Here is a 130,000-nt window from a genome sequence, read left to right as displayed (position 1 = left end):
GTAAGGAACATATGGAAAACGGTATATCCTCCGGGCTAAATCATGCAGGCATCACAAAGAATGGGACAGTGACTCACTCGGTCGTTCACTTTGTCACGTATTCCTGACGAGTTCACTGTCTCGGGTTGTTCATCCATCTGAACCTCCGTTGCGGTTTGTTAATTCATAATTTCCGATTAGTGGCATTCTGCTTGGGACTAAAGCAGCAAGCACCACGCCAAGCTACGACAGCAATGGTTCCTTTTCGGCCTCATTAGTGCAGTGTTACATTAACTCAGCATACGTCTTCTGCTCAGGTCTCACGTCACCTACATTTGGACGACTTCTTGCCAAATTACACCTTTTTATTATCCACAAGTATGGCCTTCTGAACAATCTTAAGATCTTTCACCCGCACCTAAAAATATTGAACATAGTACTTCTATGCTGGTTAACCTCAGCCTGAGAAGAGCGTTTTATCAGGGAAAGAAAGAAAACCCGCAACATAATATATGTATTGTTGCCTTGTTGCTTGAAACCCACAAGTTTAAGTCCCTTACATTGGAATGCGAGACAGTTATACATAATGAATAATTTTAAACCTATATGTGCATTATGAAGGTGTAGACTATTGCCACCCATTTAATTAGCGAATGAATAAATGAATGAATTATCGAATACAAAGCGCCGCAACATCAGTGTCACATTGCACTGCTTGGTTTGAGCGAGGTGTCAAAAATTAAGCCATAGTATTATGCATAAAAAAAAAAAAATCTGGCATCAGTGGTAGGGTGAGTGCGGGACACTTGCTCACTCATGGCTAACCTTCAAGGTACAGTAATTATAGAGTGACGTGGCATTTAGGATTGATTTTTACCTTTTTATTCCTTATTGATAGATAAAGGTTTAGTTAATTCATATAGTGACTTATTTGAGCTTCCTTGATCACGAGTAATACTTGTAGATATTATGACTTTAGATAAATAATTCTTTAAATGCTGCATTACGTAAATATTAGTTAAGTAATGCACCATCTACTCTACCTGCCTTAAACACACTTGGCATATGGCAACCTTAATACACTGGTAGGGTTTAGGTGTTAGAAGTGCAATGTAATACATCTATAGCTCGAATCAGTAGACATTTTCGTTTTTACGAAGAAAGAAAAAAAAGTGTTTTCCCATGAATCATGTTTTTCTGTCTTTCCTTTTTCCCATTATGTAGAGGGTTTTAATGTTACTGTATTTACTCTTAGAATGTAACATGTTACATAAGATATTCTGAGATATTATTTATATGCACTTTCTTTTTATCGTACGAAAGAAAAGTAGACAGTATGTTCGTATGAATCGATTTTGTTATATATAGGTAGAATAATTTTACTATACATCATGAATTTTGATACGTGAAATTACACACACACACACACACACATATATATATATATATATATATATATATATATATATATATATATATATATATATATATATATATATATATATATATATATATATATATATATATATATATATATATATATATATAAGTTAAATGGTAACCCCGACATACGAATCCTGTTTTGCTATATGAAGACAGATTCCACAACAGAACACCAATTTTAAACATGGAAAATTACAAATAGCAAAATTATCACACTTTTTCTTTACTTCTATAGGAGGTAAGATGTTTTAGCTTAATAATGTAGTAATGTACCAACAGTCCCAGGTCGTGACGTCACAAGACAACAAGTATGGCGGGGTGTCTCTGCCGCTACACTGTAAATATGTAGACGGCACCTGTGTTCCCTGCGTGCTAATACTTCCCTGGTGTCTCTGCTATGGTCAAGATGAAGAACAGAGTAGCGGGGACGATTATCAGGTCACGGCGCATCGTCAAAGAGGGCATGGTGGTGAGTAGAAAAGTGAGGCTCCCTTCGTGTGTCCGTCTGTCTGTGTGTTTGTCCCTCATCCATCCACCTCATCCTGTTACCTTATACTACCACCACCACCTTTTCCTGCCTCCCTCACACCGTGTTATTTACTTCCACCTCACTAGATAAATTGGCACATGTTATTTTCATGTTTTTTTATTGTATTATGTTCAAATTGCATTTTTTTGGGATGATTAAACGAGCTAATTAAATATTCACATCGCAGTTTTCCCAGTGTTAGTTATTTCCCATACACGTGCATTCATCCACATATGTACCCTGTCACCTTCCTTCCTGCACTTCTTATCCTCTATCACGCTTTACATTTCATCCTCGCATTTAACCTTGTCCCAGCAACGCCCAGCAGCTTGTTTGGGCTTTGTTGTTGGACCTGTCAAATCTTCCATCTGGTTTTGGTATGCATGCTGTCACGGTCGATGGGCGCGTGGTGGATTGGGAAACTGGTCTTAACTGGTTGTGTCATCAGGATTCCATGGAAACATTAGTCATACTCCAAAGTTTACTGACCAGGTGGGATTTTATTCTGGATTGTCAGGTTGTGGATTATCGAATAGGGAGGAATGGTACTGTGAATGTTTATTGAGCCTTGATGATTGGTATTTGATGCTCTAGTCATGGTCTTGAAATATATTTTTGTTCATTGCATTATTATTCCATACATTGTTCATATTTGTGTTTTCATAAGAGTTTTGTAAAGGTTTTTGTGGTCTGCCAGTCTGAAATATTTTGTATGGCTGAATTTCTTTTGCTGTGTAGAATTAATGCATCTAAGCTTCTTGGGAGGAATCTTAGTTTATACAGCTGATTCCTTCGTGCTGTCTGTAGAATTAATGTATCAAAGCCTCTCAGGAGGGATGTAAGCTTATTTTATGTTGATAAAATTTATAGAATTATGCTGCTTGAAAGAAATTACTTGTGAAGAACTTGTCAGGAATAGGGCGGCAAGAAAGAAGGAATGGAATTTGAAGGGTGGAACTATGAGGGGGTCATTTTGCAAGAAGTTTGTTTGACAGGTAGAGGAGCATCTAGCTGGAGATAGTGTGGAGGAACATTTCAAAGGCTTGAAATGAGATCCAAAGTCACAGATTCAGTATTTAGTTTGACAAGAGGGTTGGTGGTGGGATGAGATAGATGATGCTGCCATGGAAGAGAAAGTAAATGTCTTATGAATTGAAAAACAAAAGGGAGTGTTAGAAGTTAAACTTCAAGTAAAAGGTGAATCCATAAAGGTAAGACTGGGTCTCAGAAAAGCTTTGAGAGCAGATCATTTAATAGAGAAATTTGAACTGAGGTTTTCAGGATGACTAGACAGTTGAAAGGTGAACAGGAATGTTTGATGTGAGCTGTTTATGAAGAAAGGGCAGTGGTTGGCTTTGTACATAGTATAACAGCTTAGAAAGACCACTGCAAGAGGGTAATAGGTCCAGGTTGGAGAGGGAAGGTCTTAAGACAACAGAATTAGTTTCTAGACCTTGTTTTTACTAAGAAAGAGGTTCGGGAATGGTTCATATTGTGATTTCTTTGCAGACTAGCAGCACATTCAAGCATAATGAATGCAGTTAAGGAAACTTGAATTACATAGCATCTGTCATTTAATTTTGATTTATTATTCTGCACCTTTATCTGTTGTAGAGAACACTAGCTGTGGTTGCGTATGTGTGTGTGTCATTATTGTGATTGAGTGCAGGAATTGAGAAACTTCTGGTAATTGTTTGAGGAGATTAAACCAGATACTTCAACTTGCTAACTTGGGATATCTTGGTGTTTCAGATACATGAATACTTGCATACCTACAGTATATAGAAATATTTGTTCACTAATGTGTGCCATAAGACCAAAGACAAAGTCTTTTATGTAAATGCGGATGAATTATTATATAAAGAGTATTTTATTGTGTATAAGCCTTATCATTGTGTGAGGTAATGTTAATGGGAGGGTGGTGCTAGATAGAGCTGTGTTGATAGTAGATATTATTGTTTACTTATGGTACAGTGGTTACCATACACAAAGAGGTCATAATTTTCTCTTCAACTGTCTTGAAAGACAGTTGAAGAGGTTTGATGAAGTCAGTTTTGTAATTAATCATATGGAATATAAGCAACCTTGAGCCAGATGTGGCTTCTTAAAATTCTTTAGTGCACATCATCTATTTCTTAAAACTTGGTTGAATTTCATTTAAGAATATCTGTTTGAGAGGAAAAAAAAAAGAAAAAAATATGTGCCATGCTCTAAGTAATGGATTGATGAAATGTATTGTAGAGGCAGCTATACAATCATGGGGAGAGGGATGGATTAGTTAAGTGTGTGACTAGACACTTTTCCCTCCTCTTCTATCATCAATAATTGTTAATCTGCTGTTGCATTAGGATCATGCATCTAATGAATAATAGGAACCAGAAAAACTTACTAGATATGAATACATGAACATATGAGGAAAATAATGATAGTAATAGGTACATGACTGTTCACAGTATGGCACCTTGAACTTGAGGTCAAACAGAAAATTTCCATGTCTTGGTCTTTCTTTACTAGTAGGTACACTGGCTGAATGTAGGCTGGCTAGACCCAGTCATTTGAACTTGTTTGTGTTTGCTTGACTAAATGCAGCATTTGTTTATCTTTATCTGATTGTTATTGGGTACTGTGTACTCCATTTCATCATTACTTGACATGAAAAACTGCTCTAAAGTTTGTTGAGATGAAGGCTTAAGCTTAGATTCATGTTGTCACTGTTAGTGGCTATAGAAACCACTGAGCCTTAATAGAGATTGTTGATTGTTATGTGGGGAAAAATGTAGTATAGGAAGTGTAGATCAGAAAAAAAAATGTTAATTTACCTACATAGTAGCAAGTGTTAAAAACACAGGTTTGTTCTTCACTTTGTTCATAGACCATTGTGTGAAACAGACTGAACTGTTAACAAAACAGGACAGCCATAATTTAACAGTATGCCCACTGAGTGCATGCTGGCCACTTGTTTGTGCTAGTCTGACTACATGCTGTGTCAGGGTGTCTATGCACAGCTGTCACTCAGTCCTTGTTTCTATGGTGCTGTGCATGAGAAACTACTGCTAGGTGATGTGAGCAGAATCTATGTAATAATAAATACATATAAGAAAAATTAATAACAATGCCATATTTGTTATAAAAGGTTGATGTTGCTACCAGTGTCATCAAAACAATAGAGCCAGCCCAAGAAAAATCAATAACAATGCCATATTTGTTATAAAAGGTTGATGTTGCTACCAGTGTCATCAAAACAATAGAGCCAGCCCAAGAAAATATGCTCCGAGAAAGTCTGTCTGGATTAGTGATGGAACTATATTATAGATCACTGAATGGGTTGAGTTCTAACATTCCCAGCAAATGATGGAACCATTTTAGGTTAAGAAATTTCTGCAAGATGAAAAATAGAATAGTTAGCAAAGGAACTTCATATATCGACTAAGTATTAGTATTATTATGAATTAAGAATATCTGCATATATTTTTCACATAAGCTACCTTAATTTGAGGAAGACTCTACTCCTTGACTTCTGGATATTAAAGAACCTTCACCTATAACATATAGTTGACCCGAGGTACAAATTGAGCCAAGCTGTGTCATCTTTTGTGCCATTTAGAGCCTGGTTAAAGCTGAGCAGAGTGAGGAAGAGTGGATGAAATTGTCCACCTTACCACAAGCCACAAGTCTCCATACTGCTGCTGCTGGCAATAAATGTTTTTTGTGCATAAAGTTATTAGTATAATATGTAGCAAGAAAGAAATGTGTGATATTTTTAGATCAACATGATTATGTAATGATAACCTAAGTATGAGGTGGTAGAAGTGCCTCTCATGTCATGGAAAGATTTAAGGTAATACAAAGCCAATTTTTGTGATAGCATCTCCTTTAAATTATCATCTTTCATTATATTAAAAGCTCCTATAAGTATTTATAGTACTCACCATTGTTCATTGTGTGTTCAGGACGAGAACAGTGCTTGTCTTGATAGTGTGAGCAGGTTTTTTTGGCTTCATGTCATGCATGTATGTATGCTGAATCCCACAAGTGTTGACAAATTGTACATGGCATTTCTCCACAGTTTGTATGTATCTAGTTGTGATGACAGTGGCTTGCATGTGCTACTATTGAAAAAGAATCAGGTTGGAGGAGGATCGTCAGTAAACAAGTGATGGTCACAAAGCAAGAGCAATGACATTTTTGGTTTGCTTTATCTTATTTTGGTCTCAGTGCTTTACATAACAAGGCTAGTATGCTTCAAAGAGTTTACCTTATTTAATTGGTCATCTGTGGTTCATATAAAAATTTTCTCTCTCTCTCTCTCTCTCTCTCTCTCTCTCTCTCTCTCTCTCTCTCTCTCTCTCTCTCTCTCTCTCTCTCTCTCTCTCTCTCTCTCTCTCTCTCTCTCTCTCTCTCTCTCTCTCTCTCTCTCTCTCTCTCTCTCTCTCTCTCTCTTCCATATCCTAATTATCTGTGACTCATAAAAATAATGCCTGATGTCTGGTTACCTTGAGTTGCTGGATACATACACGTGCAGTGTGAGGAATCATGTATTTTGGCTTAATATGTGAATAAATATTGTATCTCAGCCTATGATAGGGTTCTGTAGGAGATCAACTATCTCAGAAGAATACATTTGAGGAACATCATAAAAATGGTCATCTCAGTAGTTCCATTGGCAGGGATCTATACTATGGTTATCTTAGGAACAATCAATGCTTACTGGCTGGTTGGCCTGAAACATTCCAGTCTCAGAGCCACATTTTCACACTAGAAACATTCCAGTCCCAGAGCCACATTTTCACACTAGCTGTCATGTCATACCACAACTACCCCACATCCAAACTTCCTGTGGGTAGGACACCAAGCGTTTCTCCATTGCCCACAGCAGGCCTTAATGCTGACCAAACAGCCCAAGGCTCTGGCAAGTTGGAACATTATGGTCACATGTCATTCCTAAAATCCCCAGACTGCACTCAGTGTTCTCTAAAACCAGACTATAGAATAAACCAGAATATAGAAGATAGAATAATAAAAAAATGGCTTATGGCAAGGAAATTATGGATGATGAAGTGTGTGTGTGTGTGTGTGTGTGTGTGTGTGATCTAAAATTCAATGTTGTTTGTGCCTTGCTGTTTCCTGTCTTCTTATTTTTGTGTGTGGACATAAGTAGAGTGAAAACAAAAAAAAGTGGGACAATAATAAAATGTCAAGATAAAATTCAGTGTGTGTGTGTGTGTGTGTGTGTGTGCACGCGTGCGCGCATGAAACATTGCCATTTCTTGTTTAGCTGAATGTTGCCACTTTAGATTTATAGGATGCAGCAGAATGTGTTTGTCATGATGAATGGTTGGTGGCAGATAACTCAGCCTTGTAAGCCTTGCACACTTTGACAGTTGAGTGTTGAGTGAATGTAGCTGGAACAAAATGGCTTTAAACATGGTATTTATACCATGTTTTGTCTTATAGCTCCTCAAGTGAGACAAGATTAAATGTCTTGTCTTGGCTACCCTCCCTGGTATATAGCTAGATACAAAATTATATTTTATTATAAGTTTATGGTAATGACATTTGATATTGAATTTCAAGTATTTTGCTCATTGTTAAAGTGCATGGAACAACTGTTCCATCAATACACACACACACACACACACACCTATATATATATATATATATATATATATATATATATATATATATATATATATATATATATATATATATATATATATATATATATATATATATATATATATATATATATATATATATATATATATTCTTGTGTACTAGGTATATGCAGATGTATCATATACAGTATGTATATGATTATTAACGTCATTTCCTGGCATATATCAGATATAACCATTTAGGTATTTCATGAGTGCTATCTATATATATATATATATATATATATATATATATATATATATATATATATATATATATATATATATATATATATATATATATATATATATATATATATATATATATATATATATATTGTCACGATCGCCTACTTACCTGCGATCGTACGATACCGGTTATCTCTCCAAGAAAGTGGACGTTACACTGATCCCGGAAAGTTTTAAAGGTCTGGATTTTTAAAGGCTTCGAGTGCCTACCCGACCTATCCGAAATCGTCAGAATTATCTCTTACTCCACCTTTACCTTGACCCAGCACACCTGGAATCACCTCTAATACCAGATTGTTGTTGGGGGGGGGTAGAAAACACGATTATTCCATGTTACAAGCACATATATTAACACTAATAATAATTCACAAACAACATGAGGTAGCACACGTTACTACATGACGTTCTCGTCACTTCCCACGTCACCAGAACCCGTTTACACCTCCACCAGTCACAGAAATGTTTCCCCTCAACCGCAGGAATTTACCCGGACGCCATTTCCGCGTCCCCAGACAATAATTCCCGAATTTCACCTCCTCAAACCTCACAAGAGATTTACCTCCTCAAACCTCACAAAATATTACCATTATCACCAAAGATTACCCATAATACCATAACATCGTCCCCAAAATCACCAGTACACCACAACACCAACTTCCAAGGTTAACACCACAACCTCCACTCACAAAATGGCTGCCAGTTTGACCTATGACCCCTCCCAACAGCGTCACTGGCACAACTCAACAACCGAATTTCAGCGGACAAGAGCTCTTGGTACCACAAAAGACTCACTAACCTGATCCTGGATATCAAGGTTATACCGCTACACCACCAATACCTCCACAAGCTCACTCCATCACCAATCCACACCAAAATCCTCCCCTGAGAGACGCCTTCCCTCCACCTTTCCTCACGACCTAAGGCGCTCTGATTCTTCCCCTCCTTGGAATGTGTTGTTGCCCACTCAAGCTCCCCTCGTTTTCAACATATTTCACCTCAATTATACTCCCTTCCTTATACATATAAAGATATAGAGAACTTAAATTATGAAGAGAGTAATACTACATGATATAAAATGGGTAAATAAGCCTTACACTACTTATAACAATAATAAGGATTAATGTCCGAATGGCAGGTAACCGGAACACGGGGACACTAAGAAAACGTGATCCCATTCAAGGTAAACTCGGCCAATAACATGACATCCCCTTCCCAAAAGAGGCGTGAGGCACCTGATTAGGATGCCTCACGACTAGGTGGTGCACGGGACAAGGCATCGGCAATAATATTCTCACTGCCTTTCACATGGTGAATCTCTAAGTTATAGTCCTGTAAGACCAGGCACCACCTCATCAGCCTCTGATTGGAGTTTTTCATTTTATGCAAGAAAATGAGCGGATTGTGGTCGGTGAAGACCTGCACAGGCTGTCCCGTCCCTCTGACGTACACTTCAAAATGACTCAAACTCAGCACTAGGCCCAAAGCCTCTTTCTCAATAGTGCTGTAAGCCCTTTGATATGGTAACAACTTCTTAGAATAATAGCCTATGGGGTGCTCCATTCCCTCATGTTCTTGCATTAACACACCACCCACACCATTCTGACTGGCATCCACGTACAATACAAATGGTTTTTCATAATCAGGCATGCGCAGCACCGGGGCACTGATTAACATTTTCTTAATCTCCACAAAAGCTTCCTCGCAAAGCTTATCCCAACAAAATTTTGACTTCTTATTCAGCAACTTGGTCAGGGGCATGGCAACTGCTCCCACTGGCTTCAGCCGTCCCTTCGGACACTGGAACTTCCTATGCCTGCTACTTCCACATCCAAGGCACTTAACTGCACCTTCATCCCCACTACCCTTCTGGTAATAGGTAATGCTCCTGGGCCTACTCCCATAGGGCGCAGACCTCATGTTGTGGTCGGCTGGCGGGGGCATGGTGTAAGTGTGGGGAAAACTATGGTTGTTAGGGCGGGGCTGGTTTGATCTGTGGACTGATGTCGAGCTCATCTGACTGTCATTCTTATATCTCTGATGACCATCATTTCTGCTGGAGAATGGCTTTCTCCCTTCATGGTGTTCATCTCCGTTCATCCCACGGACCGCACAGTACTTGTCAGCTCTGCGTCCGGCTTCCATCACGTCTTTCACGTCGTGTGATGCGAGCTCACATCTTACACTAAGGGGCATTTGGCTCATAAATTGTTCCATCTGTATAACTCCTTTTACCTCTTCAAGCGTAGTGGCTTCCTCGGCCTTCAGCCACCGGTCCAGTTTAAGGATAACCTCTCGAGCCATCCCGAGATAAGTATCACCTGGGCGTTTTGTCGTCCTGCGGAACCTTTCCCGGTACACATCCGGACATAGAAGGGTTGATCCCAACACCGCTTCCTTTACCACTTCATAATCACGCGCCTCTTGCTCACTCAAATTCACATATACCGCTCGGGCCCTTCCCTCAAATTTAGACTGGACTATTATTGCCCAATCATTTTCATCCCATCCCATCATCTTTGCAGCCTTTTCAAATTGAAAAAAGAAGTTTTCTTCCTCCCCTTCCACAAAGTTAGGCATACTGATGGCCCTTCTCTCTAAATCCCCGTTGCCTTGAGCACCATTTCCTGCCCTGGTCCCGTTCACTTTATTTTTACTTTCTGCTCTAATTTTTTCTATCTCAATCTCCTTTTGCATCTGTATTTGTTCCCTCTTTAACTCCATCTCTTGCTGTTTCTGTTCCTTCTGCATCTGTATTTGAAGTTTCATTAACTCAAATTTTTCACTACTAGAAAGGCCATCTGTTCCACCAAAAGCACCCAGGTTTATCTCACCGACCCCAGCACCTTCCCCTACACTCTCCTCATCATTATCCTCACTTTCACCACCATCATTTTCAAACCAGCTCCTCTCCACAAGAGCATTTTTTAACTCCGCCTGCATTTCCTCCTTTTTCTTGGATTTCAACTCCACTTGAAACCTCTCAGCCACTGAACACAATTCCTCCTTGGTTAGTGTGTACAGATCATGCACACTTCTCGACAGAAGGAACATCTCAACACGTCTAGCGGCCATGATTACAACCACAACACTCCACAAAATATTCACAAAATATTCCTCCAAATATTCACCACAATAAATGCACAGTTTTTAAGAAATATTTCACACAGGTAAATTCCTCCCAACAACAATCACCATGTAACACTCGTTACACCCCACAAATGTTCAAAGATCCCGGACGGGCCCCCATATTCTGTCACGATCGCCTACTTACCTGCGATCGTACGATACCGGTTATCTCTCCAAGAAAGTGGACGTTACACTGATCCCGGAAAGTTTTAAAGGTCTGGATTTTTAAAGGCTTCGAGTGCCTACCCGACCTATCCGAAATCGTCAGAATTATCTCTTACTCCACCTTTACCTTGACCCAGCACACCTGGAATCACCTCTAATACCAGATTGTTGTTGGGGGGGGGTAGAAAACACGATTATTCCATGTTACAAGCACATATATTAACACTAATAATAATTCACAAACAACATGAGGTAGCACACGTTACTACATGACGTTCTCGTCACTTCCCACGTCACCAGAACCCGTTTACACCTCCACCAGTCACAGAAATGTTTCCCCTCAACCGCAGGAATTTACCCGGACGCCATTTCCGCGTCCCCAGACAATAATTCCCGAATTTCACCTCCTCAAACCTCACAAGAGATTTACCTCCTCAAACCTCACAAAATATTACCATTATCACCAAAGATTACCCATAACACCATAACATCGTCCCCAAAATCACCAGTACACCACAACACCAACTTCCAAGGTTAACACCACAACCTCCACTCACAAAATGGCTGCCAGTTTGACCTATGACCCCTCCCAACAGCGTCACCGGCACAACTCAACAACCGAATTTCAGCGGACAAGAGCTCTTGGTACCACAAAAGACTCACTAACCTGATCCTGGATATCAAGGTTATACCGCTACACCACCAATACCTCCACAAGCTCACTCCATCACCAATCCACACCAAAATCCTCCCCTGAGAGACGCCTTCCCTCCACCTTTCCTCACGACCTAAGGCGCTCTGATTCTTCCCCTCCTTGGAATGTGTTGTTGCCCACTCAAGCTCCCCTCGTTTTCAACATATTTCACCTCAATTATACTCCCTTCCTTATACATATAAAGATATAGAGAACTTAAATTATGAAGAGAGTAATACTACATGATATAAAATGGGTAAATAAGCCTTACACTACTTATAACAATAATAAGGATAATGTCCGAATGGCAGGTAACCGGAACACGGGGACACTAAGAAAACGTGATCCCATTCAAGGTAAACTCGGCCAATAACATGACAATATATATATATATATATATATATATATATATATATATATATATATATATATTATATTATATTATATTATATTATATATATATATATATATATATATATATATATATATATATATATATATATATATATATATATATATATATATATATATATATATATATAATTTTTTTTTATTTTTTCTTTATTTTATTTTTTTTCTTTCTTTTTTTTATGTGGGAGGGACACTGACCAAGGACAACAAAAATCCAATAAAAAAAAAATGCCCACTGAAATGCCAGTCCCATAAAAAGGGTCCAAAGCAGTAGTCAAAAATTGAAGGATAGGTGTCTTGAAACCGGTGCCCGGACAACTGAACCAGTGACAACTGAACCAGTGACAATTGGACCAGTGACAATTGGACCAGTGGACAACTGAGCCAGTGGACAACTGAACCAGTGGACAACTGAACCAGTGGACAACTGAACCAGTGAACCACTGAACCAGTGACAACTGAACCAGTGGACAACTAAACCAGTGACAACTGAACCAGTGACAATTGAACCAGTGACAACTGAACCAGTGACAACTGAACCAGTGACAATTGAACCAGTGTCAAAAAATGTTATCTGTTTGCTACGGCATCATGGTCGTCAGTCTGTACCCAGCTTTCACAACATTCACTGTCACTATTCTACAACATGTCTCTTCAGTTTGGGAGCACAGAACGAGGAAAATCACTCCTTTTATATGGTGGACATGAATACGTTGAGAGGAGCAGAGAACCTAACCTAACCTAGGTTAGGTTAGGTTAGGTTAGGTTAGGTTAGGTTAGGTTAGGTTAGGTTAGGTTAGGTTAGGTTTCATTGTCACTTGTCGACTGGTGCAGTTTTTACTGGTTCAATTGCCCACTGGTTCAGTCGACCACAGGTTCAGTTGTCACTGGTTCAATTGCCCACTGGTTCAGTCGTCCACTGGTTCAGTCGTCCACAGGTTCAGTTGTCACTGGTTCAATTGTCCACTGGTTCAGTCGTCCACTTGTTCAGTTGTCACTGGTTCAGTTGTCACTGGTTCAGTTGTCACTGGTTCAGTTGTCCTAGAACCCTTGAAACCTCCCTCTTGAAGGAATTCAAGTCATAGGAAGGTGGAACTACAGAAGCAGGCAGGGAGTTCCAGAGTTTACCAGAGAAAGGGATGAATGATTGAGAATGCTGGTTAACTCTTGTGTTAGAGAGCTGGACAGAATAGTGATGAGAGAAAGAAGAAAGTCTTGTGCAGTGAGGCCGCAGGAGGAGGGGAGGCATGCATTTAGCAAGATCAGAAGAGCAGTTAGCATGAAAATAGTGGTCGAAGACAGCTAGAGATGCAACATTGCGGCGGTGAGAGAGAGGCTGAAGACAGTCAGTTAGAGGAGAGGAGTTGATGAGACAAAAAGCTTTTGATTCCACCCTGTCTAGAAGAGCAGTATGAGTGGAATCCCCCGAGACATGTGAAGCATACTCCATACATGGACGGATAAGGCCCTTGTACTGAGTTAGCAGCTGGGGGGGTGAGAAAAACTGGCGGAGACGTCTCAGAACGCCTAACTTCATAGAAGCTGTTTTAGCTAGAGATGAGATGTGAAGTTTCCAGTTCAGATTATAAGTAAAGGACAGACTGAGGATGTTCAGTGTAGAAGAGGGGGACAGTTGAGTGTCACTGAAGAAGAGGGGATAGTTGTCTGGAAGGTTGTGTTGAGTTGATAGATGGAGGAATTGAGTTTTTGAAGCATTGAACAATACCAAGTTTGCTCTGCCCCAATCAGAAATTTTAGAAAGATCAGAAGTCAAGAGTTCTGTGGCTTCCCTGCATGAAATGTTTACTTCCTGAAGGATTGGACGTCTATGAAAAGACGTGGGAAAGTGCAGGGTGGTATCATCAGCATAGGAGTGGATAGGACAAGAAGTTTGATTTAGAAGATCATTAATGAATAATAAGAAGAGAGTGGGTGACAGGACAGAACCCTGAGGAACACCACTGTTAATAGATTTAGGAGAAGAACAGTGACCGTCTACCACAGCAGCAATAGAACGGTCAGAAAGGAAACTTGAGATGAAGTTACAGAGAGAAGGATAGAAGCCATAGGAGGGTAGTTTGGAAATCAAAGCTTTGTGCCAGACTCTATCAAAAGCTTTTGATATGTCCAAGGCAACAGCAAAAGTTTCACCAAAATCTCTAAAAGAGGATGACCAAGACTCAGTAAGGAAAGCCAGAAGATCACCAGTAGAGCGGCCTTGACGGAACCCATACTGGCGACCAGATAGAAGGTTGTGAAGTGATAGATGTTTAAGAATCTTCCTGTTGAGGATAGATTCAGAAACTTTAGATAGGCAGGAAATTAAAGCAATAGGATGGTAGTTTGAGGGATTAGAATGGTCACCCTTTTTAGGAACAGGCTGAATGTAGGCATTTGCTTCTCGCCTTCTCTGGAATACTCCACCACCACCATTGCACCAGTTCTTATTTTTCTGTGAGGTTTAAATAATCCTGCACTTTTTGAGTCTGGTTTGTTTCATGGATCCAGTGAATTAAGGCAGTTTTTCATCAGGAGTCAAAATAATGTGTTAAGGATAAATAAATACTGCATATTGCATCCATTTTCCATAAGTACTGCACTATAATAATAATCAGTTGCTTTCCGTGCTCTAGAAACCTGCAGTATTCAGATATTTTATTGAGAATCCAAATTAAAGGCCTTATACTATTTATTTACATGATTTTGAAGTGTGAAGATTTTGTAGCAGGTTGTATATTGTATAGGCAGAAACTCAAATATGTACAGAATTTGCTTCCTTTGCTTAAGAAAAAAAAAAAAGATCCATCGTTTGCAAAAAAATCTGTCTTATTGGAGCACTGCACCAGTTCCCCTCTAAAAAGTGAATTGATAATGTGTGTGTATATGCCACTTGTATGGAGAAGGGAAATAATTATGTACTGTTAAATGTGTAGAAGATTATACATAGAGGAGAGAAAAGTATAGAAAGAAGCCAATACATTTTAATACCAGAAGAGAACTAGTAAAGAGAGTGAATTCAGTTTAACCAGTGTAAGATTCAAAAAGCAACACATGCATCATAACTTGGCTAGTATTATTTTTAATTGATCACTTGTCCATCCAATTGAAATGGAATGATCCTGAACTCATTCTTTGCATCCCGAATGCAGTTTAGATTTCCTGGAGGTGCTTGACTTGTGGTTCTTGAGTATGTGTAATCATCGTTGCTTCCTCTTGTAATGATGTAACTTTCTTTCTCTCCCTCTCTGGCATTCTCAAGATAACTGAAACCTTGAGTGGAGTGTGACAAGTCTGTGGTGGTGCAAAGTGGTCAGCCGTAGATAGCTTAACAAGACTTGGGATGATAAGATAAATTAGGTATTGCCATCATATCTCCAGGAGCCTTGTGTGCGTAGATAGTGTATGTATGTGTATGGTTATGAAACACTCCTAGACTGTGCATATATTTTGGTGTATTTAAAAGATATGCGTAAGTAAAATAATTTCTTCTTTCGCACGTTGAACAGTGAAGTGTACTGTGGTACATGTTTCTGTTTTAATTTAATAGCGGAGTACTTTTGGGGATAGGGCAGTGGGGGACTGTGACACACACACACACACACACACACACACACATATGAAAGAAATAATAATAGTTATAATAAAAAGTAATAATAGCAACAATAATGATAAAAAGTAATAATAGCAACAATAATGAATAAATAAAAGTACTATGGGAATGAATAGATAGATGAAGTAAAAATAAATAGAAAATATTAAATTGCTGCTTTAAGAATATCAAATTAATTTATTTAGCTTGTTTTTTATCTTTTATTTATTTATTTTTTTTGATAGTTTCATTCCATCATGTTTACATGTTTATGCAGTATACTTTCAAGATAGCATCAAAGAAAATAAAGAATATGGAAAAAAATTGCAAAATAAAACCAAATATTAAAACACTAGTGGTCTCATCTGATGCTTTCTTTGTGGTTGTGTGGAAAGTTAACTACCATTGCTATAGGAGTTCCCGTCCACCAACCTCCACTAAACTCATCCCTCATGATCTGGTGTTGTGATTGGAGCACTTCATGGGGAGATGAGATGAGGTGGTGAGTTTTACTAGAATGATCTGGAATTGAATGACAGCTGAAGGAGATGAATGGAGAAAACAGAGAGAGGCTTTTTAGCCCTGCAGTGCATTTAGGAATTGAACACTCTAATAATAATGGAGGTGATGATGATGAGCAGGTACAGCTATCGATGTAATATATCAGGTTTTTGAAGCTGTGTGAATGTAGCACGTTTTAAACAGCTGGTGTAGATGAAAGATAAGAGGAGGTTACCAGTGTGTGTTTGCCTAGTTGTATTTACCCAGTTGTAAAGTACAGGATGTGAGCTAAATTCTCGTGGTCCTTTACGCTATACCAATATTTATCCAGTTTTTCCTTCAGTCGGTGCTCACTTGTGGCCTACCCCATGTGTACCGGTGCTCATGGCTTTGTCACTTCAGGTCCCCGTGGTCAGGGAGGTATGGAGAGGTACTCGCCATATGTTGTGTGCTGATATTTGTGTTTGGTGGAGGAGGAGGTATTTCAGTAAGGAAAGTAGTAAAGTGATAGTAGTGGTGTAGTATGGCTAGATAATTAAGTTTTATTTTATTTACTTATTTTACTACTACTACTACTACTACTACTACTACTACTGCAATTATTATTCTGTTTGTGTGAGTTATGCATTATACAACACACACACACACACACACACACACACACACACACACACACACACACACACACACACACACACACACACACACACACACACACACACACACACACACACACACGTCACAGAGAGCGACCTGGTGGCAGTGGCGGGGAAGAGAGACAGGAGGATAGAGGAGGTGCCCATTTCTGTCTATTTGTCTCATCTATTTACATCCTTACTCTGACTTTTGTTGTCTTATTCAGCTCATTCTTTCTGACTTTCTTCCCTTCTTTCTTTGCCTCCTCTTTTTTTCCACATGCTTTAGTCTCTATATATAAACTGACAAGACGTATTTCTTTTATTTAGGAATCGGCATCAGTCTTGTGATATTTTATGCTGTCATGTTATAATTCACATGTTTAGTTCGTTATTTAGTTTCTTGCATTATTTAGCGTTACCGTCATGCACGCTTACGAAACTTTTCCTGCGCGTGTCACATATTACATGGTCGGGAAAGCGTGTGGGGTGTCACGGGGGTGTTGGGTGATCGCGACAGGCGGTGAGGGTAATTGATGCTAAGTGGGGTGGAGAGGGGTGTTGGGGGTGGGGGAGGGGCAGGGGGCGAGGCACGTGGAGCTGTAAACTGGTGTGTTTTGGGAAGGGTGTCTTGGGGTCGTGAGGGAGAGAGAGTGCTGCCGAGTGGGAGGTGGGAGGGGGCGTGGTTGCTGTAAGATTGACAGGGACTTGGGTAAAGATGAGAATAGGGAGCGGTTAGAACTAGTCCTGGATGGGGCTGGGATGTGTGTGTGTGTGTGTGTGTGTGTGTGTGTGTGTGTGTGTGTGCTGGGGGGTGTGAGGGGAGGGAAGGGTGCACACAAGTCAGCTGGTCAGGGCACTAATGCGGGGGTGGTGCGTGGGGGGATGAGGGAAAGGAGGCGGGCACGAGTCCGCTGCAGTGCGGTGGACGTAATATAACAACCCTAAATTACTGGAGTCTCAGCCAATGAAAGTGCAGCAGGGTGGTGGTAAGGATTAGGGAATTTAACGCTTATCTTCCTGCAGTGGCTATAGTATGCATAGACACCGTCACTGTCACTTCATAGGAGATGCGACCGTGCCCCTCAGGCAGGCAACAGGACGTGACAGGCTTCCTGCTTGCCCCAGTAGAAGGAAGAGTAGTGTTGTGGGATCCGCGCTGTTCAGTGCACAAAGTTAAGATTCCCAGAAGAAAATTAAATAAAAGAAAAAGATGTAAAAAACGATCACCAGCAACATAACAGCTGCAAATCCTTGGAGGAACCAGTTATTTGGTGCATAGAACACACCTGCACCCAGTCCTCGAGGACCACCACTCTGCAGCCTCTGATGGGCCTCAGCGGTAAAATTAATTTGGTTAGGTGTCACTCAACCCAGGTGCCTGGGCTGAGTGCCGGTCCGCCCATGATATGGAGTGAGGCTTGTCTTGCTGACCACTGCTGTGGTGGCAGATTTTGACCATGAAGTGCTGGTGACAGGAGATATCTGTGGCACCAGTGGTGGTGGTGATAACGGTAGCAGCAAGGGGTGGCCGTAGTGGTAGCAGGAGGCATGTGTAGCATCAGTTGTGGTGGTGGGGGCGGAGGCGGAGGGCAGCCGTAGCTGTAGCTGTGGGTCGGGGCCCGGAGGGAGCTTGCAGCCAGCCTGGCTCAGTAGGCGTTGGGAGAGGGGAGGGACGGGACGCGGCACTCGCTCGCCAACGCTCGCTGCGGCGCACCTCGGCAGTCACGGTGGCGGCGCCACTGGTGTCGGCCACCACTGAAGTAGCTCAGTGTTTTCAAGCTCCTGTGTTTTTCTCGCGGGCCTGAACCCCGCAGCTACCGTGGTGGTGGCGTGCGTGGACACAGGGCATGCAGCACTGCGCGTTCCTCGGGCATGCTGGGGGGTGATTGACCCCCGCCATGGTGGCAGAGCCCTCTCAAGATGAGGTGGAGCCTCACACCTCCAACGACGACCTACAGAACGACCAGCCACCCCTCGGGGCAGCTGGCGGCACGGACCTGGGCGTGGCCAGCAATGGTCGCCACGGCACATCGGCGTTATCGTCGTCCCCTGAGGCGACCGGCGGTCCAAGGTCCGAGAGTGGCGGTCATCTTGTCGCGCTCGTGGACAGTAGCGAGAAGGGACCCATGGGGATGGAGGAGGGCTGCCCTCCCGGCGGGGCTTCGCTGCCTCAGATGACGGGCGCCGCTTCGTCTCCCCCGCGGCACGTACGCCCGGCCCGCGTCACTCACCCTCACCGCCAAGAAATTTGCTCAACAGTCTGCAGCAGAAGCAGAAGCAGTAGCAGAAGCAGCGTTAGAAGCGACAGAAGCAGTAGCAGTCACATTGACAGCAGGCGGGATGAAAAAGATCAGGGCGAAGTGTCGGAGTATGCTAGTGATGGAGAGGAAGGCGAGGGAAAGGCCTGGGGTGTGGGTGTCCCTCTTCCTGACCTGAGTGAATACGAGCGAGTGTGGGAGGCGGCCCCGGAGGTGATAATAAGGCCGGCGAGCTTAGCCTCCTCTGAGACACTCACCCCAGACTCCCCTAGCCCCAGCCTCTCCTCGGCCCTCCGCCAACCAAGTGCCTTCTCGGAGACTCAGGAGAACCTCCGGCAGGGGGACGACCCGGGAGCGGCAGTGGGCGCGGTGGGAGGGGGTGGGCGGGCATGTGGGTGTGGGGTGCAGGTGGGCGGCTTGGAGGAGGCTAGTGCCCGGTGTCCGGCCTGTCCCCCGCCCGCCCCGGTGTACGTAAGTGAGCAGTTCCCCTCCACTGATCCACTGGAGGAGTGCGTGGACGGCTCCGGCCACACGCTTCATGTGGACTTGAGCACGGGCGCGGTGCAGCTCCACCTGCACCTGAGGGATGCCAATAAGTTGTCCCCCGTCGCCCCAGCTGACCCCGCCAAGTGCCTGGCTGACCCCCTGCTCCCGCCCGCGCCCGCGCCTGCTACTAGCTCCCAGCCGGATCCAGCTCCGCCTCCTGCATCAACCATATCCTTCGTGAGTATTCGTTGTCTTGAGTGTTATTGTTTTGCGCTGGCAGCGGGTGGAACAGCAACCCAGGCAGCTGGCTGGAGCAGTGGCGCCGCCCACTCGGGCTGAGGGTACTGCCGATCTCAGCCCGTTTAAAGCTGCTCTGCTCCTGCGTCTCCTCCTAGCTAAGGAATCGCTGACCCAAGAGGAAAGGATATTCCTTGTTTAAGGCACGCTGTTGGATGTTGCCGCCCAAGAGCAGTAAAAAGGGGAGAAATAAAGCTGGAAGGGTTATGGCCACTAGGTCTTTTTGGCGACTTGTCAAGACGGTGCCATGAAGGCTGGTAGTCTGTGTTGCTGTTATCAACAAAAAAACAATGACTTCTGTGCATGATAGGGGAAGGGGAAGGTGGTGGGGTGAGGGTATGATGAGGGACACAGCACACACCAGCACACCTGACGGGATTCAGGACTGGGCCGGTAAGGCACTCGCGGGAGAGGACTTGTGTTTACTTCGCCGCCAGTGACGTCAGCTGTTATTGAACCTGTGTTTAGTGGGGCGGCGAGGCTCGCCCGCACGCATTCTGCCCCCCTCTTGCTGCCTCCTCTCCTGACGACGATGGTGATGGTACTAACTGGAGTATGGTGTTACTGCTGCTGTTTTCTTCCCCCCTACACTACCCCAGCTCGCCCCCTGCAGGGACAGAAAGGAAGTAGTGGTGGTGTTTGAGGAAGCAGCGGCAAACCAGTGTTATCAGGCGGGGAAAGTCTGCACAGTTACAGTGTACATTATCGTTGCCCGTGCCTCTTTTCTTCCCCCCTCCCCATTCTCTCTCTCTCTCTCTCTCTCTCTCTCTCTCTCTCTCTCTCTCTCTCTCTCTCTCTCTCTCTCTCTCTCTCTCTCTCTCTCTCTCTCTTTCTTTCTTTCTTTCTTTCTTTCTCTCTCTCTCTCTCTCTCTCTCTCTCTCTCTCTCTCTCTCTCTCTCTCTCTCTCTCTCTCTCTCTCTCTCTCTCTCTCTCTCTCTCTCTCTCTCTCTCTCTCTCTCTCTCTCTCTCTCTCTCTCTCTCTCTCTCTCTCTCTCTCTCTCTCTCTCTCTCTCTCTCTCTCTCTCTCTCTCTCTCTTGCGTCACCAGCACCCACCTCTGCCGCCATCACCACCGCCACCCTCGCCGCCACAGCCGCCGCTGCCCCTTCAGGAGTGGTGTGCTGGAGTTTTTGGAGTGGGAGAAGAGGGAAGTAGTGGAGATGTGACCTAGTTTGAGCACAGAAGGGAGGAAGGCGGGAGGGAGGGAAGGCTCTGACAGTAGGCGTCGGGAGAGGAGGAGGAGGAGCAGCAGGAGGACAGTGGTAGGATATTGAGCTGCTCCCCGAAAAGCAACCTTCCCTTCCCTTTTCCAGGAGTCACTGCCGCCACCGCTGCCTCTATTATCCTCCCACGTAATGTGTACCTGCTCGTGTAAAGCTCACCTGTGCTCCTCGGGGACCTGGTGACGTGCTATCAGCGGCCGGGTGATTAAGTGGGTGGTGCCATGGTGATTGGAGTGCAGGCTTGACCTCGCCATTGCCCCCCACACTCCCAACCACGCCTGCTCCTTTTCCTTTTCTTTCCTTTTTTATGTCATCATCATCATCATCATTATCTTTCTTGTTCTTGTTCTTGTTCTTCTTGTTCTTGTTTTTGTCCTGCTATTGTTCTGCTTTTCTTCTTGTTCTTGTTCTCCTCCTCCTCCTCTTCCTCTTCCTCTTCCTCTTCCTCCTCCTCCTCCTCCATTTTCCGCCTTCACAATTGTCACAATCCGTTGATTGCGTTGAAGTTCATCTCATGAACGCATTATCTCTTGCTTCTCTTCTTTCCCCTCCCTTCATGATTGCCACCACTGTAAACGTCACCACCACCACCACCACCACCACTACCACTACCACTACTACCACTACCACCTCAAGCACCACCACCACCGCCGCCACCTCAAGCACCACCACCACCACCACCACCACTCTACCACAACCACCATTTCCACCGCCACCACCTCCTCCTCCTCCACCTTCACTGCCGCCATCTCTTCCACCACCACCACAACCACCATTACCTCCTTCTCCTCCTCCTCCTGCACTACCACCACCTCAGCCACCAGCACCACCATCTCCTCCTCCTCCTCCTCCTCCTCCTCCTTTGCTGTCCTCATAGTCATTCCAGAAATGTCATTAAAGTTCCCAGGACCAGTCCTTTCCGCCTCGCCTTCCTCTCTCGCGCGTTGCCGAAAAATGACGGCCCGAAACTTCACTAGCAGCGGCAGCATATTTTTAGTTAGTATTGTGGTGGTTGGCGGGGCGGGGCGGGCTGGGTGGTGTTGGGGTTGGGTAAGGAGGGGGAAGGGGGCCGGGTGCCGCAAGTTACCTCGCACCTAACACGAAGAGCCCGTGGGACCTGCGGCTTGCGTGAGTGTCATAGGTAAGCCCGGGTCGGGGACCTGAGTGATCGAGGGTTAAGGGAGACAGACAGAGCGACGCGTGTCTAGAACGGCATTGATTTGTACCCGCAATGCAGCCGCGGCGGCAACCGAGGAAAAGGTGCCGAACGTGCTGGTGCTGCCCTCGAAGTGGCTGGTGGTCACGTGGTGTTTCGTCAGGAGAGAGAGAGAGAGAGAGAGAGAGAGAGAGAGAGAGAGAGAGAGAGAGAGAGAGAGAGAGAGAGAGAGAGAGAGAGAGAGAGAGAGAGAGAGAGAGTGTGTGTGTGTGTGTGTGTGTGTGTGTGTGTGTGTGTGTGTGTGTGTGTGTGTGTGTGTGTGTGTGTGTGTGTGTGTGTGTGTGTGTGTGTGTGTGTGTGGAAATCAGTCCTCGCCGCCAGGAGGAACGAGTGTTCTGAGCTTGGGGTAAAAGTGCCGCCTCTGCAGCATCGGTTGAGGGTGACACATAGGGCACAGGTCATGGCCGAGGAGCGCCGCGCGGCACGCACACACACACACACACACACACACACACACACACACACACACACACACACACACACACACACACACACACACACACACACACACACACACACACACACACACACACACCCGACTCATGCTTGCTTATGTCACCCTTGTTGCTGCCCGGCCTAAACACTGGCACGCTTACATCCTGGCACTGGACACACACACACACACACACACACACACGTGCAAAGGTGTGAGGGAACCTTTAAACGACCTGTAAGCCTGTAAGAGTACGTTAGCTTGAAGACTGGTGGTGGTGGGAAAGAGCATTAGGGAGGGGAGGGAGATGGCGAATCCGAGGCTGCTGGTGCCAATCGTTCAATTATTTGCTTCTCCTCCGACCTTGGCATGTACTGGACTTGCCGTTTGGGTGGCCTGCTTCCTCCTCATAGCACCGGGAGCAAGAACAAGAGGAGAATGAGAGGAGGAGGAGGAGGAGGAAGAGGAAGAGGAAGAGGAAGAGGAAGCACACCTCCCCCTCCTCCCACCTTTCAGCCATGCACGCTCGCCTCTAGAGACCATCCAGAGTGCTGCGTCTAGCACGATATGGCTGAGTAACTAAATCTCATCCTTGCTAAGTCACGGCTCCCGATTTCCCTGGAGGGTTTGCACCAGCCTGGCCGTCACTTCCTCCACCTCCTCGGCGCCGCTCAGCAGGGAGGCAGGCGGCCCTACCCTCGTCCTGGTGCCCTTGATAGTCCGTCCTGGACCCAGATCGATATATGCGGAACGTTGCCTGGAAGGAGGGGGATGCCGGGAGGGAGGTGGTGGGAAGCGCGCCCCGGTCCGAGGGAGGTAGGGAGGGGGACGAGTGTAGGGAGGGTCGGGAAGGGACGAGTGGGGGATGGGGGTCAAGGACGAGGACTTCATTGCTAGCACGGAGACTCGTCTTGCGTGAGAGAGAGAGAGAGAGAGAGAGAGAGAGAGAGAGAGAGAGAGAGAGAGAGAGAGAGAGAGAGAGAGAGAGAGAGAGAGAGAGAGTGTTTGATGAGTGACATTGATTCAAGAGGCATACTCGTGACAACCGCAGCTATGCCATTGAGGAACACTAGACAGAGGCAGCCATCTAGCTCACTGTGGCCAAGTGTGTTCATTATTAGTACTCGGCATCACCAAAAGTAAGTGCAGGGTGGTACTGCTGATTCACTTGTGTGCTGACATTGGCATTGAATACTATCCTGTGTGTGTGTGTGTGTGTGTGTGTGTGTGTGTGTGTGTGTGTGTGTGTGTGTGTGTGTGTGTGTGTGTGTGTGTGTGTGTGTGTTTTGCCAGACTGCAGCACGAGGGAGGTGCTGAGGGTTGGGGTTGGGGGATTTGGGGTTTGGGGGGGTCAGGGAAGGTGACAGCAGCAGCAGCAGCAGTCTTTCCCTAAACTGGCTGATTGAGGGAGATTGTGGTGTGTGTGTGTGTGTGTGTGTGTGTGTGTGTGTGTGTGTGTGTGTGTGTGTGTGTGTGTGTGTGTTCATCCTCTCACATATCGACGTTTGTTTACTTATACTTATAAATGCATATTTGTCACTTCTATTTTGCTTATTCACTGTGTGTGTGTGTGTGTGTGTGTGTGTGTGTGTGTGTGTGTGTGTGTGTGTGTGTGTGTGTGTGTGTGTGTGTGTGTGTGTGTGTGTGTGAGTGAGTGAGAGATATCTAATTTATCAGTGTGTTTGTATAGATTTATAGGAGCAAATTTGTCGTCTGTTTGGCTTGCTTAGTGTGTGTGTGTGTGTGTGTGTGTGTGTGTGTGTGTGTGTGTGTGTGTGTGTGTGTGTGTGTGTGTGTGTGTGTGTGTGTGTGTGTGTGCGTGCGTGCGTGCGTGCACGTCTGCGTGGTGCAGGTGCACTAGGGAGAGCTGTTGAGTATTTACCTAAGATTCATGAATGTAAATAAACAACTTTTTATATATTTTCCTCGGGTGTGTGTGTGTGTGTGTGTGTGTGTGGGGGGGGGGGAGGGGGGAGGGTGTATAGCACTAGCAGTGAGTGCACGTGCAAGGAGGAAAGGGTGGAGATGTAAGGTATTTGGCTGAGGTTCACCTGTTGCTTGTGTCGTTCCCCAACACCTTGCCCCTCTTAGTCTCTTTGTAGTACACTTATCGCGAACCCCAAGACACATTCTAGCACACCTTGGAGGGCGAGGCTGGGGAGGAGCACGAGGAGCACACGGGAGAAGGAGTGGCGGAGGCTGAAAGACGTTTTGGTTGCCAGCTCACGTTAGCACAAGCATTAATTTATACAAACACACAAAGAAATATAATACTTTTACGTGTATTGAATGTCTACACGTGTAAGCAGTTAAGACTAGTATAGACAGCGTGAGACTGGGCATATCCAAGGACCTTCAGTGTGGAGGAAACGGAACCTGAGTGTTTTGAGAGAGGGCAAGTTTATCCTACAACACAAGTGCTCGTCTATATAAAGCTGGCGATACGTTGAGTTATTCCTTGATTCTTTACCTCTTAAGTGCTATCTGTGGTCGTTCTTAAAAAAAAAAAAAACTGTTAGCATGGATATTAGAAAAAAAATAGTAACTTTTCTCTCTTCTGGGCTGGAAAACTACTGAAAGAAACCTAAAAAAGTTGTAGGTGAATATGGGAAAAAAAAATCATGCAGCAGTGAAGGGTTACATGAAGCACACCCAACGAAATAATAATAATGAATAAATAAAGTGTCTAAAGAGTTGTTATTGAATACGGAGGAAAAAAAAGTTTTTTTCAGTGAAGGGGTTAAGTGCAAGTACATCCAATATGCTTGTTACTGGGCGTGCAGGGGAATCGAAACACAATCACATTTGCTTAGTAATGCACCTCAGTACACGACTAAAGGTTATTGTTGCCATCCATACATTGAAAGCAGTCACAGGGCACAGGTGATCATTCAGTCTCACCTCAGCTCAGGGACTTCAGTATTCCGTGTTGAAAGCAGCTGAAGGTTATTAATATACATTCAGTACTGGGTGAAGTGTCATCGCTGAGTCCTCTCCCTGCGATACAGAACAATTTACAGCACCAGAAGTAATGCATTAAATCTTTTAAAGTATCTACAAGAAGCTAAGGGATTAAAAAGAATAGTTTACAATTCCTACCCGGTTTGAAGGTTGGAGGTGTCTCAGAGTGGTCAGTAATTAAGGAGATGTACCAAACAGCAGCCAAAAGGGTTAAGACAGTGGAAGCACGTAGATACTGATTATGTCCAAGGTGAAATGAGTTCATGTAAAGATAGCCCAAGTCCTCGTCGCTATCTGTGTTGGAATCAGCCCAAGCACTTGTTTATTACTGAGTCTGATGTGAAGTAGCCACAGTAAGTTCATATAACGACAGCTCAAGTCCTCCCTGCCATCTTTGTTGAAATTAGTCCAAACACTTGAATACCATTGTGTCTGAGGTGAAGGAGCCACAACCAGGAGCCGTGTTGCTGTCTGTTTAGGGGCGGTTGAGGTATATAATATTGATTTAACCTTAGCTGCAGTACATCCAAACTTCTCGTTCCTGCGTGTTAAAGCCAATAAAAAAAAAAAAAACATGTATTTGTTCAGTATTAGATGAATTAATGCTACACAAACCTCTCTCTGTCCTGAAACTAAATTTGCAAGCCTTTCTGTAGTTATTTTTTTTTTTTTAGGAGCGGCATATTGGGCTCTCTCTCTCTCTCTCTCTCTCTCTCTCTCTCTCTCTCTCTCTCTCTCTCTCTCTCTCTCTCTCTCTCTCTCTCTCTCTCTCTCTCTCTCTCTCTCTCTCGTGCCCTTGGTCAGATCTGTTGGCATGTAAAAAATAAACTAAGAATCAAAATAGTGTAAGCATATATAGATATTCACAAGGTCACTGGGAAGAAAATAATGTGTAATGCTCTCGCTGGTGTACATTAAAAATCCCGCATAAGAATAAGCATCAACTCAATCCGAGGTGAAGGGAAGATATAAAAATAAAAAAAAATAAAAAAAAAAAAACAGCAGAGAATCAAAACAGTGTAAGTATACATAGATACTCACAAAGTTACGGGGAAAATCATGAAGTCCAATACCCTCGCTGATGTATATTTAAAACCGCGGAGATGAAGGAGAGATATCAAAGACCACAAGTATAGGACCAAAATCACCGAAGTGTACATAGATATTCACACACACACATACACACACACACACACACACGAGGAAAAAAATAATAATAATAATGTTTCATCTTTGCTGGTGTACATACTAAAAGAAGAAGAAAAGAAAACTGCAGAAGCCGAAGCATTAATTCATCCTGAGGTGGAGGGAAGATATCGACGACCCTCTCTGCTTCAGTGTGCAAAGGAGTGGAAGTGCCAGAGAGAGAGAGAGAAAGAGAGAGCGCTTTTCTTCCTTCCCGGGGTTAATATCCTGGTACCTTAACACTCCAGTCCACACGTGTATTATAAGGTACTTCTATTTCAGGCACGTATCACTCCATATAGGGGGAGAACCAGACCCAACCAGCACCTATTTACGTACTGGCGTCTCGTAATTCATTGACGGTCTCCTGTAGATGGGCACGTCAACTTCCCACGTCAGTCTCCTCGTTAGCTTCCTTCCTCATCCTTACTGGTTGCGGATCAAAGCGCCGTGTCTCCATTTTTCCTGAACCCCTTGGAAAATATTTGAGGAACTAAATTTACCCTCGTGATGAAAGCAGAAAATGTAAAGGCAGTCATAGTGGGAAGTAACACGCGAGAGAGAAAGAGAGAGAAAAAAGAAAAAAACTTGGGCTGTCATATTTCAGATTCTTTTCTTTTTTCTTTTTTCTATTTTTTTTTTTTTTCGGGAGAGACATGCGGTATTTTAATTTACCAGCGCTCGATTGCAGTCACGAAGATGTGTCAATATTCCGCGCGGCACTCAATAACACAAGGCATGGGGTGGGTGGGGAAGTGGAGGAAGAGAAGGAGAAGGAAGAGGAGGAGGAGCAGAAGGAGGAGGCATGACTTGAATTCGTACAGTCAGACCCTCCCACCCACTCGTGTGCTGGGAGTTCCGATGAAGGCAATGGTGAAGGTGACGATGGTGGTGGTGGTGATGGTGGTGGTGGTATCGCCCCCTCAGGGTTACCAGTGATTGTACAGCTGCGGGGAGAGCCAAGGGGAGTACGTGTTTAAAGCCTCTAGGCGGGGTTTTCAGGCTCCCTTACTTGCTCTTTTAGTTTGCAATAAGAGCAATAGGAGATTACGTGATCTTTCCCCCTGTGTGTGTGTGTGTGTGTGTGTGTGTGTGTGTGTGTGTGTGTGTGTGTGTGTGTGTGTGTGTGTGTGTGTGTGTCTTTGTGTTTGTGCGTGAGTGTGTAAGACAGGCGATGCTTGGCTGCAGGTGTATTGCATTCCTTACAGGTAAACACATGTATACCTCGTGAAATGTGCCATAATTGTTTCCACCCTCCCTCCTTTTCTTCCTCTCAGTTTCACCTCCCTTTACGAGTAAAACGCGCTACTTCCTTCCTCGCTCACCCGTCTCTCGGACATTCGGATTTACTCGTATTTTTTTCCTAGGCTGCAAAATTAGATTGTGTCGGTGGGAAGCGAGGCGGACCCGGATACTAGCTAGCTGTTGGTGGTGCTGCAGGTGGCGCTGTAGTAGGTGGATACACTTGGCAGGGTCTGGGTTGCTACGTGGCTCTGTGTGTGTGTGTGTGTGTGTGTGTGTGTGTGTGTGTGTGTGTGTGTGTGTGTGTGTGTGTGTGTGTGTGTGTGTGTAGCCTCCCACGCCTCCCACACCGGCACTTGAAAGATCCGCTGTGTTGTGGGTGACGGTGCCAACTCAGGGCATAGGGACAGAAGGGACTGAAAGTGGCACTCCCCTTCTGCTCTCTATCCATGGTGCCCGGTGCTTTCTACTCCCCTTACACACACACACACACACACACACACAAGGGTGCACACACACGCAAGGCTGGTATAAAGTTCAGTTGACGTTATCCAGGAGGGGATGAGTGGAACCGTGAGAAGGGAAACCCAGCTACTACACAAGCCTGGTTTCTGTCTGTTTTTAATCCTCCTCCTCCTCCTCCTCCTCCTCTAACCGTGACAATCCTCAGAAATCTGGTTCCTGTCGTACATTTTAGATTACACCTTCATGGCTAACTCCTCCTCCTCCTCCTCCTCCTCCTCCTCCTCCTCCTCCTCCTCCTCCTCCTCCTCCTCCTCCTCCTCCATCTCCACTTTCACCGCCACCTCTTCCTCCTCCTCCTCCTCCTCCTCAGCTGGCGCCATGAGAAGGAGGGCAAGAATCGAGGCTGAGTTTGGTGCATGACGTAACCGGTCCCGTCCAGTTACGGTCTCGTGATAGCAAGATGACGTCAGTTTTTAGAGAGGTGTTAATGAGCGGCGGCGGCGAGAGTGGTCATTGTCCTTCTTGCTATCACTGACCAGAGAGAGAGAGAGAGAGAGAGAGAGAGAGAGAGAGAGAGAGAGAGAGATTAGTAACACGAGACTTTCTTACTGTTCTTATCTTCTAAATCTTGGATCTTTGTTTTGAAAAGCGTTGTGGTTCTTACGGTTGCTTTTCTCCCAACATTAATGATACAGAATACTTATCAGACAACTGAAATCATGAAAACACTTTTAATAATCACTGCCACTAGAGTCTGTTCAGGGTATTCGAGATAAGACGCCAGTTTGTTCGAGATTGTGGAACTATTTTAAGGCGCAGGTCAAGGGAAATACATCTGCCATTGATTTGTTATGGTGGAGTTAAGTGTCTGCCACCACCACCACCACTTGTACCTGCAGTGTATTTCTAAGGTACAGTGCCGCGGTGGTGGTGGTGGTGGTGGAGAAGGTAAGAAGGAAGGAAGGAAGGAAGGACTGGAAGGAGTGAAGGTAATGGTAATAGCAACGGAATGGTATGGTATTGATGTGCCTTGTTCCCCCTCCTTTACCTCCCCCCACCCCTTTCCTTTCCCTCTAGCCTCCTGCTCCTGTTATTACTCCTAGTCCTGTCCACCGGCCCTCCCTTCCCCCCCCCCCCCTTGTAAGAAAATTCCGCGCCAAACCAGAATGCACAGAGGGACACGAAACATTCACCTGCAGTATGCCTTGGACGTTGTATGTTGTGCGGCATTTTTTTTTTTTTTTTTTTTTTTTTGTAAGAGGGGTGGGGAGGAGAGGGGAGGGGGAAGCGGATGACTAAGGATAACAACACGCCATGTCCTGACGGTCTTTCTCGCAACACACACACACACACACACACACACACACACACACACACACACACACACACACACACACACACACACACACACACACACACACACACACACACACACACACACACACGACCTTGTCCTTTTCTCCCACGCAACACAGCACGCAAGAGGACGAACGATTCTGTAGCTGATCGTTGAAGCTCCACAGCACACACACACACACACACACACACACACACACACACACACACACACACACACACACACACACACACACACACACACACACACACACACACACACACACACACTACTCATAGCTGTATTGGTCTTTAATTGTTGCTGTTAATGGCGGGGATTGTCTTGTTTTTTATCTTGTCCCTCGTATAGACATGGCTCCTCTTTGTGTTTCAGAGCTCCGGCATCGGGGAGGCGAGTGTGTATCATGCACTGGTGGTCATCTTCCTCGAGTTCTTCGCCTGGGGGCTCCTTACCTCCCCCATGATCACCGTGAGTATTGCAGCGTGTTCACCCATAGCGTACCGTGACACTTGCCTGTAACCCTTTCACTGCATTGGCATTTTTCATACAGGGACTGTCACGTGTAGGCCTGGTGTCTTCTTGCAGCTTCCCTTATTTTCTTGTATTTTTAATTCACAACACTATAAACATCCACACGAAGGAAAATTTATGATAAGAGTAGGTTTTCATTATGTAGCCTGTATAATGTTCAGAGGAAGGAGGCTGTTGAACAAAAGCTATTGTATCAGAGTAGTTTGGGAATAAAGATCCTTGAGTCATTAGCAGTGAATTGGTGCTAAACATGATTTTCTTTGGAACCATTTTCAAAGGCCACGGAGGTTAATCGGTTTCTCAAATTGATATTATCTCGCTGATGATGCAGTCTTTGTTGAACATGAAAAGTTCCTTGATGAATGTCACAATAACTGTCAAACTGTCACTAGAACCATAAAAATCACTTTGAATATCGCAGTGACGCCCGTATTCTTAAACTTTTGATTTATCTTATCTCGACTTCTTTCATCAGGCGCTTTCATGACTGTAGTGACATAATCTAACATGCATTCTGGACTATCAATACGAAAAAAAACATTAGAACCCAAGTACTCATTTCTGTGGTCTCTGAAAATAGTAGTGGCGAGAGAACAAAGCGTTTAAGAATACTGGCCTGACTTCCACACAAAAAGCTGAAGTATTTAAGAGTGAGGACCTGTGTGGCGCTGTGGTTTGTTCAGCATTAGTTAGTGACATAACCTTGCGGCTCCTCACCTCTGTGATCACATTAGGTATGATTTAGTTGGAGAATTGGATAGACGCTTAGGGGGAGATGAATAGATTGGTGTGCAGGTGACGAGCAAGGTGGATTGATCGATTATGATTGGCAAGATTGGAGGAATGAACTGACAAGACTAAGAAAATGGATGGATAAATAAAGGTATACGTTATGAGGATGACAGCTGTGTAGTAGAAGTAGATTAGGATGACAATAGATAAAGGAATAAGATGGGAGATGAATGGATGTAGATGACAACAAAGGAATAATAGTAAATAAACTGGGAAACAACAAAGAGAAGTAAGAGGAGAGGTGGGTACATGTAAATTGTTACCGATAAGAAAATTGTAGATTGAATGGGAAGAACATGGATGTGTAAGTAGGTAAGGAAATAGATCAATATATGCGAGTAAAGAGAGGATAAACGATAAAATTCAAAGGCAAATCGATCATATGGAGGAAAACAGCAATTCAGATTAGGAAGCACAGAATGAAAGACAAAAATATCACCATTGAGTTAAGGGACTGAAGAAGAAGGGGAGAGAGAGAGAGAGAGAGAGAGAGAGAGAGAGAGAGAGAGAGAGAGAGAGAGAGAGAGAGAGAGAGAGGAAAAGGATAGAGTTCGTAGACAGATCCAAACATCGACCCTGATATAACATGGAGGAAATAGCAACTCAAATTAAACACACAATGAAAGACTTGAATATCAACACTGAGTTACGAGACTAAACAGTTTACCTCATGGCTTTTTATTTGAACCTATTCCTGCATCACGGGATTGATTTCTGGATCGAGTGATGGATGAAACTCTCTCTCTCTCTCTCTCTCTCTCTCTCTCTCTCTCTCTCTCTCTCTCTCTCTCTCTCTCTCTCTCTCTCTCTCTCTCTCTCTCTCTCTCTCTCTCTCTCTCGTTATCAAGGGACTGTGAATCATGTAGCTACTCCTTCTGTAGAATCTTATTTACCGTTAAGATTAACTAATAGGTGATTGGGTGATGTCTGAATAGAAAAAAAATTAGGAAAGTTTGATCATAAGAATATAAAAAAATACGGGAAATTTTGAATATGAGAAAATAAGGCAAATTTGAATACAAAAATGTAAGGAAGTAAGGGAACTTCAAACTTGAGAAGGTAAGGGAAATTTGAACATGAAGTAAGGGAGTTTTGGATATTAAAACGTAAGAAAATAAATGGTTTGAATATGAGAAAATAAGGGAAGGTTGAACATAAGAACGAAAGAAAATAAGGAAGGTTGAACATTGTACATAAGAACATAAGGGAAGTTAGAACATTAAACATAAAAAAAAAAATCATAAAATAAGGGAAGCTAAAATAAATAAATAAATAAATAAAAAAAATTAGTCCCTTTTGTGTGTGTAGTGAGAGTACGTGAGGATCCGTGCAGCAGGACCGGATGAGGGTTATGTCGCGCCCCTCCATCAACCGTCACACCCTGATAAGATTGTTAGTGACTGCCTGGCTTAAGGCGAGCATTAACACTGTCTTGCTAATAGTACTAAGCAGCCTTGAGGGGAGGAGTTACCGTTGTTCTGGATGCACTTACCTGTGTGATTTGTTAATGATACAGGGTTACCCAAAATTCTGGACAAATCAGTAATATAACTTGTGTTTTTGTCTGCAGATTGAATATATGTTTGTCAAAAGAGGATCAGATTGACTCGGTATTATTCAGTGGTTGTGACGAATGAACATAAAAGCTGATATTAATAAAAAAAAATATTAATAACAAGACACGTACTACACTTTCCCTATGTACCCAGACTTTTGGGTCACCCTGTACTGTATGATGCTCCTGTGGTATGTAGTAGTCCACGCTTCTTCAGTAGACTTTAAAGGGCCTGAATAATTGCTGCAGTGAAATGTTTAACGTGACAATAGCGTCACGCTCTCAGTCAGTCAGTCATTACCCTAAAACGAAAAATAAATAAATGAAATAAGTAAATACTAAATAAGTAAAACAATAGTAAGTAAATAACTTTGAATCTGGTAGTATAAATAATGGAAGGAAATATGCTTTAAAATACTGCAGTTTTAAAGTCTAGCTGTGAAAAGATTAATTATATATATATATATATATATATATATATATATATATATATATATATATATATATATATATATATATATATATATATATATATATTTTTTTTTAAGTGTAAGTACGTATATGTAAATGAATTTCTCTCTCTCTCTCTCTCTCTCTCTCTCTCTCTCTCTCTCTCTCTCTCTCTCTCTCTCTCTCTCTCTCTCTCTCTCTCTCTCTCTCTCTCTCTCTCTCTCTCTCTCTCTCTCTCTCTCTCTCTCAGGTAATGAAATGCCGCAGCGTGTTGTGTTCCTGTATTGTATTGGTGTTTGTTGTGTTGCAGGTCCTGAACGATACTTTCCCGGACCACACCTTCCTCATGAATGGTCTCATCGTGGGGATCAAGGTGAGTTGCCGCGCCACGCCTCCTGCACCCTTCCTTCCTTCCTTCCTTCCTTTAACTTTCCTTTCGTTTCCTTTCCTTCCCTTCCCTTCCCTTCCCTTCCCTTCCCTTCCCTTCCCTCTCCTTCCCTTGTTTAATATCACCTTTATTTCGCACATTCCCTACCCATTTCTTCCTTTTTTTCCTTCCTGTCTTCCATATTACACTTCTTTCCTATTCTTTTCTATTCCTTTTTTCTCATTATTCCTTCCTCTATATCATCGCACTTCATATCTTCTTACATCCTTCCTCCCTTTTATAATATCAATTTTCTTCATCTTCTACATCCGTCTATCCTTCCTTCTTTCCTTCTCTCTCTGTTTTTTCCCTCGTCTTATCTATCTTTTTCATTCCTTCCATTTTTAACATTTTTTTCTTCTCATATTCTGTATCCTTCGTTTCTCTCCTGCTATGATTCTCTCTCTCTCTCTCTCTCTCTCTCTCTCTCTCTCTCTCTCTCTCTCTCTCTCTCTCTCTCTCTCTCTCTCTCTCTCTCTCTCTCTCTCTCTCTCTCTCTCTCTCTCTCTCTCTCTCTCTCTCTCTCTCTCTCTCTCTAATACCACATCTTTCCCGACAACCTTTACTTAAGTTTCTTTCCCTTCTTAAACATCACACAATTTTTTCCTGCATTCCTTACTTTTTCCTGTTTCCTCCCTTCATTTTTTTTCGTTCGCTTTTCTTTTTCTTTTCTTCCTTTTTTGGCATCTCGCGTTTCCTGATTGTAATTCTCTCTCTCTCTCTCTCTCTCTCTCTCTCTCTCTCTCTCTCTCTCTCTCTCTCTCTCTCTCTCTCTCTCTCTCTCTCTCTCTCTCTCTCTGTCACATCCTTTATCACCATTTCTAACTCGCTCCTTCCCCTTACTAAGTTTTCGACATAATAAATCCTTTATTCCCATTTTCCCCACAATTTTTCCCATTTTTCATCCTCCATGCCTTCGTGTCTACCCTTTTCAACTCTCCCCTTCATACGTCCCTCCTCTCCATTTCTTTCTCCCTACATTCCCTTCCTACCCTCACTTTTTTTTGTTTGTTTTGTTTGTCTTTGCACACTCGTCCTTTCCAACCAGCCATCCCCCTTATGGCACGGGCATTCCCTTCTCTATACCCGGAGGAAGTACGTATGCCTTGTGTATTTGTGTTTCGCCTGGTGTGTATGTGTGTTAGTGTGTGTTAGTGTGAGTTTCTGGCCTCGTGCGCTTAATAGTCTTACCCCCTTACCCTCTGTTCCCCCCTTTACCACCACTTTCCTCCCTCCCCTGCTCTCCCGCCACAGCCATCCCAGGGGAAGCCCAGCAGAAGGTAAAGGAATACAGCTTACACTGTGTTGCTGGCCCATTTTGATCGCTCGAGAATAGCAGCTTTAATGGGCAGAGGTGGTGGTGAAGGTGAGGGAAACGCTGCCCCGCCCCCTTCCTCTGTCCTCCCCAACTTCCCATCCCTCCCTCCCCGGCGGCGCAGTGTTGACGTAAGAGGGAGGGGAGAAAGAAAGGAAGGGAGGGGAAAGGGGAGTTGCTCGGGATGTGAAAATGGAGGAGAGAAGGAAAGGGGAGAGGAGGAATGTTTGGGGTGTAAAAAGGATGGAGATGAATGAAGGGAAAGATGAGTGGTCGTGACGCAATAAAGAGAAGGGAAGAGGAGGAAGGAAAAGGGGAGTGGTCGTGACGCAATAAAGAGGAGGGAAGGGAAGGAAAGGAAAAGTGAAGTGGTTAGGAGAAGAAGGGAGGTGCGAGGGAAGGACAAGGGGCTGTGGTTGAGACGTAAGAAAGAGGAGAGAAGGAAACTGGGAATGGGCGAGAACGTAGAAAGGGAGAGGAAAAAAGTGACAAAGATGTTATAAAGAAAGGGAAAAGAGAAGAATACGGGAGTGAGAGAGACATAAGAAAGAGGAGGAGAGTTAGGGAATTGAGAAGATGGTAAAGGAAAAGAAGGAAGGTAAGAACGAAATAAAGGAGGAGCCAAGTAAATTGAGGTAACGAGGAATGGAGTGGGCTGGGGTTATCAGGTCGCGGCGCTCGGGGATTACCACATCACTGTAGGAAAGCCATGATGGAGTGATGTGGGGGCGATGAGTTAGTCAGCAAGATGTTCGTCGTGGCCTCATCCATGTGCAGCGGATTGGTGAGTGAGCGATGGCGGTGATAAGGCGGGATTAGACTCCACTCGGCGGCAGGGGTTAGTGAAGGGAGGGATGAGCGCCAGGGAGAGGCAAAGCAAGGTGCACTGTATCCACGCTAGGTGTGTAGAACTAATGCGATACGTGATGGTGGTGGTAGTGGCGTGGCCATTACTATTAGTATTATTCGAGTTATTCAAGCAAGGTGCAACATAAGATGTGAATGTACATTATAATGATGATACCAATAGAAGCAGTTGTAGTTTTTGTTGTTTTTGTTGTTGTCGGAAATTATAATTTGTTTATATAATATATATATATATATATATATATATATATATATATATATATATATATATATATATATATATATATATATATATATATATATATATATAAAGAGAGAGAGAGAGAGAGAGAGAGAGAGAGAGAGAGAGAGAGAGAGAGAGAGAGAGAGAGAGAGAGAGAAATACGAAGATATCCTTAAAGGTAGGAACAAATAAAGTTAAAATATAGAATTCGTAGGTACCGTTCAAATGGCTGACGGCATGCAAGCGAACCTAAGTCGATCCAGGGTTCAGCTGGTTCACTCTTGCACGGCTACCCATCACCGCGACTCCTCCTCCTCCTGAAGTCTCTAGGTGTTCCTAGGGTCCGCTTCACAGATACCTAATTAATGTACGCATAATCTATACCGTACATAGTTTGCATTCAATACGAGTTGCCTAAAACCTCGTTCTTCTTTATAAAACAAGAGAACAAAAAGGATTTATTTTCTCCTTTCTGTAGTAATAAAAAAAGAAAAAAGAAAAACATTTCATTGCCTCAGTAGAAAAATTCGAAAATACCAAAGTAGCTCAGGCGGCCATCACAGGACTGAACATTAGTAGTATTTAGTACTTAAAGTTTCTCTAGTAGTCCACAAATTTTACTCCAAGTAGTAGTATTAAATCAAGATCCAGTATTCAGATTTAGATTTAGGAGTGTGATTAACATTTCATACATTCAAGATTTCCTGACAGTAGTAATAAGTGTAATGAATATAATAATGATAAAAAATAATAGTTGTATAATAGTAGTAGTAGGAGTAGTAGAGCTGTTGCCACCACCACCATTCCAGTGCCAGGCAACTCAAACAGTTGAACACTTAAAAAAAATCAGTGAACTTATGTTTAATAAGAGGAGAGAATTGTTGAAGGGATTGAAGTGTGTGTGGGCTGTGGGGTTAGGTGAGAGGGGTGTGGTAGCTTGCTGCATCTGTGCAAGCAACAGAACTCAGATAAAAAATATTCTTTTGTTGGAGGGAACAATGAATATTTGCAGTGGCAGATTGCTTATTGGTGATATCCTAATAATAGGCACCACTAGTGAACCCAAGGAAATCACTCCTTTTCTCTTTGTTTCTGAAGGGATGTTTTGCTTTCTCCTTAACTTGCTTTATGGGATTTTTTTATTAATCTGTGTGTTACCTTGAGTGAAGAAGAATACTCTGAATGGAGGTAATGTGATTTTTTAATATTACTTTTGTTCAATAAATAACTCTCTCTCTCTCTCTCTCTCTCTCTCTCTCTCTCTCTCTCTCTCTCTCTCTCTCTCTCTCTCTCTCTCTCTCTCTCTCTCTCTCTCTCTCTCTCTCTCTCTCTCTCTCTCTCTCTCTCTCTCTCTCTCTCTCTCTCTCTCTCTCTCTTTCTTTCCCCCCCCACATCCCCCCCTCACCACCTCATGTCTCCCCATCATTACTGTACATGTATATTGTTTTCCTTTGTCCATCTTCACCAATATGTGGCAGCATTATTGACTGGTATCCCTTGTCAGGGTCTGCTGTCGTTCCTGAGTGCTCCCCTCATTGGTGCACTCTCGGACCTGTGGGGTCGAAAGTTCTTCCTGTTTATCACCGTGTTCTTCACATGCCTTCCCATCCCCTTCATGAAGATCAACACCTGGTAAGTCACTCTGCTACAATCCACATGGAATGGAAAATTACTTGGCTATTCAATTTCGTATGATCTGTATTTAAAGGGGAAGGTATCAAGCTCTCCCTCAGCTGCTCTCGTCCTCTGCTTGCCTTCAGATATTCCTTCACTGGTTCTCTCTTTTTCTTTATGAAAATCAACATTTGGTAAGTCACTTGTCTTGAGAATCTCCACCTTGTATGTTCATTGTGGAGATGATAGTTCCTTCCTTCATTGCCAGTGATACTTCTTAGCATGTAAAGCCATCCATATTATTCATTGACTGCATTCAGTCTTGTGATCTTCAGTACATACATTTAATTTCTTATTCATTAGCTTAATGTTTCCACATATAGATTGTTAGTTTTATCTCCTTAAAGCATCACAACAAAGATGTTCTCATTGCATTTGCTCTTAATTACTTAGGAAACTAGAGATACTTATTACCTATATCATTATTGTGGTGAGTTACCAATTTCCTTCATAGATTTAGTTCCAGCCTTATGAAGTGTTAAATCATGCAGTTTTATAAGAAATCTTTGTTCCCCATACTCCTTGTTCTTCTGTATCACTCAGTTACTCATGTAGATAGTATTTTCATAGCTACATTATTAAGTAATATTTTCTTTTGTACAGATCATGGGAAAAATACAAAAAGGTTATATGTAAGTGTAGGATGTAAAGTCTTAAGACATGAAAGGCATAGATTGCAAGGATTAATGTAGCATACAAAATATTTATGGAAAAATAGATAAAGATAGGATTAAGAATGTGTTTTAAGTAGTAAGTTTTTGGTGAGGTGTGGACTGAAGATAAAGGAGAAAAACTGCAAAATCACTCTACATATTTACTTTTGTTTTGGAATGATGAATATATATATATATATATATATATATATATATATATATATATATATATATATATATATATATATATATATATATATATATATATATATATATATATATATATACTTCATTGTGTTTCTGATTTGCAGACCTAGATTGAAATTGTTTTTGCAATTGATCCACATTGACCTTTGCTTTGCTGATGTTTTCTGTTTTATTTTTCTCCATTTTAAGTACTTGGTATTATTATATCAGGGTACATAATTGTGTGAATTATGTTTATATAATCTTCCCATTACAGTTTTTTAGGTTTTCATGTTGTATAGAAGACTGAAACTTTATTTAATTTCAGGTGGTACTTTGCCCTGATCAGCATGTCCGGTGTGTTTGCCGTCACCTTCAGCATTGTGTTTGCATATGTCGCTGATGTCACAGATGAATCAGAGCGCAGCAGTGCCTATGGGCTGGTTTCTGCCACATTTGCTGCTAGCTTGGTCACTTCCCCTGCACTGGGAGCTTACTTGGGAAAAGTATGGAGCTGATTCCTTTCTGTTGCTTCAAGCCTATAATTATGATCTTCATTGTAACTCTCTCTCTCTCTCTCTCTCTCTCTCTCTCTCTCTCTCTCTCTCTCTCTCTCTCTCTCTCTCTCTCTCTCTCTCTCTCTCTCTCTCTCTCTCTCTCTCTCTCTCTCTCTCTCTCTCTCTCTCTCTCTCTCTCTCTCTCTCTCTCTCTCTCTCTCTCTCTCTCTCTCTCAATGGAGGGACAAAGAAAGAAGTGATGCATCAAGAACCACATGAATAGAATTTGATCTTTGTTGCATTCAGGTGTCCATATGCCATATTATAAATAAAATTTGTGTGGAAAAATTTGAAAATTTTACAAATAAGAATGATCTTTCAAGCATAAAATCATAAAAACTTCCACTGCATCCCAAAGTTCCTAATTTTAGTATAGTTTTGTTCACTTATAATATCTGAGCTCAGTTTATATACAAAATGTTTTAGCAATGCTACAATTTTTAGGTTATGTTGTATAGAAGACTGACAAGTTGCAGGAAACATGCATAGATTTTTGAAGTTATGAATAGCTGATATTATTGTAATTACAATGAGTGTGTATTACAGGTGCACAGTGATGACCTGGTGGTGGGCCTGGCCACAGCCATAGCAATACTGGATGTCTTCTTCATCCTGGTGGCAGTGCCAGAATCACTACCAGAAAAGCTGAGGCTCTCATCCTCCTGGAGTGCCCATATCTCATGGGAGCAGGCTGACCCCTTCTCTGTGAGTACATTGTTTTCTTATGTGAAATCACTAAATTGAATATTCCCTTGAGGAATAATGATATAATTCCACAAGTACATGAAAAGCATACAGTGGTTTTATAGTAGTTGATTCATAAGCCCAACCACAAATGTTACAAAGTCAGAACTAAGTTAACCAGTAACGGATGCTGATGGCTGGTGTAAGCTGTGCTGTCATGCACAGCAGTGTGGTGCTGAATTATTCTTGTAAATTGTTTACATTTATTTTCCATTAAAGGATGCCTGCATGGCTAACTGGCATAAAGGACCAGTGCCAGTTTATAAATATTTACCTTGGATTAGGCAGACACACGAATATAGCTAAGTACCTATCAGCACAGGCCTGCAACTAAATAGAATTCTTAGCTAGAAGTCTGGATGGAGTGTCTGCTGGGATGTTAAAGAGTTAAGAAGGAGCTTGAGTTGAATGCTGGCTGGAGTCTCACTTGAATGAAGAGCAGTTATGTGATCTGACTGCTCTTAGGAAGTTGACTGACTTCCTGTTCAGTAAGTGGATTGATATTAGTTTGTGCCGAGATGGTGAATCCGCTCAACCTGGATCCTCATTGTTTCATCCACTTGTCATGGTGGATTATTATATTTTAATTGAACCTTCAATTTCCCTGTTGGAATGATAGTTCTGACACCTGCATGGTGGAGCAGGGATGTCTAGTAAAAATTGATAGGCTGTTTTAAAAAAATCATCAAAAACAAGCCAATAGACCCAGACCGGAAAAAAGTTTATTCAACAGGAAACAAACATGGCTAGAGAGTTAAATAGTGATAATTATAAGTGAGTGGTGTGATGCTGCTCAATAAGCCATGTGTAAGTTAACTGGGGAGGAAAATTTTTGTGCTAAGGCATCACCACAATTATTTATATATTTATTCTTAAAAATTTTATGTATTTATTTATTTATTTATTTATTTATATTTTTTTCAGGCACTGTGGAAAGTGGGTAAGGACCGCAATGTACTGCTGATCAGTGTGTCAGTCTTCTTATCCTATCTACCGGAGGCTGGCCAGTATTCCTGCTTTTTTGTCTACCTCAGACTGGTAAGTCATCAAGCGTGTGTCCCAAAGTAGTCAAGTAGCCAGCTGGCCTCCCAGGCAAGTTGGGTGGCACATAATGTTGTGTCAAAACACGTCTGAAATCATTGTATATATATCCACGCGTCAGGCTGACATTTCCATTGAATAAGGATAGTGGTAAAAGGCAATTTGTGTATTGATATGACAGAAAACTAATGCAGCTTTCATACTCATTTTCTCTTGGCAGGTTATGGACTTCTCAGCAGAAATGGTGGCAACTTTCATAGCAGTTGTGGGGATTTTGTCTGTTGTGGCCCAGACTGCTCTTCTTAGTCTCCTTATGAAGAAACTGTCCAACAAACATGTTATTATGGTAAGAATTCATCCTTATTTTTAGCCACACAGCCTGTTTTCTCCCTGCATCTTGGGAAACTTTATTAGTGATTTTTTTTATTTTTTTATTTTTTTAATGCAGGACACTGGCCAAGGGCAACAAAAATCCATTAAAAAAAAGCCCACTGAGATGCCAGTCCCAGAAAAGGATCCAAGGTGGTAGTCAAAAATTGAAGATAAGTGTCTTGAAACCTCCCTCTTGAAGGAATTCAAGTCATAGAAAGGTGGAAATACAGAATCAGGCAGGGAGTTCCAGAGTTTACCAGAGAAAGGGATGAATGATTGAACAGACTGGTTAACTCTTGCATTAGAGAAGTGGACAGAATAGGGGTGAGAGAAAGAAGAAAGTCTTGTGCAGTGAGGCCGTGGGAGGAGGGGAGGCATGCAGTTAGCAAGATCAGAAGAGCAGTTAGCATGAAAATAGTGGTAGAAGACAGTTAGAGATGCAACATTGTGGCGATGAGAGGGAGGCTGAAGACACTCAGTTAAGAGGAGAAGAGTTGATGAGATGAAAAGCTTTTGATTCCACCCTGTCTAGAAGAGCAGTATGAGTGGAACTCCCATAGACATGTGAAGCTTACTCCATACATGGACAGGTAAAGTCCTTGTACAGAGTTAGCAGTTGGGGAGGTGAGAAAAACTGGTGGAGACGTCTCAGAACGTCTAACTTCATAGAAGCTGTTTTAGCTAGAGATGAGATGTAAAGAAGAATGAAAAAGAAAAATGTCAGTTTCATAGGGTTCTACAGCAATGCTATTTCTCTACTAATGTAGTTATTTTCTGATAGAGCATGTTATGTGCCCATACAACTTTAATAGTTTGCTGGGAAACACAGCTGCCAGATGTACAGTGTGTCTTTATCCTTAACAATATAGTGGGTTGTGGCTCTGTCCAACAAAGTCCAACATGTTGGCTCTTGGAGTATATGTTCATCTGTATTATTGTTAATTATTATTAATAATAAATAATAATAATAATAATATTACATTATTATTATTATTATTATTATTATTATTATTATTATTATTATTATTATTATTATTATTATTAATATTATTATTTTATTATTATTAATTAATTAATTAATTGTTTATTTATTTTTATCTTTGTATCCCTCTCTCCTAAACTTGGTTTTCCTCCTGCCTTAGTGTTTAAGTTCACAATTCATGAGGCACAAATTACAACAGTTGCCTGTTACTTTCATTCTAGATTGTCTAATATTGACATTGTCATTTTTGTTTATCCTGAAAATGTTTCACCCAGTTCCTCACAGATGACTTACTAGGATCCATTGCTCTAATCATTACTCTGACGAATTCCATGTTAGTTGTCCCAGCTTATGCAATTAAATAATCTGAAATAATGTTGGAAGACAATGTAAGCAAGTAGACATGCAGTTACTAAGGGGAAATGGGGATAAAAAATAAAGGCAGTCTTCCTTATCCTCATTAATGTTGGCACCTGATGTAGTTAAATTGTGCAGGCACACTAGTCTTTCATAGGAATGGAGAGTGAGAGGAAGTAAAAAAAAAAAAAAAGTTTATTATGGTGCATTATCTTCATGCCATTGCAAGCTTTTGTCCTGTGACCCCTTACATTTCCAAACACCTTGCAGTTTTAACAATCCGACATTTTCTTTGTTGCATTGAAAGTTCCGTAAGTCAGCATTCTATAAACTGAAATTCTACATTCAATAAGGGAAAAAATATTAAATAATAATAATAATAAAAAATTACTCTAAAAGGCAATTTTTATAATTTAAATTGCCACCATGTCAAATAAACCAGGCTAAGCCAGACCAAACTTGGCATAACCAACATGATAATAATTACTGCATATGTTATACTAATGCTAAGAAGGATTGCTGGTTCTGATTTAAGGTCAGGAGGTATTTTAGCCTTTACAGTGGCACCTCCCTGATGTGTTTTTTGTTTACAGCTTCTTGGTTGCAGTCTGATTTAATTTTCTCAAAAATCACTTGATTTTCCTTGTACTCTTCCTCTCCTCTTCCAAAAACAGTATAGCGTTTTTTTTATTGCTACTGTTGCCAAAAAGCGGTTCACCAATAATTTGATCTTCATTTTCTATGTATGGTCTGACATTTGTCTCCTCTGGTCTTCATCTTCCCTTATCTTTGTTATCAGTCCATTCTCTTTCTTTTGAGCCAAGCTGTTACAAATAAACAAAGCTTTTATGCTGGTGCTATGTGATGCACATGGGTACAGATACAAGAGTGAGGCTTCTTCACTCTTGGTCTCTCAACTCAGCAGCCATGCACATCATGTAGCACCCTCATAGAAGCATTGTTTATCTATAGCAGCTTAGCTCAAGAGAAAAAGGACTGAACTCATAACAAGAATAAGAGAACAGGTGAAGACCAGAGAAGAGAAGTGGATAAGTTACAACAACCATATATAGAAAATAAAGACTGGGTTATTGGTAAATTCCTATTTGACAACAGTAACATTGCAACAACAAAAGAACAGTTTTTGGAAGAAAAGAGAACATGTACAAGGAAGATTAAGTGATATTTAGGAGAAACAAGAGAGCAGAGCAGATAAGACTGCAAAAAAGAATCAGTAAACAAGATCGCATCAGAAAGGTGACATTACGAAGTCTAGACCTGGCTCTCAAACAAAACCAGAAACCAGCAGCCCTTATTAGTAGTCATGTCCTTTGAGAATTGTGCAAAGAAATGTTTCAGAAGGAGGAAGGGGGATGAAACTGTAGACCCTAAGCCTGCAGAATGGTTTACAAGTGTTTTTAATGATATTTTACGTAAATCATGATTTTGATGAGTCAGCAAAACCTAAGCCTCCCATTGCACCTTGCTCTGAGTACAGACTAAGAAGGACAGCTGGTACTGGTTAGGTTGGGAGTTCAACCTTTGCAACGGCACCTTCCTGATGTGGTCTTGTTTATGTCTTCTTGCTGTCTGTTCTGCTCTCTTGTTTCTCCTGAACATCACTACACTTTTCTTTAAAAAAAAAAGAACAAGTATGAGGAAAATTTAAAGTTTTTTTCTTTTGTTGTTGCAATGTTTTTATTCTTTTCTTCCAAGAACTGTCTAGATAAAGGACCAGAGGAGGCAATTGGATAGATTGCAAATACTGGTTGGATTATTGGTTAATGTCTTGATAACAGTAATATTGAAATGACAAATGAAATGCTATACAGTTTTTGAAAGAAAAGGAAGGAAGTGCAAAGAAAATTATGTGATATTTGGGAGAAATAAGAGAGAAACCTTAAACAATACCACATCAGGAAGGTGCTATTGGAAAGGCTAAACATCTCGATCTTTAACCAAGACCAACAACTTTTCTTAGTATTATGCCATAAGAGTAAGATATGATGTAATTATCACTATATAGGTTATGCTGAAACTAGTGTTGTGGTGCAGACAGTATTGAGAGTAAGATAGCTAGATTGACACATGAAATGTGCCAATCTCAGTTCTTGAACTTAATTTTTTCCTGAATGTTGTTTGAAATCTAAAATGTTCGGAAACCGAAATTATTTTCCCCATAGGAATCCATGTAATCCACCCTGTCCTAGCACCTTATGACAGACACTCCCACTCCCACTGTCAGGACTGTTGCTCCACATCTCCAGCTCAGGAATGATTTATCTAGATAGGACATAGGTATTGAATTAATTAAGTGACATGGAACTTGTCAGAAAGTACTGTTTAGACTGTGCACATATACTCTTTGTCAGTAAGTGGAGTAACACACTTGCCAAAGTGATGGTGATTATAACACTTAGACATCTTGCTGCTGGGAAAAGCTACTGGGATGTCTGTTAGTGATGGCATTGTGAGTCATTGAGAGAGTCACCAAAAACAGTTCATATACATTGAGGCTCCTTAACAGTATCATTTTATCTAATTTCAAAGATTGAATTATTGTCTTACCCACTCTCTCTCTTTTATACATAAAAATGAAAGATATAGAAAATATGAATTAGTAATAAATGACAGCTTTTGCTTTGTCTTTTAGTATTTGAAATCAAGAAACTTTGTTCAAGAACTGAATTATGGTATGGCAATCAAAGCAATTAGGAGTTCAAATTTTGTTCAAAAACCAATTTGTTTGAAAAGGCGTTCAATAACTGAGGCTCCACTGTATTGTGATGTATTTTTCCATTTTTTCCTGAACTATTTCTGGGAATGAAAAAGCTTATTGTCAGTGTCTGAAAAAGTACAGTAAAACTGAATTTTGGGAATTCAAGAGTTCTTTATCCAAGCAATTCCCAAAATATTAGGTGAATGGAAAACTTACCTCTAAGCAACATAATCTGACAATGATTGTAATCATACAGGTAATTGAGTTGCTGCCTGCAATAAGGGAACCAGCACCAATCATTCCTGTAATGAAATTTTCTTTTGTAGTCAATTCTATAATTTTTCCTGGTATTCTAGAAATGGGAATATGACTGTAGCTGGCTTGTGCATGGTGTTAACACTCATAGGTAATTGTAGTATATACCTTATCAGCTCACTCTTGTTTGTACCACACAATGCCAGTTTTTACACAAACAGTTATGGTAATTGCTTATGTGTACAATAAATCTCAGGATGATGTAAATATATACTGTTTTGTGTTTGAACTAAGTATCATTGGCTATCTATTCAAATACCTATTAAACTATATGCTGCTATGGTCTATAAATGTTAGCAAGACACACATTACGCCTATCTTTGCATTACTGTTGTTTTTATGAGAATGAGAAGATCATGGGATTTGTTACATAATCAACTATATTTTGGGATGATTAGTGCTAAGTCCTTTTTGCAGGTAGCCATTGAAATTAAGTTGCCCTGTTCTTAACCACTGATGAAGCATCAAATTGAATTAAATTATTTTCTTGCTGTATCTTTCTGAAATATTTTACATTGAAAGCTTATTGGAACTTTTCACCACAGGTCGGGCTGACTTTTGAGTTACTGCAACTTATGTGGTATGGGTTTGGCTCAAAGATTTGGATGATGTGGGCTGCAGGTCTGCTGGCTTCAGTATCTTCCATTACCTACCCTGCCATTAGTGCCTATGTCAGCACTCATACTGATGCTGACAAGCAGGGTATGTAGTTTTTAGTGGTATCTCTGTAATTGAAGATAAAAATGAACTTGTTGATTTGAATGCATTCTGATAATTTTATTACATTATGCTTTACTTGATTCATAATTTTGTATTAATCAAAATTGCTTACTGATCTTTATGCACAGGTGTGGTTCAGGGCATCATTACAGGCATGAGAGGATTATGCTCAGGCCTTGGTCCTGCGGTCTTTGGCTTCATCTTTTATCTTTTCCATGTGGACCTCAGCCAAGAGCAAGGGGATGATGGCTCTCACAGAGTAAGACATTGTTCTCAAAATTCTTTTACCATTAATCTCAGTCTCTCCTTTGAAGCAGCCACCAGTGCAGTATCTGAATACAGTGGCTGCTTGAGATCACACCTTTATCCTTAACATTCTCCTCCTTCTAACATTTCTTGCTTTCATGGTCCTCGCAACACCATTTGTATTAACATTGGTTATGTAGGATGTGTAGGCTTGTCAGTCTTTTTAAAAATGTAGCCATTTCTGTAATCTATTCCCTTGATTTTGAATCTTTACCTTCCATTATATTTATCACCATTCTAAAATTGTTTGTTTACATTGAGATGCCTAAATTGGATAATATTTAACTTATTTTAAGGAATGAATGACTATCTTATCTACTGTCTTATCTACTGTATCTCCACCAAACATATATATGTAAACACTGGAAATATAAAACCTTTCACTTTGTCTTTTAGTATTTGAAAGCAAGTAAGTGCTGCATGTAGCAAATGCCCATGATGGGATGATTTCACTTGATTCATGACTTATTGCATACAACTTGATGTACATTTTTTAAGATACAATGGTACCTTGTAGTATGAGTGGACCATTGTAAAAGTAATTCACTGTATGAGCAGAGGCTCATCCAAATTTTTGTCTTTAAGTACGAGTGGAAATCCACTGTATGAGCAAGTTTCCTACAAGCAACCACTACTGTTAGCACTGAGCTCTCTGTTCTCACAGTCTACCATCAAGTGCATCCTTCACTAGCTCAGTTCACATGTTTATCTTGTTGAGATAGCATTCCTATTGCTTTTTTGTGCTTTACCAGTATTTGTGTTAGTTTTGTGCATTTTTTGTTATTACTTTGTAATTATTAGTTGTGTTAGCCATAGGTCCTAAAAAGGTTAGTGCAAAGGATGGTACTGAGAAGAAAAACAGATTATGATAGAGTTGAAGAAGAAAATAATTTATAAACATTGGGACACTAATGAAAACAGAGGGATACTTCCTCAATCTGGCCAACATCTCACTTCAGGATCCTTGATCTAAGTGGTCCAACTTATCCTTAAGTAGCTGGATACTATTTTGTCTTTTCCATTCTTTCATTAGATTTTATAATTATTATTTTCTGTTTTAAAACCCATAAGAAAATTATTTTTGTGTTTTTGGGGGGCTGAAACAGACTAATTAAATTTCAATGGGGAAAATTGATTTGGAAGATGAGTAAATCACAAATGAGCTTGGTCATTGAATGAATTGTACTCATACTGTAAGGCATCACTATGTGCATTTCTTCTTTTTATAATTGGTACAAGGGTTGGTCCATATTCCTTTCCTCTTAAAACCACACTGCTCACAAGTTATTCTTGTAATCTCTAGATCTTTTGATCAGTACTTTCATACATCTTACAGCACTCAAAGGATGCAAGTCTGGTAACTCAAGCATTTGCTTCTGCAACTAAATTCACAGATTTCTTTTTCTGCAAATGTTAAATGCAAGTTATTTCAGTAGTACAGCATCAGTTAAATTATTTTCAGAATATCATTCAAAGATTCCTTTAATCTTCACAGCATCCCTTCACTATGAGGGTGGACTGTAGGATTAATTTTGTGTGAAAATATATGTACATATTTTACAAATTTTTTTTCTCTAATGTTAACAAAATACATTAAAAATGCAACAGTATTTTGTTATACTATTCATATATCTTCTTTTTTTCTCAGTTTGCTGGAAATTAACATTTACATTACTCATGTATTTCTGTATGTTCAGTACTTAATGCCTTGCCTTACCTCAGCCCAATGGTTCTGCTGTCGGCAATGGGTCAACATCACATGTTGTCAGCAGCCCAAACCTGGTGCCTGGACCTCCATTCGTGTTTGGGGCACTACTGGTGATCTGTGCCCTCATGGTTGCTGCCTTCATTCCTGAGGGCTCTATAAAATCCAGAAAACAATCAGGTATGCCTGAAAGGATGAGATGTATTTAGAAGAGTCATATGTGATTATTAATTAATATAATTTTTAACATTGCATAAATAGAGCATTTACTTTGTCACAATTAAAAGGTAAGTTTGGATTATTTCAGTAGATCCATGTAGATCATACACAATCAAGGAAAACCTAGGATTGGCTGCTCAGATGTGACATGAAAGAGGAGGGGAAGGTGCAGGGTGATGGTTTACACCGTCAATTCTGTTTCATAAGCACAATACAATAAGCACAATTTGTATATTTTTTTTATAAAATCACAGACTATATATGTTGAGGCTTATACTGTGTGATTTTGTAGTCACATTCAGAGGTACCATCATTCTTGCTTGATTGAGGATGAATTAATTATTTAGATTGAAGTGAGCAAACAAGCTCACTAGAACCACTTTCATGTTGAAAAAAGTGCAATACCCAGTAGAAATAGAGGCACTAGAGGCTAGAAATAGAAAGCTTATAATGATCATACTAGTACTCCAACAACTTTCTTTGTGGTTTATCATAAGGATATTGATTTAAATTTTTTTTCACCTGCACTTTATCATTAAGGTATAGAGGGTGTTGTGTTATAAGTGAATGAGTTACGAACGTTCAGAGATACGAGCAGGCTACTCACAAAATGAAATTGTGCTTTTGATATTGTTCCCTTTTGTTTAGCAAAGTTCAAATTTGGCGCTATGCACTGTATTTGCTGCTTTGTCAATACTCATGCTGTACAGCCCTTTGACATAGGCCCCATTCTATTGGTGGGCAGGAACCAATAATTTAAGTATTCAAGGAACCGGTTCCTTGGGCTGGCAGAACCATCTGAACCATTTCTGGAATTGGTTCCCCAGGGAATTGGTAGAACTCAGCTGGTGAATACCAGTGTCTCAGAACTGCCAGCATGCTGCTTGGTGGTTACCAGGGTGTAGCAGTTCTGGGATTCATCTAGAATACTGACAGGGATGATTACCAAGTACTGACTCCCAGTCCAGAGAGACTGAGATGGATAATGAATGGGTGCACCATTTAGTTGATGTTTACTCTTACCTCATACAGGATTTGTTCATTAATAAACATGCTTGGGTTTATATCTATTCGCATATTTTGTGGGATGTTTAGTGCGGAGTTGTTTTATGTTTGATGTAATTCCATTGCATTTCAGGATGTTTTTACAGACTTAAGCTTACAGTACAACAGCAGATAACATGTGCTCCATATAATTCCACACTGAAATTGCTCTATTTTGCTTGGATATCAGTTTTATGTTGAATTGACTAAGTTTAAATGTTATAAATACTTAATGAATTTAGATATAATCTCGTTATGTGCACCTTTAGTGCAGTGCCCTTAAAAAATCCTTGATGCCTGAAAAAATGTTACATTATATTTCAGGACAGGAAGGATTACAGTACAATCAGCAAATAAGATGTTTTATATATCTACGCTGATATGGTTTTTAGTTACTCATGAGGAGTAGGGTCACACCCTTCATTTGACAGTCTTAACTCGTATGACGCATCACTGGGAGTGCACCAATATATATATATATATATATATATATATATATATATATATATATATATATATATATATATATATATATATATATATATTATGACATCATAAGATATCGACCAATCAAAGTACAAAAAACGTGATTATGCTTATGGTAACACTAAATAGGTGCATACTGTTGGCTAGCATGAATGAAATATTTTCATATTATTCATACAATTCCTTTGTATACTGGATGCAAGGACACTTACTCATATTTGATTGTATTACACTTGGTAGATATCATTTGCAAAACTTCCTAAATAATGTTAATGATTACGCACATTTTAAACACTACATAAATGTTTGAGTGTCATAACTTGTGCATATCTGCCATCAGTACTTGTGTGGAACTCTTAAAGGTGGAACTGGCTCCAAGACTTGGAACTGGTTCCTAGCAGTTCCTGGCAGGACTGGTTCCAGAGTTGGATTTTGCCCAGCCTTACCCCATTCCCTTGTACATCTGCTAATGGATAGGACAAGCTCTGTTGTGCTCTTCTGATTTTATTGTGAAAAATCTAGCCTATCTTTATCCATCATGGTTAATAGCAAGCATAAGGCAAGCAGTGGTGGTGATGAAAGTGCAAAAATGCAGCAAGCTAGCTGAATGGAAATGAAGGTGGCTATTATAAAGAAAATAGTGGCAAAAAAAGTAATGAATGTAACACGCTTGTTTAACATGAGTAGTTCAACTATTTGCACAATCTAAAAGAACAAGGAACAAATTAAGTAACATGTTAAAAGTGCTGTGCTTATGCAGTCAACAACAATAATCAAGAGAAGGGGAAGTTGATTGAAGAAATGGAGAAACTTCTGGATATGTGGTATATGTATGTATTAAGTATCAAGTAAGCAAGCATTACATTATTTGTGAAACTTTTTTTTTTTTTTGTGTGTGTGTGTGTACCGAAAAATTACGATGATGAATTACGAGCAAAATTACTTAAAAGCAGCCTTCTGGAATGTATCTCGCTCATAACTCAAACACCCTCTGTATTTCTTAGAGAGTTCTTAGTAGTATTCATACTGCCAAACAGCTATTGACTAACTGTGATTTTATGGTTTCATGTCTGTGGACATGGTAGAAATTTTGTAGTAATGGAATTATGGTCAGTTTTTAGTTACAATTGAGTGGCAGTATACTCCTTTTGGAAACTTCATGAGCTGTAAGTAACAATTTTTATGGATCATGTCACACTGCATCTCAACATAACTATCATCATTATTGTCTATTGACATGAAGGCCATCCAGATATAGGATAGTGTTCAGTTAATATTTCATTCTATTTGAAATGCTGATACGACTCTTAGACATGATGTATAGCAAAGACAGTCTTGTTACAACATTTGAAGCTTCCTCCCAAAAATATTTTTCCAGAATTGAATTTCTAATGAGAGAATTGATAAACTATCAAGTAGGCAGTGAAATAGTGTAATCTGGTTTTACTATGAGATTATATATTATTCATTTTTTACAGGGAGCAGTTTAGAGCTGAACTTTGAAAGGGGCCACAAGAGAAAGGGGAGTATGGATGCAGCATCATTACCACTCATGGATGAAACTGGTGTTGTCTAGCACCAGTTTCTTCTTTAGTGGTTACAACTTGACTTCTGTTTTAGTGTAGTGTGATGTCTGAAGTGAGACTGCAGTGACAGTGCTCTGTAGATATGAAAATGAACTCAGTGTTTGTGACTCCAGTGTAGTTTTTGCCACAAAGATAAACATGAAAAGAGGCACATGCAAAGCTTGCCTTGTGGTGCTTTATCCTCTGTGAAGCGGAGGTGTTTGCAGGCAGGCAAGGCAGGCGGCAGGAAGTGCAGAGTGGTGGCAGACACTCTTGACTTGTGAATTCTTCTGATAAACAGGTTTGCATCTGGTGCTGGTGAAGATAGTTTGAATGTTGAATAATATTTTTTTTTATTGTGGATTTTTTCTTAAGGGGGGGAAGTTTTCATTGACAATACAGTATTAATATGTTATGGGAACATAAATTACTAGTATATCCTTTGAAACTTTTCTTTATATACTTTTTTTGTAGATGTTATGACTTATTTATTCTGGTTGTAACTGGTGCTCATTGTTATTGCTGCAAATCTCAGTTAATACCCCTCTTAACCTTGTGATATCTTAGGAATGCAAATGTAACTAAGGACACAAGCCCAAATGAAGAACAGAAGGACACCATTGACTGTTAATCAGCTTGAGTTGTGAGCAGTGGTAATGTGGTAATTTTCATAAATTTATTAAAATGCAAAGATACATACCTGTGTGTGTATATAATCTAATGTCCTCATTATTTCTGTATTATAATAACAAGATTTTAGATTTTATACATAGAACTAGTAGGAGTGCAACAGATGAATTTTTATTTTCTATTTTACACTTATAGTAAGAATGCGTATGTGAGCATGTTTGTGTGGTAGGCAGTGACACCTGGTCTGGCAACCCTCTCCCTCCCCCCGGCATCCTCATCCCATACAGCAAAGGTTCTCTCCACACTCCCACTTCTTCCTCACATTGTTGCTTACTGCAGTCTGGTGAAATAGTTACAGTGCTGCATCTCACTCAGGATGTGGCTAGCAAGGTCTGTCAGGGTTGGAGGTTATACTGTTTAATATTTATCATTCAGATTTTAATGCTTTAAGGTACAAGAAAATAGCAGTGATATAATATTTGCTGAAACCGTCCTATATATAAGCAGCACAAGTGCTGGACTGATTGTATGTACATACTATGTCACTTGTGGGACAGCTTCACTTAGAAACTGCCATATTATTTTACTCATCAGGTTTTGATATGCATATTAAAGTGTTTGCACCAAAATTTCAGAAAATTATTTAAGATTTCATGTAATCATATAATGTGATTTTTTTCAACAGAATTTATAGTAATATTATATAAGTTTACTGCGATTTTAATATATTTGTACAAGAACTATTTATCATTATTGGTTTAAGCATACAAAATCTGAATTGAGTGCTATCAGTGAAATTTTTTTATGAAGACTCCCATAATTATAATAGTGTCATAGATGCAATGCTGTGTTGCCACTGGTGTGAGGAAGAGAAACTGGCTGCCTTTAGGGTAACCATGGTGAAAATGACCTTAAGCAGTTTTGAAAATGAATCAGACAAATCCTCTTACCAGGATGGTCTGCCATGGTCTTGTACTGGGCAAGAGTGAAATGACTAGGGTGGGTGAATCAGTGCAGAAGGGAGAACAAAAAGACCAGTTACTAAAATAGGTGACTCATGCAGGTTATAGACAGATGAAATTGTAGCTAAAAATTAGAAAAATGGGACAAAGCATGTCTCATGTAGCTAGGTTAGGGTAACACTAACCAGTAGACCAATAGAGAGATATAGAAAACCAATTATCAAAACCTGTCACAGAACTTGCTCTATGACTGCTGTTTCTGGCAGTGGCTTTCAATTAATCACAAAGCATAAGCATAAGCAAATGCTTTGCTTGCCTCCGTGGGAGGACCTACATAAGCTGCCACAAGTTAAGCTGACTTTAGGTGAAGTTGTGTATTTGAATACTATTTAAGAGGGTGGTGCAAAGACAATAAGAATGTGAATTAATTTTTCCAAATAAACAATTAATTTTTGACCTCAAATTAATTTCATTTGTCTTACTGGATTGATATTAGCTTGCTGGTAAAAGCTGATGTGGCTGTCATGAAGGTGTCCATATGGACCTGGAAGGAGGATGCTTCTTTGTCACCAACTCCCAATGCCTTGATTTCTTTGTTCTCTTATATTCTGAAGATACTGACAACACTCCAGAGATTTTATTACTGTATATACTCGTGTATGAAATGGATACCCAACATTATTAAAATCTCTCGTACACCAAAATGTGTATATATACGTGTGTATGCAGTCTAAATTTTATATATATATATATATATATATATATATATATATATATATATATATATATATATATATATATATATATATATATATATATATATATTGGTGTGGCTTGGTAAGAGGTTTCCTATTAGATGTACCAAGGTTAAAAGCAACTACTTTCTCAGCATCATTCAGCTTTTCTTCTAAAGTATTTCACTGCGCCTGGATGATGTCTTTATTAACTGCTAGAGCACCATACGAATGTTTATGTCATGATGCCATTCAACAAAATGAGAACTTACCAAACAAAAAAAATACAGAGACAAGGCTGAATAATGGGGAGAATGCTGTTGCCTTGAGGCTTGCATGACATCATTTGAACCTCTGAAGTTTAAGCCTATATTTTGTTACAAGATGTGGTCTGTACTTGGTTTACTGCAGAATATTGGTATGACTGCTGTCAATTCATGCACACATTTTCATAAATACTACTATGAATGAATGATACTGCAACAAAAAAAAAGACAAAAAAATGGTGTTAATGGTAGCAAAGAGAATTGTGTCATCAAGGTTACCTGCAATTTCAATATGCGTGGATCTATTCTTTAATTCTATTATCATGTCAACTCCTAATCCTATCCTTTACTGCTGAACACAGTTGTACCTATACATGAATATATACAGTACTTTGAAAATGTTATCTTACTCTAATACTATGTATTCTCAATTGATAAAATATTTTTTTTATCTGTTTATTACTCACTTTCTTTTTCTTTGTGTGTGTGCTGGAGGTTAGAAAGACCCGCAAAGCAAATGATAGATTTAGAGTGAAATGGGCTCCACAGTACACTGCACCTTGCTATCCCTGTGATAACTCTTACCAAGACCATTTTCTTCTTGGTGTTCAGTAGTGAAGTAGCAAGTGTTACAGCCATAATCTCCTTGCCTGCAAGCCTGTGAAGGAGATAAAGTTTAAGCTGTGCTATAAGTAAAATGAAAATAATTCTTTACAAGTTGCTAACACACTAAAATGTAGATGACAAGATACAAATAAATGAAGAAATAAACTGGAAGCATGTGTAGCAACAATTGCTGAGCTTGCCTCTCTGAACCTACATTGTAATGCTGTATACTTTTTTTCTCCCTCATTCACATTATACACAAAGGAGAGCTGCCACAATCAGCTGGTTCAGTGTCACACCTAACACGTGGAGACTGAGGAGGGTGACCAGTGCCAGTCATAGGTCAACCAACATCCCTTTCCTCACATTTTATTCAATTCACCCATTCATTTCCATTTAGTCACCTGAACAGTGTAGATGAGAGACTGTACACATTGCATCACTTTCTGTTGTGCACCCTAGTCTCATCCAGGAAACAATTCACTCCAATTCATGAAAGTAACATGGCCAAGTACTAATGTTTGCAATGCATGTCTCATGTGTGTAGGGTAAAAAAATCAATTGGGAAAACATATATACATACATTGTGATTTTATAATTTCATGTGTTTAATAAGAATATTAAATATCACAAGAATTCTACTTGTAGTATGCTAATGATACATATATTTGTTGATTACCAAAAAGTGTTCTTTGAACTTCAACATATCAAAATATTTAGTTGAATCTATGGATTGTGTTGCTCGTAGACCAGGTACCTGAAAGTGATCTTACGGCCTCAAATAATTTCTGATTATTTATTGAGATTACAAATAAATTTTGTCTTAGTTGTGCACTTGGTTGCAATAAATTATACTGTGAAAACTGAATATATTTTTCATTGGTTTTAGTGTGATTACAGGGAAATAAAGACTATAGCAAGTGTTAGGCTGATCACTAAACCTTGCCATTATGTGGAAGTAGGTGTGTGTGTGTGTGTGTGTGTGTGTGTGTGTGTGTGTGTGTGTGTGTGTGCGCGCGTACGTGTGTGCATGCGTGCGTGCGAGCATGTGTGCGTGCGTGCGAGCATGTGTGCATGCACTTACACGAGTGTGTGTGTGTGTGTGTGTGTGTGTGTGTGTGTGTGTGTGGAGTGCATGCATGTTGATGTGTGAGAGCATGTGTGCGTGCTATTGTGTGCATGTATGTGTAGCTTTAATGCAGCAGTGTCAGGGTTGATAAACAATCTCCAAATGCTACAAATCCTACCATGATAGTCATGTCAATATAGTACATTCTTACTATTGGCTGTACTTCCTACCAAGAACTAAATGCTTAACGTGAAACTACAAACCTTTATAGCCTCTTACCAAAGTTGGATTAGCAAAAAATATTGATGTGGAAAAATAGGCATTCTGTTCCCCAACAAAGATGATGCTTATTTATGAATGTCATATCTACTCTTCCTACCAAACATGAAACAGTTCATTATGCAGCCGTCTGCTTACTAGAAGAGATCTCTACACCAGTTTTAAGTCTACATTAAAGTAAATGTTCCCCTACTATGTCTTTAGTCTTCCATATTTTCTCTTCCCTTCTCTATTTTCTACTGTATGTTACTGCAGCCCACAATTTTTTTTCAAACCACCTTTTTATTCTCTTGTACATCTTGGTACCCTTTCAACTAAGAATACCATACTTCCTGCCAAAACTAGCATTTTTGTAGATATTTTTCCCATTACCTCCAGTTCCTTCTGGCTCTAGTTTATACTTTGTCCATCCTGCTCTTACTCTGAAGTATCTCATCTACATTTGGAGGAATTTCTTGATTAATTTCTCCACCTTCTTCATATCTATCATGATGTGATTTTCTCAAAGATGTAATCATAACACACCCTTCTTACCACGATCCATTGTGCTGTAAACCAATCAATTTGATTAAATTCCTCTACTATCCTAAATCCACCTGTTCATCCTCCTCTTGGTCACTTTCTTCCCATGTCTCCTATACAAATCTGCAATGATAGCTTTACGTTTTCCATTGTGTAAGGTTTACAGAACTGATTGCTGGGAAGCATACCATTGCTCCCTTCTCTTTTATGATATAAAAGTTATTTTAGCCTCTCCCTCATTGCCACAATGCTGCATCTCTTGCTAACTTCTACCATTATCTTTACTCCAACTGGTCTTTTAATCTTGCTACCTATTTGCCTCCCCTCCTGCAGCCTTGCTGCACAAGACTACTTTCTCTCACCCGTATTTCATTCATATTTCTACTGCTAGAGTTAACACGTATTCACAGTCATTCATCGTTTTCCTGGTAATCTCTGGAAATTCCTGCCTGTTTCTGTATTTCATTCTTCCTATTACTAGAACTCTTTCAAGAAGGTTTCAAGAGACGTATCCTCCGATTTGCTTTGATTCTTTTTTACCTTTCTGTGGAGACTGGCACTCAAGTGGGGCTTTTTTCTAACTTTGTTCTCCTTGGCTAGTGCCTCTCTTGCATATATATATATATATATATATATATATATATATATATATATATATATATATATATATATATATATATATATATATATATATATATTGATGCTATCTTCAGCATTTATTTAATTAATTAATTTATTCTTTATTTAAGTGGGGCACTGGCCAAGAAAAAACGAAAAAAATACATGGGGAAGAGATCTTGGTCCGACCTAGACCAATCAGCTAACTGGCCAGCTGGTCTATGCAAATCTATTTATTTTTCCCTACCCCTGCAAAATCTAAATTATCACAAATGAAGAGTCATCTTCAAAACTTGATACAAATGGTCAGCTAAAAGGTTAGATGATGCAACAAGAATATAAGGCGTTTCTCCAAGGTGGTCGGTAATACTGGTAGTACTAGGGGTGATGGTAATGGTAGTTGAAGAAATATCACTCGTGGTGGTAGTTGTACGAGTGAAGTTATTACTATGATGGTAAGTGATTTTGCTTGTGATAGTGGAAGTAGAATAATATACTACCTGGCTATAGGGAAAGGGAAAGGGACACACACACACACACACACACACACACTTTTAATTATGAGGGAATAAATCGGTTTCTATTCCCGAGAGAGAAAGACAGGCCAGGTATAAGTTAGATTTAATGTACTAAGGGTGAGGACAAGGGAAGCAGTTTTACCTGAAGACTCACCCAGTCCCACTAAACGTAGGTCTTTCGGTAGAGATGTGCCCTCCTACCAGGGGAGGGTGCATTATATAATTCTCAAGATCTGGAATCGAGTTATAGCAGTAGTAACGCAACAACAACAACTGCAGTAAATGATGAGTTAGTATAATATATACATAGTAGTTGTTATTGTGCTTGTTGTTTGTCATGCATAGTTATACGTTTAGATAATATAAAAAGGCAACAATCGTTACATGGTTTCGTCATTCTCTGTGCCGGTGGTAACTGTGGTTCTGCTGGTAGTGGTGGGATCGCTGATGTTCCTTCTGCTGTTGTGGCTGCTGGCCATGGGAACGATGCTGCTGCTTCCGCTCCTGTGGCTTCTATCGGTGGGGTTACTGCTATGTCTGGTGTTAATCCACTGGTATATGAACAAAATCTCCCGAAGAATGAACTTGCCGCTCCGAGCCTGCACGCTGCGACGGATGACGGAGGTGGCCGAGGGAAAAAGAAACTGTGCAGAGGTACGCAAGCGGGGATATCTAGCGACGGTGGGAAACATTATAAGCTCGCAGTTGGAAAAGCACAACCTCCTGGGCATGGGTGCCTACTCCGCTGTGTATGAAGTCCGTCTGCTGGATGTGCCTTATCCTATTTGCTTCAAGGTGCTGACGGAGAAGCACGGCAGTCTCAAGGCTCTCCTCCGTGAGTGTGATAACTTGGAGCGGCTACAGGAGGTCAGTGGCCTGCCCAAAGTGCTGGCGGTCAGTGTTGAACCGCTTGGTTTCTTCATGACGCAGCATGGAGGGCGCGCCTCCACAATGGCCAGCTGGGGAAGGGGCCGCATGCAGCCCTCCGAGGCATTGATAGTGGGAGCTATTTACCGTCTCTGCACAATCCTTCATAACGTGCATTGCCTCCGTCTATGTCACAACGACATCAAATTGAACAATGTGGTGGTGGAGGTCGGACCGGGGGGACAGGTGGAGGTTACCCTGCTGGATCTGGGGTTGATGCGGCCTTACGGCTGCTTTCCTTGGGGTTTCATGAGACGCAGGGACCTAAAGAAGCCCCTCAAACCATTCTATGACCCTGCACTCATCATGGGGGAGAGACCCTGCTCGGAGGAGACGGAGGTGTATGCAGTGGGGTATCTGATACAGTGCCTGTTGCCCCTCCTCTTTGTCACCAGGAAGCACATGAAGCGCTGTTCCCGCCTCGCCATGGCCTCCGTCGCCTACCATCGTCCCACCCTTAAGGAACTTGTTATATGCACCCATCACGCCCTACTCAATCTGCTGCCCCATGTACCACCGCTCACTCAATCTGACTCCTTCCCGTCCGTCCACCTGGAAGAACCGCCGTCCAGTCTCTGGGGGCTTTAGACTGCCACATTTCGTCAGCACCACCTGTACTAGTTTCACCACTATAAAACTCTATCTGAGATTTATCTAACATTCCTGTTGCATCATCTAACCTTTTTAGCAGACCACTAGTATCGGCAAGTTATTAACATGACTTCATTTGAGATGATAATCCAGAATTTTGCAAGAGGTTTCCCCAACACACACACACACACACACACACACCGCGTAGTGGAGTGGTAAGCACACTCGGCTCATAACCAAGAAGGCCCGGGTTCGAGTCCCGAGCCCGGCGAGGCAAATGGGCGTGCCTCTTAATGTGTAGCCACTGTTCACCTAGCAGCAAATAAGTAGGGGATGTAACTCGAGGAGTTGTGACCTCGCTGTCCCGGTGTGTGAGTGGTTTCAGTCCTACCCAAAGATCGGTCACAATGAGGTCTGAGCTCTTTCCGTAGGGTAACGGCTGGCTGGGTGAGCAGCAGACGACCGTAGGTGATGGACACGGTTGACTCAGTGGATGATATATCAGTACTGCGCAAATCAATGCAATACTAAATACGTGGAACACATTACAGGAGGTTGGAGCAGTGACTCCATTGCGCTTTGATGATCTCCGCCCTTTTATCCACGCCGCCGCTCACCGTCTTCCCTCAACCAACCAGCCATTCCACCAACTTCACTCACCTCTCGTCTTCCTTTATAAAGTGATGAAAATAAACTGATGTGATAATAATAATGATAACAGTAATGGAAATAACAATTCTCTCTCTCTCTCTCTCTCTCTCTCTCTCTCTCTCTCTCTCTCTCTCTCTCTCTCTCTCTCTCTCTCTCTCTCTCTCTCTCTCTCTCTCTCTCTCGAGTAGCTCACATCACATAATGCATTATCACCATATGTTGCGGAGATATTTTAATACCACTGATATGTAAACTCTTTCGTTCCCTATATCCCTGCTACACAGAGTTTCCTATAAGGCCACCAGAAGTAGTGTGCCCTTGGCTCGTATGCATTTGTCGGGAATTTTTGGTGTGTGGATGGCGGAGGTAGTACAGTACAGCTTATATCAACTGAATTTCCATGGTATAAGTGCATGTGTGTAGCTTGGGTCGCCATGGCATAATGCTAAGCTACCTCGTGAGACTGAAAACGGACGCTTATGTGTTTACAATAAACTCACTAGTTATTTTTCTATCAGCAGTTAATAAATCTGAACGTATACATGTGTGCAATACCTTTCAATTTGTGTGTGTGTGTATATATATATATATATATATATATATATATATATATATATATATATATATATATATATATATATATATATATATATATATATATATATATATATATATATTGCGCTTACAGTATAATGACGCATTTAAAATCATTAACGTAATTACCGATAATTTCAATAATTCAAGTATTCCATCCACAAGACCACGGCAGTACTTCACGGAGCGGCGTGCCACCCACTCGGCTCCGACCACGAGTCACTAAACGTTTACTTCCTTTGTGGTGATTCTGAAATTTCATTAAGGAAAAGTAGATATTATTACTGGTTGTGCGAGTGATAATGGTGCTCCTGCAGACTCAGTGTAGTATCCCGCCAGTGGTTGCAATGTCAGTGATTATGTTCAGTACACTGGGCGACTCCCACACACCCCAGTACAGCAGGCACTCCGAGGGAGCGTGTCCTCCCTGAACCTAACAGTCCTTTGACCCGAGTTCTTTGGGCAGAGATTCAGCGGAAAGAAAACCTTATCGACGGAAAGAAATGATCCTCCGACGAATTCGATCGATCGATCGATCGATCGATCGATCGAGAGAGAGAGAGAGAGAGAGAGAGAGAGAGAGAGAGAGAGAATAAAAATGACTAATATTAGCATGAACATTTCTGTTGACAAGAATTATTTCTAAGTCGGATCAATATCGAAGTCTCAATGAAGGAGCGATACTTGAAAGAAGGACAAGCTCCCTGTGCAATACGAATTGGCTTACGGAGGGTAGCCAATGAGGGACGCCGAGAATGCTATACATGATTCTGGAGGGCCACAGTTTTTTTTTCTTTGTTAATTAAAAAAAAAAAAGAAATAGAAGAAAATGCGTAATGTTGCACTGTTGGTTCACTATGATAACGTAAGCAAATGGATACGCATTCGTGAGATCATGTCATAATTCTCTCTCTCTCTCTCTCTCTCTCTCTCTCTCTCTCTCTCTCTCTCTCTCTCTCTCTCTCTCTAGGTGAAAATGGGATCTAAGTTACCACGAGCAGAGTCCAATGACGGGGTTCGCTGTTCGCCAATGAAAAAGTGCGCTAAAGGCCTGCTGAACAACGACTACAGTGTCAAAAATAAGGACGACGCGCAGGATGACGATGTTGAGAGCTGCGTGGAGGAGGAGAAAGGCCCTGACGGAGGATGGGGCTGGGTGGTGGTCTTTGCCTGCTTTATGCTCTGGGTCAGTACACTTAAATATTTCGTACTACTTCAACTGGTATAGTTTTAGCATTTCCCATTTTTCTCTCCAGCTGACTATACCATATTTATCCGGACATCATGTGCGCATGTAGCGCCTCTGTGGTGCAATGGATATTGCGCTTGGATACGAATCAGCAAATCTCAATTCGAATTCGAGTTGGGGCAGTCGACATGTCACCACCTCTCCTTCCCTTTCCTCCCTATCCCCTTGCCTTCCTCCTACCTCGTATCACCTTCACACATCACAACTACGTCACATAAAACCACACCCTGTTCGAATGTCTATTTGATTCTTGCCAGTTTCGTTTTCAAAGCTAAGAGTAAAGTCCTTAATGAAACACATTAGGCGATGCACTGTAGTGGCATAAATTAGTGGTCGATGTCAAACAAGCTGTACCAAAATTTAACGTCATATTTGCCTAACTTTGTTTAGATATTTACGAAAAACGATGCATCACAGGGTCTGAAATGGATGGTAGGTTCACGAGGGCGTTCAGTGGAGGCGAGAGCTTAATCTGATACTATCTTCCTTCAAGTGGTATTCTGACTACTTGCTAACTTTTTGGTTATCTAATGTAGCAACTGAAATCTATCTAAATAAAAGTGTGAGGGGAAAGCAAGAACATGGGTGGAAACTATGAGTGCTGTACTTAGCCCCCCCACCCCCGTCCATGCCACACCAATCTATTCCGTCAGTTTTCTTAATCGTTTCCCGACTCCAGAGGTCACTGCCCAGCTTAGCCTAACATTTGGATCACTGTCAGCTGTGACTCCTCGTCAGGATTAAACAAGACGGCATGGAGCAGGTTTAAGAGTAATTTCCGAAGAAAACGCTGGCAGCAAAAGAGTGAGTAGTTCTAATCTTCCGGTGTTGAATTTCCAAAGAGGTCTTTAACTTATGCAGCCCAAATTTTCGATCTTTGTATTAGTTCCTCAATAAAAGCCTGGGTGGGAGTAGATTTACAACATAATTTCGAAAAACACTCATACGGATGATCAAATTCAAATCTTTTTATTTTCCCTAGGATATTCTAACAAATATTTTGACTGTTGTTGTCCCTCGAGCTAAGAAAATGGTCTAATGCTAGTTTCTGGTATTTCAAAGGGCACTTCTTAAGAGTAAAATAGGTGATCGAATAATGCAGTGCTTTAAATACCTGAAAGTTTTATTCTTATTCAATGAAATCCTCTAAGATTTTCCAGATGAAGTAAAAAATGTCATTAGCAGTCGCAGTTTAACACACAAAACTGCTGACGGCTTACATGAAGATCTGCCAACTGTTACTTTGATTAGGTAAGGGGCGATCACAGGACGGAAGGGGAAAAAATCACGGAAAATCACGGACTCACTGGCTATTAGTACAAAGGAGATGCAGCTATCTCTCTCTCTCTCTCTCTCTCTCTCTCTCTCTCTCTCTCTCTCTATATATATTGATTCTATGTCTATGGTGGCATAGTTGATATATATATATATATATATATATATATATATATATATATATATATATATATATATATATATATATATATATATATATATTGATTCTATATGTCTATGGTGGCATAGTTGGGGAGGGGTAGGTGGGGTGGATGGCGCAGGGAGGACGTGGCCCCCAACTGCATTGAACCAGCTTTTGGGGGGACGTGGGGGGGCCTGCCTGCAAAAGGTTGAGAACCACCTGGATTAAATGATACGTGATGATCGGTGCACAGACCACATGATGAAGTGTAATAAAGAGGTGGGTAAATTTACAGAATCATACCAATTAGACTTTTCTAATAATACCAATGAAACTTCCTGTCAACTATTTTCGTCTATCAAAATCAAGACTTGCATAACTCTGGATATTTTTTACAATAGAATCAAACTGCATTTCGAGTACAAAACTTGGGGATTCGTCGGGAAGCGGGGTTTATGGGCGAGGAACACGAATCTTACCTAACCTGACCTAACATATTCTAACCTGATCTGATCTGATCTAACCTAACCTAGCAAACTACATATATTTCACATTAGAAAAATGTCATCGCTTACCTTAACTATGATTTAACCACAAAGGCGGCCACGATTACAGGTCACGAGAAGGCGGCGGCAGTATAGACGCATTTGAAAAAATCGCGCATCACCTAACAAAAAATCCTTATATCACAAACTATTAATTTGAGACGAAACTTCAAAAGAATAAGTTTCTCAATATCCATAACGGTAATTAAGAACACTACTCCTAATCGTGTAGAAAATAATAAAGTAGCTCAGTGCAAGAGGAGCTACAAAGTAACGGATTACGTGAGTTTTACAGCACCAAATACTCGACTCACCACCTTCACCATGACACAGCCAAGCATCACCCCCACCTCAGCGTGTCCTTCCTTATACTGGGTGAAGCTGCTGCTTCCAATGAACGGCGGGTCTAAAGTCTCGACCCTTGGTTCTTATTCATGGCCGTATTCAGAAACACTTCGCTCTCTCATGACTATTTTTCCAAGATCACAGAGGTGATTAGCTGGGTTTCCAAGAGTTTCTCCTAATAATAAAGTAGAGAACTTGCTAATCATGCACTAGAACTGTAAAAACCCGCTTAAAAACTGTAAAAATTAAACTGTGGCCTTTTGAATGTAATGGAGGTGCGGCGCAGGGGTATTTCAGAGTATAGTCCTCGAAACTGAAGATCGGCTGGTCTCTCACTTATGAGAGTGAGTGTGTTATTTTGACTGAGTAGAATCCTGTACAACAACGAGGTCATGATAGTGTCGCATATTTTAACATATGATTTGGCTTATTACTACGAATAGCTGGCTGTCAGAGAAAAAAAAAATGTAATGAAGTAACGAGCTAGGCGCTATCCGAAGAAATATCATTAGATAATTAACTACCTACTAAGTTACTTTTATGGTCAATCACAGAAAGGTCAGAGCCGTTACCAACTAGTGAAAAACAGAATAAGTTATAATTGAAACTTTCCAAAACACAACTGGATTCGTCTCAGGAACACTATCAAGATGAAATAAAAATTACAAAACCTGAAATCACAAGCGAAATTACACAAAACTGATAATTACCAAAACTCCGATTACATTAATTTTTAATACAATAACAATATATAATCAAATAAAACTATAATCAATGACACTCCAATTACATGTCTCCATTTGTACACCAGGAATTCGAAGCCTACACCATACATGCCTCACACTTCGAGCCAAATGTTGATATTCACGTAACTCACACCTCGGCTAAGTAGGGCAAGATGATTGACTGTAATGAGCGGGGGACCCAACGAGACACATAGAATTTTATATTTTTACCATTTATTTACTTATTTATTCTGTATTTTATCCTGACTGACTGGTAATGACAATGGCACTTCATTTCACCTTGACAATCCTATCACCACCACCACCACAACTACTACTACTACTATTACTACTACTACTGCTACTACTACTGCTGCTGCTGCTGCTGCTGCTGCTGCTGCTGCTGCTGCTGCTACTACTACTACTACTACTATAAAACAGTATCGCTACCTATAACCACCACCACCACCACCACAACAACAACAACAACAACAATGAGAACTACTACTACTACTACTACTACTACTACTACTACTACTACTACTACTACTCCAATGACTACAATCTACACTACAACTTTTTCTTCTCTTTTTCTACTACTACTACTACTACTACTACTACTACTACTACTACTACTACTACTACTACTACTACTACTACTGCTGCTGCTGCTGCTGCTGCTGCTGGTGCTGGTGCTGCTGCTGCTGCCATCACCACCATTTCTAGTACTAGGACCTTGGACTATGAAGTTAATATGAATACATTTCCACTAATAACAGACTTGGGGGACGAATAATGACTAACAAAAGCACTCTCTCCTCCAAGATCATCATTGGCTCCGCGCCCGCAAACTTCGGCATCCTGTTCTCTGGCTTCCTGACAGGGCTTCAGACTTCCTCTATCGTCACTGCCTGGATACAGAACCTGGGCATGGTGCTGTCCGCCCTTGGCTGCTACTTGGTGGACCCCATGGTGGAGGAGTTCGGGTGGCGCAACGTGTCGCTAGCAATGGGGGTCATGATGGCGTTGGGCATGTCTCTTTCTGCCGCCGCCACCTCCGCCGTCGACTTATTCTTCACTTACTCCGTGTTGTCCAGTAGGTGTAGAAGCTGCTGTGTTTGGGAAATGATAGACTGATTGATTAGTACTTGATTTGGCGCCATAACAACGAAGTCAATATGCCGCTTTTTATGTAGGAACCTTCGTTTATTTATCAGTGAGACTAAATGAAGCAGCTAAATATGTTACAGAAAGAAGTTCAAGTTTTCATTAAAGTTACAAGTAGTACACGTATCTAAACCTATATGTTTCATGGTGGCGCCATATCACTTCCTCGATAATTATAACACGTGTAGATCAATTAATTATTACTGGACATATTCAAATGACATTTTCATGGTGAAATTATTAACTCTTTGGCTGCGATGACCTCTCTTAAAACTTAAAATTATCTTCAGGCCAAGAAGCATAACTTCGAAAGACACCAATTAATATTGCAAACTGATTGATCGAATATTACTAATCTTTTAGTGCCTGTAGTTATACTTCGCTCATTAAAATCATCCAAGATTACTCGGAAAATAAAATATTTCATAATGTCGTTGACAGTCAAAGAATTAACAGTAGCAAGAAAGAGCGCTGTGAGAGTATACCACACGTATTTAGCTGTCTGGGTCTTACAGGCATCCCCGTGGAGATCATCATGACGGTGACGCACGCCATCGTTCCGCACTACTTCACGCAGCGGATGACTCTTGCCTGCAGCCTCACCTCCTGTGGCTCGTCCATCAGCCTCATCGTAATGCCTCCTCTCCTGACGATGCTCATCGAACAATACAGCTTCAGAGGAGCCACGCTTATCACTGGCGCCCTCATGGCCAACACCTGCGTCGCCGCCATGGTCTTCCACCCCATCGAGTGGCACAGCAACATTCGTCCCTCCAAGACTGTTGCCCAGAAGGTGGAGGGGGGTGGGGCTTGTTCGCGAGTGTTTAATTCTATAGGAAGGATGCTGAAGACTGCGCGTGGTAATCTCTGGCTCTTTAGGTCCATGCGAGCGATCCTCATCAACATAATTCTCTCCATAGCCATGATGGCATTCAGTAACTTTTTATATCTGGTGCCCTTCGCAATGGAGGCTGAGGGGTACAGCCCAGAAGAGTCGAGTTTGTCCATCTCCGTGTCCGGCTTTTCTCTCCTTGTCACCCGCTTCATCTATCCTATCCTGCTCATCCGCTTTGGTGTGAAGCACCAAATCGGAGTCATGAGCAGTTTGGCCATCTGTGGCACGGCAGTAATCGGTGAGGGATTGTCTGTCCATCTGTTTACCTGTCTTGCAGCCTATTTGTAGAATCATTCATATTACACGCGCCAATACTGAGGTGTTTCAGATTTTTTTTTCTTATTCACGTTGCATGTGTTGAAACATGAGCGTACTTTCCAATAACACCACCACCACTATTCATCACTACCACTACCAACAACAGCAATAATAATAACAACAACAGCGACTACTACTACTCCTACTACTACTATGACAATGACAACTACTACTACTACTACTACTACTACTACTACTACCTCTTCTACCATTATAACAACAACGACTACTACTACTACTACAACTACTGCTACTACTACTACTACTATTACTACTACTACCTCTTCTACTATTATGACAACAGCAACAACAATAACAACAACGACAACAACAACTACTACTACTACTACTACCACTACTACTACTAGTACCACCATTACTACTAATGTCACTGCACATCAGGTATATCACTGTCAATAAGAAAAGTTCATTTCCTTCATTATACTGTCGAAATGTCTTTACAAGTATAATAACAAAGGCTCGCCTCCCTCTGTACCTAGTGTTCGCGTGGGAAGACAACCTCTACGTCAAGTTGGCAATGATGGCAGTGCAAGGCGTGGGCGTTGGCATGTTCTTCACGTCCTACTGCCTGGTGGTGGTGGAGGTGCTGGGACTGTCCCTACTAACACCCATGCTCAGTATCAACGGTGTGTTCAAGGCTTCAATCACCCTCCTCTTGGGACCTCTCATCGGTAAGCGTGCATAGCTTGTGTGTGTCTGTGTGTGTGTGTGATTAAGGCAAAAAGACCGTGCTGGCTGGAGAGGTGATTACTTTTAGGTCATAGTTAAATGTTACATCGACGTCACGAAAGAAGAGTAGGCTGGGTATCTATCATGACGATATCAATGCTACCATTGTCTGTAAATTCTAGCTAAGCTTAACCTAAGATTACTTATAATTGCCTTCATTATCCACATACGACACGAAAGCATAATTCTGCCAATTAAGTTGGGGTCTCAAACATCCACTGTCAAAATTGCAATCTTGCCCGACGCTTTGTTAAGATTTTATTTGCGTAAAACGATAGGACAAAGCTCGTAAAACCTTTAGTATGCACTGCTTGCTGAAGAAGTATGGGCACTGAATAACAGTGAGGTATCATTTCATAAAAGTCTTTATTAAACCAATGAAAAGGCATATATATATATATATATATATATATATATATATATATATATATATATATATATATATATATATATATATATATATATATATATATATATATATATGCAGTGGTACCTCGTGATTCGAACTTAATTGGTTCTTTGGGCTGGTCGAATTGAGAATGTTCGAATTGGGAAGCAATTTATCCCATTCAAATTAATATAAAAGTAATTAATCCGTTCCAGGTCCCAAAATTCCATATATATATATATATATATATATATATATATATATATATATATATATATATATGTATATATATATTTTTTTTACGAGTTTGTTGTGCCCTAAACATGAAATTGAATGAAAATAATCTAAATCACAGAAAAAAATGCAATAAAAGAAAACATGAAGTACCGTATATTTCGACATATAAGGCGGCATTTGAATCATCCTAAAAACAGAAACAAAAAATTGGTTTGTCCTATGCATCAGATACAAGAAAAAAAAAAAAAAAAAAGCCAACAATACCATTCTGAATAAACACCAACCTCAAAATGATGAGTCATCGAAAGTTCCTGCGTCTTCAGTCTTGAAAACAACATTGTACACAATTTTTATTTTGCACTAAAATCCACCTCTCTCTCTCTCTCTCTCTCTCTCTCTCTCTCTCTCTCTCTCTCTCTCTCTCTCTCTCTCTCTCTCTCTCTCTCTCTCTCTCTCTCTCTCTCTCTCTCTGTGTGTGTGTGTGTGTGTGTGTGTGTGTGTGTGTGTGTGAAAAAAAAACAACACTGAGAATGCTAAATAGAATGAGACTGATAGAGAATGAAAATTGAATTATACGAGAGTTAGAAAGTGAGAAAGGACGAAGCGAAAATAACATAGAATGAAGGAGGGGAAGAGATAGCGAGGTATGACTTCTTTGTATCTTATCTCTGACAAATAAGGGGGAGGAGAGGTGACAGGGAGGGATACTTGAGACGAAAGAGGAAGGAAAGAGGAAAGGGACAATGGGAGGAAGGGACATACGAAGAAGTAGAGTACATGGGGAAGAGAGAGAGAGAGAGAGACTTTGCTTCACCTACCTCCGCCGCCCACCAGCTCAGTCAACGACCTTGGTTCAACAATCTGTTACCACTATAGACGATAGTATGTATACATTTGTTATTTATCGTATTATATGCCTCATTCATAACATACCAATAAGTCAAACGATTAACAGGTAATACATTAACTTACGTGAATGATAGTAGTTGCGTCGAGTCGAGTGGCGTCGCTTGAACCAGAGTCCACGGTTGAATTGGAGGACAAAATTTGTTCGCCAATCCTGGTCGAACTGGGAGTCGTTCGAAATGAAAGACGTTCTAACCCCGAGGTATGACTGTGTGTGTGTGTAGGTCTCTCTCTCTCTCTCTCTCTCTCTCTCTCTCTCTCTCTCTCTCTCTCTCTCTCTCTCTCTCTCTCTCTATATATATATATATATATATATATATATATATATATATATATATATATATATATATATAAAGATGATGGCCAAAACTCTATAAGTTAGTAAAGACTGCAGTGTTGCTTTGCTCCCTTGGCTTTACTATACAGTAAGTATTACCATATTCAGCCTCACTCCACTGGTCCTTAGTTGACTTTTATTGTCTACATTACATTAGATAAGTTACAGGGATGGGAAAACAAGGTAAATCGAAAGCGCACACACTCGCAGCTTGAAGTGGTTAAGGACAAAATATACTTTGATACGCCCTTTTCTCTTTCCCTCAGGTTGGATACGCGACGTTACAGGCAGCTATCCAGTGAGCCTGAGTGTGTTGGCTGGCACTTTTTACCTGGCAACCGGCCTTTGGTTCGTCCTGCCACTCGCCCGCAACTATGATCTTAGTCACGAGGATCAGACGAAAAAGTTTGAGCAGTTTGGGGAAATGGAAAGCAAGAAAAAGGAGCAGCAGCAAAAGAACGACGAGAAACTGTCGCTGTTAGAAGGAATACCTCGCCAAGGCGATAACGAATGAACGTCGCAATAGTGAACATAGAATATCTCTCTCTCTCTCTCTCTCTCTCTCTCTCTCTCTCTCTCTCTCAGTACTGAGGTACTAGGTACTCTCTCTCTCTCTCTCTCTCTCTCTCTCTCTCTCTCTCTCTCTCTCTCTCTCTCTCTCTCTCTCTCTCTCTCTCTCTCTCTCTCTCTCTCTCTCTCTCTCTCTCAGTACTGAGGTACTAAGTACTGAGGGCGTTCAAAGAGCCATCATTGCATGTGACTTGTGTGAGATGGGTGAAAATACCCCAATAAATGTAAATTGTAATTTTTTTTTTAAACATATGTTGAGTTAATGCTCATTAGAAAAAAAGAAAAAGAAAAAAGAAAAAAGAAAACTGACGATATCCGATGCTGAAAACATTCAGGAATCATGGCAGCCTGTGATACATTAAAGATTCAAAACAAGCTTGTTGCAAGTTATAGTTTGCTTGTTTATTTATTTAACTTTATGACGAGGATTGAGGAAAGACCAATGGATGACAGTACATAGATGCTTACATACAGCATACAGCAAAAATTCAGTCCAAATCATTGTAGTTTTGATTCAACAGAACTTGCATACTATTCTAGCCATGCAAATAAGTTTTCTTGTTCAAACACTTCAGAAAGACTGGGTCATAATGTCAAGTAAATGTACAAGACACAGATAGAGATGGTTACATAAAAAGACAGATAAGACTAACTGATATGTAGCTATGTAACTGTCAGATGAGATTGATAGATATGTAACTAATGTACACTACACAGATGCCTAATATACAACATACAGCAAAAATTCAATCCATATTAGTGTAGTTTTGACTACAGAACTTGCATAAATACAAAATCCTATTCTACTCATGCAAATAAGTTTTCTTGTTCAAACACTTCAGAAAGACTGGGTCATAATGTCAAGTAAATGTACAAGACACAGATAGAAATGGTTACATAAACAGATAGATAAGACTAACTGATATGTAGCTATGTAACTGTCTGATGAGATTGATAGATATGTAACTAATGTCTCAGTAAATATGCATGTTGAAATAAAAGAATATATACTCACAAGAAATAAAGATACATGGATGCCTAAGTGGACAACCTTTTATGAGTTTTAAATCATATTGGTAAATTTGCCTATTTACAAACAAATTGACAGAGATACATATACACATAAAGAAAAATAACAAAATAATAATAATGATAGTAATGTAAGCAAAATAAAAAAAAAAAATAAGGGAAGTAGGAATATCAAGAGAGAGAGAGAGAGAGAGAGAGAGAGAGAGAGAGAGAGAGAGAGAGAGAGAGAGAGAGAGAGAGAGAGAGAGAGAGAGAGAGAGAGAGAGAGAGAGAGAAATTATTATGAATTGATACTTAGTGGACAAGGGAAACAGGAGTTTTCAGCTAAAATATTTTTTTTATTTAGTTCTTAGAAAATTACTTAAATGCACATAAACAGAAAATATGGTAACTTTTTCCTGCATTTTAGAATAAAAATAAAATGTTAGTTTTGAGAAAACTGGTTGCTCCAGTCAGGAACCTGCTGGTGACACTAGGCACTCTGAAGGCACTTATTCCTCATTTCTTTATTGTGGGTGTGTCCATCAGGCAGTCATGAAGATATATGTAAGTATGTAGGATATGTGTTTATTCTATACTGAGAGGCCTGTCAGTGCTGTTGTGGACATATCATGCATTGTAGTTCATTGCTACATGAGCTGCAGTAAAGTCTCTTTTTGTTGCATGGACATGTTTAGGGGGAGTACCTCCATACACAAGTTGAAATGATTATTTTTTTTTTTATAAGACCTCTTATCTTTACTGTCATCATTTAATCAGTTGTAATACATTCAAGAACTGGTGCTGTCCTTGTTTTCAGTAAACTTCAATATGGGCCATTACTCTCATTACAGACTGTGACAACAGAGAATGCACTCTCATCATCATTCATGAGATGTATACAAGTCATGTCAGTGAGTGCAGATCAACACCATCAAGCAGTGAGAAGACAAGGACATGCATTAGAGCCAGACTGCTGCCTGACAAATTTGTTCATTCTTCGTTTCTTTCTCCTTTTGCCACTCTTGTTCTTGTATGACAATATCTTTTTTTATATCTTACCTTGAATAGTCATGTCATTGTTACACTGTTAAGAAAAAAAAATTGTGTGAAAAACAAGGTGTGTGGAGTTGACAAGCACAGGTCTAAGGCCTAAGGATCCCTAAGTTAATAAGCCAATATCTCAATACATGTATTTTGATGCCTAAAAAGCTTGTTATATTGAAAAATTTAGGATACAGAAACAAAGATCACATTGTGATGGCCATTCAATTAAATTGTCATGAAACACATGGCAAGATTTAAAGGTACAAAACACCAGAAGTACTCAAAATAGGACTATAGCTTTGAAATATTACCACAGCAATATTTTTTTCCATGGAAAATTTAAAATTTAATATTTTTGAGAAAATAATAATTCTATCCTGAATGATCCTTTGATTTCTTTTCAGTATTGAGAATCTGCAGCAGGCCAGTCATGTATCAAATGGCAATGGTAAGTGATGACATGATGATGATGATGATGATAATGACAATAATGGTGGTGTGATGATAATGACATTAAAGATGATAATATGTAAAAAAGAGTGATGAATCATCATGCTAGAGAAAAATAATCATGCCTGGAAACAAAATTCATAAAGGAATGAAACCAGTTTTTCAGGTAACTCTTGGAAATTTGAGGGATAGTGACAATACTGTAAAGGAAATTAGGTAAAATATAATCTTTGTGACTAATTAATCTCACAATTATGAATTGCCATGGGAAAACATAAAACCTGGAAATTCTATATTGCAGAGATAAAAGATTTTACATTCCAATAAAATAGCTATAAATATTAAAAATTCAGTTTAACTTAACAATATTCAAATCTGCTACTGGATATTGCATTGTATCATTTGTACAGCACCATTTTTTGAGGACAACCTAAGGTTGCTTTTGCAAGTATCTGATAAAAAAGTTTTGTACTCATTCCTTTCCATTATACTAGTTCCATCTTAACCACTCATTGTGTGTTGCAGTATTGCTGCTCAGAACCAATTTTAGATAGCTAACTTCTTTACATTTCAATGACAATCTTTGATCTTTTCTGCATGATATTTGAATAATTCACAATCTTTAATTCTATTCACAGAAGATGACTTGCTCTCTTTGTCTCTACCTCACTTGTCTCAGTTGGCAGCACTACCCTATGGCACAGCAAGGGACACTACCTTCTCACATGAAAAAGATCCTAAACAATCACACATCTGATTGTCTAATCCCCTTAACAAAACTGGAAGTGTCAAGTTGGTTTTCTCTCACAATAATTAATTTTCCTCCCATATTCTTAAATCTCAAAACCCCCAGATGAAATGTGAGTAGGCTAAATAAATAAAATTTCTAATTTTCTTGATTTTAAATCTTGAAAAATGAGCAATTCTTCCTGACTCTTCTCTCATGTGCAGCAACCCTGACCCGTTACTGTAGTTGGCAGCTTACTGTTTCTTCTTGCCCAGCTTGGGAAGGATGCCCATGTACTTGCATATAATACTTAGCATGACCTCATCTGCTCCACCACCAATTGATACAAGTCGCATGTCTCTATAGAATCTGCTCACAATGACCTGTGGAAATGACCAGATGTGACTTATGGACTGCAAAACATAAAAATTCCATATATCACAAATTTTATGAAGATTAACTAAGATTATGGTGATTCATCACAATGTATAGTTTGTCTTTTTAATTGATTTTGCAGCATACACTGCATGAGAGCCAAATATGAAACAAATAATGGCTGGGAAAAATTAAATTTTACCTCTTTAGTGAAGCCCATGCCACCCCAAAACTGAAGACAGGAGTCTGTGACTTCACGCACCAGCCGCCCTCCCTTCAACTTGCACATGGACACCAGCTTTGTAACATCCTCCCCTTCTTTGTACAGTTCTGAGAAAGGGAGCACCAAGCTTGATCTAATATTCAACACTTTGATTGCTTATGACAAAACACCTACTACTTTATCCAACTAACCCTAAATTATTTTAGTGTATACATAAAAAAGTATATGTATCATATGTAATCTCCATATATATAATGCATGGACAGTATATGCATTATATGTATAAAGACATAAATTATAATAATCCAATGAAAAGTTACCACTCATGTATTCATATTTCTACATTATAATAAGAAACAGACTTTGATGACAATGGATTCCATACATTGTATCCCTTAAATCACAGTCACCAGAGATAAATCTGAATAATATACATACCTGTTGCTCTGTAGGTCAGAGCTCTGAGGGCTTCAATTTCTGTCTGTAATTCAGCAAGGCGGTAGTGAACATACTGGTTGTCAAGGATTGACTTGCCAAAAGCTTGACGGTTCTTGGTATACTCTATTGTGGCCTCAACACACTTCTCCAAGGGACGAAGAAGCAATCCAGCAGCAGCTAGACGCTCCTCTTGAAACTGTCAGGTAAAGTGGAAGTTTTGTTAGTCTCTTTGTGTTTGGTTAAGCAGAAAATAATCTCAAAGATGATTAGAAAGAAATCCCTCATGAATGAAACATTTACCTGCATCATCTGGTAGGTAAAACCCTTTCCTTCCTCCCCAATCAAGTTCTTGGCAGGCACCCTTACATCCTCAAAGAAAATTTGAGCTGTGTCTGAAGACAGCATTCCAATCTTGTTGATACGTTTTTGCCAAATGGATTCCTGAAGGATATGATATTAAAGATAGTAAAAATACAATATATGTAATAGCACAGAGAGAGAGAGAGAGAGAGAGAGAGAGAGAGAGAGAGAGAGAGAGAGAGAGAGAGAGAGAGAGAGAGAGAGAGAGAGAGAGAGAGAGAGAGAGAGAGAGAGAGAGAGAGAGAGAGAGAGAGAGAGAGAGAGAGAGAGAGAGAGAGAGAGAGAGAGAGAGAGAGAGAGAGAGAGAGAGAGAGAGAGAGAGAGAGAGAGAGAGAATCTCTCTCTCTCAGAAAGAACCATCTCTTGGATTTCCAAATCTACATGATTGCAAACTTGAACAATATATCATTAATCATGTAATGTATACCTTTGTTGGTTCCCAGCACAGTGTCACACATTTTACCTGGTGAGTCCATAGGCACACATATGAGGGACTTGTTGATGTGTGGTGCAGCCTGTGATGTGTTGGCAAGGAGGCACATCCAGTCAGCTTGGAAGGCATTGGTGATCCACATTTTTTGGCCATTAATGATCAGGTCATCTCCATCCCGCCTAGCTGTGGTCTGAATGGTGGCCACATCTGATCCAGATCCTGGCTCACTAACCCCTAAGCAGGATACATAATCTCCTGCTATGCTTGGTGCAAGAAACTGTTCCTTAACATAGTGGCTCCCAAACCTGAAAAAAAAAAAAAAAAAAATTATATATATATATATATATATATTTATATATATATATATATATATATATATATATATATATATATATATATATATATATATATATATATATATATATATATATATATATATATATATATATATATATATATATATATATATATATATATATATATATATATATATATATACTAGAAGCCAGTGCTTTTGTTACAGTGAATCTTTTCATACTTCATCCCTTTCACTATCCATCCCTCTTTTTCATATCACTTGCTCTACATTATTATTCTGTTCTGTCTACTTCAGAAAAACTTCTCCAAGATTCATACAAGTAAGGGCTGAATAATGTCACATCACTACTGAGACCTTGCTGTACAGGCTTACTGACAAAAGAAATGCTGATTGACACACTGTGTGGAAAACTTGGGTATTCTTTGACCATCTGTGCAACACTAGCCATGGGAAGAAGGGATGTCCTCACCGTGCTAGGGCAGGTGTTGACATGTCAGTCTGTACTCCCACAGACATGGGAATAGCACCACAGTTGATACTGCCCAGTGCTTCATGAGCTGCAACAGCAAATGAATAGTCCAACCCAAGGCCTCCATACTCTGAAATACAGAACATCTTAGACATTACAGTGAATGAAATTGACACATTTGTAATAAAAGGCAGTAAATGGAAAAGAAGCCATCAATGTATTCTCAGTAATGTTTAAAGAATATTAGAAAAATATATGTACTCATGTATGTGTGTGTGTATACCCTCTCTCTCTCTCTCTAGTATTTATATATATATATATATATATGTATATATATATATATATATATATATATATATATATATATATATATATATATATATATATATATATATATATATATATATATATATATATATATATATATATATATATATATATATATATATATATATATATATATATATATATATATATATATATATATACTAGAAGCAAGTGCTTTTATTACAGTGAATATAAATATATCCCTCTGCCAAAGAATAACAAGAAACTGTTAGAAGAGAACATTATGTATGTATCTTGCAGGAAAAGTGTACATGGAAATTTCACAGTAAAGAATAAAATTAAAAAGACATGCTGGAACAGATGAGCAGCCACCAGAAATAGTGAAGAAAGTTAGGCCTTTGTCCTGCAGCACACTTATAGATAAAGATGATTAATTTTTTTTTTTTTAACATGTAAAAATATTGCAACACATTCTTTAAATTGCAAAGGCTCCCTTTACATAGGTGGGTATCCACAGTGATCATATCATGCTTTCTTACTTTCTGGCTTGGTGATTCCCAGAAATCCAGCCTGCCCAAGCTTTTTGAAGACCTCATGTGCAGGATACTGTCCCTCCTCCTCCCACTGGTCCACATAGGGATTTATCTCTGTGTCAATTAACTGCAAGAAACAGTAAATATTGTGTTACATACAAAATGTGCTTTATACAAATAATGCTACATAACAATTATTCATTTTGTGCCTTGCAGTCATAATGTCATGCATGGTGACAGGATGTCCTTTAAGCAATTATCTAATTATGCATATGGTGATGACAATTTAGAAGATTGGATTCCTGATACACACAGTTCTATGGATAAGAATTTATTAAAAAATAATTTTAGAAAAAAATGTACCTTGAAACCATCTGCATCCAGATACTACTACCTTAATGTAAATTACAGAAATTTGTTCATCTTTGTAAATTTACAGAAAACATCCTCTTAATTTCAATACAAAATTATTTTATTCTAACAAGTTGCTGAGTCTTTTAGGTGAATATGATAAGCACTTCTCAACTGCCATATCCCACTTGCAGTGCCTCACCCCAACTCCATTATGTAATTTTCCTAATTGTTATAGAAAGTCTTTTAATTGTCACCTTACAATCCCCTAATGACCATTTAAAGGTTTAGCAAATTAAAATCAATAGGACCAAACTGCATTTCTAGTACAAAACTAAGATTTTTTTATGCTATAGACAATTTTGATCATAAAACACATCAGAAATACTTAATTTTGCCCCTTCTCCCCTCATCCTCCTATGATCTTGGGAACTTGTCGAGAAGCAAGGTTTATGGGTGGGGAACACAAAAATGGTAATTTTAAGGTACTTGGATGGAGATAATAGCTTAAAAGAAGGCAATCCTAATCTAACCTGACCTAACCTATGAGCATCACCTAACAAAAATTCCCTATATCACAGAAACTATTAATTTGCAAACAAAAGCTTCAATAAAGTAAGTTTTTCAATATCCATAAAAGTAATCAAAAACATTACTCCTAAATGTGCAGTGTTATGGTCCCCTCATAAAATAATACCAAATCAAACCTGACCTAGCAAATAATGTACCCAGGTGAGAATAACAATTATCTTGACCAAGAGGTATGACTGTTTTGGATTAATCTGGATATTATGTCTGTGTTACATACAAGCACGTAACTCACATATCATGGAGAAGGGTTCGGTGCCCTTGCCGTAAATGTAAAAAAATTGGATGAGGGCACGTCTAGAATGGCTGTAATAGCACTCGAGTGTGGAGAAATTTGATATTTTCTAAGTCTAGCGAGCTCTGCACCAGTTAAGAGGAAACACTGAAATGATTTTCTTTTGCTTATAACTGGGATTTGTGGGTAGTAGCATATAAGGATTTCACAATATCTATAAAGCTGATCCCTCCAACCATTCACTTCCACTCATGAGGCCATTCCTGAGGCCATCAATTACAACTTTCCATGGTAGGTTCAGTTACACTTTTCATTTGTTTTAGAGACGTGTCAGGCGTTCTGATAAAGGCCAACTGTCATTTGGGGGGGAGGGATCTAGGGGCTAGGATAGGTTAAGGAAATTTGAAATATTAAGGTAAATTTTCTTAGATTTTTAATGCTCTTATTTAACTAATTTTTCACCCCCTTCCCCAAAACCTTCCGATTCCCCACAGGCCCCCAAGCTTATTGGAGGGTTAGGGGAGGGTTGGGGGGAATGGGGGGACGGTCTTCTTATCAAGAAATACCGTTTTGTCCTCCTTTAACACATTCAAACATTTAAACATTCAAAATTTAACATAATTTCTTAATATGCCAATCTAGTTCTGCTATTAAAACGCTAGGAAAAGCGTAATCTACACCCTGAAACAAATCTGGAGGATCCTGCTCACCGAAATATATAATACCTTCCTCGTACCTTTGTCAAGGAGCTCTGTAGTTCCCTGTGTTCCTGGGTGAACAGGCTCCCATTTCTGGGTACTGATGTACTTATGCTTCTTATTAATTTTAAATAAATTGATGATGAAACCGAGAGTTTCCCAAGAAAGCGGAGTGCACTCATTGTCTCTTCTGGACGATCTCTATTTCCTTGGGTCAGTGCCTCAGTGTGCCAGACCGTGCTGTGTTTACGTCAATCAGCTGATCAAGGACGTAACAGTTGCCAGATCATCAATTTCATTGTAAGTGATACACTATTTCTTCTTTAGCCTCCTGTTACTTGATTTTATGTTGCGACGCTACCGTATGTTCCCCTACCAGCAAATAAGCTCCACCCTTGAAGCACAGTATATTGGCTCTTCGTGAGTCCCGTAACAGTCGCACGCTGTTGGTTGGCAGTATGTACACAGTCCGAAGTCCACGTGATGATATAAGCATCGCTGCACCACAATCCAATACCGATAGTCGATAGGTGGCAGGAAAGGACTTCACATTTTTTTATTCTCTCTCTCCAACCATTATACAAGACTCTCTCTCACTCTCTCTCTCTCTGATAGCATTGCTATTTGTCCATTTATTTTCACTTATTTACTTACTCATCCATATATTTTTTTGGGATCTTTTATTATTATTATTATTATTATTATTATTATTATTATTATTATTATATATTTAATCTATTTTTAATATTGTATTCCCTCTGCCGAATGATGCTTCTGAACAACTGAAAATCGGTGCTGGCAGTGATATCTTCCTCTTTATAAAATGCAGTTAAGTATTTACATAAGTTACAATTCTTATCATTGCTATCAGCCCTACCTCATTTTTTTTTCTTTTTTATATTTTGCGAGTTTCTCTCTGTCTCTCTCTCTCTCTCTCCTGGTAGTAACGTATCACAGTGGATCTAGTGTTAACTTACCGTAGTTCTTCCCATGGTAATTTCTTGTACATATAGTAATCGTCCTCTCTCGTCACGTCAAGGTGTTATGGCACACAATGACACCTGGACGTGCATAATGAGTATATTGCTGCTTTCATGTTTTTGGATGTGCTTTTATTTTCCACGATTTGTAATTTGCTTTGAATGTCTTGTTATGAGGAAGACATGATTATTTTTTATATTGGTACTCTGTATAATGTGTATATTGGTGTTTTGAATGTCCTTGCGTGTGATTTATTTTCTATTATCTGAAATCTGCTAGTTTCCTACTAAGTTGTTAAGATTGATTAATTTCCGTGTATTTTGCCACACATTTTTTTTTTAGTACTGTATAACTTGTACATTTGTCATTATTCTAACGAGTTACTCGTCAATCCCCAAAAATTATAGTTCATTTAATCACTTCCTTTAACATCCTAGAAGACTTTCCCTAGATAAACAAAAATAAAAAATAAATTTTCATTTTTGCAAGTCACTGGATAAAAATTGCATGAGTTGCGTTTACGTAGTCTAGACCCTAACCGTATCATCTTGTATGCACTTCCACAATACTTAAAGAATATGATTTACTTATTCATTCCATGTTCTCCCAAAGCATTACTATTATCATGCACCTGTTGAGTCAATGTCATAACTCCTTGGCTTACATTTCACACCTGCTTCAAAGCAAGGGAACAAGGGCTACAATGTGAAATGTCTCCATCCTGCCAAATCCAGATCTCTCAGATGTGCACAAGTATTAACTCCAGTACTTACTAAAGATGCACTGGCTATTTACAATTAAACTTGTACCCTTAAACAGAGGTAATTAAAACATGTAAAATATATAAAAAAAAAAATTCATTCATTATGACTAACTCTTTACATAGCAAGTCTGCCATGAGTGTCTGATGTTTGTAATCATAAAAACCTGAACTTTACAATGTTCTGTCCTTCTAGACTGGCAAGAGGCTGTCAAATTCATGTGGCACACCTGGTCAACTAATGTGTCTCTTGCATTATTCATGTCAATAATAAACATTTCTTGTGTACTATTACATCTTATAACAAGATTAACAAAACAATACTCAAATTGGTGGTTAAAATTGCTGATATTTGATCTTAATTTTATAAAATACAATGAATTTGATACAAATCCACAACTTCTACAGTTTAAATTTAGTAAGAAATATACCTGAAGTTCTCATGTAAGGTATTTCAGTACTTAAAATCATGCTATACCATGTTCAATCTTATTTTATGAAATCTACATAAATCACTGAAGACTGAAGTACAACTGCTATGTGAAAATTAAATTAAATTAAATACAGTTGTGATAAAATATGAAATACATACAGCACTGTCATTTCTATCCTTCATCCTTCTAAAATAAAACATTTATATTACCTAAAAACATATGAATGTACACTGTACATTGACAGAAAGGTGGGCAAATTAAGTTTTGTTTCATTCATTCTGAAACCAAAGCAAGGAATTTTGAAAATATAATTACACTACAAATGTTACAATAAATCTTTTCCAAGGCTCTCTGCCAAATCTACATACAGTACAATAAATAATTCAAGTAAATTCCTACGTTGCTCAAGCTTAATGCACCTGCTTCCCGTATCATTCTTTGTATATACGTAATAGTTAATAATTATCATGGTTACTTTAAGGTAAAAGACAATAATAAAATGAAACAAAGAAAGAGATATATGCTATGTTACAGGCAAGGTGCCATTAATATCGTCTTCTTTTCCTGTCATCAGCTTCTCGTGATGGCTCTCTCCGTGCCCACCTGCCCTGCCCAGATGTGGTCCCGCGGGTCTCATATTCATAGCTGGAAGCACGATACTGCCAATCTCTCTCTTCCAGTTCTTGAGTGCCCCCATACTTTTCAAGCCAGTCTCGATAGCGGTACCACCACTGCTCCCACTTGAGGTAGTCATCCAGGGTAATGGACCTGTCTCCAAAGTACCCAGACTCCTTATAGTAGCGGTACCTCACATGCACATCATCCCAGTTTTGTGGCAGCTCTCTTGGTAGGTCACGGTGTGGGTCCCATTGCCTTATTTCCCCATAACGTTCCTGATACTCCCTGTACTCTGCCTGGTGTTCTTGCAGCCACCGCTCATGAGCTGGATGGGTGCCACGACTTCTGCCACTTGGGGAGGGAGACCTTGACTGAAGTCTACCTGTTTCAAGGTAAACCTTCTTATCTTGACCACCTTCTCGTACAATTTTCATCCGCACACCTTCATATTCTTGTCTCTGGGAGCTTAACTGTGCAAGCTTCCCAAATCTCTCTGATAGAGTCATTCGTCGAGGACCATCATCATCATCAGAAGATGACTCAGAATCAGTGTCTTCTCCCTCTGATCTTGGCGACTCCCTGGGAGGTGGTGGAGGACGGTGGTAATCTGGGTGGTCAGGTGGTACAACCTTATAGTGATGAGGATCAAGCAGGTGCCGGCCTTCAGGTGCACGGGGAGGTGTGCCAGGCCCTCTGTACTCAGTAGATTCATCTACCACGACAACATTGTTTTCATCATAGTAATTACTAACTGTAGCAGGGACAGGAGTCCTGGCTTTCCTCCGTACCACACCATCACCTTCTTTAATTTTCATTTTGTTCTTCAGCTTAGCAACTTTGTTTGAAGCATTTCTTGATTTGATCACAACATTACTGACAGTTTTGGTGACAAGTTTTTTTGTGGTTTCTTGATGGGTTATTTCTTTCATCCTTACTTGGGATGACTGACTGGGAGGGGGTGGCTGCCTTCTTCCTAACCTTCTCCTCCTTGGAGAGCCTGAATAAGATCTAGGTCTGCGGGGTGCTGGGGAGTAGGATCGTCGTCTTCTGGATCCTGATGAACTGGAAGAAGAGCTGGTGTATGAGGAAGATGAGGAGCCAGATGATGAACGTGAATATGATGAATAGCTTCTAGAGTAAGAGGAACCACTGGTACTGGAGGATGATCTTGAATAACTACTAGAATATTTCCTCTTGTGTACATGAGAGCGAGGAGACCGAGAGCTCTTCCTCCTGAAAGTCTGCTTTGGGGATCGCCTTGGAGATCTCCTGGGAGACCGTGGAGAGACTCTGGGGTTTGACCTGAGAGGGGAGCGTCTGGGAGAGCGCCGGGGAGACCTTCTGGGAGAGCGTGGTGATCTACTCCTTGACCTGCAGGTACACAAAAGTATGAAAAGGAATGGAAAGAACAGTAAAATAAGCAATGAATAATTAACAGATAAAACCTGGAAATACAATTTGGTATAATGAAGATAAATGAAACTGTTCAGCATTATCAGTTTACCTAACATTTGCTTAAAAAAAAAAAACTGCAAACCAAAATAATAATGAGAATTAACTAAATTCAAATCCATAGCAGGATTAGTAAACAATTGCTGTCATTATGGTTTATGCATAATATCCAGCTTCTAAACATTCAAACAAACAAGATCTGCTCATGTCAGCCACTCTCATCCCATACTGATGATGCCATCAGGATAGTTTTGTGAATTGCTCTCCATAGGAAATACATGGAATGCACTATAACTTGACTCACAATAAATTGTGAACCACTCTTCACACTTAAAAGCTGAAGGTACAATGGAAAAAGTAATATTCTGCAAATATACTCGTATTTGTATGAAACAGGTCTGTCCAAGAAAGGTTCTGAGATATCTAGAGGGACTGTTACTTGTGCAGTGAGTCAAGGTTGGGATGTGAGGAAGTACCTGTGAATGCATGTGTGTAGATGCTTCATCTGCCTGGCACTTGGAGGGATACAACTAAATTTCTATCTCAGAAAGTTTATAAGCATTATATACAAGCTGGGGTCCCTTGCAAATGCCCTAAATTATTTCTGATGAATGAGTGCAATCTGTTATGAGAGACAATATGCTGAGCTACAACCTTCCTTTCTAATTATTTAATCTTGAAATTTTTCTTGTGATGATGCACTTTAATTTGACAACAATATTTGCCAAAAAACCTTTTCATGATACCTTCAACTTTTTAAGTGGAACGCTTGGATTGAGATTTAGTGAATCAAAGGGATTTCTATTTACACTTCCTATAAGGAAGAGTTCTCTGGAGTGCCTTGATGAAGTCATATATATATATATATATATATATATATATATATATATATATATATATATATATATATATATATATATATATATATATATATATATCCCTTCTGGAATCAATATAGTGAGAAGACCTTGCTTCTTGAAATCTTAGTAAATGCTGTCCATCAAAAACTAACCATTACTGATTCTAATAGAACTAATTTCTATAAAACACAACTACCAATGAAAAAATGGGAAAAAATTTTTTTTATCAATTATATATATATATTCCAACACAATTTAGCTTTAGACTTCACACTTTTCAAGCAATAAACCTACTTTCATTTGAGAACTGTTTCCCCCCTGACTACTGTTCATCAGTCCTCCCCTGTATTCATTGATTCTGCAAAAGCATTTAACATTCTTAACCACAAATTCTCTTGAACAAACTATACCATTGTGGCATTTTGTTGTCCCTTTCATCCCTAGTTTAAAGATTATATGATAAATAGAAGCCACCAAACTGTAGTTAAGGGGGAATATTTCTTATGCAATGATTCACTTTGAAATTCTACAAGGTAGTGTACTGAGCCCCCTTTCTTTGTATGTGTGTGTGTGTGTGTGTGTGTGTGTGTGTGTGTGTGTGTGTGTGTGTATCTTTTGCAGATATGACACTATACTTCGTTGTTTCACATTCAGAATAATTAACACAGTCAATAGTAATGTCATCAATTATACCTCTGGTCCATTTGCATTAGACTTACCATTAATTACCATTAGCACTGATAAAACCTACTTTATTAAAACACCAACCTATACTTTACATTAACAACATAATTTCCAGAATCACTCACACTAAGTTCCTTGGTATAACCTATGATGAATCTTCATCTTTTAAATTTCACACTGATAACCTTGCTTCAAAAATATCTAAAAACATTGCATTACTCTATCAAATCAAAGATATAATGCCTCCTTGTTTTAGGAAATATACTAATATATTATGGTCACATCCACCCACTACTTACATAATGAAGTCCAATCTGGTGCATTACATATTCAACTTACAATACCACTACAACTTCAACTCAAAAGAATTGTTAGAAAAAGCACACAAACAGTAACAACTTAAAGTAATCACATCCTCTGTTAATTTAAGCAAAGACAGAGTCTGAGATTGGATGACATTAAAAAATTGCAATATCCACCTTAATGACTAAGAACAAAAATAATATACCTACAGAGATGTCCTCATCTATAACTATGATATGCATCACTTATTAATTACATCCTCCTCCCCCACTGCCTCTTTAAATACTGACACTCAATATAATATTTTGGACCTGTAATTTAGAATAATATTCCTCCACATATTCAAAACTTACCACTGATAAATATTTTTAAGAAATGAGTGAATTGACAGATCTTAAATACTCAAATGGCTATTTCATGTCATTTTCCTTCCAGTTTTTGTTAGCTACTTTAAAGTGACACATGATAAAGTAAATAAAGGAATTCATAATTCTAATACAGTGGAACTTCGGTTACCAAACACATCCCTTTTCAAACAAATAAGTTTTCAAACAAAATTTTGAACTCATAATTGCTTCCGTTGCCGTACCATAACTAGGTTTTTGAATAAAATTTACTTGATTTCAAATACTAAAAGACAAAGCAAAAGCTGGAGTTTATTACTAATTTATAGTTTCTATGAATATATCCTTCATTTTTATGTATTTGGAGGAGACACACAGTGGGTAAGACAGTAATTCAATCTTTGAAATAAAGTAGATGTAATCCTGCTGAAGAGCCTTGATGTAAAGAGTTTTTGGCAGTCAGGAATAATCCTGAGCCACTTGTGGCTCTCGATTCACAATTATATTTTCCCAGTAGCTTTTCTCAGCAACAAGATATCTATGTGTTATGATCACTTTCAGTTTGGGTGTTTCTGTGACACTCTGTAAGGCTCCCCTCACTAGATCTGTGACAAAGAGAATGCCTGCATGGTCTACATAATATCTTTTGATAAGTTTCCTACGGGGAAAATCATTTTGGTTTCTGAACGTTTCGGATTTCGAATAGCATTCAGGAATAAATTAAGTTCGAGAGCTGAGGTTCTACTATACGTGATATTGTATTTGCTACAACAAAAATAACTCCTTCAGCTTTCAAAGCCAGGATGCTACTCCACGATCTTTTCAAAGTGTATGGCTGAGTGTACACACAGAGTGGGATAAGGTTGCCTATGATGAAGGAACATCCAGTGTTGCACATCTCACTAATCCAGATGACTATGGTAGGAACACAACGAATAGCACTTCTTGGATAACATAACCACATTCCATGTACATTTCAAATCCACATATGATCTATTGTTATACTGTCTATTCATCATCCTGGGTCCATTCTGTGAAACCTTGCACATATAAATATGAATACAAAATTTTTCTCTCATAAAATTTTCTTATACAGTAGAACCTTGGTTCATGAGCATTCTAGATCATGAACAAATTTGTTCATGAACTAGTTTTGTGAACAAATTTTAGTTTGGATCACGAACGATGCTTTAGGGTACAAACAAACGGTACCCATAATCCATGCTCAGTTGTGCATTGGCACGCTTGGTGTAAACATTATTCATGAGTGATGTGTTAAAAACATTTCTTTTTTCTTTTTTCCCTTTTTTGTGTTATTTTAGCCTACATTATGCCACCTAAGAAGGAGAAAAGTGTTTGATGTCACCATCAGCTCAGTCTTTTGGCCCAAAGGGCCTGAATTATTATTCCAATTATTGTAATTACAGTACATTACCAATAACGAACACATATGGGGAAGGGTGGGTTGCTAAAGATGAAAATTTGTTATATCCAGAGAGAGAGAGAGAGAGAGAGAGAGAGAGAGAGAGAGAGAGAGAGAGAGAGAGAGAGAGAGAGAGAGAGAGAGAGAATGAGTTGTAGTTGTGTGTCAGCAAGTGACCTTGACAACTGCTGATGATGCTCTCTCTCTCTCTCTCTCTCTCTCTCTCTCTCTCTCTCTCTCTCTCTCTCTCTCTCTCTCTCTCTCTCTCTAGAGTGAGAGTGTATGGAGCAGAGAGGGCAGTAGGCAGGCTGCAGCCTTTCACCTGGAATTTGGTAGCTTCCTTCTTTTCCTCTCCTCCCTCACCATCCACCTTTGCCAGCAACTATAAACAGCAAAGGTAAATTACAGTACTATTTTATTTAATTTAGTGCTATTTGTCTCCATTTTAGGAGGTATTTCAATTTCATTCTATATTCATTACAAAAACACATAAATATGTAAAAATACCATATTTCTGAGGCTGACACGGATTAATTGTATTCACATTAATTTCAATGGAAAAAACTGTTTTGGTTCATGAACAATCTGGTTTGTGAACGAAGGTCCACAATGGATTAAGTTTGTGAACTGAGGTTCTACTGTATGTACTTTAATATATTAAGGCTATTATTGTATTTGATATAGTTTCCCTATAAAGCTAATGTTTAAAACATTATCTCCAATTCACTCTTAATTAGAGTTACAATATACTAAACAGTGGCTGTGAATGTTTAAATGTTCTAAAAATCCATTTTCTTAAAAGTTACCTTAAAATATTGCCAATTATGTCAAAGAAATAAATACTAGCCTTGATCAAGACTGACCTCCTCCTTTAGTTAATCAGTCAGTTCTCTAAACACTTTACATCAGAGCAGAAGAGTGATTATATATGTATTTACTACTACTACTACTACTAAAACCACTACAATTACTACTACCAACTGTATTACTGTTACTCTCACTTCTACTAGTATTAATCAGCAGCAATACTAATACCATCCAGTAACTCTTAACAATTCCAACCCAATCTTTATATACATGTCGATGAAAAGCACACTACCAGCCCTCCAGACAGGCAGACATGCATCACTGCCAGCCTGGAAGTGGGAGGCTATGAGGTCTCAGGGCTACTGGTTCTCAAAAATGTTCATGTATACTATGGTGAGAATCAGTGATGCTTGTATTGTGATGTGCTGGACAACTTTTTTTTTTTTTTTACCTATTCAGAAAAAAATTCAACTATAAATGACTTTTCTTTTTTCAGTCATGCATAAGCTCAACTTTGCTTGAGAATGAATGTAGATGATCAGTGTCTTGAGTGTGACGGGTATAGTATCACTTAAGTTGTCTGCATTTTTTTTTTTAATTGAGCATTACATACAATGAAAAGTTATTTTACTGACAGTGATGGAGCATAAGCCATAACCTAAAAAGCAGTAGATCACCCTCATCTACAACTCATACAGGGCTAGTAAGAATGCAAAACAAGTAGAAGGGAAAGAGTGTTTGAATGAAATGTTGTGTACCATTCTTCTTTGTATGTTGCATGAGAGGTACAAAGAGAAGAAGAATCAAGCATAAAAAAGAAGTGTATGATGTAAAAGTGAGGGGAAAAAAAAGCTGGGGAAGTTGAAACCTGCAAGTTTGGATGGATGATGATGGATAAAAACATCACTATGAAGAGTTTCAATAACAGGCATGATAATATAACCATGATAATATAACCAGAGGATGGACATAAAGGAACAGGTGTTGCAAGGAATTAATGGTTTTACAGAGAAGTTAAGGCTTGTGTTAGGGTAAAGCAGTGGTTCCCAAACTTACCTTACTTAAATTACCTCCTGGAGTTAGTATGTCAATTTTTTGAGAGTAATGGAGGGATGATAGAAAAAGTTAAGAATGCCGGATATCAAGAAAAAAGTACAGAACCTGGAATTGGGATTAATGTTAGCATAGTGTCAGTAATCAAAGTTGTAAAGTCAACTCATTATATTTAAGTAATAATGTTAAACTGAATATCAATGAACATTAAAAACAACTGTACAGTATTAGAAAAGAAGAAATATAAAAGCCAGAGTATTTTGACAGGTATGCTTCAGGACACAGTCATTCAGCAACCCTGATCAGGACATGTACAGTAAATGTCACTCACAGCCTGAGTCTGTTGCTATTTCAGTCAGTTTCTATGAGCATCAGCTGCAAAGGCATGTCCACACTATGCCTCATGATGCACAACACAGCGCAGCAGTAAGAGTTTACCACAATATGGAGCAAGCAAGGTAGCATGCCACAAGTCACAGCCAAGTCTGGGCTGAGGGCATTTCATGCTGGTGATGCGCAAACTGATGCGTGGCAGCTCAGTTGGATTCTGACAAGGAGAGAGGGTGTAGCTCGCTCACTCATCACTCGTGTAAACCAAAACATTGAGTGGACCCATGGGAACACTTGGCTGTTCATTGAACTCTTGAAAGAACATCCATGCCTATGGCAAGTTATAAATAAAAACTACAAGAACAAGGCAATGAGGAGTGCAAATCTAAATGCAAATTGCTGAATGAATTCACAGGCATCCTGCTGTAGTTCTTAAAATCATCATCCCATTCTTTCAAGTTGAGAGAAAATTTAGGTAAAACTTCCTCTTACACTCTGCCTGGAAATTCATTCCTTGCACCAAAGCTTCCTTTTCTTCAACTTTGTGCAAACTGCCCTCACAACACACCACAAAAGTGCCTGCTGACAAGAAGTGCTGGCAGTGGCTGCATCCACATATACAACAGCAGTTCAAATGCTACTGGCTACTGTGCATGCAGGGCAGTGTCCCCTATAGTGTGGATGTTTACCCTTAACCCCTCTCCTAAACCCACATTATGTAGCACGGAATGAGGCATAGTGTGGATGCAGCTTGAGATGTAAGCAGGTATGTATGTGCAGTGCCCTGTGCAATGTAGTCATTTACCCAATGTTACCTTCTTCCTATGCTGAATAAGTACTTTAATTTAGCTATACACACATATATCAAAATTGATATTTTGTGAAAGTGGTAACACGCTCAATGTGGCATGTTATATTAACAGGGTGAAAAAAAATTTGGGAACCACTGGTGTAAAGGGAGACCTTTGTGACAGTTTGCTGTAGGAGCATGAGTGAGGAAAGGATATCTCTATGGTCATTCAATATTTTTATGGTTGGCTGTATGGGGAAGATGAAAGCTCAAGTAGCAAGTGATGGTGGTGCAAGATGCAAACTGATGAAGAGGGATGGGCCATAAGAGTATGATTGTAGATGATACTGTGTTGTTTGCAAAGAGTGAATGGGAACTTTGAAGAGTGGTATAGATTAAGTCTACAGTGTGTCTATAAGGCAGAAATTAAAGGTGAATGTGGTGAAAAGTTAGGTTATAATTCCTAAGAAGAGAATGAAAATATGTGACCTTATAGGCTAAGTGTGCCAGGAGAGGAAAGGTTTGTGGAGGTTCTGAGAAGATAAAAAATCAGAGAAGGTGAAAGAAATAAATTATTCAGGGATAATGTTAAGCAAAACATGACAACATGGATTGGAAAATAAGAGTATCACTCATAAGGGTTATCAGAGGAAGAAATGTGTTCATGAATGTAAAGAGAACTTTAAAAGAGTAGCATTTCCCTGCCAACACTGATGTCTGGATCAGAGACTTGGACATGGAATACAACATAGGAGTCAAGAATACATGCACTACAAATAAGTTATCTGAGAGAGGCTTAATGACAAGATGGGAGGGAAGAGCAATGACAGCATGTGAGAGAGATATCTTAACATCTGTGCAAATGGAGGGCAGTGAGGAGTGGAGGAATGGGTGAAACAAAATAGAGATAGTTTGGCCACACTGAAAAGATGAAGAATTTATAAAAAAAAAAAGTGCATATAAATGAAACTGATGGTGCCAATAGGAAAGGAAGAGTACATGAAAGGTGAAAGAAAAGGATAATGTGTGTTCATGTGTGAAAGATGTGTTAACAGAAGTAGAGGCTTTTCTGTTGCAGCCAATCCCCAAGTAGATGGTCCCGGAGAGACTGAAGCATAAGGAAGAGATATATAGGAAGGCAAAAGTGTCATTCTTAAGCTCTCTGTCATAGTTGGCATGAAGGAAAACTGGGTTAAACCATGATTTATGAGCTTCAGGATTAAAGAAAGTATGTGAAATATACATCTCCATGCCTCAGGTGGTAATTTCAGTTATGAACTTTGCACAAAGACAGATCTCTAATGTGGTAGCAATAATTATTCCATGGGAAGTCGGAATAATACTTCTTCAGGTCTTCCCACTTAGTAGAGGTGTAATGCCAAAGGAAGGATACAGAAATAACACTGATTGAAGGAATCCATTCTAGAGAAAAGTTTAACATATAAGTTGAAAGATTAGAGGTTATGAAAGGACCAAGAATGTTCAGGACATTTCCAAAGTGTTTAGAAATGTGGGTAGGATGCTGTGCAAACTGTTCTAAATCATGATAGCAAAGCTGAAGGTTTGTTTACCATGACGATGAAGGAAAGACGATAGCCACAGCTGGAAGTGAAAGTTACAATTTCATGGTAAAACATTTTTTTACTCTAGAAGCCAAATAGAATTTTACTTAGTTGGAGGAGTGAGGAAAGAGAGATACAAAAACACAAATAAACTTGGTAATAGAGTGGCAATTAAGTTTTAGCCCAATGGCAGAAGATTCACAAGACTCAAGGGTGTAGGCACTAAAGCAAGTCAAACCACTGCACACATAGATGCAACAGGTAGGTTAAGTTTCAGACTACCTTTTTCTGAAACTTTTTTCCAGGAGCACAACCCATACCAAAAATATCATACATGGTTGCTCCTGATACAAACTGCTTCAAGCTTTTTGCTTAACTTCAGCTTTTGAGCTACAGTCAAATGCTATATTAAAGAGCTTTCAGAAGTCAACAATGAATAAGCAACAAGCATAGCAGATATTCACAGCAAAATGTGAACAAATCAATCAGCACAGTAATAACACTTTAATTTTTAAAGTTTAGTTCCAAGATTGTGTTTAGAGAGAGAGAGAGAGAGAGAGAGAGAGAGAGAGAGAGAGAGAGAGAGAGAGAGAGAGAGAGAGAGAGAGAGAGAGAGAGAGAGAGAGAGAGAGAGAGAGAGAGAGAGAGTCTGTCACCCTCCTTGTTCTCTTCCTGATAAATTCCTTTTGTATCTCAGTGAACTAATATGAAGGTAATTTATGATGCTGAATTCATGGTGAAGCCTTGAACACTTCAAACTAATTGTTCATAAATGTAAAGTTTGCATCAGACTTTCAAATACAAAATAAAGGTTTCGCTGTTGAAAATTTTGCTTTCACGAGTTAACATTTTTGCTATTAGGGAAGATGCACATTTTCATATATCCTGGCTTATTTTTTCAGCCTAATAAAAAACACTGGAAGTTCAGGGTTGTCTTAAATACCAAGAATAAATTGAATTACTGAACACTATTTTATAGACACATATTACCTAAATCTAAAAATAACATAAACAGTAACTATAAAAGTAACTTCTCAGCTCAAGAGAGTAATACAAACATTCTACTCACATCTAATGATCACCCACTAACATTACTACCATCATTCTTTCTGATTCTACCAGTGGACATAAGCGTCTTCCAACCTTTTTTCTATTAATTTATGTACCAGGCTACCCCAGCAAAACCTTTTACTCATATATCCATCTACAGTACTTATGGAAAGTCTTGGCATGCAAGTCTGGGTCAGCCAAGACTTCTGGTATAAAAGATGTACCCATTCAAGGGTAAATAAATAAGATGAAACTTAAAGACCATCACAAACTATCACCAGGCTTCACAAGGCCCATCACTGTTGCGTCTGCTATGCAAGAGGTTGTCCCTTTTCATGTCCCCTTATGTTTTTTCCTAGACATTCTTGTGCTTCTTTGTGGTCCTATCCATAACAAGTATGGAAGTAAGGGGTTAACCCAGGACAATGTCTCCAGGATAGGTATAATAAAAGATGCAAAACACCAGACAAGAGTTGATTTAACCAGCATCAAATCATTATTCTGTTAGACTGCCAAATATCTTATGGAAGATAATGTTACCACACCAACCAACAAACATTATTCTGGAGAGAGAGAGAGAGAGAGAGAGAGAGAGAGAGAGAGAGAGAGAGAGAGAGAGAGAGAGAGAGAGAGAGAGAGAGAGAGAGAGAGAGAGAGAGAGAGAGAGAGAGAGAGAGAGTCTTAAGTACAGACCACTGTCACATGGTTCTTCTCTCTTGATAAAGTTTTCTGCACTTTGCTATTTCTTTTAAAGTCTTACTTTATTCCATCCTTGTTTATGCAAGGTACTAGAATACTTAGTTTCTGTCAAGGCACTAGTTTTGTTCACCATTACAATTTTCTATAGCTATCTTGATCCTCTTGTAACTATTATTTGTATGCCCACCTACTTTATTTTTCTAAGCTTTTCATTTCTATACCAACTTTTCATTCCTATACCAAGTGTTCTCTTTATATTAATACATCAATGTTTAGAATTTTTTCTATCTCGTTTCAAGAATTCAATAGCTTCTAATTGCCTTCTGTAAATATCCTTCTACCACATAATTTCAAGAAGTATTTGGTAGATTCTGTATCTTCTATTTCCTTTTGAGTGCTTTTCCACCTACTTCTAATGCTGATTCCAAGATCATCGTTGTTGGATTGTCATTTTAAGTTCTTTATATTTCTATTTTGCCTATTGGTGGTAATTGCTCTGAATTTTAATCCTATATACATTTGATTTCTCTTTATCTGTTGGAATATTTGGCCTCAATATGATGAGGTATACTTAGTCATCACCTTTCCTGCATTATTAAGTGAGGCACGTACCATCACCAACAGTTCAAATACGTTTGTAACTTAACTTCTCAAAATACCATTAAAAATACTTTCCTCATATAACTGTTTAGAAAAACATATCAGTATTTCAAAACAGTCTGGTATATATATTCAGACAGATCAATTTAATTTCTATATGAGATTAGAAGCACCTACATATTCCTACAGTTGCCAGTTCAGCAACTGTAGGTTGGTTGTCTCTTCTATATTTCTGATAAAGTCTGCTGGAAGCATGAAAAAACAGCAAGTATTTGTATTTCTAATAAAAACATACTTGCAGTGTTGACATAATGCGTACTGCATCCCTACAGAAGCAGTAATAAGTACTACACTTTCCTTGTGGTAGTAACAGCAGTGTAAGGACACAGCTATTAATATGAGAGCCATCCCACCTATCAACCATCTTACAAGAGGCTGCACAGAGCCTACCTCCGCCGAGGGTCCTGGGGGGATCTGGGGTGAGCTGGAGGGGTCACCTTGCGGGGAGCCAAACCTGGTGGCTCCCGAGGGTCCCTTGGCCTGGAGGAAGCCCGGTTTTCTCTTTCTTTCTCATCTCCACTACCTTCCCCCATGTCACTATAGCCTAGTTCATCTCTGTAAAGCTCCTTGAATCCAGAATGTGCCCACCTGCAAAGACAGAACAGACAAAAGTTACATTAATAATCAAGAAACTACAAAAATCACAAAAAACAAAATTTCTATTTGAGGCTACATTATACCACTTGAAAATATTATCTAAGATTCACAAAACTTCTTGAAATTAGGAAGCCACATTTTCTATATAATTTTCAATACTTTTTTCCAAAGATCCATCTAGAGTATCTTTCACAAACCACATTTTACATTTCCTTGTGCTTATGTCTCTCCCGACTTGTTCTCTTAACACAAACATCTTAATGAATGGTTAATAAGATCTTGACAGTAAATGTCTCACCTGTTTGGTTGAGTAGCTTCAGCATCCAGCAGCTTCTTGGTCCAGAATGTGTCCTTGGTACGGGTGGAGGCTTCACGCCGTGCCCGTACCACCACCTGCTCTATGGGGCCTCGTTCTGTGGTGCAAAATAAGTCTCAAGATTGTTTTTCCTGACAGTAATGGATGATGATGTATAGCTGTATAATAAAATGCTTATAAAAAAAAAAAATAAAATAAAATAAAAAATAAAAAATAAATAAAAATTTTCACTATTATAAAAAAAACTAGAGTGCATTTAGAAATTAATTTTCTCCCAATAAAAAATATGGATATTAAGTTCTTTAAGTTTTTATATCAACACTGATTAATTAATCATGGCAATTTATGTAAGGATATTCATCCTGTCAAGTAAGCTTTAGTCTAATAAGTACCCAGGATAAAACTAAAACTCACACTGTAATAGGTGTTATGAACACCTATTACACATCAGACACTTGGCTGTAAAAAAAAAAAAAAAAAAAAAAAAAAAAAAAAAAAAAAAAAAAAAAAAAACTCTTTAACTAAAACATCATTACTAACATACCAGCAGTTAAATTTTACAATATACAACTTCAGTGAACCTTCCCTCCCTTCACTACATGAAATGAAAACAGCACTAACACATGTTTGGGATAAATATATATGACTTGATCAAAATCTTGCTATTTTCTGACTTAAAAAGTCATAAAAAATATTGAGAGAGATCCCCATTTGTTAGTCAGTTATTGCACAACTGGTTAATTAAGACAGCCCACAAACAAGAAAAGCAATGTAACCATTCTTTCCAAAAGAACAATTTTTGTGGTTTCCCGCTCTGCATATGCTACCTTGGTAGCATTATGCATATGTTACCTTGGTAGTATCCTGCACATGTTATCTTAGTAGTATCCTACATGTTAATAGTATTAAGACTGTGGGATTTATTTTTAGGAAAATACTGGTAACCAACTAACAAATAGTCTTCATTTGTATCCAGTTTTTCTCACTGGTTCCTACCATTGTATTACTTGCACTTTTGCTCCCTCCACCCCCCCCCAAAAAAAAAAAAAAAAAAAAAAAAAAAAAAAAAAAAAACTAAGAAGGCAACAACTCAAAGTGCTCAGTTCAAGGTTATATCACTGATAACTGAGACACAATGAAGTTGTGTAATAAAATAAGCAATTCCAATGTTTCTAAATGCCTGCATCAGTCTGTCAGATCTTTCTGAGATAAACCTTCAACATTATAGTTTATTTTTATATTAGCATACTTTTGGTCAAAATATGGTTAAGACTTGTGAATGAATCCATAAAAACTTAATTTTCAGATGATATCAAGATTATATCTCTCTTAAAGGCAGGTAACCCAGATAGAGTCTCCACAGGCATAGATTCACAAAATCACAAGCAATCCATCATATCTTAGTGACTATGTCTCTAAGGAAAAGAGAACCAATCCTTATCCACTATTAGCTTTTTAAAACAGAATCTTTTCTTTAAAGAATAGTATTTGAGAGCATGCACATAAGCCTTGACTACACATTAAAGTATATTCTTTCAAGATCTCACACTAATCAGTGAAAAACAGCCTGAATCTGCATCATACAAAATATCAAGGGTTAAAGTTAATGCAATGTTATATACAAGGAAAAACAAAACATGAAATAGAAAAATAAAAAACAAACAAAAACGACAGAGTTTAATATCCCAAACCTTCTTTAGGGTCACGTAACAGCCTCTCAGCTCGTGGTGGTCGGTAGTCATCCATTCGCATTCTCATGGAGGCAATGGGCTGCTTATTACCACCAGACATGGGAGGTCCTCCACTTCCCCCTCCCCCTCCCCCTCCTCCTCCACCTCCACCACCTCCCCCTCCACCTCCTCCTCCTCCTCCACCTCTTCCTGTTCTCCACCTCCGCCTCCCTTTCCGCCTGCGGCCACTACCCCCACCCCCAGTGCCCCCAGCACTGGCAACGCCATTGCCACTACCGGTGGCTGCAGATTTGGGTGGGGGACTCCTTGGGCCCCGCCTGCTGGAGGTGCGTTCTGTGCTCCGTCTCTGTGGTAAATAATGTCTCCTGTTAATGAACAATTGATTGAATGGCTATTTTTCAGAGACATGTCTTAAGGAATTTAGGAACTGTATTCCTAAACACTCAGCCTTCATTTTCTGTTCTCTACAATAACTGTTCATTATGGGTGGTTTTGTATTATTATGGTAAATCTCAACTTATTACTCATTGGTATTAATATTTGCAAGATTTCCTTTTTAGTAAATATGCACATTCAATGAGCCACTGAAATGTGTAGAGATGCTAAACAAATAATAAAAAATAAAATAAGGAATTATCACCAGCAAGCATCAGCTGTCCTGATAACAATATAAAGCATGAACACTATAACAGTGGCCAAATATCCCTGAGATTTAAGATCAGTCTTTTTTTCCCTCATAATAGTATCCATTCAAATGACAATAGAATAAGTAGTTGTTCATCTCTTACTTCCATACTTACCAAACCACTTGACTGAGTACAAAGAGCACAAAGTATCTAATGCCAGGTTAATGTACTCAGCAAATGTGCAAGGCTACACAGCCAGTCCAGTGAGACACAACAAGTGGACAGCCCCACTCCCTGTCATGTCTCCAAGACTGGCCAACAAGCTTAGAAGCTGTGGCATGTTAAGGTAGCAGAGCCCCAGTAACAAGTCTGGGTGGCAAGAGGTCCCATGCCACCCAATAGTTGTGGTGGAGCAATGTACCATGGGTGCTTCCAGACTCCTGCACTTCTGCTTCCATTCTCCATCCAAGCAGGCGGATTCTGATTGCAAATGGCTGCAATATGTTCCTTCTTGATGACTGTAATGCTGCCTGAACGAATTTAATGAGCAAGTTTTGAGGTTCATGGGTAGAGCATTTGAGAAATGGCATTATGGAGTTTGTCATATTCTCTTATCTACATATTACTTGGAAATATACATAATTAAATAAATAAAAAAAAAAAAATGCTGGAAATGGATGAACATCTTTTCAATTACTATCTAAAAAAAAATTACCACAAATACCAAGAAACAACAAGGATTAAAGATTGAAGAGAAAGTTTTCAAGGTGATTTAATCATGATGTCATCCTTTATAATAAAAGTATATATTAGAGATATAATGAAATGAGATTCTAATAATGTTTAATCAAATGTGTGATATTCAGTTATAGAATTTCTATTCTAGTGCCAGTCCTCAAGCATAAGATTGTATTCATGAGTTCATAAATTAAGAGAACTGTATACATCTAAAAAAAAAAAAAAAAAAAAAAAAAAAAAAAAAAAAAAAAAAAAAAAAAGGAAATGATGCTACTCAAAAAGTTTCTCAAACTGCTCTCAACCCAAAAGCCCAAATATGCTTAGTAAATAGAATTCCACCTCCAAACTTTTGCCTTTTGAGAGGGGCCACTAACTGGCTTCTTGATGTTGGTAAGCAATCCACTGCTTCTGCAGTTCAACAATATCACTCAAGGCATTGATGTTATTTTTTCTGTTTTATAATACCTTACATGATCATTTTCTAAGTCCCATAACATACAGCTTTACAGTTCACAAAGAGCAAGTCATGCTGTTTCTAAAGCAGAAGTCAATAAGTTCACTTATTTTTAAATTAAATTCAGTGGAAAGTGTTCATTGAGCACCATTACGATGTGATCCACTTCATACATCAATCACAAAATATTTTTCAGTTTTCATTATGATTATCACTAAGGCATATTCTCTATATTTTTTTCATAACTGTTTGAGGATTTTTATGCCTTACACACGAACACTCCACATCAACAGATGTAATCAACAACAATCAGTTCATAGGAGACTTTGGGTCCAATTGTCCTGAACACCATTCAAACTTGTATTGTCACTTTCCAATACTACTTTAAATTCATAAAGTACAAGAAATGGTCTTTACTGTAAGCATCACGTTACGTCTGACCATCATCTCACACCGCACGACGGCTGGGAAGAACAGCGCTCCGCGCACACTGAGTCATGTATGGACGATACCACTGACATAATACGACGGAACAGCGAACACGAACACGACGAACGGAAGAATAAAAATATGATCCAGCTGAGAGGCGTTAACACGGCTGATCGCACGTCTGATGGTTATTTCCAGCCACTTGGATCAGCTGGAAACAAGACACTAAAGCTGACTTCCACTCCAGACATTCACACCAAGCAGGCCATCTTGCTTATTACACATACACGCTCACACACACAACTGATACAACTAAGAACAATACAATGAGAAGCCATCTAAGGCGCAATTCATGCATTAGGATGAGAAAACTATGTCGAGATCAGTGACCATTCCCTGACTTCACCTGGATTCCTGCAACTACCAAGGGTTGTGTGTGTTTACAGGAGTTATGGCCCCTAATACAATCAATATCATTCACTCAAATAACAAGGACTATCAATCAATTTATTGAAGTAATTTTCGCTAGTCTTTTCACTTGTTTCCTTTCTCATAAAGTAAGAAAGATACTTTAGGTCAAAAGGTTTGGGACTGAAAGAATTATTTTTAGCTGACCAGAGGCTTCAAACCAAGCACCCTAGACACCAGATGTAGCATCACAGGAATAGGGTTGTCTCAGACTCTTACTCTGGGTGATGCTGGTCGCCGCAATGGGGACTTCCTACGAGGTGACTTAGGCCGTGGTGACCTAGGTCGAGGAGACCGTGGCCTGGGTGACCTGGGCCGAGGAGAACGCCGGACAGGGGAGCGCACCATTCTCACTTCCCTAACCCAACTCTTACCCTGCAAAAAGAAGAGAAAAAAGAATATATATATATATATATATATATATATATATATATATATATATATATATATATATATATATATATATATATATATATATATATATATATATATATATATATATACACACACACACACACACACACACACACACACACACACACACACACACACACACACACACACCACTGACATAATATGGGCTCTATATGTAAGTGTATAAGAAATCAGAGCTGATAATATATATATATATATATATATATATATATATATATATATATATATATATATATATATATATATATATATATATATATATATATATATATATATATATATATATATATATATAATGTAGATTAATATCAGCACTGATTTCTTATACACTTACATATAGAGCCCTCCTGTGATGTGAAGGCTCTATGTGACTGATGGGAGGAATTTAGTGATGGATCATAATAATGTTGGGAAGCTTGGTCTACTTACCATAAGACTTCAGTTAAAAAAAGTGGAACAGTGAACATAATGAACAATGTTATTAATCATGACATTCATGACTTCTAACAAGAGTATGACCAATAATGTATCACCTACATTATGGCTTGGTAAAGTCCTGCCCAAGAAGACATAGTACCTGGCCCACTAGTCTGCACAGCATTAATTAATATTGCAATCTGGCTCGAAACACTCCAGCCAAAACAAAAATGAAGTATGTGAAGTCTTGCCTTTGTTAGCTCACAAAACAAAAGTAATGATATCTATATCAGAAGAGATAGAGGAAATGTCTGCAAATAATACTTCCAATTTCAAAACAAAATCTAAGTCAAGTAGAAATGGAGAAAAGAAATCATAGACCAACTTAAATCATGTACATACATAGTGGTTACCAAATGAATATCTGTGAGGAGTAACCAGCTTCAGTTTCTAAATATAGCTCAGCTGGGCACTTCCACAAACTGCAAATTCAGCAATCAATAAAGTATGATTTGGTCTGCAGATTATGCATTTGTAACAAATTTGTGTTTACTAAACAGGAGTAAAATTATGTAGGTATACAAATTCTGAATGTGGTGCATCCCTGGTTCATATAGTCAGCTTTGCTGGCCCATGCAGTAGCACAGCCTTGCCTCAGTGACTTTGTCTTACACCATCTTAGTGTTTAATGTGCTACCTACATGCTCACTGCACCTTCGATTTGAACTCACTGCTGGTGATGCTACAGTGAAGTACCAATGCAAATCTTTCTGGTATATAGGACAAATTTTGAATAATTTGGAGAAACACAGATGTTGCCTTTACTACTGGAATGTTTCTTTCTATCAAATTGTCTTGGGTCTTTATCAGTTAGATACACATATTGAGGTCTTACTGTACAAAGATAACAATGCTTTTTCCATAGATTCTACTGGAGAACATTAAGCAGCTCACAATATGTCCTAAAGATATTCAACAAAGATTCTTCACTTTTAAAAGAAATTCATGTATGAAAAGTATTTCTTCAATGCTATCAAGAAAACTTTCTGGTTTCTCAATTTTTTTACATATCATATATAGCTGAAGATAATACTTGCATCTATCAGTCCTAAATTCTTTTAATGGAATATGTATTCCATTGACATAATTTTAACAAACATTTGATTCCAGCATGATAGAAAATCAGAAAAAAAGAAAGGCTTGTAACAAAATACTGTTACAGTGGAGCCTCAGTTACTGAACATCTCCCTTTCCAAACAACTAAAAAAAAAAAAAAAAAAAAAAAAAAAAAAAAAAAAAAAAAAAAAAAAACTATAAATTGCTTTGTGCTGTACCATAATTTGTTTTTTGAACAAAATTACTTGATTTCAAATACTACAAGATGTAGCAAAAAGCTGCCATTTATTACTAATTTATAGTTTCAATGAATATTTTCTTCATTTTTATATATTTGGAGAGACAGAGGGTAAGACAATAATTCAGTCTTTGAAATAAGTTAAATGTGATCCCGTTGAAGAACCTCGATGTAAACAAACAAGGTTCGGTACTTAGGAGTAATCCCGAGTCTCCTGTGGCTCCCTCTATGATCCACAATGCCATCACTACTGCACAACTGCATTTTCCCAGTTCCCAGTAGCTTTTCCCAGCAGCAAGATGTCTAAGTGTTATGATCACCTTAATTTTGGTGGTGAGTGGGTTGCTCCTCTCTGTCACTTTGTAAGGCTTCCCTCACTTGATTGGTGACAAAGAGAATGCCTGCATAGTTTCTAAAACAATATCTTTTGATGAGTTCTGTGTCACTAAGTTCATTCAATACATGATTTCTGGGTAAAAAAAAAAAGCTGGAGATGTTGTGGAGCAGCCATTTTAGCAGTGGAGGTGCTGGTCATTACTCGCTAAGATGTGGTGGATGGGTGTCTGAGAACAGATTAATCCATTTTACATTGATTCCTGTGGGGGAAATAGATTTGGTTTCTGAACATTTTGGATTTTGAACGGCACTCAGGAATAAATTAAGTTTGAAAACTGAGGTTCCACTGTATGTTAAAATGCTTTAATCTAAAATTGCATGCTTTCTAAGATTAAGCATTACATTCTAAATAATAAAACAAAAGATTATCTACACTCCTTTCCAGGTTTCACCTTTTTTCTTTTTTCCTCATATCTTCATAAAAACTTTCAAGAATCTGTAAAACTGTCAGGCAATATGGGAAAAAAGTAAAGACAATAACCAAAATATTTCAAGCATAAACAAACTTCCAGTTTCAAGAGGTCAAAGGCCAATTATCATCAGTGGTGCTCTCAAACCCTTCTTGATGATTGACCACATTAATAAAGAGTGAAGGAGATATCAGTCTCAGGTTGCACAGCAGCAACTACCAATAGCAATAAGGGTGGGTAAAATACTGTTATAGCTAGGGGTATTGCTAGGCAGGACGCTACAGAGGCGTGGGGTTGTGCATGTTGGTCTCTCCCTCTTGGTCACATGCAGCGAGTGAGGTGTGGGAAACGAAGGAGACTTCCAGGTACCCTGCTCCGCAGAGGGAGAAGACAGGCAGCTCTGAGTGTCAGTCAGTGACGAGTTTTAGAATAGAGAGGACACTGTATAGTCAGCAGCCAGACATACAGGAAAGCAGACGTGGAGCAGAGCAGTGGAAGCAACAGCAGCAGCAGAATGAGTCTTGGGTGCCTGCAGTCCCTGTGAAGGTGAGCAGACCTGAGGTGAGGGTGGATGCACATGTGGTGACCAAAGGAGATTAGTACTTGGACATGTAACAGACTGCATTAGGTGCTGTGGAAGCCAGAGGGAGTGCCAACATGGAGGAAGACTGCAGAGGATAGATGTAATAGCTGGCTGTGGAACCTTCTTTCTACTGGAGGAACAGAGGCTCAAGCCTATGTGAGATGCCTACTGTGTACCCGAGGGTTGGCTTGAGGATGAACAGTGTGAAGAAGATGTCCTATGGCTATGAGGATTACTGGTTCCTAGGAAGTGCAGCCGAGAGAGACTTCACTATGTTCAGCTTCTGCCCTGCATCATGCTTGGAGACATGTCTTGTGCTTCCATCCTAGGTTCGCCTCATGTAAGTGGATGCCTGAGAGACTGGCTAGTAAGTGTGTGGATGGTGTGTGCCACACTTAAGATTCAGTGCTCAGCCTGGTGTGAATATTTTGTGCCTGTGGTGTTCTGCGAGACACGAGAGAATTGTGCCCTGTTTTCTAGTGAGGAAATATACACCTGTGCTGTGCATATAATCTTTTCATGTCCTTCTTGCCTCACACTCTACTACTATGTTCATCCTTGCGAGTTGCTTCCACCTACATCACGGGGTCTGGTGATGCAGTGAGTGCTGTCTTCACTTCTCCATGTGAGTTGCTGGCTGCCCAGGTAATAGTGTTAGTAGTGACTTCAGCTGTGGGGCAGCAGTGTAAATGGTGGGTGGTGTTGCAACACTATGAATGTAAAGAACATTCATGAACTTAAACTAAAACCCATTTGATAACTTCCAATCTTGGCCACTTTGTGTCCAGTAAGAAATTAAACCATTAAATGGTATTAATTTAGTTTAAAATGTTTTCCATCATCACAATATCCAACCCTACTGCTGATAACAGTTGCTGCTCTACCACCCAAGACTGACAGCTTCTTCATTCCTTGAGGAGAGAAAAAAAAAAAAAAAAAAAATCTCCCCTCCTTCATACATAAGTTCTACGTACATGTAGCTAAAGCTCTGTAGAAGAATGGAGGAAAAGAGAAAAATTATACATGGCCTGGAAAGTATTCAAGATAATTATCCAAAAATATGCCATAAATGAACCAAAAATGTTTTACTTGTGTTACCTGTCAGTGATGCAGCAGTGAGCTTGCTAACTTGTGAAGACTGCAAACTACAGCTCAAGTTTACTCCTAAATAAGAATACTGATGAAAGAACCTTCAATTCACAGGATACTATTAAGGAAATATGGATTTTCTTTAGATTTGGCAGATTAGATAAAGTGATAATTTTTGGGTGAACTGCATCATGCTAATTTACAGACAAAACTATCATGATATATTTTGATTTTCATTAATTAACTCATAGTAGAGAGATAGGAACTGAATTTCTCATTATATCCTAATCTCTAAGACATGTCAGTTTTTATACCAGACTATTTGTCATAATTCAAATGCAAATATTGGGAAAGTATACCACTTATCAATGACTCCTTAAGTGAACCAGTTCGGCAGCTTCCACTAATCTCTGCCACTGGTCCAAAACTACTAGTCATTAGCGAGTGCCCATATAAGTTAAAATTTCTCATCATAAATATTGGTGTACTTGAAAAATACATATAGACGCAAGATTGATTTTCTACCACAATATATTAGTTAGACACAGTTAAAAGCACTTTCCAATTAATACTAATGCTATTTATAACCTTTTCTTATCAGCGGGTTGTTAGGTTTTGTTTTGTCTAAGGTTCGGAATGTTTCTGGTAAGATTGCTCCAGGAACGAAATTCTGCAAACTAGTAAGAGCCACATTTCCTTAAAAGTTACGGATTCAAGTACATAATAGTTGCATAAATGATGGGAGAGGCAATATTCTCGACCCACCTGTGTTGTTCCCTGCTTCGAGGGGGAGGGTGGGGGTGGTCACAAACCCCTAGCTGCTGTACTCTCTATACCCTTCCATGCACAAAACCCTCAACCAAGCCAAAAACAGTTAAGGGCGTCACAGGAACTGAACCCGAAGTGATGAGGTTCCTAAAGTTCACCTCCGCCGGGGAAGAAAGAAACCTGCAATCGATGAGGAGCGGCCTGAGGGAAGGATAGCCGCGCACACCACACTATCACCACCTCCACACCGGTACATTAACCATTATACCCGCTAACAAACGGCGCCGACGGACCGTGATGGCTTCGCGAACGCGTCCAATTACCTATTATGACAAGAATAGCTGCCACGTCCCCTCCAAACGAAAAATTATTCGGAGCGTAATGCTGAAGACTCCATGGCTGTGACGTCACTGAGGCGGGGTGGAGAAGAGGAAGCGGGGGATGCGGCCAAACGGATCAGCTTTATATATCTACTGTCTCTATTTCTCTGTCACATATAGTTCTTTACGCACTTTTACAATTCCAGCTAATAAACTGTTATGATGAGAAGTAAAATGACAGATGAAATACCGAAGTTTCCGAATTTAACAGTAACAATGCGCCTCGCGTCTGTGCCTATGACAAGGGAGGTGAGGGAGGATACCGGCAACAGCATGCGGGAGGATAGGAGAACTGGGAAAAAGAACAGACAAAGAAACATAAGATACAGACGAAAAAAAAAGAGGGAATATAGGGAACAACAGCTATGTTATAACGTTTCCTTTTCCTTTCCCTCAAGCCTGCCGATTTGTGTTGACCACCGACGCAGAATTAACTTCCTGCAGATAATTTTGACCTTGCCACTGCCTTATCCATATCAGGCTGTCAGAAGAGCGGCGGAGCGGTTGAAGATATGGGAACAGTACAGAGAAACATCCTTGCTGCAGCAGCAACAGAAAATATAAATGTGTAGCAAGCTCAGAAACAAAATACAAACCGCAAGTTAACGAAGGATACCGAAGAAAACCCTCTTCAAGGAAGCGCTGACGAAGGTTCTGTCGGATAGAGATGGTTATGATATTAACGTCTGAAGGTCATGGAAATCTGCTGGGGTCGTCAAGACGTAGATATATAAGGTGGAGGTGATGATGGTGATAATATATAGCATACAGTAAGATAAAGGAATAATGACGGGGCACAAGGGCAATAGCGTCTAAATACCAGGGTAGTAATGTCAGCCAAACTACTGAAAAGACTATAAGGATAGCATTATCAAGTTAATCTCTCTTTCATTCGTAATATTAAAATGACATTTCTTCCTAGGAGCTTAGAAATTAATGCCACAATATTCTGCACGATAAGGATCTTCCGGAAATGGGTTAATAGTATGGAAGTGAGGGAGGAGACTGACATGATAATGATGATGATGATGATGAAGATATATGTACATGTTATGTTCGCGAACTCGGTGATTTGTCAGTCGCCTTTTGAGTCAAGAGATATAGAGTAAGCCGTTGAAACAGATATGTTCTTACAAAGAACGTATGTATTGCTGGTCTGCTGGTATATGTAGATGATCTCATATGCTTTCAAGGAAGGTTACTCGAATACATGTTTTCCTAGAATTTGTCGCCCACTGTGTGGCACCGCCCCACCTCTGCTGCCCTTTCTAACAAAAAACAACATTGAACAAATTCTAAGTTTCAGATTGTCACAACTTGGTAACTCCTCGAAAATAAAGGGGTGTGATATGGTGCATGCGTTATTTCGTAGTGTAATAAAAAAAGAGATAAATAAAACATAAAAAAATGAGGGAGGTGCTGGTAATCCCTAACGCACACGGGCCGCGGAGAGATGATGGAACAGTTTTTGTCATGTGGTCCTTGAGAGGAAATTTTCAGACAAATCTTTATTTATTTCTATGTGCCCTTCCTGTCAGTATAGCAAATGAGTGACAAGGCAATAACAAACTCGGTGCATCGTAGGTGAAGGAACACGTAGGTACAGACAAACCAAGCAAAACCTATTAGTCAGTTGTGGGAACGATTCAAATAGCACTCATTATTCATGATGTCGAAACCACACATGTGTCCTTGTACATATGAGAAAGAGGAGAGAAAAAAAAAAAAGTGTGTATGATACGTGCCGGTGGAATCTGGGTGTTGGCTCGGGCCTCTTCCCCTCCACAGTCTCCCAGCCGAGGCTCATCTGACAACACCCGCAGCACCAGCCGTCCGCTACAGCCACGAAGGTAATACTGTTGCATCATAAACTTGTTATTATTTATGTACAAAGTGATAGAGTGATAGTAGTTTCTTTATTCGTATACATGGTAGTACAGTTTCTCCTTGGTGCGATTCATACCACGCTCACTTCACACAAAATTAGAATAGCTGGATTGATCTTATTACTAATAAAGCAGTAATAGTCGTATGAGTAATAAATACCTCGCTCACTTCACTTGCTGCATCAGAGGTGTGAGCAGGCTATGTAGCATGTTATATCTGTATGATTATCGTGAAATATCGCCAAGAGAAGGGGAAGAGATGTATAGGATAATAAGAAATACGACAAAGATGAGACAAATGAGGGAAAGGTGAAAGAAGAACTCAAGCTGAAGCAGCTACGTTTATTTTTTTACGCTTCCCTCAGGGATTTTGTGATGGAAAGGAGAGGTGGAATAGGATAACTTATGAGTCACGTCTCTGACTCTAGGGATACGAAAATCTTTCTGTCACATTTTCCCTCATGAAGGCTGAAAATATTTAGGAAACGAGGAACTTTTGCAGTGATAAAAGAAGTCTCAATGTTTATGCTTGTCAATGAACTTCCTTAAATGTTATCTTCTTCATGGATGTTGCGGGGCACATAACGGGTGCATAATATTGATAGTGACGGAACTAGCCATGAATTTGATCTCCGTAGAATCAATGCCTATAAGATATAATGTTGATATAACAAGACCACTAAGTATTTACTTTCTTGTAGGTAATGTCGTGCTAGTAAGTCAGTAAGGCGTGGGACGCGTCATGCACACCGATAATATCAACAAATGGGGGCGTAACTTAGTTATACTACATCTCCACTGACACTACTCAACATTTTGAAGATAACGACTCAAGTTTTCGTCAGTGTACCTAACATGCCTCTTCTCTTTGCCTTCAGCTCACAAGAGGGGGAATTATTTAAAGGAATTGCGAAACATACGTGTATTACACACACCGGAAAAGAAAGTATACCGTGTGAATATTAAAATGGAGACAACGTGTTATTCTGGCGAATGATACACTCTTGCAACGGCAAACTCCGAAACGCGTTAATATCTCATGAAGACTATTTTATAAAAGGCGACAGACATGATTATTTGGCTTCTCATGAGTGATTCTCCAATCGATGAGTCAGAATCTTGATCAAACTATCACTAGGATCATGAAAGCACCATTGATCCCAGTGACTTCCACTAAGGCTTGTTGAAAGTAGTTGAGATAAGTCGTCGAGACGTTTCAGAATACTGTCCGTAGGCATCCACGCTGGAATACCCGGAGGGAAGGTCACTTGAATATACTCCGTAGTAAGTTCCCTTAGATGCATCCTGTCGGGAAAAACTAAGTTGCATGGATGGCAGAGAGGAGGCAGAGGCAGGTGGCAACAGTCGCTCCTTCCATCCCTCCTCTCCCTCTCTCTCCATCCCTCCATCCCTTCCACCTTCCCTCCCAACATTCTCCGACGGTCACGACTCCCTTCCAACCCCTGAGGCACCTTCTTGTTCCTTCAAGGACGATTCGCTTTGTGCTAGGAAGGCAAAAGAAAAAAAGAAAGAATGTAAAATCGATTAAGGGTGCGTAGATGGAGGTGAAGGAAGCGCAGGTGTACTGGAATGAGAGTTGTAGGATAAGTTAATTTGTAATGTGTGAGAGATGAAGCTGACATGATGAGCTTACCGACTGTTGCACGAGGGCAGGGTACGTACCATGCAAGCCTTGACTCTGACAAAGACCTTGGCATAGACTCCTCCTCCTCTTCCTCCTCCTCCTCCTCTTCTTGCTCCTCCTGCTCCACCTTCTCACATTCTCTCATCCCTCCCGTCACTCCCTCCATGGTTATCCTCATTATCTATCTGCGCCTTGGTTTCATTCTTTCTTTTCTTCCTTCAGACAGTCCTTTCCTTCTTCCATTCCTTCCTACAATTTCATAACTTCTCTTCTTTCCTTCAAACAGTAATTTCCTTCACCTGCTCTCGCATCCTTTATGAAAACTTTCGTATCCTCTTTACATATTCATTTCTTGCCTACGTTCTTCACCCTCGTTTCCTTTGTTTTTCTCTTCCTCCCTCCGTCACAAGAGCTTCCATCCTCTTCCTTCACCCTCTACTCCATCTCTTCTTTTTCCTTCTGCCTTCATTTTTTTCCTTTACGTTATCTCCTTCCTCCTTCCATTCCTTTTCCACCACCTCCTACTCCATCTCTTTTTCGTTCTGCCTTAATTTTTCTCTTTACCTTCATTCCCCTCCCCCTCCATCCCATTCCTTTTCCATCACCTCCTACTCTGTCTTTTTCCTTCTGCCTTATTTTTTTCTTAACCTTCTTTCCATCCTCCCTTCCTCTTCTCATGACTAAGTAAGGCTAAGGTGGCGGCTAAGGCAACACATCTTACTGTACGTGAAGGTAAGGAGCGGCAGGTCACCTTGGCTCACTCTTGTCGCCATCGCCCACACGTCCGCCAGTCGCCGCCCTCCGTCGCCGCCCACTCCCGCCGGCCACTGCCACCGCCATGAGTCATCCCAGACGTTCAAAGACACAGCCACCTCTGCCTCCCTGCCCTGCCCTTCACCTCGCCCGTCACTGACAGAGAGACAGATAAACAGATAAGATATTGACTATAGGATCACAGCATACTCAAATTTTAAGTTGCAGTAAATACGAAATGGTTAAAAAACGAAAACAATAAAAAAATAAATAAAAACAACTATATGAAATAAAGGATCACAGCATATAAATCACATAAAACAAATTAAGTAATCTAACTTACAATGCTTCAAAAAAAAAAAAAACATACAAAATATAACACACAACAAAATTATAAGCCTGAAGACACCACACCAGTGAATAATAAAGTGAAAAAAAAAAAAAGCCGTAGCTCTGAAATGTAAAGAAGAACCAAAGCAAAACAAGCTAAGAGAAGCGAAAAGGGATATTGTTAACATCAACGTCCCCTGGTGTTGTAATCACACACTCAGAATGCAACTGTACTTCAGAGAGAGAGAGAGAGAGAGAGAGAGAGAGAGAGAGAGAGAGAGAGAGAGAGAGAGAGAGAGAGAGAGAGAGAATTTGTTGATGGCTTACGTGCAACAGTTTAGTAAATGTTCAGTCTGACACTTAAATAGTTAGGTGGGTTTGTGCTCCTGGCCGAATATTGTAAGAAAAAATGCGCCCATGTGAACGCGTCTTTAGTTCAGCATAGCATCAGTTTTGCAAGTGTTGTTTATTTACATGTTCATTATTTTGTTAAGTTTAATATGTATTCGTTTTAGTAGCAGTAGCAACAACAATAACAACAACAGAAGTAATAATAACAACAGAAACAAGAACAATAGAAACAACAACAACAATAACAACAACAGAAGTAATAATAACAACAGAAACAAATACAATAGAAACAACAACAACAATAACAACAACAACAACAACAGCAGCAGCAGCAACAGAAGCAGCAGCAGCAGCAGCAACAACAACAACAACAACAACAACAACAACAACAACAACAACAACAACAACAACACCAATACTTAGTCACAGGAATGAACTTACATTCATCTTTTATCTATTTATTTATTTATCTTATTTGGCGCTATATGACCTTGGTACTTCGGAGACTTTACTCATTTAGCTAGTCAATCGGCCAATCAATCAATCAGTCAGTCAATTAGTCAGTGAACTAGTCAATCAATCGATCAGTCAACCAGCCAATCAAACTAACAATCTATTAGTTAGTCAATCAATGTTTTTCGTTTATTTTATCTTATTTATTTATTTTATTATTTGTTTTACCTTCTGCAGTAATATTCAAGTATCATCACCAGTACTCTCCCTTCCAGGATGTCGCAGGAAGCCAAGCTGAAGGAGGCGTCGAAGGCTGCGGTCGCTGCTGCAAGTGACCCCCTGGAGAAACTGAGGAACCACTGCCTGTCCAACGGCTACTCCGGCATCCTCTCCTTCGGCAAGTGAGTGGAGGGAGTGAGGGAGTGAAAGAAGAGTGCAATGGGAGTAATTTTCTATCTTGACAAATGAATATAGGGAGTGAGGGCGTCATTTTCTGTCTTGAAAGTATATTATTGGCTTCATTCATTCTTTTTACTTTGATTTAGTTTAATTTGCTGTCTTTGTTTATGCTTATCTTTATCTCTACAGTATTCATAAGAAATTAATGGAAGCTGCAAGAAGCCGTCAGGCCAATACGTGGGAACATCTGCATGAAATATACTTGCCTGTTTCCACCAATCATTCCCTTCCATAGACCTCTCTAATTTTTCTTTTACAGTTTCGTAATGACTCAGCAGCAACAACCTGATTAATGAGTCCATTTATCTACCACTCAATCTGAGAACCAATTCCTTCCTATTTCTTTTTTAACTAAATTTATCAAGCTTGAACTTATCACTCCTTGTCCTGTCCTAATTACTGACCCTGAGAATTTTGCTTATGTCACCTTTGTTGTATTCTCCATACCACTTGAGGACCTCTATGAAATCTCCTCTTATTCTGCTGGCTTTTATTTATTTGATCTCGATATATTTGATCTATCTCGACGTTCGTGCATTTTTTTGTCTATTTCTACCTTTATTTTGCTTTATTTCACACGCTGTTCCAAAACTTTGATCTGCAACGCCCTGCTCCTCCAGGCTGTTCCGGAGGCTGGACAAGGACCGCTCATGGACGCTTTCAAAAGACGAGATGAGTCGCGGCGTGGCTCAGTTCGGCCTTGACTTCTCTGACTCGGAAATCGACCAGCTGTTCAAGGCCTTTGAGAAGGATGGGGCTGCTGGCATCAACTACGAAGAGTTCCTGGAGGCTCTGAGGGTGAGCTATAAGACAATATTTTGAAGCATTTCTGCGCGCAGCTCGATCACATTCAGAAGACTCTAATTGAAGTGATACGGGTTTTTTAGGGGTCTTTTTGCAGTTCTAGTGACAAATTAACGAGATTTTCATATTATTAATGGGAGAAACATTCTTGAGAGCCCCTCCAATCATCTTTAGTTCAAGTGACACTGATTTTTAAGTGTTTTTGCGCTTCTAGTGACAGATTAACAAGATTTCTATATTATTAACAGGAGAAACACTCTCGAGAACCATACCAATCATCTTTGTTGAAGTGACACTGGTTTTTAAGGGTGTTTCTGCAGTTCTGGTGGCAGAACAACAAGATTTCTATATTATTAATAGGAGAAACACTCTTGAGAACCCGGCTAATCATCTGTTTCTTCTGAAAACCGTCGCGGTGAGAGAGCAAGCGTGTTTTGAATACGGGTGCGGACAGGGAATGAGAGTTCTGAACGATGCAAATGGAGGTGGAGAGCTAGAACAGGTTAGAGTTTGATGACACTGTTGAAAGATATGATTTTTTTTATCTCTGTTAGTAAAGGATGTAGTACAGTGAGTATGTATATGAAAGCAGAACAATGTAAATTAAAAAGTTTGGACAGATTAGAGCTTGATGAATTAATGTACGTATTGATAAGAAGAAAAAAAGTGATGATGACTCAGTAAGGAAAGATTATGAAAAAAGATGAAGGCAAAAAAAAAAAAAAAATGTATTGGTAGCAGTAGTATAGTAGTAGTGGTAGTAGTAGTAGTAGCAGTAGTAGTAGTAGTAGTAGTAGTAGTAGTAACAGAGGTACTAACAACAATTACTCACAGGACAGCAATAACTAACTGCAAAGCTGAAGAAACAGTGCAATATACACATACACATACAATTACTTATTAGGGAGCTTTAAAGGAAGATTAGACAAATTTATGGATGGTGATGATAGGCTGAAATAGGTAGATATGTTTCATACAGGGATTGCAACGTGTAGGCCTGATGACTTCTTGCAACTTCCCTTATTTTCTCATGTTCTTATATTCTTACACCTGTCATCAGTTATCAACACCAGTGCTTACCTCAACAGCCAAGCATGACCGCCACAAGGAAGGAGGCGGTGGAGAAAGTCTTCAAGCACCTGGACAAGACTGGCGACGGAGTGGTGACCGTGGAGGACTTGAAGGGCGTCTACTCAGCCAAGAACCATCCCAAGGTGCTGAAGGGCGAGGCCACAGAGGAGGACTTGCTCAAAAAGTTCCTTAGCTTGTTCGAGAGCAACGGTTCAATTGATGGCAAGGTAAGCTTGATAGATAGATAGATAGGTAGTATGGATATATGGAGAGATAGATAGATAGATAGATAGATAAATAATAAAATAAATAAATATAGACAAATAGACAGGTAAATAGCCAAACAGACATACAGGTAGAAAGGCAGACAGACAGACAAAATGACAGTAAAATAAACAGGCAAACACATAGAAACATAAAGATAAACAGACAAACAGACAAAGGCAAAGGGATGCAGGCACAGACAGACAGACAAACACAAAAAGATTAAATAAAACATCATCACTCCCCCCAAAAAAAAATAATAAATAGATAAAAAAAAAAAAAAAAATCGATATAATTAAGCTCAAAAGATAAAAGACAGACAGACAGACAAGCAGACAAAGACAATAACTAGCACTTATCTTTCTATTTAGCGCTGGTTTCTCTGCTTCAGGTGACCAAACAGGAGTTCTTTGACTACTACTCCAGCTTCAGCAAGGTGATTGACGACGATGAGTACTTCGTCACCGTGGTCAACCAGAGCTGGGGGCTTTAGATCACCTCTGCTCTTAGTTCATTGAAAGGTATAGGGAAGAGGAAAGGTCGAGACTCAATCAATGCGACAGGTAAACATATGCATTTTTTTTAGAGAGGCGTTAAGAAATGAATGTTAAAAGGAATTATAACTTTTTTTACGTAAGAAAGCTTAGAAAATGAAGATTGTTAATTTAGGAAGTTACAATGAGAGGAAGAAGACGCGAAAAATTCCTTAGTTTACCAAGTTGGTCCACACCTTTTAAATTTCTGAAGGACAGTGGCCTTTAAAAGAGCGAGAGAGAGAGAGAAAGAGAGGAAAAAAAGTCACAAATAAAAACAAGTTACCTTTCATAACAATCAAAGAGAGTATAAGATGAAAAGTTTGATTTTTACTCTTCTTTTTTTACACGCTGTATCATGTCACTGGAATGCACAGTAGTAGTTGTGTGGTGAAGGTCCTGCTGCCGCCTCTCCTGTGTGAAGCCTGAGACGAAGCCCAATATTCTTAAAAGCTTCGTCATCTTACAGCTTAATTTTCAACAGGTCCTAGTGGATGTTAACCCTTTTACTGCAATCTGCCAAAACCTACAGCACTAAAGGCCTTCTACACAATATTTACAAGCACCTAGAAGAAAGAAAAGGAATTTGAAAGAACTAAATTTCCTCCTTCTAGCTAATATGATGTTCAAAGACAGCCGTGGAGCAAAAGTAAATGTTTCAGAGTGGTTTGTTTGTAATGAAAAAACGCACCAAAGAGCAGTGTAAAGATTAAAAGTATTTTCGAGCCTCACTGGTCATCTCTGTGGCCTTAGAAAAGATGGTCCTTCTGAGAGAGTAGAGCGTTTAAGAGTACGGGCCACAGTCACGCACCATACACGTTGTCTTCACCACCGCTTGTCACTGCACTAAATAGTAATCTTGCCGCCGCACATCGCCTCCCAAGCAATAAGTCATTATGTTTTTTGTTTTTCTTTTGATGTTATTGAAGAAAACATATGCACTTTATATTCTGAAAAGTTCATTAAAAAATCTAGAAAACTCCATATAATTCGTATACTTTAACCTTTCTTTAGACTTCAATTTATCTATTTTTTTTTTTCATAGTATCTGTTTTTATTCTTGTTGAACTCAGAAATGGTTTATAAACTGCATGATCCTTATCACTCATATAACGCAAGTGGAAATCTGAAAGAATGGCAACAAAATTTAATCCTTGTTCTATATTTATACGCAGAGAAAAAAAAACAACTACTAGTAAATTGCGAAAAGAAAGAATAACAAAAGAAAATCAGAAGTATAGACGAGACAACCATAAAGCATGCCAGGTATTTCCGGGGAGATCTCACCGGGTAGCCTTCAGGTGTGTGTAGTCTGTGATTGTGGGCTGAGAAGGCTGGCGGGTGGACAATAACTGTTTTCTACGGTCCTACTCTCGTGCCTGAGCAAGTGTCTGCCTCACCTCCCTGCCTCCCCGCGTGCCTGGAGATACTCGCTTTCTGTGCCACCGGGAGGGGCTGTGGAGGATGGGAGGGATAGTGGGGCTAACGGGACTTGATGAAGGGACACCGTCTTGGTAATAACTGTAATGATAAGAGCGTGATAAATAGGAGGATTATAACTTCAGTGTTAAGAGTACTATAACTTCTGCTGTTGTTGTTGCTGTTGCTACTACTACTACTACTACTACTACTACTACTACTACTACTACTACTACTACTACTACTACTACTAGTATAATAGTAGCATTGTTAACAATAATATAAAATTACTTAATGATAAACAACAACAACAACAACAACAACAACAACAACAACAACAACAACAAAACAAACACCACCACCACCACCGACAAGGAGAGAAAAAGACGAGGGCGATAATAAGAAAAGAAAGAAAAAGAAAAAAGAAATCAGATAATCGCCAACAATTTCAGAAAAAAAAAAAAAAAAAAAACGTACCTAGAAGACGGATTCCTGGCGTCCTTTCTCCTCCTCTGCTCCTCCTACGACACGACACGCAGGGTGAACACAAACACAAGCATGCTACGTCCGTGTCTCGAGGCTCACTATGGTTAACCACCCAACAGACTGCACCGCAAAATTTGTACGTTGGTAGGTCTCTAGGGGACAAGGTACCGAGACTCAGTGACGAACCTCGCTGTGTGGTGAGGTGAGGAGCTCCTGTCAAGGCTGTGAAGAGGAGAAAGAAGGTAAAAGATTACGAAGAAGAGAAAGGAGAAGGTAAAAAGCTTGTGAAGAAGAGAAATGGGAAGGAAGAAGCTTGTGAAAAAGAGAAAGGAGGAGGAAGAAGCTTGTGAAGGAGATAAATGAAAGACAGAAGCTTGTGAATGTATGTGTAGAAGTTTGTGAAGAAAAGAAAGAAGATAGAAGCTTGTGAAGAGGAGAAAGGAGAAGTAGACACTTGTAATTGTATCTATTGCGGCTTATGAATAATAATAAGAAAGTAATGAAAAGATAGAAGCTTGCGAAGAACAAGAAGCTTAAAACTATGTATAGAGAGAGAGAGTTATGAAGAAGAAGAAAAAAAAAGAAGTAAGAAAGAAGCTTGTGAAGGAGAGAAAAGAAAAGATAGATGGTTATCAATGCATGTACATAGATATCTTTAGAGAAGAGTAAGAAAACAGAATTGTCAGTGCAAGTAACAAATAATAAATAGTAGACGTAAATCATATATAGGCAATAATAATTATAAAGTGTGCATTGTAAATATGAACAGTAAACACATGAATAATAAGCGAACGAACGAATGCTTTAATTGAAGAAGCATAACATGAGCGACGGAAACAAAGGAGAGACAGGAACAAGGAAGAATAGCACCTGATGGGGAAGTGCAACCTAACATAAGAAAAAAAAAAAAAAAGAAGCAGTTATTGATGATCTTCCGGAAGTCATTGCCACCTGCAGCATCAACCCGCAGCCTGCACTCCTCCCCCCCTCCCTGCACACCACCCACCAGTACCACATCTCTCCCCCTCGCCTCGTCACAGCAATAATGAAATGGTTAAATAATAGCTCACACGGGTACGATATCATGGGTTAGTCGTGACGCAGCAGAAAAAGGTAAGTTCATATTGGGTTTCCTATATATTTGTTACGATACTTCCAATTCTCTCTCTCTCTCTCTCTCTCTCTCTCTCTCTCTCTCTCTCTCTCTCTCTCTCTCTCTCTCGCGGATACGATATTGTAGCTTGACCGTCACGGAACAAAGATGTAAAGTAAATATACAGTGAATTTTATTTATTGTGATTATATGATTTCTTCCTGTAATATTAAATGACAGTGACCGGAGTAACGACACGTGCATGATGGCGAGCAATGCCAGGAATTCGCAGTTAAGTTGAAATATTGTATCAACATGATTATTAGTTCTTTCCACGAAAAAAAAGTCTTCCATTTTAAGATACGTTACTGAAAACAATTATGAAATGCATTAATAATTCGTTTCATTTATCATAACGCTTGAGTGATGTTATTAATGGTGTGATAGTACACTGCTCAGTTCATAATCAAATTAAATTATAAGGTTAAAACATAATTATTTTTACAGGAACACGTATACATACAACTATGTCTAAAGCTCGCGGGGATGATTGGTCGGGCTCACATGGATGCACTTTTACATCGATGATGCAGAATCCTTGTTAATCTGTCACTGGGATCACGAAAACACCCTTGAAAATCCCAATGAACTCCATTAGAGTATGTTGAAAAAAGTAAGTAAAGAATACCATGAACGTTCTTTCCTCACCCACACGTTCATTAATATTCCTGCTGAGAATGCCGAGAGCCACAACCTTCGACACCAATCTGTCGTCCACGAACATGCACGAAAATAAAAGAAACACATTGGACATTAACATTCAGCTCCTTTACTGCTGTGAACGTCTTTTGTTAACATTCATAACGTTGTAGAAATTAGCTTGCTTGGAGACAGAAGAGAGAAAACACAATATTTCTTTTTTGTCATCACTATCATACATTTTTTTTTATATCATACACCTTTTTAAGAGACTGTAGTACAAAAAATAAGTGTTTAAGAATCGTCGGTGGGTATGTGAATAATTGTTTAGTTGTGAAAGGGTTAAAGTCGAGGTCAATACACTCAGAGAGAAGTGCATGAGATAAATGATTCGCAGGATTACTTATCATTCCCTCACGCGTAAATTTACTTGACAGGTATTACTGAAAGCACCTGCCGCTCGGGTCGTCTGCAGCAGGTGTTTTCGATCTGTGGAGGAGCCTCAGGGTGGGCGGGGGAACATTTATTACCACCTACTCCCCCGTAATGATACCAGCAGGGCCGAAGAACTCGTCGCTCTACCTCCTCGTATAATTTCATTGCGCCATTGCGGGAAGCGAACGAACTAAATGTCGACTACGTTTCTTCCTACTATTCCCTATTACTAGCACTGACAATAATAATTAAAGTGTTTCAGTGCATTAATTAAAACATTTATAGCCAGAAAAGAAAGTGTTCTCTGGAGATACTGGGTTTTGTCAGTTAATGAATGCACTCGGCAGGAGGTGAACTAAACGAACTTTTCTTTCTTTATCACAACCCCTAATAATTCACGTTAGCACCATCTAGTTACCTGATTTCTTAATTCTATTCAGGTAGATTTATTATAAAAGCAATTACAGTCTGGGCAGTGAGGGTTTAGGTTTTAGTTTTGCTCATCAACGAATGCAATGTTTTGTTTACTACCAGCAATGGAAGGCACATGGACGGGACGCCACCACGTGGTTCATTCACCCCAGCGTTCAGTGGCCGTATGGAAAGGTTGTGAAGGTATGGGGGTCTGGGGGGGGAAGACAAGAGGGAGGGTGGAGGGGGAGGAGGTAGTGGTGGAAGGGGCCAGAGGACGAGGTGAGGTCATGAGTGTTATGGAACATCAAGAGGCGTCACCTCCTTTCAGTATAGCACAGGAGTCGGTGGGAGGAAGACGTGTTGGGGGTTGCTGCTCAGGTGTGTCAGTGAGATTAAGGTGAGATGATTCTCCTCCTGGACCTCTGTCTGGAGTGCTTTACTGGAGGCAGAGTAGGAAGTTGCGATCATAAAGCAGGACTTCGTTTTCGTTGTTATGGAATGCCGTGCCTCTCTCTTCGAATTGTGTGAATTCTGGGAGCGCTTGCATTAGATCATTGATTGATTAATTAATTGATTTATTAACTGGTTGATGGCGCTACATTAGAAAAAAAGACGTAATACTAACCATTTCAATAACGATTATGTTCTTCCAATTAACAACAAGGAAGAGGATGTCTTTCTATATGTAAATAGTGCACGTAACATAAATTAATTTCGATGGATCTGCATATTTTATTATGGTATGTCTGTCTATATCGTATTCAGCATCGGACAGCTATCCTTACTCATCAACTGTCCATCTCCGGCTTGGCTGTCCCCGACGAAAATGAGGACATCTTCAGAACAGCGAAACACTTTTAAGGGATTCTCTTCCCTTATCTGAGGAAGCACGAACGACGAGGAGTTTGTTTGTTTTGTTTCTTGAAATGTTATGAAGAAAGTTATAACAACAGCGGCAACAGCAACAACAGAACCGACGGCAACAATAGCGACAGCAGCAACAACATCATCATCATCAACAACAACAACAACAACAACAACAACAACAACAACAACAACAATATCAAACGCCTCTTCTACAGTCATTACTACCACAACTCTCACGGTTTCTACCATGGCAACTACTACTGCTATTACTACCTACTTTGGAGATAGCAACTTCAACCACTACAACAACAACAACAACAACAACAACAACAACTACTACTACTACTACTACTACTACTACTACTACTACTACTACTACTACTACTACTACTACTACTACTACTACTACTACTACTATTACTACTACTACTATTACTACTGCTACTACTACCACCGATAACACTAAAATTAGTAATATGTATGAGGAAAAATGGCTACTTAGTTGATTACAGGTGATATATCTTTCATGTGGGCATATATATATATATATATATATATATATATATATATATATATATATATATATATATATATATATATATATATATATATATATATATATATATATATATATATATATATATATATATATATATATATATATATATATATATATATATATATATATATATATATATATATATATATATATATATATATATATATATATATATATATATATATATATATAGACACACACACACGCATACACACAACGCGTTATAATGGTTGGCTTTAGTTAGTATGCTCAACAAACTCCGAACAAAACTCGCTGGCTGTATTTGTGAGGCAGTACAAATGGCTGGGGAGGGCCCAGTGAAGTGGAAAGGCCAGGCTGCTGGAGAGACGTGCTGGTATGGGGGCAAAGGTACGGTGCTGGAAGCTGGTTTTCGTTCTTTTGAGGACATTATCCAGGTACGATCGTTGCCGCGGTACTGGTGTCTTTTTCTCTCTGTCTCACTCATGGGTGAGGTTAGGTTTACCATTGTGAAGATCTGGACCAAACAAGCTATGCAAGGGCTGAAAGTGTACCCAGAGGTCATCAGCCAGCAGACCAAGCTGCTTCCTAGTAACGGTTAGCCTTGTTAATCCCGATGGCGGCCTATTAACTTTATGGCGCTGCCGTGGTGCACAGAAAGACGGGACAGTTAGAAAAATAAAGAGAGAAAAACTTGGCTCATGTATTATTCAGCTGAGATAGATATCGTGAGTCTGGGGTCAGGATATTGTTGAGTGTGCGCTGCACGGAGAATTATTAAATCAATGCACAGCGAGATGTGTGGAAAACAGTTTTGATGAAGGAAGTTCCACCTCCATTTCAGAAGAGTCCGTGTTTATACTCTTCGCAGAAAGGTCTCATACACCTTTTTATAGATAAAAATAAAGAACCTAAGGGAAGCTGTAAAAATTCAGTAAGCCTTTACGTGGCATTCCTCTCTCGTCCCTATTCATAAATTTATTCATTAATTTAAAGCTTACTATTGATTCGGTACTAACAATCTGACTGGAAGAAAATGGTTCTCAGAGTGGTAGGTTACTGGTATAGACTCAGTAATCAGATAGTTTAGTGCTGAGTCAGTAGGGAACTTTGAAACAAGATCAGACAAATTTTAGGATGGGGATGACAAGTGGAAACAGTTAGGTATGTTTTATACAGGGACTGCCGCGTGTAGACCTAATGACTTCTTGCAGCTTCCCTTATTTTCTTACGTTCTGGTGATCTGTATGATCGCTGAGTCTGTTCCAGTGATCTGTCATCTGAAGACAAACTTCTCATCTTCCTTTCAGATTCAAGTGGAGCCTGAATCAGTCTCATTTTGATTACTAACTAGTACATGTTCAAGGGGAGGGGGGAAGAGGGGAAAAAGGATTTAGCTTTGAAGATTTCTCTCCCTCCGATTTCTCTGACGTTTCCTTCCCAGCGCCGCAAAGCCAGGCAAGACACCCCCCTTTTCCACTCCATGCCCTTCCTCAGTAAAGACTCAGGTAGTGCTGCAGACCCTTGGCACAGTGTGTGTGTGTGTGTGTGTGTGTGTGTGTGTGTGTGTGTGTGTGTGTTTACTCTCGGTCTAAGCATAGAGAGTCACGTGTTGGACTCGTGACTGCCAGCTTTTACCTTTCCGGAGAGAGAGAGAGAGAGAGAGAGAGAGAGAGAGAGAGAGAGAGAGAGAGAGAGAGAGAGAGAGAGAGAGAGAGAGAGAGAGAGAGAATTATATAAAGCAAAAGAAGTAGAGGAAGGAAAAAAAAATCTAGAGAGAGAGAGAGAGAGAGAGAGAGAGAGAGAGAGAAAGAGAAGAAAAGAAAAACCCTCGTAGGCTCGCTTACTTACACAGAACATGAGCAATGCATTAGGTATTGAAGCACATTCAGTTTGCGTTCTCCACCCATCACTGTGAAGCGCCAGGGGTCATAATTACTGATATGCTAATATGAAAGGGGATAGTTGTGTTACTGCTACTCTTAAGCATTATTAGTTGCAGATTAATGGTTTCGCTCTTATGTTTTACGAGTCTCCTCTACTGTTATCTGTTTTATTGTTTGCTCATTGATTCCTTAGTTTCTCATGTCTTCCTTTATGCTTCTCGGCCTCCTTCCCTTTATTCTTTGTCCAGTATCAGTTCAGTTCAGTCGTTGGTCGAAGTGTAGTCTATGTATTGCCACTCCAGTTCGTTAGACTCCTCCGCTGTTCCCTCATCCACATTTCAAACACTATTGTCTTGGTTTCCTCCACTTCCTCCAATTATACTGTCTTCCTCTTCTGTATATGGTCTTTGCAACTGTGTCTATTGTTTTCTAGGATCTGCATAACCTGGATACCATATTTATTGAATTTCTCCAGATCCCTATCACATATTGCACGATGTATTTCAGTAGTTCTTTAGTTACTCATACCTCACACAAAGAAAATGTTCACATGGAAGAAAATGATTTTTTATTGGGTAGGCTAAAGTATATAAGTTAATTTTTCTTGCCTTCCTCGCCGCATGTAGATGAATAAAAAAAAAAAAAAAAAAACACTGGTTGCTCTCGTTCCTTTACTGACATTATGAGAGAGAGAGAGAGAGAGAGAGAGAGAGAGAGAGAGAGAGAGAGAGAGAGAGAGAGAGAGAGAGAGAGAGAGAGAAGCGAAGCAATGGTCTACATCTTATCTAGCATATTGTAAAAGACTAATTTTTACTTACAATGCTCTGTGTTACTGACTGATTAAAGGAGTGAGTTTTGGTGGCCAGCAGGAAAGCAAGAATATGGTTACTTTGAATCTCTGCCCGCCACTTGAAAGAAAAGGTACTCGCGAGACAGCCATGTAACCTCGCCAGGTGTTCCTAAGTGACTGCTGCAGGTCAAACTTTCCAGCAGAACAGTCAGTTTTCACAGAGTCCGTTTATCGGGAGTTTTTAATGAAGAGTTAATTGTCAGTGTGGGCGTTACAAAGCCACAATATACGAGTGCAGGTGCTGATTCGCCAACAAACACTAACCATCGTTTACAGCTTTGAAATATTGGACCATATTCTGAAACACTTCTGCTCACACCTCGAGTATTTTCGGGAGACTCTAGTTGAAGTTACACGAGTTTTTAAGGGTACTTTATAGTTCTAATGACAGATTAACAAGATTTCCATGTTAAAAGGAGAACACTCTTGGCAAATCTGTGGCCCTTGAAAAGTCTTTATGAAAGAGCAAAGTGTTTCTGAATACGAGCCATACGAGTTGCTTCGTTGATTACCCGCTGTTAAATGTTAAGAAACGTGCCGCCAGAAAGCAGTACTGTCGCCAAACTAATTCGTAAGCATGCCAAAAGCAGGCGGTCTTAGCTATTTCAATAACTATTCCTTGTAGATGGCGAAGACACCTCATTGAAATTTGATTATTCAGCAGTGAATTTCCTGTCTTTGAATCATATTCTGAAACATTTCTGGCCGTTCTTCCACTGCTTTTAAGAGAGTAGTTAAAGTTGCGAGGACTTTTAAGGTTGTTTTTACGGTTCCAGTGATAGATTAACAAGATTTCTACATTATTAACTGGAAAAACATTCTTGAGGACTCGGCTGATCATCTCTGTGGCCTTTGAAAATACTTGTGGTGAAAGAGCAAAGCGATTCTAAATAAGGGGCTTCATGTGGCAAACAAACAAAGCAATCACCACGCAACAGGGGGCCACTGCGCCGCGACAGCCGTGGTGGTGGTGGGCGGGCACACAATGGGCGCATTATGCAGTGGCGGAGAAACCAGAAAGATTTTATGCTCAAGAAAAAAAAAAAGTCTGATTAATTGACGAGTTAAAAGGAGGGAAAACCATTAGGCTAAACATGTCTTTCTCCTGCTCCTTCTGTTCCTCCTCTTCTTCCTCTTCGTCTCACTACCACCACCCACTTTTCCTCCCCCTCCTCCTCCTCCTCCTCCCCCTCCCGGCTCAAAACTAGTAGCTCCCTTCCCAGTAAAAGCTTCAATCTTAATGAGTGGAGCGATGGAGTGGGCATCAATTAAAAGTTGTGTGCGGCGAGGCTCGTTGGCTCGCTCTTTTCTCTTTCCCGGCTCAGCAAACCTTGACGAGGCAATGGAGAAGTTATTTTTTTTCTCTCTCTTTTGTGTATTTCTTTTCCTTGTTTCATTTACTTATTCATTCCTTTTTTTTTGTCTTCCTTCTACTCCTTCTGGCCTATTATTTATTCTTTCGTCTTTTTTTTTTCTTGTTCTTGCTATCCCTGTTCTTTTTTTATTTATTTTTTGTTGATGAAAATGTTATAGTTGTTGTTGTTGTTGTTGTTGCCCGTCTCTCTCTCTCTCTCTCTCTCTCTGCTCTAGACTGAAGGCAGAAAGACAGTGCTAGGATACTGTAGGCGTTGCAGGATCTCTTTCAGCGTTGCGATGTGTGTTGAGAGGTCTCCTTCTCAGCTTACTCCTATGGTCTGGTGGTGTATTTTTTCTCACGTATTCCTCATTCACTTAAGAGAGCAACAGGAGAACAGAGGTGCTGGCTGTCTTCATTTACCTGTTTCATTATTTGCAACGCGATGGAAGGCACTTGTCAGTATTTATTTATTAATTAATTATTTTTTTTTTTCGGTTTTACCTTCTGTGCTTGTGTTATTCCTGTTACTACTACTACTACTACTACTGCTACTACTACTACTACTACTACTACTACTACTACTACTATCACTACCACTACCACTACTACCACTACTACTGCTGCTGCTACCATTGTCACCATCATTACGTGAAAATTATCTACATACATACAACAATTAGAAACCTCTTTCGCGAATAACTCATGAAGGTGTAATGAAGTTGATATGTGGAAGCAGAAACACGATGGAATAGTGCTAAATAAACTAAATAATGAACCTCTTTAGTGCATTCATAGGTGGTTTTATTCATGAGCTCATCAGAAGAAGCACTAAGGCTAAGACTAAACGGATATCATCATTATCTGGGACTGTGTGTGTGTGTGTGTGTGTGTGTGTGTGTGTGTGTGTGTGTGTGTGTGTGTGTGTGTGTAGGACGGGTCAGTCTCCCCCTCCTTTACCCCTTCTATTAGCCACTGAGGGGGATCTACATGGGAGGGCGATGGAGGAGGAGGAAGAGGAGGAGGAGGAGGAGGAGGAGGAGGAGGAGGAGGGGGTGAAGTTAAATCAGGTCTGATTATAGCGGGGAATCAGTTTAATAATGATACCGGCCTTTCGAAAACAAACGCTTGTTGCTATGAATCCCCCAGCCAGCTTGACCGGTCGGTGTGTATATCATATTGTAGTGTGCGAATTAATTTTGATACCTTCTCTTTTGCGGCGCGGCTTACCTACCTGGGTTTTCTTTACCTGAGGCCTCGTTCTCGTCCAGTCGATCGCCGGCCTGGATTTACTCTGGAACCCCCTGATTACTATTCCAGCAGCGGAAAATTAAAAAGAAAACGGAGGTGTATCTCTTTTTCTTTCTCCTCTTTGGTTTGCCGGTGCGCGCTGACCCGACCCAGTGGCTTCTGACCTTTGCAGCGATCCTGGGGTAGTGGTGATGGTGGTGGTGGTGGTGATACGATGTTTGTTTCTCCTCCTTCCTTCTCCTTCTTCCTTCCTTTCTTCGTCTTTTCCTTATCTGCTTTTGTTTTCTCCGTTTCTTCTTCTTTATTGAGTTTCGTCTCGTCTTCATTCTCTCTCTCTTTTTTTTTTTTTTTTCCTTTCATGTTTTGTTTTTGTTTCTTAGCGGTGGTAAGATGTTTGTTTCTGCTGCCACTCCTCCTCCTCCTCCTCCTCTTCCTCCTCTTCCTCCTCCTCCTCCTCCTCCTCCTCCTCCTCCTCCTCCTCCTCCTCCTCCTCCTCTCCTGGTGTTGTTCTCTTTCCTTCCTCCTTCGTTACACTTCTTCCTTTCTTTTCCCTTTTCTTGTTGGTTTGTTTGCTCCTCCTCTTCCTCCTCCTCCTCCTCCTCCTCCTCCTGCGGGTGTTGCTCCCACGGTAATTTCATCCACGCCTCCTCCTCCTCCTCCTCCTCCTCCTCCTCTGGTAACTTCCGCGAATGCCAAGTAATTGAAATCCTGTTCTTGGAAGCCGATTCGCTGAAGAAAGTGACATGTATGGGAAGGCACCAGGAAGTGGATTAATTGCAGGAAAGATGAAGGTGTTGTGTTGATGTAACGTTGTGAGAAAAATATTTATCCTAGTCTCTTCCTTATTTTTTTTCTCTCATCCCTCTTTCCCTCGTTTTTTATGTTGGTTAATCTCTTCTCTTCTTCCTTTCTTTTTTCTTATTTTTTTGTTTTGTTTTGCTTTTATTACTTTTTTTTCGTGCTTTTTTTAATGTTTTCGTTTCTTCGCCTCTGTCTGTCTGTTTGTTTGTCTGTCTGTCTGTCCGTCCGTCTTTGTCTTTGTCTGTCTGTCTGTCTCTTCCCCCCCCCCCCTCTCTCTCTCTCTCTCTCTCTCTCTCTCTCTCTCTCTCTCTCTCTCTCTCTCTCTCTCTTGTGGGATAGATATTATACTTACTCCTCTGTCCTTGCTGTCTCTTCTTTCCCGTAGAGAACACACACACACACACACACACACACACACACACACGGAAGGTATGTACAATAGTTTCTTTTAGGAAGGTACTCAGAAAGATGACATGACATAACATTGCCTCCCGATCTTTGTCACATCGCTCCTACATTTTCAATAAACATGGAAATGAACCCAACTCTACACACACACACACACACATACGCACGCACGCACACAGTAATAACTATCTTAATTATAGGTTGTGATCAGGTGTGTTCTCAAGTCGATTACTCCGATACTGGTGTTGTCAGGGCGCTACAATGCACGCCAACACAACACACACACACACACACACACACACACACACACACACACACACACACACACACACACACACACACACACACACCTGCGCCACAGTCGTTCCCTCCACGCCACCCACACGCTCCGACACTCCATTATTTGCACAATGGTGGGAAAAAATAAAAGGAGGTGGGGAAAAATCTATTAAAATGACCATCATGGAGTGCTGAGAATAAGGTGTTGACAATGGAGAAATGTGTGTGTGTGTGTGTGTGTGTGTGTGTGTGTGTGTGTGTGTGTGTGTGTGTGTGTGTGATGGTTTTTATATATTTTTTTATGTATTTTTCCTTCATGCATCTGTCTGCGTCATTTCTATATGAATTTTGGGTGTTTTTCTTTATTCTTTCTTTTTTTTTTTTCCAAGTTGTTATTAAATGTTCCTGATCAAATCCATTTTTTGCTTTACTAGTGATTCTTCGATGCCTGCTGGTGCTGCTGCTGCTACTACTACTACTACTACTACTACTACTACTACTACTACTACTACTACTACTACTACTACTACCACTACTATTACTACTACTACTACTACTACTACTACTACTACCACAACAACAACAATAATAACATTAATAACAACAACAGCAGCAGCAACAACAACAACAACAACAACAACAACAACAACAACATCAACTACTACTACTACTACTACTACTACTACTATTACAACAACAACAACAACAACAACAACAAGAACAACAACAACGACAACAACAACAACAACAACGACAACTACTACTACTACTACTACTACTACTACTACTACTACTACTACTACTACTACTACTACTACTACTACTTCTATTACAACAACAACAACAACAACAACAACAACAACAACAACAACAACTACTACTACTACTACTACTACTACTACTACTACTACTACTACTACTACTACTACTACTACTACTACTACTACTATTTTCTTCTTCCACTTCTTCCTCTTTCAGTTCTTCTTTTTCTCCTTCCTCAATCTTGAAAGCGAGTGAGTTCATCTTGGTCACCTCCCCTCCCTCCACAGGTGCCCCGGGAGGAGGCGTCGCAGCAGAGGTGTGGGCGGTGTAGCTGGAAGGCGGCTGCATCATGACTGGCTGGCGAGGGAGGTGGTGGTGGTGGAGGCAGGCTGCGGTGGGAACTGCGGTGCTGCTGCTGCTGCTGCTGCTGCCCGGGTCTCTCACCGAGCATCCTCCGGTGGGTCTGTCTGTCTGTGTGTTTGTTTGTCAGTTTGTCTGTTTTTCTGTCTCTATGTGTTTATCTGTTTTTCTCTCCGTTTATCCTTCTTGTTTTCTTTCTGTTCTCGCTCTCTCTTTCTCTCTGGTGGATCTGTTTGTTTGTCTATCTGTCTGTTTTTCTGTTTGTCTCTTTGGTCGTCTGCCTGAGTGTCTGTCTGTCTGTCAGTTTTTACGCAAGTTTCTGTCTGTCTATATTTCTGTCTGTCTGCCTTTCTTGTTCTCTCTCTCTCTCTCTCTCTCTCTCTCTCTCTCTCTCTCTCTCTCTCTCTCTCTCTCTCTCTCTCTCTCTCTCTCTCTCTGACAACAACAAAAACTATATTGTCATGTAATTACCCTTCTTCGAATTCTTCATCTCTTCTTCCAGGAACGCAAATAGAATGACGGAACGAAAGAAAAATCCTTCATGCCTATATAACACTCAATAGAAAAGATAAAAGAGAGAGGCAGAGTAAAAAAAAAGCATCTCCCCTTAGTTCATTTTCTTTTTCTCTCGGATTTCCGCCAGCAGGACGAGGAAGGAGAATGGAGCCGTGGGTTGTCAGGAGCTGTGGTGGAGGTGTCTCTTAAGAGTGATCACGCCCACTTCGATGCCCACGGTCACGCCCACACCAGGGTAGATGCTGACACCAGTGTTCTGAAGGTCACCATGGCGAGGAGGTAAGAGGAGGAGGTGGAGGAAGAAGTAGAGAAGGAAGAGGAGGAGGAGGAGGAGGAGGATGAGGAGGAGGATGGTATAAGACAGGCCTAATAAGGATAATATTCATTGATTACTACAACAACAACAACAATAACTACTACTACTACTACTACTACTACTACAATAGTCACTCCTGCTTCATAACCTGTTTTCTACTACTACTACAATGGTCACTCCTGCTTCATAACCTGTTTTCTACTACTACTACTACTACTACTACTACTACTACTACTACTACAAAAACCACCACCACCACCACCACAACTACTACAGCTGCCTCTCCTTCAGGATCTACAAGTTCACCCTTACACCCTCCTCCTGGCTGGTCTCCCCGGGCGCCACTATCAGCCGCGTCGGGAACCAGAGCGGGAGCGAGCAGCACTCCCGCCTCGAGCACCGCCCCTGCCTGTACCAAGCCCTCGCCGACCCGCTCAAACTGGGGGCCCCGAGTGGCACGGTCTCCATCTGCCACAAGGACGGGCCGGTGGGTGTTGTTATTGATGTTATTGTTACTGGTATTTCTATTGCTTGTGTTGGTGTTTGGAAAGGATAATTTGCATACATAAAAAACGGCTATTGTCACTTCCACTCTTCCTCGTACTTGTTTAGATTCTGCTTGTGCTTGGGTACGAAGTTAAGCTTGTCTGCCTGCCTGCCTGCCTGCCTGCCTGTCTGTCTGTCTGTCTGTCTGTCTGTCTGTTTGTTTGTCTGTCTCCTGTTTGAAAAAAAAATAGTAAATGGAATCCCTACAAAAAAAGAAAAAAATATATATATGAGTAAATTTTAAAGGTTACAAGATTAAAAGCCTACAAGATTACAGCTACACGATTGAAACCTACTGCGCAATTTTAGTTACAGAGAGAGAGAGAGAGAGAGAGAGAGAGAGAGAGAGAGAGAGAGAGAGAGAGAGAGAGAGAGAGAGAGAGAGAGAGAGAGAGAGAGAGAGAGAGTAATGGACAGTCAGGTAGATAAGAGGACACAAACAGACGGACTGACAAGAGCACACACGGAGATTGATGGACAGAGAGACAGACAGATAGACAGGGAGAGACAGATGGAGGGGCAGGGAACAGGGAAGGTGTCGAGAACTGGAGAGACGACAGGGAGAATGTATAGTAAATAAGTGAATGGAGTAAATGTGAATGAAGGAGAAAAAAAAAAGACTATAAATGTAAGCAAGAATAACATCAACAACAACAACAACAACTACTACTACTACTACTACTACTACTACTACTACTACTACTACTACTACTACTACTACTACTACTACTACTACTACTACTACTTCTCTCCTGGTGGTGCTACAGGTGCTGGAATACTCAGGTGAAGTCTGACTAGTAGTTTAGCAAGGTGTGGCATCTAGAAACGGTCACCTGTCAGGAAACACAACACATATCAACTCTTCATCCAAAGCCACAACAAAACAGACACGTAATTACTGCTTGTGAAGTCTCTCTCTCTCTCTCTCTCTCTCTCTCTCTCTCTCT

At 39.9% G+C, this 130,000-nt stretch overlaps 6 protein-coding genes and 1 long non-coding RNA gene across 12 annotated transcripts in view; 4 read left to right on the top strand and 3 right to left on the bottom strand.

Moving 5' to 3' along the window:
* Window positions 1-18,436: 18,436 nt before the first annotated feature.
* Window positions 18,437-55,966, top strand: LOC135105884 (hippocampus abundant transcript 1 protein-like). The gene is made up of 12 exons (XM_064014528.1): window positions 18,437-19,959; window positions 30,473-30,568; window positions 33,739-33,801; window positions 37,765-37,892; window positions 39,102-39,279; window positions 39,877-40,035; window positions 40,999-41,112; window positions 41,336-41,461; window positions 46,406-46,562; window positions 46,709-46,839; window positions 48,609-48,771; window positions 51,819-55,966. The coding sequence occupies exons 1-12, from the start codon at window positions 18,877-18,879 to the stop codon at window positions 51,914-51,916; spliced, it is 2,496 nt and encodes an 831-aa protein (XP_063870598.1). The 5' UTR covers window positions 18,437-18,876; the 3' UTR covers window positions 51,917-55,966.
* Window positions 52,082-64,566, bottom strand: LOC135105887 (uncharacterized). 3 transcript variants are annotated; one of them, XR_010271038.1, is made up of 5 exons: window positions 64,398-64,566; window positions 64,114-64,205; window positions 61,002-61,122; window positions 55,083-55,155; window positions 52,082-52,220 (listed from the first exon to the last, which is right to left on the bottom strand). It is a non-coding gene; the product is annotated as an uncharacterized LOC135105887 (long non-coding RNA). The 3 variants fall into 3 exon arrangements; XR_010271039.1 differs by lacking the exon at window positions 64,114-64,205 and having other exon boundaries at window positions 64,398-64,554; XR_010271037.1 differs by lacking the exon at window positions 61,002-61,122 and having other exon boundaries at window positions 64,398-64,538.
* On the top strand, window positions 61,835-74,338 carry LOC135105885 (monocarboxylate transporter 13-like). Its single transcript, XM_064014529.1, has 5 exons — window positions 61,835-62,058; window positions 65,979-66,249; window positions 66,836-67,453; window positions 68,034-68,225; window positions 70,418-74,338. The coding sequence occupies exons 1-5, from the start codon at window positions 61,849-61,851 to the stop codon at window positions 70,663-70,665; spliced, it is 1,539 nt and encodes a 512-aa protein (XP_063870599.1). The 5' UTR covers window positions 61,835-61,848; the 3' UTR covers window positions 70,666-74,338.
* Window positions 73,434-79,682, bottom strand: LOC135105886 (probable acyl-CoA dehydrogenase 6). The gene is given in 9 exon segments (XM_064014530.1): window positions 73,434-74,336; window positions 74,531-74,658; window positions 74,990-75,185; window positions 75,290-75,415; window positions 75,417-75,430; window positions 75,813-76,087; window positions 76,571-76,700; window positions 77,398-77,518; window positions 79,302-79,682. Coding segments are annotated over 9 exon segments (1,263 nt in total). The 5' UTR covers window positions 79,446-79,682; the 3' UTR covers window positions 73,434-74,207.
* A 1,402-nt stretch (window positions 79,683-81,084) lies between these two features.
* On the bottom strand, window positions 81,085-105,316 carry LOC135105881 (serine/arginine repetitive matrix protein 1-like). 3 transcript variants are annotated; one of them, XM_064014524.1, is made up of 7 exons: window positions 105,168-105,311; window positions 104,842-105,024; window positions 99,612-99,767; window positions 96,678-97,023; window positions 94,969-95,083; window positions 94,464-94,661; window positions 81,085-83,427 (listed from the first exon to the last, which is right to left on the bottom strand). In XM_064014524.1, exons 3-7 carry the CDS (start codon window positions 99,738-99,740, stop codon window positions 81,984-81,986), a joined length of 2,232 nt encoding a protein of 743 aa, XP_063870594.1. In that variant the 5' UTR covers window positions 99,741-99,767; window positions 104,842-105,024; window positions 105,168-105,311; the 3' UTR covers window positions 81,085-81,983. The 3 variants fall into 3 exon arrangements, with proteins under 3 accessions (XP_063870594.1, XP_063870593.1, XP_063870595.1); XM_064014523.1 differs by lacking the exon at window positions 104,842-105,024 and having other exon boundaries at window positions 105,168-105,316; XM_064014525.1 differs by lacking the exons at window positions 94,464-94,661; window positions 104,842-105,024 and having other exon boundaries at window positions 105,168-105,316.
* Window positions 105,317-106,915: 1,599 nt separating this feature from the next.
* Window positions 106,916-114,757, top strand: LOC135105882 (crustacean calcium-binding protein 23-like). 2 transcript variants are annotated; one of them, XM_064014526.1, is made up of 5 exons: window positions 106,916-107,074; window positions 110,918-111,043; window positions 111,722-111,899; window positions 112,994-113,203; window positions 113,632-114,757. In XM_064014526.1, exons 1-5 carry the CDS (start codon window positions 106,959-106,961, stop codon window positions 113,731-113,733), a joined length of 732 nt encoding a protein of 243 aa, XP_063870596.1. In that variant the 5' UTR covers window positions 106,916-106,958; the 3' UTR covers window positions 113,734-114,757. The 2 variants fall into 2 exon arrangements, with proteins under 2 accessions (XP_063870596.1, XP_063870597.1); XM_064014527.1 differs by having other exon boundaries at window positions 112,994-113,228; window positions 113,593-114,757.
* Window positions 114,758-118,613: 3,856 nt separating this feature from the next.
* Window positions 118,614-130,000, top strand: part of LOC135105880 (A disintegrin and metalloproteinase with thrombospondin motifs adt-1-like) — a 54,060-nt gene continuing 42,673 nt past the window's right edge. Inside the window, 4 exon segments of the mRNA XM_064014522.1 lie at window positions 118,614-118,716; window positions 127,603-127,772; window positions 128,322-128,470; window positions 128,799-128,994. Coding sequence (XP_063870592.1) covers window positions 127,665-127,772; window positions 128,322-128,470; window positions 128,799-128,994 — 453 coding nt within the window. The 5' untranslated portion in view covers window positions 118,614-118,716; window positions 127,603-127,664.

This window comes from Scylla paramamosain, chromosome 12, assembly GCF_035594125.1.
Source record: "Scylla paramamosain isolate STU-SP2022 chromosome 12, ASM3559412v1, whole genome shotgun sequence".
NCBI classification, from domain to species: Eukaryota; Metazoa; Arthropoda; class Malacostraca; order Decapoda; family Portunidae; genus Scylla; species Scylla paramamosain.
This window is presented reverse-complemented; position numbering and strand designations above follow the sequence as displayed.

Bases quoted from the DNA above. Each gene is read 5' to 3' on its own strand.
- LOC135105884 (XM_064014528.1), top strand. From the start codon at position 18,877: ATGGTGGCAGAGCCCTCTCAAGATGAGGTGGAGCCTCACACCTCCAAC. The intron at 37,893-39,101 runs GTAAGTCACTCT...ATTTAATTTCAG, and splicing joins TTCATGAAGATCAACACCTG to GTGGTACTTTGCCCTGATCA. The intron at 46,563-46,708 runs GTATGTAGTTTT...CTTTATGCACAG, and splicing joins TACTGATGCTGACAAGCAGG to GTGTGGTTCAGGGCATCATT.
- LOC135105885 (XM_064014529.1), top strand. From the start codon at position 61,849: ATGGGATCTAAGTTACCACGAGCAGAGTCCAATGACGGGGTTCGCTGT. The intron at 67,454-68,033 runs GTGAGGGATTGT...CTCTGTACCTAG, and splicing joins CTGTGGCACGGCAGTAATCG to TGTTCGCGTGGGAAGACAAC. The intron at 68,226-70,417 runs GTAAGCGTGCAT...TCTTTCCCTCAG, and splicing joins CCTCTTGGGACCTCTCATCG to GTTGGATACGCGACGTTACA.
- LOC135105881 (XM_064014523.1), bottom strand. From the start codon at position 99,740: ATGGTGCGCTCCCCTGTCCGGCGTTCTCCTCGGCCCAGGTCACCCAGG. The intron at 95,084-96,677 runs GTTTGGGATATT...TTTGCACCACAG, and splicing joins GTTACGTGACCCTAAAGAAG to AACGAGGCCCCATAGAGCAG. The intron at 83,428-94,463 runs GTAGGCTCTGTG...GTGTACCTGCAG, and splicing joins CCCCAGGACCCTCGGCGGAG to GTCAAGGAGTAGATCACCAC.
- LOC135105882 (XM_064014526.1), top strand. From the start codon at position 106,959: ATGATACGTGCCGGTGGAATCTGGGTGTTGGCTCGGGCCTCTTCCCCT. The intron at 111,044-111,721 runs GTGAGTGGAGGG...CTGCTCCTCCAG, and splicing joins GGCATCCTCTCCTTCGGCAA to GCTGTTCCGGAGGCTGGACA. The intron at 113,204-113,631 runs GTAAGCTTGATA...TCTCTGCTTCAG, and splicing joins ACGGTTCAATTGATGGCAAG to GTGACCAAACAGGAGTTCTT.